General features: G+C 40.9%; 1 protein-coding gene across 6 annotated transcripts; it reads left to right on the forward strand.

The window, feature by feature from the left end:
- The first annotated feature begins 3,648 nt into the window (after positions 1-3,648).
- PPP2R5C (protein phosphatase 2 regulatory subunit B'gamma) lies at positions 3,649-119,354 on the forward strand. 6 transcript variants are annotated; one of them, XM_061612166.1, is made up of 16 exons: positions 3,649-4,084; positions 6,289-6,354; positions 21,833-21,992; positions 72,842-73,041; positions 75,030-75,140; positions 75,642-75,734; positions 75,822-75,952; positions 80,283-80,342; positions 80,772-80,880; positions 93,730-93,783; positions 95,465-95,635; positions 96,060-96,187; positions 104,351-104,452; positions 106,075-106,147; positions 109,455-109,571; positions 116,400-119,354. In XM_061612166.1, exons 1-16 carry the CDS (start codon positions 4,052-4,054, stop codon positions 116,529-116,531), a joined length of 1,740 nt encoding a protein of 579 aa, XP_061468150.1. In that variant the 5' UTR covers positions 3,649-4,051; the 3' UTR covers positions 116,532-119,354. The 6 variants fall into 6 exon arrangements, with proteins under 6 accessions (XP_061468150.1, XP_061468155.1, XP_061468152.1 ...); XM_061612168.1 differs by lacking the exon at positions 109,455-109,571 and having other exon boundaries at positions 3,650-4,084; XM_061612167.1 differs by lacking the exon at positions 75,642-75,734 and having other exon boundaries at positions 3,651-4,084.
- The last annotated feature ends 23,168 nt before the right edge of the window (positions 119,355-142,522 follow it).

A 142,522-nucleotide genomic window follows, 5' to 3' on the forward strand; every position in this document is an offset into this window, starting at 1 on the left:
AAAAACCTGTATTGCAATTAGCATTTAGCACCAATGGGAGTTCTTTTCCCCCTTAATGCTAATCACCACACAGGATGGACAATTCTTCTGAGATCAGTTTAAACCTCTCCTTTCCATGTGTTGTGGTGCCAATGACAATCATACCCCACCTCCGTGTTAGCATTTAATTTTTAAGAAGCCTGTGTGATTGCTAATCAGGTAGCTAACATAATGTTTGGTTAGGTGCTAACTCCAGTGATGTTTTTCTACTGGTGCAAAAGCTTGTGGAACTCTTGCACAACTGGAGGCATGAGAACAGCTATAGAATTTACCCATTATAATGCTGTGTGGACTCTTGCACAAGCTTTTAACAGCAGTAGTGGCTGATTCTCTTTTGCTCATAGTTCTTTGGATCCAATCCATTGTTTGCAATGCTGTGACCAAACTGGATCAATAAGATTAGGCTGGAAATTACATAAGCAGCATTGTTCAAAGGGAAGTTGGTATTCTAGAGCCAAGCATAAAACATTCAGAAATCCCAGCATCAGAGTTATTTCTTTGCTGGTCCTAGCATGATAGTGATGTTACTGAATTTGTAACACAGTTCACTTGTTTACATATATAACAATAATTATTGGCCAAGTAAAGCAAGACTGTCCAGATGGTGCTTTCTATTCTTTGACTTGCTTAGGTCTGTATAAGTTGGGCCACAAGACTACTACAAAGCATTTTTTAAAACACTGGGCAAGTTATGTGGCTGAAGCTACTGACTTCCACAGGCTCCTTTATGGACTGGCTACTCAGTGTGCTTAATCACATGGTTATCTCATTTTACTCCTACAATTTATAACATTAAAGAATAACCTTTGAGAAATTATTCCCAATAATTTATTGCAAAGGTACTCATACACTGGATGTGAGGCTTCCAAAATAGACAGAACTATCATCTAGATGGAGGTGAGCATGTCAAAATAAATGGAGGAGGTAGGATAGAGTTTCTTGGGCCTACAACATGGTTTAAGGTCCTAAAGAGAGAAACTCTAAGGCAGCATTCCTCTAAGGCATTTTTCAGTTGAGACAGGGCTATTCCACAACATTTTGCTGCCAGAGGTAAATAACAAGATGGTGCTTCCTCATTTCACATACAGCTGACCAACCCAGCCTATTGAATCTTCCTTCAACTCTGGCAATAGGACAGCATCCTCCACCATACCAACAGCGAGTTAGCTTAGAGATAGGGATGGAAGGATCAGTCAGTTTCAGATCTCTGTTTCTCCTTTTTCCAATCTTAAATTCAGTTCTCCACATTTCTGTAGTGATTTAGGAAAAAACAATCCTCCTGAAAATTCATCAGCATTTTTGTGCAAATTTCTCCACTAAACACATGTTATGCAGTTTTGACTAATGTATACATTTTTGCAAGTCATTTTCACTAATATAATGCATATTATGTCATTTTCCCTAATCCATTCATTTTTATGTACACTTTCTCCTAAAATATACATTTTGTAAATATTGGGTGGAAAACTACATTGCAAAATTAGATAAGTGTACATTTTTATTTGTTTTGCTGTGTTTTGGTTCTCATATTGTTTCAGAAGTGCACATTTGTATCAGCTTCAGATGTCTGATAGCTGGGCCATAACTAATTAGCTGGCAGTTAGCTGGGTCATAAATCTGCCAAGGCTAGGCAGATAACAGGAACAGGATGAGAGAAGGAATGTTTCTGAGCAAATGTACCAAAAACAGTGTCCAAATGCATTCATCAAAGAGGGAAAACTGAGCTCAGTGAGCCAAGGGTTCAGTCTGAGGGTCTGGGTTTTGGAAGCTGAGTCTCGTGTGGAGGTCACGACCAACATTGTAGTCAGCAGCCTGCTGCAGTCACAAACTGCCTTTTAAATCCCACTCCCTAAGACATGTGCAGGGAATCAGCCTCTCGGCTTCTAAGAGCTTGCCTTTCTTAAACAGCCAGACCTACAGAGTTGTTGCTATACTCACTGGTGTCTTCGCTCTGCAGGGGGGAGGGGAGCCTCCTGTTCATTCCCTGAATCCAATTGAGGGGCTTCAACCACGTCCTGGACACTCTCCAGCTAGGAAGGAGCTGGAGTTGCATCCTCAGGGATTCTGCTTGTTCCTTCTCCTGGGTCTGCCACCACTGCCCGAGTCCTCCTCCTCCAAGGAGTCCTCCGACAATTTGATAGATTCTATTTTAAATGTTAACCGAATCAAATGTCTCCCCCATCTCTGCTTAGGGGTCATACAATAGGCAGCATAGCACACAAACTCTGTTCTCCGAAAGAGGTGAATGGTTGGAAAAGCTCAGGATAAATAGCTGGGGTGGGCAGGGGGGCTGCCTGAAGTGGCTGCCTCATACCTCACTCTTCTTAATGGCTGGCCCTGAGGTAATAAATTTTTTTCTGAATCAATAACGAAACATATTACTCCCAAAACATGTGCTTTTAGACCATTTATTCTCAAACTGTGGGGCAGGCTCCCTGGAAGGAATGGGGCAGAAGAGACCTGGAGGAAAGCATGAAATTCCTGGAAGTGAAGAGGATCCTGCCTGGCTGCTGCCTGAGTCAGCTGCCTCACTCTGCCTAATGGAAGGGCCAGCCCTGCAACAAAGCTGCTATAGCTACACCATCTGGTCCACTCCTGCCTCCTTTCTGGGCTTGCTGGTTTCAGAAGGAAGTCTATGATGCTCCATTCTAGTTCTCTTCTAACACCTGTATTGGATTTGTGGCCCAGTCTATTGATCCATAATTCCTAATACATATAGCCGTACACTGCTCCCATTCAACTGCATGTAAGGAAAGCTGTGAAACTATTTATTTTATTCTTTATTAATTATTTTTTTGGGCGGCAACTGTTGATAATAATGTCACACATTTTATGCACACAATAGAGGTACAGAGAGGAAGAAACGATGAACATCAGTGGAGTCAATGGGGAGTGAGATGCAAGGGATGTGACATTTATATGCAGTGCCCAAATGTATGCAAAAATAAGTAGTGATCCATTCCCAACAACAGGCATTGGTGAGAATAGTGCACCTTCTTGCTGAACTAACGCTGATTTAACTCCCACAATGGAAAATAAATCCACAGTCCCAGTTAAGTCCATATTGAACAGAATCAAATTTGCCTATAATTTCTCGTTCAGTTTCAAGGCTGGAGCCTCCCTCCGTATGCAATATGTACTTCGAAATATGGTGACCTGGAGGCCATGCCTTGGGAGACTGAGGCTTCTCCCACTCGTCTTTGAAAGACTGTCTTTTGTATTTATTATTTCAAGACCCAGCAAGATTAAAGCGAGCGAAGCTACTGGGGCGACGGCGAGAAGGGAGACGACCCGACCGTCCGTCCTCCTGTAGGTCTCATTCATGCCCTTGTCGTGAGCCCCAAAGGCGAGAAGCGTCTTCCCGAGGGGAGGAAGGCGCTCAGTCCTCCTTCTCTCAGCCGCCTCTTTCCCTTCCCTAAGGCGGGCGGAGGAGGCGCCCTGTTTCAGGACGCGTCTTTCCCGTCCCTCACACTGAGGGAAGAGGACGAAGCTAGAAACTAACTCTGAGCCTTCTTCAGCGCATCTCTGTACAAAGAGGAGTAGCAAAAAAAACTATGAGCCTCTCCCGCCAGCTGAGGGGGAGGGGATGTGGAAGCGGGGAAGAAGAAGAACGTTGGTCCCGCGTGATGCATCTCAGCCAATGGAGAAGTGGCCTAGCCCCGTCGTGGAAGCGGCGAGAAGAGAGCCCTGTCGACTGAGGCCGCCTCTTCCTCCACCGCCGCTCTTGGGAGTCGGAGAAGGGGGGCGGGAGAAGAGGAAAGAGTCCTGCGCCGGGTCCAAGGGAGGGAGACAGCCAGCGAGTGAGCGAGCGCGGGAGGCAGGCCGGCTGGCTGGCCGGCCGGTGGAGTAGCAGCAGCAGCAGCAGCACAAGGAAGAAGGAGGAGGAGAAGGGGGAAAGAAGGGAGAGAGACGGGCACAGCATCAGCACTACTACTACTACTACCACCGTTCCCCCAGTGGGAGGTTGCGACTCTCTGGCCTGGCGGGGCCCCAGCCACCCATCCAATCGGCCATGCCGAATAAAAAGAAGGAGAAAGTGAGCCAGGTCAGGCCTGAAGTGAAGGCAGCGGGTGGAGTAGATCCCTGGACAGGAGGAGGCCCTGGGTGTGGGTGTGGGTGTGGGTGGGAAGGGTAGGGTAGGGTAGGGTATAGTTGGCCGGGTGCAGGTCGGCCTGGAAAACGAATTGGCGGGCGGGAGAAGGAGGTTGTTAATGGAGTTCGGTAGTGGTGGGCGTTGGAGCTAGCTGGGCTTCCCGGAGAGGGGTCTGAGAAGCCCCCCAACACTCGTTCACACATACACTAGCGAAAGGTGTTACTCCAGAGAGTGACTTCTTCTCATCTGCAGTGTTTGAGATTGCTGAAGTATACGTACATATGCCCTACCTTAAGTAACCCCTCTGTACACATCCCTCTTTATTACACACGCACAATCTTGAAAGGGTTAACAAAGGGCAAGAGGCACGAGTTTGTACTCTGAGGATAAAGCAGCAAAGAGTCTTGTGGCATTTTTAAGGGCTAACAGGTTTATGGTGGCATAAGCTTTCGATCTTTCAGTCCTGTTTGTTGCAAGGGACTTAACCCGGCGAAAACTCAATTGCCTTGGAGATGTCAGGTGTTCTCTGCTGAAGAGTGGTGGGTTTATTTTGCAAGGTGGAATGAGGATGTGGGTGTTGTATTAGGAGGGGGAAGTCTTCTGTCAAAGGCTGGCATGACTAAGGCCAATGTGAAAAACATAACAGAGTTGACATGGTGGAAACAATGTCGTTTGTTATTTACTTAACTGGGGCATGTACCAACCTACCTCCAGGTACTCTTGCCAGTTTTCTAGATTTGGCTCTGTCATGTATTTGTAAAAGTGTCAGCGAGCAGTTAAAACAAGTGTTGAAGTTTAGCCTGTCATATCCTGCTCTGATAGGAAATCACATTTGCATCTTGATACAAGCCTACTTGCTTTGAAGTAAGCAATGTTTTGGCATAATTCTAAGTAATGCTGCAATCCTTTATACATGGACTCGGGAATAAGCCCTGCTGCTTAGTGAGAAGAATTTTGAAGAAATATACAAAGGGTCAGGCTGTGTACCTGCTCAGTATCACAGCCTTTGCCTCCTAATTGACAGGATAACTGAGGCAGAGACGTGCCCTGTTACAGCTATTCCATGGAGTCTTGTTTTAGCACTAAAAGTGGAATAAAAGGCTCCTCTTCCACTTAACAGGTCCCTGTAGTGTTGAATTCCATGCAGCATCTCCACATCTGTTCAGAATTTGCGTGTGCTTATTGCACTCTAGGTCTTACTACTTTTATATATCGCTGTTGCTCTAACAGGCCAAAAGGGGCTGTAGCAGGCCAAAGCAATTCCAAGAAATGTAGGGGAACATCTTATTTTGCAGCACAAGTCCAGGTGTTGTGTGATGGGTGATAACCTAGGTCAGCCTTTCCCAACTGGTGGGCCACCAGATGTTGTTGGACCACAATTCCCATCTTTCCTGACCATTGGCAATGCTGGCTGAGGCTGATGGGAGTTGTGGTCCAACAACGTCTGGTGGCCCACTAGCTGGGAAAGGCTGACCTAGGTTCTAGTTGTCAAGTCTATTCTGAAGTGCTGGGGCGGGGGGAGTCTTGGGTCTGATTTACCCTTTGGTCTTGCAGTAAGTCATACACATAGCAAGTTATGGGAGTGAGACTTGAACTCGGTTGCCCTCTCGGTTGCATATAAAGCCTTCAGTGTGAACATAAGTAGGACTTGCACATGGAGCTGAAGTGTAAAATAGACCTCAGAATCATAGAACTGAAAATGATTTCATAGGTCACTTGTTGCAACCACAGGATACATTACTTGACCTTAGCTGTATCAGATATGGCCATCCAGCCTCCTCACAAATTCTCCAAGGAAAGAGATTCCTTGGGCCCCAGGATCTCTGTCCAGATTCCTAAGATGTTCTTCAAAATGTGAAAGCATTGCCTGATTCCCATAAAGCTTGCTTCATGGCCCATCCCTGTTCCATCTGTCCTTTCTGACAAACTCCATCAATATTTTAAAACTATTGCATTTCCTTTGACTTGCACTGAGGTAGCTTACCTTGGTTTCAAAGCTATGCTGCTTGCTGAGAGTAGACAGAGACATAATATCCTCTGTGTTGTAGCAGGGATGTGTTTCCTTCTGTTTTTAGTTCAGGGTTTCTGTAATCAAAATTGTACTGTTTCTGTTTGTTATTGAAAAGGGAGAACTGACATGTCTCTGTAAATTTCAGGAACCTCCAAAAGCAGGCAAAAGTGGGAAAAGTAGCAAAGATGTGCAAGATAATCTGGACATTGAGGTAACTGTTACATTGTGCTATCCTTCAAAAATGATCGTGCTGATATTCTGTAAAATTTGAACTTTCTTTCACTGATAAATATTTGTCACTACTTTTCAGTCCCTCTTGAAATCACGAGCAACTTCTTGGTTACACACTTACAAAAGTGAAGTGTTTCAGTGACCTTATTTTGTAAGAAGTGGTAATGTGAAATACTCAACATTCAATAAAATCTTTGTTCCTCAGCATTTTTCTGTTCCCTTGAAGACTTGTGTGGTTAAGAAATTCAGCTTTGACATGTATGCCACCTTTAAGGAGCTAGTTCTCTTTACTATGAATTTCTGGGTAGCTAAGCAAACTGTTCTTCTTCAACTCTGCATGTCTCAAAAGCTGAAATATTGACAAAAAATTAGTGCTGGTCTACCTAGCAAGAATGTTGTAAGGATTGTTGAGATCATGCACATTACATGCTTTGAACATTTAGGAAAAGTACACTGCAATTATAAATGATTTCTGAGTGCTGAAAAAGTGTTCAGCACTTGTGAATGTGTTACTGTTGTGGCATTTTAAGAAAAGTCAAAGGAAGGTAATACGTCTGTTACTGTTAAAGCATTCTTTAATACTTTTGTCAAATCTGTAGTGGAGCTAATTAAGCAGGGTCTTTACCCATAATGTTGTTCATTAAACATTTAAAATAATCCCTTATAAACATGCTCAAACTGTGTCAAGTGGTATTCGAGGCAAATAGTATTCAAAGGGTTTTGATGTAGTGCTGTGTGTTTAGCCACATTCTGCTTCCTGTATGCTCGTGGCATAGCTTAGGTGAGGCCCTGTTGCACCTAGTTTTCAGCACAACTTCCTAGTGCCGCATGCAATCAGACTTTTTGTTAGTCAAACCAGAATCAAGTCAGTGGGACAGGATAAATACTATGCGTGTGAGTTGGGCCTAGAATTCATAGCTATTTCTGCAGAGGTCTGGCCACTGCCACTGGTGCACGTGAGACAGGTCTCTGCCGTGTGTGTCAGAGAAGAGTGTAATTGCTGTGAGAGCGGGAAATGAATTCATATGGTCCCCTGTGAAAGGGTGCAGGTGGATTAATGTTTGGAAATATGCTGTATTTTAATGTTGGAAGTCAAAAGTGCAGATATTTTAAAAAAGTGGTTACTTTAGGGATCAAAGGAATAATGACTCCCAGATTTTGAGACAAAAGTATACTTTCCTCTTTTAAAAAGCCATCATCATGAAAGGTACACAAGTATAGCTGCCTTCTCAGTGTTTACTGCAAGGAAACTTCACAAAAGAAAAGCACATTGTGCTTTTCTGCAACTTCTTTGTTATAGTTGCCATTGATTTGCCAAGAGAAGGAGTTGTAGAGACAAAATTGCTGGGGGAAGGAAGATGGGAGAGACTGAGAGTTGTCAGAGATGTGACTGAACATATGGGCCACATTTGCACAATCAACCAGGATATGCCTGAGTGGCATGCACCCACACATGGGCCCTGCGCTGCTGCTTTACTCCTCCCTTCGCGTGGGCAATGAAGCAAATCAGAAGTGAAATTAACCATGGTTTAACGGTAGCTTCTGAATCCTGGCTTATTTTGAGATGTGGCTTCCTGGTTTGGCTTACAGCTCATACAAAGGGAGGATCAATGTAGTGGAAAAAGAGCTTTGTGCATGTCCTTACAGCTTGTATATATCCTGGCTTAATAAGCCAGGACTTGGATCATGCAAACACAGCCATGCTGTGGTTAGCATCTACAGCAGATATTGTTTAGTTGCTAAAATCACAAGGAGTTTACATTCAAATTTTTCTGCACGTAATTTGTTACTGGTAGAAGAATTATACATATTGGAATGTGAGAAGATGGTGCAGGTACAATTTAATATTCTAGTGTAAAAAAAAATAGCCAGGATGCATAGCAATCTGTTCTGTGCACATATGCATAAAAAAAAATTATTTATCAACATACTGGGGGCCAATGTAGCCTCCAGTATAAAACTTTCTTGGTATATGAACATATATAACAAGTGCATATTCTGAAGGGCCCTTGATGACTAAAGATGTCATACATAAAGACTTTTCTTGCTAAGTGACTGTTCTGTGTGATGTACAATGCAGAGCTGTACAAGCTCTGTTGTCACTGTTTCTAATGGCTGAAGAACACTAGGATTTCCAGAAGCTATACATTTGGATGCTTCCCAGACAAAATAATAAGGACTACCATCACACATGCTTATATGAGGAAGCCAAGCAAATGGGCCAAAGACTTGGTGTAGAAGGTGGCTTCAGTTAGCCTTCTTAACAGTCACTTACGCTGTCAATCAACTGGGTAGTAAATCTTATATTCATTCAACTGGTTGTAGTGTCTGGACCATGCAAACAGTGAAACTTATTTCAAAAGCAAAAAATGGGTAGTCTGCGCAGAAGGAAGATTGGCAGTTTCCTGATGACCCAATGTTCCATGATTTAACCTCTCCCCACCTCCACCCTGCCCCCAACTGAGTATCTGTCTTATATACTGTAGGCTAATTTTAAGTATAATCTTAGGCCTCTGTTTCTGGAAATGTACTAGCATATGTTGTTTGTTTCAAGCACTTATGAAAAATGCCAGATTGTGAAGATTAGAGACTGTCCTCTATACAAAGAACAAGGAGAATACAAGTGGCAGCATCCCACAAATACTTTATTTATAGGCACCTATATAATTCTTACAATTTTATTTGAATTCATGGCGATACTTATTTTTTGTTGCCTTCTCTGTACATCTGAAAGTGCTAGTAAAATGAATAACATGTTTCAAACATTTCATGCCGCTTATAAGTGGACCATGAAGCAACTTTTTAGAGGTCCAATTAACAATGGATTCACAGCCAAGGTTGCATCCCAGCTTTTATTTTTTGTTAGTTTGGAACGACATAGAGCAGGAGCTGCTTGGCTGATTCCAAAACGGGTGGTTCCATATTGTCTCCCCTTTCCTAGCAATGTTTAGTTTAACAAAATATGTGATGTTGCTGCTCTTGAGATCTTGTGGCACCATAAGCAGCAGCTAATTAAGTGGAGCAGGGGTGAGAAAGAACAGTCTACAGTTGTTTTCTGATATTGAACTTTACCAGTCTGGAAGGGAGAGTAGGAGTTGCAATGCTGCAGTTTTTTGGTGGCAGCTGTGCGGCAGCTATGTCTATTTCTGCCTTCAAATTTTTGTAAATTGTCTACAAGTGTCTTGCTTGCTTTCACTGTGAATCTTGGTAGTCACAATTGAATCACATCAGATGAAACTAATTTGGGGTTGTCATTAAGTAGCCTTCTGTGTATCCACAGACCCTACTCAGCCCAACGAGCTCTTGTTTGACTTTTAAAGGTACATTAGATTTTACTTTAAAGTTTACTTTACTTTAAACTTTAGAGGTACACCCACTCAGAATTCATTAGGTAGCTCTATTAAAAGAATCTGAAGTTCCATGATAATTTTTTCCTTCACTGCCTGAGGGCAAAAAAAATATTACCTTTGGGTCTACTGACAGTATTAATTCTGAGGGGCTTCCTTAAGTGAGGCAGCATTAGGCCTAGATTAAGAGGCTGCTTACTTTCAAGCTGCCAGATTCAATATTGAATGATATATTTCTGATTGTTTCTAACAGATAGGAACCAAAATTAGAATTGTTGAATTATTAGAATTATTTATGTTCTTGGCTTTAAAAACACCAGTTTTATTGTTCACCCTCATGGGAGAAAGTAAGTATGTGGATGACTTTTTCAAAAATCTTTTAAATAACTTTTTATGTTGTATGGAGTACCTTTTGTGGGTTTGGGGGGATGGTCAAAATTGAGTTGCCACATTCATATCAAGAATTAGAAGCACAAAAGTGTGTGGGAATATGCCATCCATCAGTATGTTCTGGTTATGTGGGAATACTTGATAATAGAAGATCTTCATGCTTTTTATGTGATATATATGTCTGTGTGTATTTTGTGTGAACTGCCTTGTGTACTTCTGTATAAATCCATAATATTTTATTTGTTTCATTTTTATTTGGCTGACACTGTTGGATTGTTCTCAACTAGCATCTGTGAAACTTTTCAGGAAAAAAGACTTTTTCACCTGTCAGGCAAATAAACTTTACAAGAGTGTACAGATGTAAAGCTTTCAAGAAGAAAATATAAAAGCAAAAAAGTAAATTATTTGGATATTTATTTTTAAAAGGTCTGAAATAATTGTAGTAATGGGTATGATTAACTCTAAAGGGTTTCTCTTAGACTTTTTTTAATGCAGGGTGCTGTAACCTGCTCTTATCTGTACACACACGTGCGGTAGTAAGGAGAAATGAAAGAGCGAACCGAGCTGTACATAGAAACAGTTGACACTGATTTCTGCCAACTTTGCAGCACTTTTTCCAGCTACCATGATCATACGAATTGCTGCCATTTTGTCCTTGGGCAGCCTTGCTCACATTTCAGTTTATCCATGTGATTTGTGGGTGTGTGAGTAGCTCAGGACAGGCTTGCTTGTAGTGGGTGTGGTATAAAACTGGATGCAGAAATAATTTAGTGCCATTTAATTTTTTTTCTATACAGGATTGCTGCCTAAATGAGGGTTTTTTGGTAGCACAATTCCTGAGAATTTTAGGTAGTTCATGTGATATTACCTTACTCACTAGGGCAACTTAACTGAACATTATTTCTTCCACATTAATATTGCTATTTGTAGATAATGGGGCCACCATAGTAACATGCAGCCTTAGAAAAATCTTTTTTTCAGTCCTGCCTTATTTTCTGAGCTCTTCAGCCAAGGCCAATCAATCAATCAATCAATCAATAATATTATGTGGCATTGGGCATGCTTGCTGCTGGGATGGCATGTCTCTTGTGGGCACTTCCCATAGAAATAGTAAGGATCTGCTCCAGCAATTGGAGTGCCAAGATTGGACTTAAACAATTATTTTGTATTTTGGAGTGCTACCCATAGTACCGTATATTCCGGCGTATAAGACGACTGGGCGTATAAGACGACCCCCAACTTTTCCAGTTAAAATATAGAGTTTGGGATATACTTGCCGTATAAGACTACCCCTGCTTATGACATGCAGGTACTTAGCAGGAAAACTGTCACTTATAAACTTATAAATATTAATATTTGGATTGTCCAGTTTTGTTTTTGTGCCTAGGAATTACCACCAAAAACTGGGGAAAGATGTGAGAAATCTTTTTTTTAAAAGCAACATTAAATGCCTAGACTCTAGTTTCCAACACTATGGAGTATTTATTGGTTGATTAAGAGAATTTATATCCTGCCCTTTTGCTGTTAAAAACAGAGCTCAGCACAGCTTACAAATATAGTAAAAACAATAAAAATACACAATCAGAGAAAAACAAGCCAAAATGTTAGGAAAAGGAGTCTTTCACACCACATGCTCAGTTCTAAATACTGTTGCAGCAAGTTTTACAAGTTCCTCCAGTATTCCACTGGTGCAGGCACTCAGACATTCAAAGTACTGTATGTTTCTTAGGTTTTATAAAAGCAGAGCTTTGCTTAACTCAAAATTTCTTCTCCCTTTGATAACCACATCTACACAGGTTCCACCTCCATACTCAAAATGAAACTGAGCCTGGAAGTGTACAACAACCCCACACATACCTTGCTAATTCGATTATCAATGCCAGGATGTCTGTCTTATGGACTACTCTCCTGCTCCCCCCCCCCCACACACACACCGGGCATCATGAAAGACCCAGTCCTGGGCTCAGAAAGAAAATAAATATCTGGTCCTCTTCAAAGTATTGATAAGCCTCTTGTTTTAATTGAAATAATAATTATAAATTCTTGTTCTTATCACTAATGGGAGTTAATTATCTTGCATATGCTGCTGTTGCTTCTATGGCTGTAACGGAGTGAGGTTAAAGATAAGTGAAATGCAAATAGGAAAAAAAAATACAGAAGGCAGTAACACTTTCCTAAATATAATACCATACCAACCACAACAAGATTCCTATAAGGCAAAAAACTAAGCATCTCACAACCAGTCAGGATTCCTAACCAAAAACCAAAAATATGATAAATGAAGAAATATTTATATAAGCATAACTATCAAATATATTTATTATTTACGGACTTCCGGGAAGGGTGACTTCGCTTGTGCCTGCTTTTGAGACGGGCTTCCGCCTCAGAAGAAGCTTTTTCAGATATAAATCAGTCAGAACATTATTTTTTTTTTTGACTGATGAAATTTCTCCCGGGCAGGGAGAAACGTAGAGATCAACCTCAAAAGCCTGTTTTTGTTGGGAGGACTGGATTTCATTAATTTATGAGAAAAGGTCCAGCCAGCAATGCCGGACGGACTTCCGAACAAGCTCTATCTGATTAATGCGACACGTTTATCTTTTCTTCAAAGAGAAAATGGACTAACAGGCAAGCACCCTTCTTTCTATCTTTTTTTTTTACTTGGTTTAAATTGTTGCAGCAAAAAGAGATTTGTCAAATGAATCAGCTTTAAAGAACTTTTGGGTGAGCTATAACTCTTCTCTGTTATTCACGAAATTAACAGCTTATCTCTGCTTCTATTGCAAAAAGCTGTCCTGGAAGTGCATTCTAAAGATATAAACAGAAGAGGGATTTCTATTCCGAGGAGAAAAAAATAAAAAATATGAACTTTGGAACATTATATTGTCTGGGACTATTCTCTTTTTGGTCTATTTTATTTTGACGAATCTGCTTCTTCACGACGCCACTAACTGTTTTGATGCTGGGAACTAAATTTGTTTTGTGTTCTTGAACATAGAGAGATAAGGCAGGCTGCTCTGTTTATACTGTGATGTCATCAAGCCTGGAATATTAACCCAATTGTTGCTGAAATAAGAAGTGGTTCTTCTTTATTTTTGTTTTGTTTTGTTTTCGTGGTTTTAAAAATGGCAATCAAGAAAGTGGCTGAGAATCTGGAAGTAATTATGTTTCAGAAAATAATGGATGAGATTGAGATAACGAAACAAACCCTGTGACAGGGTAGTAAGGAGCTGAAAATTGAACTGAGCAAAATGACGCAGGAGCTTAAAGAAATAGGGGATCCTGTGAGAGAGGAGAATGAGATCAGAGATGAGAAAAGAAAAAATAAAGGGAAGATACAAGCCCTGGAGATTGGAACAAATGTGGAATTGGAAAAAGATCTGGAGTTTATGGATATTAGAAATAAAATCTACTGTTTGGAATTTAACGTTATCTCTGAAGAAATTAATGAAGATATTAGAGATAAAGTTATCAATGGCTTGGATAATTTTCTGGACTGGAATGACGTGATGGAGCTTGATATACAGAAAATCTATGGAATTAACTGCAGCCATGTGACAATGGAAAAACTCTCAAGAGATGAGCCAGTGCATTTTGTAAAAAAGAAGAACAGAGATATGACTTTACAACAATATTTCAGCAACTTATTCAGAATCGATGGCAAGAAAATATTTGGGATAGAGGAAATTCCCATCAGACTCTTATTATATGACTATGGCTATGACAGCAAGATTATTATGGAATACTGATAATGGAAGATTGGACACTGAAATTACTGGACTTAACAGGACTATTGAAGATGGAAGATGGAATTAATATGGATAATGGAATAATGGCTATTGAAATTATTGGACCTAACAGATTTTGATGAGATGGATTAATCGATATGTTTATTTGGACTATGGTTATGACAATAAGATTATTATTATTATTAACGAGATGGATTAATCGACATGTTTATTTGGAGAAAAATTGATAGATATATTTCTTAAAGAATTGAAACCTCTCTTTGACTTTTTGTGGAAAGAATAAAGTAATGTTTATGAGATTTGATGATTAATTAAGATAACTACTGGAGGAAAGTGATTTTATAATATAATTTAAGAGACAGGATTGTTATATATTGTAGACCTATAACTGATCTGCGACAAATGGGAAGTCAACATTTTATTTTTTTGTTTAATCATTTTTGTTTTGTTTTGTTTTTTGTCTTTGAATGTTTTATGATTTTGTTTTGTTTGTTTTATGAAAATTTGAATAAAAATTATTGTAAAAATATATATATATATTTATTATTTACACAAACTGTAAAGATATTTATAGTGCAATCCTAAATTTATTTATTCAGAAGCAAGTCCCAGCGTATTCAATGGGGCTTACTCAAACAGGGACAGAAATGCAACCTCAAGTGATAAGCAACTTCATTCACACAACCCAAAATTCCGAATCATGCCACTTTACACTGTTTTGCAACTGTTTATACTTGTTTTTATGGTTATTGGATTTTAAATGGCTTTATTTCTTGTTGTGAGCTGCCTTGGTTTCCAACCCTACCTCACAGGGGTGTTGGAAAGACTCCATACACACACGCACACACTGCAGATGTATAAATACATACAGCCCATATAATAGTTTATTGTCAAACCAATTGGTCATTGCAGAAAAATCAGTATTAGTTTTTTAAAAATCAGTATTAGTTTCCTACAGAATAAAAACTGCAATACCTAAGTAAGCCCTGCCTACTTGCTTTAAAATAGGACTGGGGCGGGGGGGGCAGAAAGAGAACACAAACACAGTTCTTTTTTACATTCACTCCAAAGTCCCATTGATTTTCAGCACATTCATAATCATGTCTACTCAAAAGTAATTCCTACTGAATTCAATAGGATTTACTCTGGACATATGGGATTAGCACTGTTTTTACCCCCAAAAGCAACTATTGGGAAGGTTTTCAAAACACTGCCCAGGATCTGACTCCTACACACAACAGGGGGAAAAACTGAAATGTATATACCTACCCAATTTATGAGATTTTCAGATAAACAGGAGGGGAAACCACCATTTTCTGGCCTCGCAATGAAGTTTTGCAGACACTGCCACCAAACAAACACTTCACTGATTGGCTGAAATCCTGAACGGGCGGGGTTAAAGCTACGAAGTGCTATACAGTAGTTTAAAAAAAGATTTAACCGGGGGGGGGTGCCTGACGTTTTTATATATATCTCGAGAACCGCACCACCTAGAAACTTAATTTTTTTTTTAATGAAAGCTGAGAATCCGGGCCACCTAAGGGGCTAGCCGGGCGCCGGGTGGCATGCTTAGAATCCGGGTAAAACCCGGCTATCCGGGCAATATGGCAACCCTAATAAGACGACACCCGGCGTATAAGACGACCCCCGACTTTGGAGAAGATTTTCCAGGGTTAAAAAGTCATCTTATACGCCGGAATATACGGTACATTACTCATGATATTCCTGCTAGTTGGTTTGGACCAGCAGTGCTAGAACAATTAGTAGCACAGTCTCTGCCTAACTTAGGGAGAGGTAACCTGTGGCTCTCCAGATGTGGTTGGACTCCAACTCTCATCAGCCTCAGCTGTCATTGCCAGTAGCCAGGGATGATGGGAGCTGTGGTCCAGCAAAATCTGGAGGGCCACAGGTTAGCCACCCCTGGTCTAACTTGTAGATGCTTGGTGATCTCACTCAGTTCACCTGTCACTTATAAACACATTATGGTTGCTTTGGAAAGCAATTGTCTGAAAGCACCCTAGATTAAAATATGTCACTTTTAGCAGTCACTTTTAGTAGCAAACCTTAAATTGCCCAAAGACAGAGATTCCAGACAAGTGGGAGTATAGAGCTCCTCATCTTTTCTGGTTTGGCTGAAAAATTCCTTAGGTAGTTTTTCGTATTTGCAACCAAATTTTTTAACCTTGCCAGCAGCTTTATTGTGAGAGGAAGCATGTTCCCAAATAATTGATAGATTCTCAACAGATGCCTCCACAGACTCCTGCTCTCCCCCCCCCCAAAAAAAAAGCAGCTTCTGAAATTACCTTTGGTTACAATTTCAGAACAAGACCAGGTAGCTTGCTACTTTGTAATCTTCATTTGTTTTTGAACTTTCCTTTTTGAAAGACACATCGCTGATGTATTCTTTGGTCAAGATTCTCAAAGTTGAAAGTAAAGTTTAATTGTTGTCTTTAATAATTTTCCACTCTAGATAAGCATAGAAATGGTAAATGTGCTGTCATGTGCTAAGATTTCAGTTGTAGAATTGGATCTTCAATCAAGGATAGTGGCTAGTTAAGCAGGTATAGCATGTCCCTTCATGATTCATTTGTGCACATGGAGCTCTAGCTGACAGGGATAGCAGATGGAGCTACAGGAATATTATTTATTATTTCAAATTTATAACCTGCCCTTCCTCCCCAAAGGGAGTCCAGGGCAGCTTGCAATAATAAACCTATACAAAACAACTAAACTATTGCAGGCAGCAGTTAAAGCCAGCAGGTTAAATGGTCATATCACAGACAACAGTTAAAACCAGCAGTGTAAAAACTTTATGAAGCTATTGTCCAAATGTCAGAATAAATAACGTTTTTATCTGAATGCAGGTAAACAGGGAGACTGCCTCATTTTCCTTGGGAGGGAGATCCATAACCAGGGTGCTGCTACTGAGAATGCCCTGTCTCAGGTGCCTGTTAAGAACATACATAAGAAAAGCCTGCGGGATCAGGCCAGTGGCCCATCTGGTCCACCATCCTGTTCTCACAGTGGCCAACCAGGTGCCTGGGGGAAGCCCGCAAGCAGGACCCGAGTGCAAGAACACTCTCCCCTCCTGAGGCTTCCGGCAACTGGTTTTTAGAAACATACTGCCTCTGACTAGGGTGGCAGAGCACAGCCATCATGTCTAGTTCTTTGTGCTATTCCTACTGATGGGACCACAAGTAGGGGCTGCTCCTCCAGATCACAGGTTTTAGATGGGAAAGTACCAATGAGGGTGCTCTTTCAAGTACTTGGGTCCCAAGTCATTTGGGGCTTGATGCACTAGTACAAGCACCTTGAATTGGGCCCAGTAGCTCATAGGTGGCCATTACTCCGTAGGAGGTGGCTTTTATTATGGAGAATGTTGTACACTTTAGTTAATTTCATTCCCTGCTAGTTTTATTCTTATCTAATGATTAAGGCTGTAATCCACACTTACCTGAGAGTAAGTATCACTGAACTCAGTAGAACTAACTTCAGAGTGTGTATGATAGGATTGCACTGTAAAATGTTCAAATCAATAGAAATGGGCATATTCACAGTTTATATTCAGTACCTGTGAAGGTAGGCAACCATAGTGTATCTTTAGGCAAACCTTCCTGAATCAGCCAATCCTTGATTTACCAGTTTCTTCATTGGTATATGGCTAACTCATATCGTATTGTTATCATTCACGTGTCAGTCCCTGGTTTGTTCTCCATTTTGTCCAGCTTGTGCATGCTAGATCATAAATTAGGGCGGGGAACCTCTGGCCTAACAGTCAAATGTGGCCCTCCAGGCCTTCTCTGTCTGTCCCTTAAGACTCTCCCCAGGGCTCACTCCTCATTGGTCCTGCTTCACCCCCTCTTTGGATGTTTTTGCCTAGCTGGAATGGTTCCTTTCTTGAACTCTGATCATGCCTCTTGCTTGCCTGGATGGAGAGAGAGAGAGATGGGGAGAGAGAGAGAGAGAGTGTGTGTGTAAGAGAGAGAGAGTGAGTGAGAGAGAGAGAGAACAAGCCTGCTGTACAAAGGTAACATTCACATTGATTGCTCCACCCAGTTTTGACTCTGGCTCTGCCCACAACTGGCATGTGGCCCCTGGACGGTTGCCAGAAGGACTCTCCACCCCTGTTATAAATCTAGTTGGTAGGTTGGTAAGTGAAATTGTTGAGTCAAACTGTAAATTGTAATAAGGGCCCCTTTGGTGGGAGTGTAGACATTGGCCCAGTTTGCGTATCACATTTAACCATAGTTTAAAGAAAAAGATGGTTTAATGTGAACAAGCAGTGTGCTAGTACATGCTTCTCAAAAGTTCTCATGCCATTCCTATCCCATTCCTGCAACACCACAGATGAAACAAGCCAGAGTCTGGCTTGTGTTTAAACCCAGGCTTGTGATTTGTTTCCTCAAAACAAACCACATGCACTAAGGCAAGAACTAACTTTGGTTACTGCTCAACGTTTGTTTGGAGGAAATCAGTTGTCAAAAAACCTGTCAGTTTTAAGCCCAGAGTTAAGTCTATTTCATGTTGGTACAAGCTGCCCAAAGTTGGAAAATTGGAAGCTGGGGTTGATATTTTAATAGATGTGGAGAAGGAGGATTTCTCTAGCAATGCAATGAAGCTCAAATGCTGCATAACTAAACACAGAACCAGCACAGTGAGGTGAGCATCTTTGCTGGTCCCTGCATGACATTCCTCCCTATCTGCATTGGGGCTGGAAAGACCAAGGAAAAGTGTGGGTGCATTAAGATATAAGCAGTTTGTGACGTTGCACAGCATTATTACTGACTATAGGGTATACCTGTTAAGGCAGTGGTTCCCAAAGCTTTTCCCCCCACAGACCACTTGAAAATTGCTAAAGATCTTGGTGGATCACTTAATGATCTTTTTCCCCTGTTGCAGCAATTGTAATGCTCTATGCTAGATGTTATGCAATTTTTAATTGTATTTTACAGACACATTATGGACCTCCTAAATGAAGCTTGCGGACCACTGCTGGTCCACAGACCACAGTTTGGGAGCCCCTTTGGTAAGGCATTGTCTTGGCTTCCAATTTCCCAGCTTTGTGGAACTTGAGCCAACATGGACTCAGTTTGCTGGCCCTCATCCAGCCCGCCATCAAATCCAGGCATTAGTCCAGGGCTTGCACAGCCTCTCCTGATTTATATGCTGCAGAGAAATAGAGCTGGATATCATTGGTGTACTGATGACACCTTGCCCCTAATCTCCTAATTACCTTGCCAATGGCTTCATGTAGATATGAAATAGCACTGGGGACAATATGGTACCCTGTGGCACCCCATAGCACAGCTGCCAGAGAGCTGAGAGATATTCACCCAATGCTACTCTCTGAAACTGATCCAGGAAATAGAATTATAATCACTGTAAAACAATGCCCCAATACTCATCTCACCATGTCTGTTCAAGACATACCATAGACAATGGTATCAAAAGCCTCTAAGAGATCAAGTAAGAACAACAGGGTTGCACTCCCCCTGTCCTCCTGATAAAGGTCATCCATCAGGGCAACCAAGGCTGATTTAGTCCCATAACCACACCTGTACCTGGACTGAAATGGGTCGAGGTCACCAAGTGCTTGTAACTGTCCTACCATTACTCTCTTGATCACCTTCCCCCCCCCCGGGGGTATTTGCAACTGAAAGCCAGTTATTGCAAACCAGTCCAGAGTGGGCTTTTTTGGCGGTGGTCAAATCACCACCTCTTTCAAGACAGCCCAGACTACTCCCTCTCACAAAGATGTATGGACCTCACCTTGGACTCACCCAGTCATACGCTCTCAGCATGCTTTAATAATCCACAAGTGACAAGAGAATGTGTGGTTGGGTGCATTGTTACAAGCATATATGATACAGGGTAGTTATAAATGTTCTTATATGTTTTATATGGGCTACTAGTGGGAGGAAGGGTGGGATATAAATCTAATAAATAATATATGTATGTGAATATATGTATATATATTTTAAAAAACAACAAAAATAATTGGGTACATTTTTTCAAGAACACTTCACATCTGAAATTATCTGTAAAGCTAGTCTCGACAATTCTTCAAAGAGGATCACATTATTGCAGTTTGCTGTTTTTGGAAATGGACTGCCTTCAAGTTGATCCCGACTTAGGGCGACCCTATGAATAGGGTTTTCATGGTAAGCAGTATTCAGAGGGGGTTTACCATTGCCTTCCTCTGAGGCTAAGAGGCAGTGACTGGCCCAAGGTCACCCAGTGAGCTTCATGGCTGTGTGGGGATTCAAACCCTGGTCTCCTAGGTCGTAGTCCAACACTCTAACCACTATACCACACTGGCTCTCCTTGCTGTTTTTATGATGTAGGTATCCCATCTATGTGCAGTTTCTAGCTTGTTGGTGGTGCTAAATAGGTTTAGTGATAGAAATCTTACATAGATTTTTCCCTAGGACACCAGTACAAATTTTCTGTTAATTTTGTTCTTGGTACTACATAAAGAACTAATTGTGGAATTGATTTGAAATGACTTAGACTATATTGGTAGGCATATACCAGACTTGGAATCAAGTTGCCACACAGTGAGGAGAAAGTGCTTCCTAGGGGGATATGAGAGAAATTTATTTCCTGGGGTCCACTCTTGCATTTCATGGGGTGCTCCTCTGGAGGACTTCCTGGTCTTAGGGCTCTTCAGAGAATATGGGAGGCTGGACTAGAAGGGAACACTGAACAGCTCTGTGTGGATGTACAGAATGCTGCCCCTGGTGCTTCTGATCACAGAAGCAATATATGCCTGTTTAGATTTGTAGTTTGACCTAATGGTTAAGATTCAAGGTGGGTAGCTGCATTTTCCTTTGTCTTTGTAGGACCCCTTTATGGTAGCTTGCTATTTTTAATTTATTTTTGATGGAGAAGACTGAGAATTTTCTCACAGAGCAAGGTGGGCAGAAGGTAGATTTGGATCTGTTGCTATATCTCCTCACCAAGGATGTCCGACTTCCAACTGTTTTAACAACTTTTTCCCCATATTAGTCTGCTGAAATGAAGAAAGCTTATGTGAAAGGAGTGTGTAGTCAATTCTGGTGCTGAAAAAAAATAATTTATTCTGGGGGGGGGGGTGAGACTCAGAGGCACCCCATTCCTTAATTTTAAATACTTCTGTTCTGCTTTCTAATGCATTAACCACTTGGCCTCAGCTGGTGTACCTTGGGTTTCTGGGGGAGGGAGGACTAGATCCCACCAGCTTGAAGTTTGCCCACTCCTGCCGTATTGTATGGTATATGGCTGAGTTGGGTTTTGGTGGCAATATGCCTCTGAATGCTAGTTGCTGGGAATCACGAGTGGGGAGAGTACTGTTGCGCTCAGATCCTCCTTTCAGTTTTCCCATAGGCATCTGGTTGACCACTGTGAGAACAGGATGCTGGACTACGTGAGCTGTTGGCCTGATCCAGCAGGCTCTTCTTATGCTCTTGTGACTGTTTCAGATTACTCACATGACTGCTTCAAGTAGCTTTTAACTATTTGTTGTGTATAGACACAGTTATTTTTCATTTGCCATAATATATTGCACTTCAGAAAATAAATGATTTATCAGTGTGTATGTTCTTGGGGGCTACACTATCATGCAGAAATTGGTCGGGAAATTGAAGTATATTTTGCTGCACAACCCAATCCCCTCTTGCTTGTGGATCAGGCTTTTTGATAGTGGATGTGCTCAGATGGTTGAAGACCATCAGAAGTGAGGGAGGAGAAGATCTTGGAATGAAATATGCTTTCCAAAAGATCCCCTGAAGGAAGTCTAGTAGTGGCCCTTTGCCTTTCTAGAGGGCACATAAAAGACTAAACTTGGTTCTCTATTGGTAAATGATGTCAGGTGTTTTAGTTTATTTTTAAACATTCTAATGCTATTAGAAGTGAAAACTATTGTTGGCTGCTTTATGTTCTGTGTAAGAAATCTAATTATGCTTTGCTTTACTTTTTTTTTTAAAAAAAACAGGTTACAAGCAAAAAATCCAACACCATACCACCTACAGCACAGTTATCTAAAGTCAAAGTACCTTCTGCACAACCTGTAGCGAAGAAAGAAAAACGGCAGAGTTCTTCAAGATTTAGTATTAGCAATAACAGAGAACTCCAAAAGCTGCCAGCTTTGAAAGGTATTTTGCTGTATTTTGGTGATCCGTGTCATAGAAGCATTTTAGCAGTGCAAGAGTGAGCAAATTTCTGCAACTGTAGACTTTGATTTGGAGGGCATGCACAGCAGAGCTTCTGACCTTTCCCCCTCAAAGATCAAGTCTTCAGAGCACTTCTTGAACTCCCCCAGGTTTCAAGAGTGGCTTGTTAAGTGTGCAAAAACGGCTGTCAAGGGAGGATGGGGAAGAAAAAGCTACCAACCCTGCTGCATATGTAGTTCAGCAGATTGCTCTCTGGGTTGTAGCCTTAGGGCACAAGTGGCAGATTACATTGCAGAATACATGTGATAACATTGTGCAGTGGTGATGTCAGGACAAATATTAGCTGAGAGCTTCTTTGTGTCTCGACTGGCCAAGCATCTGCTGTAGGACCAGGACTCTGTGAGCTTTAGTTTAGTGTAGAGCTGTGGGCTGTTTTGGAAAGGAATATGAATGAGCTCCTGCAATACATACTGGGTGTGATCCAGAGTGAACAGGGCATGATCAGTTCACAGTGTTGGCTATGGAAGACAAAGAACTATGAGCGCATGCCATTCCATAGCTGATGGTGACAAAACCTCAGCTGCGTTTGTGGTATGTGTTCACTTGATTATGGCCCAGGTGTTGTTTACTCCTGGGATCAGATGTTTAAAAGGATTTATGCTTTCTGTTCCACAAATCCAGTTCTTTCCATAAATTATACGCCGCTTAAATGGTAATGTTCATGTTTTAGAATATGTAAGGTAGTTCTTAAATATGGCAGTACATTATTTGAAAGTTAACTTTTGGTAATATGTTCATGCAATAATTTTAGGGGTGTCGGATTGCCTTTTAGAGAGGCTTAACATTCATATTCTACAATTAATGAGCAGCTTCCAGTATGGCTTTTTACACTTGAAGTCATGACATAACACTTTTGGCCCACACTATTAACAAGGCTTACAGCTGTTCTGCCTGGGCATATGTGAACTATAAAAGATTATCAAATTTATGCCTTGAGGACTGGAGTTTGGTGAGGTGCTAAAAATCCTCTGTTAGAGAAACCTAACCTCCCTCACAGAATAGGAATTTCCAGTTTTCCATGGGAAGAGGGATTGATCCTTAAACCAGCTTGAAGCTGGTGCAGATTCAACTGTGGGTATTTCTTAAGTGTGGTTCACAGATAAGGAGTGTGTTGCAGGATTGCATATTCTTTTTTCTTTGGCATGAATCCACCATCTGCCTTGATAGTATTGCTGACCTGAGTTTGAAACTATGCTTTGAAGCTGACTTTAAATCCTAGTTGAGAGGGAGTGCTAGTCATTAGTTACAGTGGTAAATGTTAGTGCTGATGTAACACTTAACTGCAGTTAAGGGGAGTTAGGGAAAGCTGTGCGTCAGAAGGGATTGCATATTATCCTATGGCCTTGTGGAAAAAACTTTGCTCCCATTTAGAACCACTAGCCTTTAAATATAGCAGTTAATTTGGTTGGGCGTGAGTATCGGCAGAAAGTTGGTATCTCATAAGCACATAATTAACTAAAGTAAGAAAAATGGTTGACTGTACCTATGTACAAATGTCCCTATGTTGTGGGACCTCTGTCATTCCGTGCAGCTGACTGCCTTCTCTTTCATCTGTGGTTGACAAGGTACATTTGAAACAAGCAGCGTTAGAAAGATTAAATGTTGTGGGCAAGTACTTCTGTACCTTGTGGGTTAAGTCCCACCGTATTCCTCATCCCCATACACTGCTGCCCTTCGCGTACCATGACAGACTGCCTGCTGACATGATGCTGCTCGTTTCTTAAAAAATACATTCTGTACAACATCAAGTATTGTATATAACTTTATTCTAAATACATTAAAACTGGGAAGTAGTTGTGTAATTTATGTTCATATCATTTTGATAACAGAATTTGGATCTCTGTGTGCAAAGCTTAAACAGTGACTCTGAGGAAGTTCTTCAAAATATAGTCCAAATCCTCTTCCGTTTTTGACTTGGACAAATTAAACCAATGCAGATACAAAATAGTATGGGTGGATTCTGAGAATCACGGGAGAAAGGAAGTTAATGGAAGGGGACTTTCCCATCCCCTCCTCCCCATTATTCTCCCCCACTCCCTGCCAAAAAAACCCTCTGGAGAGTTGGAGGACTGTAGCATGGGGGAGAACTGGCCAAAATCAAACAAGAACACTGCAGCAGGTTAACACAAGGGTTGGGGAGACTTGGGCCGAATGCTGCCTTTCTCTATCTGGCCTCTCTGTCTGCCACTTGGGACTCTCCCTGGGCCTCACCCTGACCACACTAGCTATGCACCTTCAAGTGCTTTTGTCTGACTGGAACTGTGTCCTTGAACTGTGGTAATGTCTCTTTGTCCTCTGGATGCGGAATGAAGTGGGCAGGGCAAGAGAGTAGTATGCTATATTCTGCCCATGTAAGAGTCAGAGGTTTCTGTACTCATGCACATGAGTTTTATGTGGTAGAATGTAATGCGCTATGCGAAGGTGAGAGTCTCATCCATTGCTCCTCCCACTCTGACCATGCCCACTTCTGCCTCTGGCTCTCTCCACTACTGGCATGTGGCTGTTGGAAGGTGGGCCATGAGAGAGTGTGGCCCTTGGGCTGAAAATGTTCCCCACAGCAGGTTAATTTGTCTTGAAATACCTCAAGTATTTTGCCTAGTTCTGAAATGGTTGAGATTAAATGTGAATTTGGTGCGCAGTGATCTAAAATGGGTTTTGCTTTGTTTTTAATTCCAAACACCTGTGGGATGTTGTCTGGGACATACCCAGTGAGCTAGAACATCCCTTGGATAGTACCACACCAGTACTTCCTACTCATTGCATGGGTCCCTCCTTGTGTAAAGCATGTAGCAGATCCTATATTGTGTTGTTCCTTTATGGTATGAATGGGAAGCCTGAGTGTGAAGTCTGAGCCACAGATACGCTCTTCATGGTTCTTCATTTCTGTACCATTAAAGTTCAGAAGCACTTCAGTGTAAATGAGTCGTGCCTTACATGGCAGCTTTCATGACCTTGAAACAGTTAAAAGGAGAAACCTGGGTGTCTCCATATTGCTTGATTTTAAGCTGCTTCTTGGTAACTGTAAATATTAGAAAATTGTGAGTGCTCCCCTCAGTGGGTACACTCACAATGGGTACACTTTCAACAAGCCTTTTAAGTTGAGACCTATCCCAGTCTGCATCTGTGTTGGAATTGCTTTTTACTATGTTCTTAAACTTTCTTTTTTAAAATGTTTTTAATCTTAGACAATGTTTTGATAGCTATTTTTAAGTAACGTTTTTGAAGATGTTTTGTTTTAATGTGTTTTAAAGTTTGTTTTTATGTTTTTATGTTTTTAGTGCTTTTGTTTGCCGCCCTGGGCTCCTGCTGGGAGGAAGGGCAGGATATAATAATAATAATAATAATAATTGGTCCCTCTGTATAACCTTTCCTTAAGTCATATTTGGCTAAGAATATCCAGCTATGGTTTGAGGCAGGGTTGTCTTGTTTCCTGTGGAAATTAACTGTGGATAGCGGGTACGAACTTTTCCCCAGGGGTGAGGTTTTAAAATTAAAACCATGAGTGTACACGTCTTCACTTACAGTCCATTAATACCAGGAGTTTTGAGCAGTGATACTACATATATCTTCATTTCTTGTATATATTCAATCAAAATTCAGAAATAGGCTTGGTCTCTCTTCTGCATTATAATGCATATCCTACAGACCAAACAAGATTATTTGTGGAATATTCAAAACTTAAGTACTCAGATTGCTGCTGATATTTGCAAAAAACCTTTATATATAGTAGGGCCCCACTCATAAGGCGGGTTACGTTCCAGACCCCCGCCTAAAAGCAAAACCCGCCTAAAAGCAGAACTCCTTCAATAAAATAGTGCCCGACGCCCAAAAAACGCCATAAAAGTGGAACAAGCACCGTATGAGTGGGGCCTTACTCTAATTTTAGCCGCCGTATTAACTGAATGCTGAAAGGTGGAGCCCTACTGTATGGGAAATTGAGGAAGTAATAAAATTTTGCCAAGGCCACCCAGTAGTAACACTGGGACGTGAACTCAGGTGGCAGATTAAATTAGGAATAGGCCTGGTTTATAATGAATCAGACCATTGCTCATTTTTATCTATGCTGATTGGCAGCAGCTCTCCAGGATTTCAGGCAGGAGATTCCAGGGGTTGAACCTGAGACCTTCTGCATGCAAAGCAGATGTCTACGACTGAGCTATGACAGTTCCAACTCTCTCTCCACTTGGTCACCACAGTGGGATCATAGAATTTTATTATTTGACAACCATAGATTTCATCTTCTACCTTCTACCAATAAAACTTTATTTCTATGTCATCTTCTATAGTCTATCTAAAGAAAATTCTAGTAATAGAAATCAAGAAGATACTAAATCCTTAAACTGGTTTAAGGCTGTAACCCTATACCAACTTATGTAGGAGTAAGTCCGAAAGAATTCAGTGGGACTTAATTCTGATTAGGCACACATAGGATTGCAGTGAAAATAGTTTTTCCCAAGTTCTTACTCTAGGAGGCCACCCCAGTAAGTGCTTTACCAAACTAGTTTATGAAGAAGAAAAAAGAACTACCAGTACTTGTCAGTAATTTTCCAACTGGAATAAAGGCCATGTGAACAACTCCTACATTGTCAGAGCTGTTGATTAAATGTAATTTTAAGGAAATTAATACTTATCTCTCCTAAATCGTCTTGTCATTTTTAAAGTGAAAGTAGTCACCAGGCTGTCTTACATTCTTTTTAAAGTCAAGTTCACGTTTTTTTCATAGTTTGTCTTGCCCTTTTTGAATTCAGGACTTGGAAAATGGATACTCCTTTCATAGAGGTCTATATCAAGGTAGGCATCCACTAACAAGTTGCTAGCTGTGTCTCATGGGCATAAGAGCTTCTGTTGATTTGTTCTTTAGTTTAGCCTCTGCAAGTATAGACTAACCATGGAGTGCAGAGCAGAATTCTGTAGTGTTGTTTTGACTAGAATAGATGCATGTGACATGCGATTGACTGCCTAACTCCTTTTTGCTGGAGTCTCTGCAGTGCATGCTTATCAACTGTTTCGGTAAAAGAATTTTTGGAGAGAGGTGACAACAAAATGGTGTTTTTCCCCAGAATGGAGTTTATTGAGTTTATTGATAAACCCATCAGTGTGCATGATGTTGTGAGATTTTTAATATAACAAATGGAATGCTAATATCTGGGAGGTCATCTAAAACTGGAACCACATTCCATGAAACTTTCAATTTTAAACTAAAATTCTTAGGTATTGGGAGTGGATTTTGTCATTTTTGTTTTGTTTCTTTTAATTCTAGCTAGTTGTATATTGCATGACTTTAAATACCAGATATTCTGGCAGTTTCTGCTTTGTTTAAAACATACGGAACATCACAGACAATGTGAATCTTCCTTAAATGTCAAAAATAGTTTATCCACACTGGAGCTTAGACTGAAATTAATTTGAAATATGACTTCCTGGAAAGAATCTTCACCGTGGCCATGGTTTTCTTCTTTATCAAATGATAAACAAAGTATGTGAAATTATTGTTACTTACTGTCTTTCCAGCAAGCCTATTGCCTAGTTTACATGTCACATTTAACCATAGTTAAAAACAGTCGTTCAATGTGAACTTCTCTCTTCACGTCTCCCTGCATCTACCACACTGCCAGAAAATGAGCCAGAGTCTGGCTTGTCCTGACCTTGAAACTGGGGCTCATGGTCTATTTCTCTACCTTGTCCAAAGCTTATCCAATAGAGGGCAGAAAATGTGAATTTTTAACTAAATCAGTATTCCAAGCGTTCCCCCCCCCCCAAGATTGTGTGCGAGAGTTCTGACTGATATATTTGTATGCAGCACTCTTTGAGTGCACTTGTATATGCCTTTTTGCATGAATTTGAATACTTGCCCAGTTTTGCAAGCCACACCCAATCCTATGCTGCTGCTTGAACTATAACAGACTGCAGTGTAAGAGTTGGGGGAGATGTGAAACTGTAGGACCTGAGTGGGCTGTGGCCATCAGCACCAAAATGGGGCAGTTAAATCCGTAATACCTTTGTTTTATTCAAAATATTTCTATTCTGCCTTTCTGCCCAATAGGGACTCCCAAGGCAGCCAAATTGGAAATCTTTTTTTAAAAATATTTATTTATTTGTTTGTTTATTATTCAATTTATATCCTGTCCTTCCTCCCAGCAGGAGCCCAGGGCGGCAAAAAAATTGATAACATTTGTATATAAGCAGCCAGGCAAAAACTCTTAATACGAAAGGGAACAGACATTCTGTCACTGGACCGACCAAAGGAACACTGAAAAAAGACAGTATTTGCTTGGCATTTTAAACACCTAGAGGAAGAGGACTAACAGAACCCTCAGAACAGAGAGTTCCATAGCCATGACTGAGAACACCCTCTTCACCAGCTGTATCCACAGTTGAAACAGATCCTCCTTAGACAACCTGAGCAAAATCATGGCTATTCTACTCCTCCTCCCAGGCCAGGAAGGAAATAAGCCATAGACTGGCTTGTCATTATGTGTAAAGCTTGTAAACTACAAGCCCGTCTATGGCTTGTTTCCTGACATGGTAGGAGCAGGAGAGCAAAGCGCCTGCAATTTTAGTAGAGTGCACAAGCATGCTGCTCATTCATGTTAAACCATCATTTATTTTAACTATGATTTAATTTGATGTGTGAGCCAGGCAATAGAATCTTGAAAGTGATCAATTTTGTACAAGTGCCATCAGCTGGGGGAGGAATAACTTGAGGTCCATCTTTCATTAAGAAGTATGCTAATGCCCAGACTAGATGATGGGGATGCATTTCATGGGGAGTGGACTGGGAGGGAAAAGAGGGTATTTCTTATGGCAGTTCACAAGAGCACCCTGAGAAAACTACCAGTGATCTTAAATTGGAGGGCACCACTCAGTATGAACACACCTCCCTCATTACGATGAAGAGAGTAAAGCAATCCTGGTGCTCTGGGCAGCTTCTGTTATAATCCATTCTTGCTAAGGTACAGAATACTATGGGGTTTTTTATTTTAAAAAAATCCTACAAACACCGAAGTAGCTCACAACTTTGTCATTTTCATCCTCTGCAAAGGTACACACTGGCTGCCTTCTTCATCACCCCTAAGTAGACTAAAAAGAACAAGGAAAGTCTTTTCCCACAAATATGCCAGGCTAGTACATCCACAACTTGTCCTTTCCCAAAGCAAGTATATGCAGTCTAGACAAGCTGCAAGTTGGGATGTAGCGTGTCAGTACACTGTCATCTGTTGAAAGAAGAAAGCTATTCATAAACTCTTATCTCAGTTTATTGATTACTCAGTAAGTTGTGTATAGGATTGCAGCAGTAGTGCAATGTTATCTGTCTTGAGTATCAATCAGAAATCACGTGTAACAAAAAAACTTTACATAGAATAATAAAGTACAAAATATTAAGCAGTTGGGGAGCTTCCTTCCTTATCTGTTGTGACATTGTAATTGGTATTCAAAACTGGGGATTTATGCTTAGAAATTGCTCAACTTAATAAATTTGATAATCTATGCAATTTGTCCTAACAAACCAATAGAAACATTTTCTTGCCAAGCCCTCTTACTTAAAGCCTGCAAAATTCTTTTTTTTTAAAAAAAGGTCATGGATTTAAAACTGTGCTACCTTGAACTTTACTATAACCTGTGTTTCTGTGACGACTTACTGAACCCCCTATCTGTTCACTCTTCTTTAACTTTGAAGCATTAATTTGATAATTAGTTGCTTCCTTTCTTTTGACATAATTGAAAATATACCAGCACATTTAATTTCTCTTTACATAAGCTGCTCATTATGCAAGAGCTTGCCCATTGTTAGGCCAAATTTCTGTACACAGATCCAACATTTGGGCATTGCCTTAATAGCTATTCAAATATTGTTGACCATGCTTGCATCCTTAGGTAGCAGAGTCCCCCAATCAGTATTGGGACCTGTGCTTTTTAGCTTGTTCATAAACGATGTAGAGTTAGGTGTGAGCAGGTAGGTGGCCACTGTTTGTAGATGATAATAAATTGTTCGGAGTTGTTAAAACAAAAACGGATTGCAAAGAGCTCCAAAAGGATCTCTCCAAACTGAATAAATGGGCAGTAAAATGGTAAATCAATGTAAACAAGTTTAAAGTTACGCATATTTGAAGATGGTTCGGAAACTGCAGATTGTGCAGATTGGTAACAGAGACCAGACGGTTCAAACATATAAAACCGATTCTGGCCCATCTGCATCGGCTGCCTGTATGTTTCGGAGCCCGATTCAAGGTGCTATTTTAACCTATAAAGCCTTACACAGCTTGAGACCACAATACCTGATGAAACGCCTCTCCCGACACGAACCCACCCGTACACTACGCTCAACATCAAAGGTCCTCCACCGGGTGCCTACTGCGAGGGAAGCTGGGAGTCTGGCAACAAGGGAGAGGGCCTTCTCAGTGGTGGCCCCCAAATTATGGAATGATGGAAAAAGTGGATAGACAAAAGTTTTCTCCCTCGTATAATACTAGAGCTTGTGGTCATCCAGTGAAGCTGAATGTTGGATGATTCAGGACAGACGAAAGGAATTCTTCACACAGTGCATAGTTAAACTATGGAACTCACTCCCACAAGAGGCACTGATGGCCACCAACTCAGATGGATTTAAAAGAGGATTTGATAAATTCATAAATGCCTACTTGCCATGATGGCTGTGCTCTTCCTCCAAAGGGAGACAGTATGCTTCCAAATACCAGCTGCTAGAAACTGCAGGAGGGGAAAGTGCTCTTGGGTTTCCCATGGGCAACTGGTTGGCCACTGTGAGAATAGGATGCTGGGTTAGATGGGCCATTGGCTTGATTCAGCCGACTATTCTTATGTTCTTATTTTAATAATCATTCCTTCTTCCACAAAAACAGAATTTTTCTTTAGTTTTTTGTTTAACTATTCTTCTGAGTCTAGGCTTCCTGTGGGAGTCAGGGATGTGTGTGCTCCACACATTGAAGGGAGGAATGCATATGGTCCATGCAATCAAATTCTGAGTCTAGAACAGCTATTTTGCAACCTGTATAAATTATGCAAATTGAGGAAATAGTTGTTGCATTATTGTGGCTTTGGTCACAGGGTGAAGCAAGAAACTATGCAAAGCACTGAAACTTAAACCAGCTCATTAGGAATATTATTCTTCTACTTCCTGACTTCTGAGATCTCTGCAGGTGGTGTTCCCACAATTTCAAGTATGCCTTCATTGCCATTAGGTCTAGAAGCTTGTTTTTTTTTTTAAAAAAAAGAGCTAAAATTTTAAATGAGCTGAATGTTATGCTCTTGCAAATTTGTGCCCCATACACAGCTCTGCAAGGTTTTATTAAGTTGTATCTTACTTTCAGATATACACAATTTTTGTTTCAGTGAAATGACCAAAATTACCAAACAGTTGAAATAATTTTAGTTATTTAAAATCAGTAGTATCTAAACAATTAATTTTGATCTCTGGTCGTGCAGTCTTTAGAGCAGGGCTGGAAAAATGCTAGGCACAGATTTATCTGGCCATTAAAATTTTGATTTGGGTGCCTAGAAATCAGAAATACTTCATTCATCCATACCATGCTTTCACAATTCACAAAACCAAGTGATCTCTCTACTTGAAAATAAGAGCCATGGAATTTGTGGGTTCATGTGCGTTTGGGTATACATCTAAGCTGAGGCTGCATATATTTCAAATATTTAAAATGCAGGTGTACCAAATGTGACTGTATTACTTTGTTATATGTGGCATTTTATCAGTATGCTTCTAGTGCGGTTTAGTATTGGGTTTTTTAATGGATTGCTGCTGATTTCTATTCTGTTTTGATTATGTTGCATGTGTTTATACTTGGATTTAATTATAGATAGCCACCTCTGTGGATTTTTGTAACTGAAATGGGTTGATATAAACTGTCAAACGTAATTATTCATTCTTACAGATAATCAGATATGCTTTTTTATAAATAAAGTTAAATCAAGTCACAATTTTTTCCCAGGCATTCCTGGATATGTCGTATGCTATCTTCTTTTGCAGCCAGACCCTTCCCAGTAAATCTTATAACTCTAAAATCCTGCTTTTCGTATTCACATCATCCATAGCAACTATCCAAACATGTTGTGGTCAATACATGTGCATATTATCACATGTGCATCAGTTCTTGTTTTCCAATATACTTTGACTTAAGAAGATTCTTGAAGTTTTCCATTTGTAAACTTGGAACACTTGAAAAGAACAGGTTTCACAAAGCTGTGAAAAAGCACTAGTTCAGAGGTTCCCAGACTGTGGTCCGCAGACCATCAGTAGTCTGCAAACTTCATTCAGGTGGTCCACAACATGCCTATAAAAATACAATTAAAAATCATACAGCATCTAGCACAGTGCCTTACAGTTGCGACAACAAGCAGAAAAATCATTAAGTGGTCCATCAAGACTTTCAGAATTTTCAAGTGTTCTGTGGGGAAAAGAAGTTGGGAACCACTGGACTATTTATTTAAGATCTGGGAGTACTGTTGGTAAAAATCACTTACGGTCGAGTTGCATACTGAGTTAGTTATTTTTCTCATGATGGGTCTTAATAAAACAAGCATATCTGGCAGACTTTTTGAGCTTTTGAACTGGGAAAACTCACAGGGTTAGGAATATGAATCTTAAGTCTGGGACAAACTTTCTTTAACTTAGAAGAAAGGATAATTCCAGGTTCTCAACTCCTTTGGCACTGTGGCAGAAGTTGCATTTGCCCAAGTGTTCTCCTTGTTTGACTACTCAGTGCTCACTTTATTGAATCTGGCAATTCAGTAAATATGGAGAGAACGTCTGACCCCTATGTACTAATTTAGGCATAAAACACTCATTTCTCAACAAAAAACTTTTAGCTTAAAGAGGTAAAATATCCCAATTTGAGAACAGGTTTCGCATTAATTTAGGCAGTGTGCCTCTGGATACCAGTTGCGGGGGCAGCAGGACTGCTGCTGCCTTTGTTCCCTATTCGGCATCTGATTGGCTCTGGACAACAGGATTATTTTTGTTTGGATATTTATATCCTATCCTTCAACGAATTACCAAGGCAGCTTATCAGCATGCTGGACTGGACTGATCAAGCAGGGTACTTATTTAACTTAGGAAGTGCAGTGCTTAAGAAAAGATGAGAGGAAATGTCTCTGTGATTTTAACCCTTTGCAACTGAGAGGGTGCATGGTATCATACATATTTGTACCCTTCCCATCTTTCCATGAACTTCAGGGTACCCAGCTGTGCATAAGCCTTGGGGAACTGGCTGCTCAGCTGCTGCCTACCCCCAAATATTCCATGGGAAAAAGTCGTCCTCCCCATGGTGAGTGGAAGACATTCAAAAAAGTTGGATGATACTGTATTTCTGCTATGAACAAGTTCAGTAGTAATCCCCTCTATGAAAACTTGGAAGGCTAGAAACTTCCATGTCTGCATTATAATTGCGCATATCCACTAGTGGAAGACTGTACTTTTTATTTTAATTTAAATCGCTTCTCTGGAGGACAAATCACAGTTTAAATCACTAGTGAGGAAGGTTGTATTTAATCATTTTTTAGATAGAAGTGCATTATTATTTAATATAACCTTAATGCATATTCAGATATGTAGATTTCATTAGAAGGTAGGTACACACTCAGCAATTATTCTGAACTGTTTTCAGATTTATTTTCATCAAAAAAAATGGGGTGATAATTTGATCATTTTAGTGCTAAAGCAGAATGAACTTGGCCAATCATGCAGGAGTTGAATCAGCTCTAACTGTTCAATTAATCATACTTTTGTCATGATGTGCCAGAATCGCCACCACCAAACAGGCTTTTAAATAGTACTAATAAGATTGTTTATTCTTCTGGTTCATCTTCTTCTTCAACAAACAAGATTAACAAAACACACACATGGATCTTAGAATGGTTAATTATTTCAGTTTTTAGATAAATGTAAACTTCTTTAAAAATAAAATTTAGGCAATTTCTACCGAGTCAACATGAGAAAATATTGAGTGGTAGAAGTTAATTAGAAGTTAGTGTTCTTCTTCTTCCTCTTTGTCTTCATTGTCTGGGAAAGAAATACAAGGTTTCCTGCTTTTTCAGTTCCCAACTTATTTCTCAATTTAGAATGAATTATGCAAAGGAAGAAAAAATTCTCTCTACACCTGCAGAAGAGGCTACTGCTGTTGAGAGCTGGATTACCACTTCAGTAATCTCCTCCTTGTTTGGATCTACTTCATCTCCCCAAATTCTCTGTTCATTGACCTCCTTTATCTTTGCACTTCGAGAGAGGCAAGGACGAGAGGGAGAGGGGGAGAGAGAGAGAGGGGGGGGGGAGAGAGAGAGAGAGTGCACTTCATGTACACCACCTGTAGAGTAAGACTGATCAGGTTATCTCCCATCTCCATAAACTGCTGTTAACATATTAACAGAAAATAATTTGATGTGGTAAAATTAATATTCATTATGATATCTTTTACCTAGGCTCTTGTTTTACTAATTGTTTTAAGAAAAATTTGAAATCCAATTTAAAATTTAAAAACCACTGATTTTTATCAACCCTGGATTGCGGGAGAATCTAACTAGTAAAATTAGAAAAGGGTGGGTTTGTTATATACAGATTGGTCAGGCAGTATACATCCTGTTCGTTCAGGCATCTGAAAATTTGTTCCTGCTGCATAAAAATCTCTGGAAGCAAATTGAAAAAATATAATTTCAGATTCAGAGTAGAGAGATAATTTCCACTATCACAGGGGTTCCCAAACTGTGGTCTGCAAGGTTCATTCAGGTGGTCTGCAGCATGTATGTAAAAATGCAATTAAAAATCATACAGCACCAAACAGTGTGACAACATGAAGAAAAATTAAGTGGTCTACCAAACCCTCAGCAATTTGCAAATGGTCTGGGGTGGGGGAATTTGGAAACTACTGAGCTGTTTAATGCTGATGGGCCTTGCAGAAGGGGAGCTCTTGTAAGGCAAGAGTGTGGTTCTGGGGATATCACCTTCTGGTGCTGTTTAAGCGTAATGTGTTTTTTTGTGGTGAGACACTACATTTAAGGAGACCTGGATGGTGTTCAAACTGCATCTTCAGAATTATAAAACTATGAATAAAGTTGACTTCCCTGATTCCTTTACTTTTTTTCATCTCATCTGCTAATAGATCTGCCCATCATCTTGGGATCCTACCTTTGCCAGTGATACTTGTTTTATTATATTAATTTAGAATGATGCTGTGAGGGCCATTTCCAGGTTTGCCATAGGGCACACTCAACAGGGAGCTGCAGCAAATTATAGCTCCTGATGAGTGTAGTTATATGCTACATGTGTGTTTGCAAATGTATGTGTTCAGCATTTGCACTTCACATTTTAGGCATAAAAATATCTCAAGCATGTATATCTAAAAGTATCCTTTCTTTAAATGAGCTTAAATTTAATGTAGGCTGAGTACTGTGAAAGGAGATAATAACTGGATGATCTGGGAATGAAATAGATCTGGTTTCTTGAGAAGGTTCAGCTGTCCTAAGCTATTTAAAATTAATTTCACTGTGATTGGTATACAGACAAAAAGCAAATGCTGCAGGAAGAGAAAAGCAAGAAACAGCTCACTTGACTTCTCATATCCAGAGAAGTTCCAGACATTGGGAGAGTGCTCTTTGCACTCAGATCCTGTTGCAGGTTTCCTATGGACAGTTGGTTGGCCACTGTGAGAACAGGATACTGGACTAGCTGGGCCATTGGCCTGATCCAGCAGACTTTTCTTATGTTTTTATGTTGTCAAACAAGCAATGTAATGCATTCATTAAATTACCTATTTGTGTCAAGATGGTTTAGCTAGGGCAGTGGTTCCAAATCCCCACCCTCCCACGGACCACTTGAAAATTGCCGAGGGTCTTGGCAGAACACTTAATGATTTTTCTGTTGTTGTAGCAATTGTTAATTCCATAGAATTCAAATTGTAATACAATATAAGAAATACAAAACATAAAAATACTGTTAAAAATCAATATGAAGATTTAAGGTGGGCATGTCATGTACCACCTGAATGAAGCTTGCAGATCACTGGTGGTCCATTGACCACAGTTTGGGAACCCCTGAGCTAGGGTTTGGCTCAAATGATTATACTGCATCCAAGCGTACCTTTTCTTCATTAAAAGTAGAACACCTTATTTTTTCAAGCTGACCAGTTTGTTGAATACAGATCAAGACAAGTCTGCTCACATGGACAACGGCAATCCTGCTTGTTATATTTTGGAGCTCATGGTGTGAACTTTTTCTTCCCTAGCCAGCCTAATGTCTGCTTCATACTGAGGGAAAACGTTGCAGTAATCCTATAATCCCCTTGCATTGTTCCTGATGTACTGAGTTTTAAAAAGCTATCCGGGAGTCTGTCATATAAAACTGTGGGGGAGTTTACTTTTCTAGTCTCTTAAGTCCTTATGAGAATTGAAGCATATCTGACTTGCACTGTGAATATAGTTCACAATGGTACTCATAAACCGCTTAGAAGTTTTAATACAATCAAGCAGTATATAAATTTTGTTAAATAAAATAAAAATAAATAAGAATCTATAAACACATAACGGAAAATATTCCTTCAAGAAAAGACAGAGGCTACAGAAACTTAGAATCATAGAATAATAGAGTTTAAGGTCCCTATTAGGCCATTGAGTCCAGCCCCCTACTCAATGCAGGAATCCAATTTAAAGCATACCCGACAGGTGGCTGTCCAGCTGCCTCTTGAACGCCTCTGGTGTTGGAGAGCTCACCACCTCCCTAGGTAATTGATTCCATTGTTGTACCACACTAACAGTTAAGAAGTTTTTCCTGATGTTCAGCCAAAATCTGGCTTCCTCTTAAGCCCAGCTTGGAAAGGGCCCAGCTTGGGAAGGTGACAGGAATATCCTAGACCAGGGGTTCTCAAACTGTGGTCTGTGAGCTTCATTCATGGTGTGTCTGTGGATTTGTGGTTGAAGATGGGAGATGCCACATCCATCGCAATAAGTATTCTTACTGATTTTTAATTGTATTTTAATTGCTTCTCTCACTTCCAACATTGTTTTTTATTGTACTACAATTTGAATTTTTGGAATTACAACTGCTATATAGGCAGAAAAATCATTAAGTGGTCCACCAAGACTCCCAGCAATTTTCAAGTTGTCTGTGGGGACAAAAACGTTTGGGAACCACCGTCCTAGACACTAAAAGTCTGGAGGATAAAATTGTAAATCACAATATTTCAGGACTATCCAGGCTTACATTCTAATGAACTGACCTGCCCACCCAATTTGAATTTTGTGTGAATCTTGTAATAATGAAGAATGGGAATTGTGTTAGTTCCAACAGCAGACATTTAGTATGGTGATAGGAATGTCTGTAATTTTAAAAGATGTGGGTGATGAAGTTTAACTGCCAATTTCAAACTTTTAGATGTGTGGGGGTGTATGTACGTGTGTGTATGGATTTTGGGAGAAAGCAAACATTTTTCTTCATGCTACAGGGAAGTGTAAAGCAAATAACACAGAGCACATGCATATAGTTTGCACATTTGTCATGAATTGTGAAGAAGAGGAAACATTTAATGTTCATATAAAAGACTGCTGAAATAGAAAATGAGACAATGCATGTTTATGGATCTTTCCTGCTGAATGCACTGATAGACTCTGAAAAATCCTAGCACTCTTTAGAGAAGTGAATAAGTGAAAGTTCACTTCATGATATACATGTTTGCTAAGAAGGTTTAGTGCTTGTATTTTCAAACAGAGGTCTAGGCGTTCATTTACTAATCATGAATGGAAGTACAAGCGAGCTGACAAATGTACAAGCTTAATGCACGGTGACAGCCACACAGAGAGCTCTTTTCATTTGTGGCTTTTCAGAGTCATTTTAAGTTGATGCAGTTAGCCAATCATCTTTCTCCACTCTGCTGACATCACTAACTAGCCAGTTCCCTCCAGCTGCAGAGAGCTTCAGTTTCTTTTTTTTTAAACTAAAATGGAGGCTGGTTTCTTGCCTTAAGGAGTACACTGCTTTCCCTGCTGAAGCCTAGATGTTGACATGTAATAAAACTGGCAGCAGGATGGTTGTGGACGCCGCCAATTCAAATGGGCCATTCCAGCCCGTGGCCCTTCTACATATTCGAGGTGAGTTATTTGTGTTTGAATGAATTGTAACCCTCTGTGGCTAGCTAATAAAAGCCTATTGTGATTCTCGGATAAGGAAAGCAGGAAGTCCTTTGTAGCAGAATCCATTTTTGTTCTGATGCAGATTTATTAAAGTTGAAAAATATAGAAGAGTTACATTAAATCTTAAAAGATTTAAGAATTGGAAAGTCTGCTTGCATCGTTAAACAGGTTTTGCTGCTTTCTGCCCTGGTGCTCCCCTCCCCCCACTTTCAGGCTGATGTCAAAGGATGTGAAGTCACTACCCCAGAAAAGGGAGGGTTGGAGTGGAGAGAGGCAGAGTACTTAAGTTACATAGCAGTTCTTTCAGAGAATTGCAGTTCTTTGTGACATATGTAAGCAGTAACATGCAGTAAAAGGATTTTTGTGTGTGCAATTGCTGTTAGGTTCTAACTAAACAAGAAAAATAACTGAATGATACCGTTCATTAAACAAGAAAAGTAACTGAATGATACCGTTCATTATATTATTGAACTACTATATATTTAGGAAGCATCCAGTGAAACATGCTTTTCAGAAGATACAACACTGACATTGTGAATCTTAAACATTTATATTGCCATGTGGCACAATGATTGCAAAGGGCATGATTATATACTGCCATTCGAGAATCTTAGAAATCTGTAGAGTGTTTTTAAGTGTCTTAACAATTCTTAAATTCTCTCAAACTTATTTCCCATTTGCGCAAGTGCATTTCAAGCACTTGTGAGATTCATTGGTGATAGCTTGTTAATACATCAAACATCCGAGAAGCTGATTCTGTGTTTCTCTTTGAACCTATAATCCTAAATCCCAATATAGTAGTTTTGTTACAGGATTAAAAGATAGCATCTCCCCTAGTTTTACTAGCAAAATAATGAAATTATAAACAGGCATCATTCCCCACTCCCTTACCAGCATTTTCAGTGCATTCTAGACTACCTGACAAAGGAAGGCTTCTTAAAGGAACTAGAAATTAGTTTTACATTGTGAAGACTTCCAAAAATAAATTTGACAAGGAGCAATCTTGCATATCTTTTTTACTGTAGGAGTATCGAAAGCTGCCATATACTGAGTCAGATCCTTGGTCCATCTAGCTCATTATTGTCTACACTGACTGGCAGCAGTTCTGAAGGATTTCTGACAGAATTCTGCCCTAGTCCTGCCTGGAGCTGCAGCCTTCCACATGCAAGGCAGATGCTATACCACCGAGCTATGGCCCTTCCCCAAATTATGGCTTCGATATCATATTCTGTACACCCAGAATAAAGAATACAAAGGAAATGGACCTTTCCTGAATTTTGGTCTTCTATTAACATGGAAGAATTATGCGTTTTTATTGTAACCGAAGTGTTTGTTTTACATGGTAACTAGAAGAGTTTTTTTTAAATTGCCTATTTAAAACTTGCAGTTTAAACAGAGAAATATTGGATGCCTTTTTAAAACCCTTAATTTTAGTGTCCTTACTTACATTGTAAAATCTACTGCATGGTGAGAAATAATGTTTTCACTCAACAACCAATTGAGCTTATTTATGTTCCTTCCATAGTGACCCTCAAGCTCTGAGTTGTTGTTAATTAAATTTCTATCCCACCTTTCCTCTCAGAAGGAGCCAGGATGGCAAACAAGAGACAAAACACTAAAAACATCTTAAAACATTTCAAAAGCAAAACATCTTAAAAATAAAACATCTTAAAGACATCTTTTTTAAAAAAAATTTTTTTTTAAATCTTAAAAAGCAATTCCAAAATAGATGCAGTCTCACGTAAGGTCTCTGCTAAGTTGTAACTTTCTAAAAGTTAAAGGAAAACACACACACACACCTTGCTCTGTTTACCAGAATACTTACTTTTTCCTTGATAAATAATGAAACTGTTTCATCTTACACTAAATGTGAGTGTGCTGAATAATCTAAATTACCAGGCTAGTCCCTTCATCTGTGTAATCTTTTCCTACACTACACAAATGTGTACACATAGCACCAAGGTTTTTTTTTTACAAATTTCTTTTCTCTTGAAGTAGACTGCCACCTGAGCTGTAAAGGAGACAAAAACATTGCACATAACCATGCCAGTCATGGACATTCTACGTGTTCCAGTTACATACCAGTCATTGGGAGAAAACAGCTGAAAGAATTATTTTGGAATTCAGTTTTCTCTGTTGGCAAAACTATTTTTTCACTTTTATTCTTAGTAGTAGAATTAGGGCACAGTGGGTCTTTTCAAAGCAGTAGAGCCAGTGCCACACCCACAGACCTGCTGCTCAAGGCTGTGGCGGAAAGGGGTGGTCAGGATGATCAAGCCCGGTCCAGACTGGATGCTGTTGAATGATGGCTACATGAGACCAGCTCAGGATCTGGTGGGTTCTGGGCCATCTCAGCTCCAATCTCAGAACTCCCTGTTTTAGGTCTTTCCACCAATCAGCGTGCCTCCCATCTGCTTACACATTCACCTAATCCAACTCATCCCAAGGGAAGTGGATTGCTCTGTTATATTTGTAGATCTCCCTTCAAGAGTTTCCAGGGCGGTGAACAGTTAATTATTGTTAGCTGATCGAGGAGTTTTGAGCTACCTGTATTTGAGCAAAGACTGCTTATAGCTGCTTGTTCTAGAGATACCATGAATTAGTTATTTAAACTGTTCAGACCATGCAGTTAACAAACTGCTTAAATACTTCTGAACTTGTGCTATGAAACAGTACTGTCTGCATTCTGGTACACAGAGTCTGTAAGGTTTTGTATCTGAGCATATTCAGCTGAGCATCTAAAAAGAGATAGTTGTCAGAATCTAGGAACAAGAAATATATTTCCAGCCATCGTTGTTCAGACCAAAAGCCTTCCTTTGTTGTACTCCTGCTTTAAAGTGTATATAATATACTAGGCACTGTGTAATTAAAAAATGATGCTGCCCACAGTCTTACAACCTGTCACTGAACATTATTGTTCCTTATGTTGAATACTGTATAGATCGGGTTCTATAATCTTGTCTGTTTTGTATGTATGTTTAACTTGACTCATCAAATGTTAACAATCAAATCAATTTATTTAGGAAAGTAAGTAGAAAACACAAATGAAAAGCGAGTTCTGAGTCAGGAATCTTGAATAAGATTCATGAGGGATATTGAGGGGGAGGGGCAGAAAGGGGCAAAGAGCTATACCCAGTTCCCGGTAGCTTATTTTTCATCTAGAGCATTGTTCATTTTGATTGTGTGTCTGTGATAAATTGGAATTGCGGAATAGTCCTTATAGATCAGCTTGCTGACTCACACACTGGCATTGAGGGAAGATCTAATATATGTGATGTAATACTAACCAGATAGTAAGGATGCAACAGCTTTGTTCTGGTGATAGTATTTTACATTTAACTTACTATCGCCAGAAGAGAACTGTTGCATCCTTATTACACACACAAGACCCAAAAAGCATTTATATGAACTGGGAAATGGTGGGATGCAATTTAATGAATACATAAAGTAGGTATCAGCAGTGCACCCAAGATATGGACTCCACTTTAATCAAGCCATGCTACATCAGAATCTGTTCTCTTGAGAAATGACACAAAATTATGTGTCTCCACAGCAAATATGTCTGGGTACAAGAAGTCTTGATTTTAAGATTAAGGACCTTTTTGGTTTTGATGCAAGGTGTTGGTTGTGACTTTGGTATGTAGATAATTGTCGAGCCCCCAGCTCTCTCTGGAAGGGCAGGGAGGGGGAAGGCATGAGTTGCAGACGCCTCAACTGCCAGAAGGTGCAGAAGATCCAGCTGTTGTTGTGTCTATTCCAGACATTAAGGAAAGGAGTGTATTAGATGCGCCGCCAATTCCCACGGGTGACCCAGCCCCCCTTGGGGACAGCGCTCAGCCTTCAACCATCCCAATGGATCAGTTAGGGGAGGATTCCGAAAGAGCAATTCACCAAGCCGTGAATTAGCAGTAACCCCCCCCCTTCGTCCCACAGTAACTTAGAGACGCCTGACGCTTCTCAGCCCTCTACTTCCTGGACTGTTGATAAGGACCCTGTTTCATCTGATGAGCCCATGGAGGCTCACCCCCCCCTCACCTCGCTCTCGGCAGCGGGAAAAGCGTACCGGGCAGAGGGCGGGTGTGCAAAGGAGTGAGAGATTGCGCTCAAAAACTTTCCCTATATAAGTCTGCTGAGTATTGAGGGGGGTGTTGAGTCAACTTTCTTCTTATGTCGCAGAGCATGTCAAGAGTGTAGTTAGGGATTCCTAGTGAGTTAATGTAGGGTTTTCTATGAAGCACACTGCTTTTGATGTATCCATTACTCTAATAAAACGAGATTTACTTGCACCAGCGTCTCAGTCTCCTGGTATCGACTCTGGATGGGACAATAATAGTGTTTAATAGATGCATAATTTTAAATAACAGTTTGACATGTCATTTTGAAAGGGTACCTTAAGAAGTGGGAAGCCAGTCAGTTTTAAGAGACGCTGCCTTTGTCCAATAAGTTAAGTATTTATTGGCTAGATTTGTATCCTACCCTTTCTTCAAAGAACTTAGCCACACACAAATACTGAGGTAGATTACTCTGAAAGTGACTTTTCCAAGCAAGCCATTGAAGTTCATAGCTTAGTGGCTGATGGCAGATCCCCTCCACATAGAGAATCCTACATACTGGCTTCCAGTGTGTATATTTCATTAGAAATAACTATAGTAATTGGGGTAATAAATATGGCTTGATGCTGTGGATAACTCCATTGCATCACTTTCTACCTACATTATTGTTACATTAAACAGAAGGAAAAAGTCTGTTTGCTCACGTATAGTATTCAGGGCGTTATTAGAAGCAGACATATTATGAATAAAGGTAAACATGTATGTAGCTGTAAGTGTTGAAACCACTTCACACATTATCTTGAGGTAATCCTTAAAATGACTTGTAAGGCTGGTCAGTAGTATTAACCTATATCACAGATTGAGGGGGGATAAGACAACGGTTTGCCTGAGGCCACGAAGTAAGTGCATGGCAGGGGTGAGGTACACACTGGAGGCTTTGTGATTCGTAGCTTGAGTCTTAGCCACTATACTGCACCAGCTCTTAAAATGTAATTAACCAGTGAGTGTTTGTCCACGCCCTCTCTGTTGCCCCACTCCTTCCTCCGCTCTTACACTGCCTGCTGTCTGTCAATCCATCCATTCCAGGACTTTTTAAAGTAGGAGGAGTTTGTGATAGGTCTTGTACTCCTCTCTCCAGCAAGGAGATAGTAGTTGCTCTCCTAGTCTCAAAGGGCCTGTAGCTCTGCAGAAGGATGGCAAATCAGGAATAGCCTGCCCACTGTCAGTGTCATTGCTACCTAGTGCTGTTATAGGACAAGTTATTTTTCACTTAGCTGAAGATAGGCCATTTCAGAGTTTGAATTCCATACAGCATTACCACATCGTTTAGCAATTTTCAACAGTTTCTCCAGTGAGTTGATGAAAGCCAATATTATGCTCATTAAATCCTGAATGCCTACTTTCTGGACAACATTCTAGAACATATCCCACTCTGGCTGGAACAAGCAAGTTGTGACCTGTCATTCTGATGCTGACAGGCTTTCAGTCGTTACCTGTTCTAAAGCTTACTAAATATGCTTTGGCTCAAAAATCTAGTGCGCACCCTTCTATTGCTTAAGGAGGTTTCTCTGGTGACAGGTGTTGTTGTTATGTGCCTTCAAGCCGATTATGACTTATGGCGACCCTATGAATCAGTGATGTCCAAGAGCATCTGTCATGAATCACCCTGTTCAGATCTTGTAAGTTCAGGTCTGTGGCTTCCTTTATGGAATCAATCCATCTCTTATTTGGCCTTCCTCTTTTTCTACTCTCTTCTGTTTTTCCCAGCATTATTTCTTTTCTAGTGAATCATGTCTTCTTATGATGTGTCCAAAGTATGATAACCTCAGTTGCATCATTTTAGCTTCTAGTGATGGTTCCAATTATTTGTCTTTTTCATAGTCCATGGTATGCGCAAAGCTTTCCTCCAACACTACGTATCAGATGAGTTGATTTTTCTCTTCTCTGCTTTTTTCGCTTTCCAGCTTTCACATCCATACATAGAGATTGGGAATACCATGGTCTGAATGATCCTGACTTTAGTGTTCAGTGATACATCTTTGCATTTGAGGACCTTTTCTAGTTCTCTTATAGCTGTCCTCCCCAGTCCTAGCCTTCTTCTGATTTCTTGACTATTGTCTCCATTTTGGTTAATGACTGTGCCAAAGTATTGATAATCCTTGACAAGTTCAATGTCCTCATTGTCAACTTTAAAGTTACATAAATCTTCTGTTGTCATTACTTTAGTCATTACTTTAGTCTTTTTGACATTCACCTGTAGTCCTGCTTTTGTGCTTTCCTCTATAACTTTCATCAGCATTCGTTTCAAATCATTACTGGTTTCTGCTAGTAGTATGGTATTGTCTGCGTATCTTCAATTATTGATATTTCTCCCTCCAATTTTCACACCTCTCTCATCTTGGTCCAATCCCGCTTTCCATGTGATATGTTCTGTGTATAGATTAAACAAATAGGGTGATAAAATACATCCCTGTCTCATACCCTTTCCGATTGGGAACCAATCGGTTTTTCCGACATCAGGACAGTCTGATGGTGACAGTAGTATACCGTATACATCATATTTTGGCTTGGGAAGATCACTGCAGCCAGAAGAAGAAGGAAAAAGACTTGCCAGCCCTGCAAACATCTCCAGTCTCATTTCTTCATTGATCACTGCTCTTCATCAAAGAGCAGAAAGGCATGCCCATGCAAAAACATGATGTACAAAGTAAGATGGGTGGGGCTGTTGTTTGAAGTGTGTGTGTTTCTACCTGTTGTACAGATTAAATTCTTCTGTCATACTGCTATTGGCCAGTAGGTCAGTCTTTTTTGGGTGAGGCTGGTTGGCCTCAGTCTTCCATTATTTTATTTTATTTAAAATATACCGCCTCTCACTAAAATAATACCAAGCTGATGTACAATAAAACAATTCAATTCAAAGCAATAACTCAAGAATTCATCATACAATATACAGTAAAGCGATTCAACAATTTTATCCTTTGGGGAGGTAGTCTGTGTTGATTTAAGTATTGGCGTGGCCAGTTAGCAGCCAGCATTATTCTGCTTGAATAGCAGGGGGAAAGACCACACCCAATTCATTCACCCAAGTATCACCTTTTCAGCAGAAAATTTGCCACCATGTCAGCATGACTCTTTTTTCTTGTTTTCTGAGCCACTTGGGCCTCGCTCAATATAGGAGTAGTACTATCATGTTACTACTGCCTGCCCATTGCCTTTACTTTCATGCATCCCCAGTGACAGTGTTTGTAAACCATTCAGGGAGTTAGATAGAAAACATTGGGGCTTTAAGTAAATCTAGTTTCTGCTCTTTCACACAGGAGCCTGGTAACTTCCACATGGCTCCTATTTATTTGGACTCACAGTTTTTGAATTTTTAAAATTACTTTATTATCATATCTCTGAACCAGGGTTGATAAAAATCAATGTTTCTAAAAAAATTAAAGAATGGATTTTTAAATTTTAAATTGGATTTTTTATTTAAATCAGATATCAAAATTTTCTTAAAGCAGTTAAAAAAGAGGTCAAAGATATCATCATGAATACTAATTATACAGCTTCTAATTATATTTTATGAATATGTTAACAGAAGTTTATGGAGATGGGAGATAACCTGCTCAGTCCTATTCTGCAGGTGGTGTACATGAAGTGCACTCTCTTTCAAGGCCTTGCCTCTCTTGGAGTGCAAAAATAGAGAAGATCAATGAATAGAGAATTTGGGGAGATGGAGTAGATCTGAGAACAAGGAGAAAACCACTGAAGTGGTAATCCAGCTCTCAACAGCAGTAGCCTCTTCCGCAGCTGTAGAGAATTTTTTTTCTTCTTTTGGACAATTCATTCTAAATTGAGAATAAGTTGGGAACTGAAAAAGCAGGAAATTTTGTATTTCTTTCCCAGACAATGAACAAGGAAGACAAAGAGGAAGAGGAAGAACACTGAGTTAACTTCTAATCAACTTCTACTACCCAATATTTTCTCATGTTGACTTGGTGGAAATTGCCTAAATTTTATTTTTAAAGAAGTTTACCTTTATCTAAAAACTGAAATAATTAACCATTCTAAGTTCCATGTGTGTGTTTTGTTAATGTTGTTTGTTGAAGAAGAAAACTAGCCAGAAGAATAAACAATCTTATTAGTACAATTTGAAGGCCTGTTTAGTGGTGGCGATTCTGACACATCATGGCAAAAATATCATGATTAATTGAACAGTTGGATCTGGTTCATCTCCTGAATGACTTCACGAGTTCATTCTGCTTTAGTACTAAAATGACCAAATTATCATCCAATTTTTAATGAAAATTAATCAAAATAATTTTGAACAATTTCTTAGTATGTATCTACCCTCTAATGAAACCTACATCTTTGAATATGTATTAAGGTTGTATTAAACAATGATGTACTTCTAAAAAATGATTAATAGAATCTTCCTCGCTAGTGATTTAAATTGTGATTTAAATCATTTAAATTGTGATTTAAATCATTTAAATTGAGTCCTTCAGAGAAGCAATTTAAATCATTATTTAAATCAAATCAACCCTGCTATGAACACAGTGTGCAAAGAATGAAAATACGTGTCTCTGTCCAAGAGGTTTACAATCTAGAAAATGGCATAAAGAAAACAACAGAAGAAAGATGGGAACTGGAGGCAGGGATAGAAAAAGGGGAGAATATGTGATAGGCACATGTATTTAGGTACAGTGCTACTTAGATCCAGTAGGAGATGGGGTCTAGAGGCTTCACAGAAAAAGTGGGTTTTTGAAGAAGAATTTGAACTACTTCCATACCTGAGGCCTGGAAACTGGTTAATGTAACACCAATTTTTAAAAAGGGATCCAGGGGGATCCTGGAAATAACAGGCCAGTTAGCTTAACATTGTTGTTATGTGCCTTCAAGTCGATTATGACTTATGGCGACCCTATGAATCAACAATCTCCAAGAGCATCTGTTATGAACCACCCTGTTCAGATCTTGTAAGTTCAGGTCTGTGGCTTCCTTTATGGAATCAATCCATCTCTTGTTTGGCCTTCCTCTTTTTCTACTCCCTTCTATTTTTCCCAGCATTATTGTCTTTTCTAGTGAATCATGTCTTCTCATGATGTGTCCAAAGTATAACAACCTCAGTTGCATCATTTTAGCTTCTAGTGACAGTTCTAGTTTGTTTTGTTCTAACACCCAATTATTTGTCTTTTTCGCAGTCCAAAGTATGTGCAAAGCTCTCCTCCAGCACCACATTTCAAATGAGTTGATTTTTCTCTTATCTGCCTTTTTCACTGTCCAACTTTCACATCCATACATAGAGATCGGGAATACCATGGTCTGAATGATCCTGACTTTGGTGTTCAGTGATACATCTTTGCATCTGAGGACCTTTTCTAGTTCTAGCTTAACATATGTTCTGTGAAAACTGATGGAAAGCATTGCTTAAGGTAAAGTAACCAAGCATATAGAAGAGCAAGCCTGGCTGAAGCAGAACCAGCATTGCTTCTGCAAGGGTAAGTCCTATCTCACTTGCCTGAATTCTTTGAGAGTATCAACAAGCATATAGATAGAGTTTGCACGATGTACCTGGACTTTCAAAAAGCTTTTGTCAAAGTACCTCACCAAAGACTCCTGAGTAAGCTTAGCAGTAATGGAATAAAAAGAGAGGCCCTTTTGTGGATCAGGAACTGGCTAGGAAGCAGAGAGTAGGAATAAATAGACAGTTCTGCCAATGGAGGGATATAGAAAGTGGAGTCCCCCAAGGATTACTATTGGGACCTGTGTGTTTTAACTTGTTCATAAACTATCCAGAGGTAGGGGTAAGCTGTGAGGTGGCCAGGTTGCTGATGATACTAAATTATTCAGGGTTGTCAAAACAAAAAGGATTGCAAGGACCTCTGAAAAATGAGTGAATAGGTGGTAAAATGGCAAATGCAATTCAATGTAAGTGATGCGTGTTGGCACAAAAAAATTAATTTCACATATATGTTCATAGGATCTGAAGTGGCGGCAACTGACCAGTAACGAAACCTTGGGATTGCTGTGGATAGCTTGATTAAGATGTTGACCCAATGTGCAGCAGTTGTGAAAAAGGCAAACTGCATGCTTGAGATCATTAGGAAAGGAACTGAAAATAAAATTGCCAATATCATAATGCCGTTATATAAATCTAAGATGTGACTGCATTTGGAATATTGTGTACAGTTTTGGTTACTTCACCTCAAAAAGGGTATTATAGAGCTGGAAAGGTTCAGAAAAGGACAACCAAAAAGATCAAGGTAATGGAGTAACTCCCCTGTGAGGAAAGGTTGCAGTATTAAGCGTTTTAGTTTAGGGATGGTCCGTAGCACAGTGGTAGAGCATCTACTTTGCATGCAGAAGGTCCCAGGTTTAATCACCAGCATCTCCTGGTAAGGCTCGGAATGTCCCCTGTCTGAAACACTGGAGAGCCACTGTCAGTCAGACAATACGGAGCTAGATGGTCTGACTTCCTGTGTTCCTGTGTAGAGACGAGCTGAGTAAGAGGTGACCTGATAGAAGGGTATAAAATTGTGCATGGCTAGAGAAAAGCTTTTCTCCCCCTCATAATACTAGAACTTGTGAACATCCAATGAAGCTAAATGTTGAAAGATTCAGGACAAAAGAAAGTACTTCACATAGCACATAGTTAAACTATGGAATAGTTCATTCCCACAGGAGGCAGTGATGGCCAACAACTTGGATGGTTTTAAACGAGGGTTGGACAAATTCATGGAACATAAGACTATCAATGGCTGCTAGCTAGGACGACTGTGCTCTGCCTCCATGCTCAGAGACAGTATGCTTCTGAATACCAGTTGCTGGAAACTACAGGAGGGAAGAGTGCTCTTGCTCTCAGATCCTGTTAGTGTGCTTCCCATAGGCATCTGGTTGGCTACTGTGAGAACAGGATGCTGTACTACATGGGCCATTGCCCTGATTCTTCAGGTTCTTATGCTCTTATGAAAGAAATCAGAGGTAGGAGCACAGATTATTTCTGATAGACAGTTTGAGGCATAAAGAACAGCAAGAGAGAAAGGACGGGTTTTTTTTAGGAGGCCTTTGGACTGTGAAGCTGGATAAGTGAAGATCACGGGGGGGAGAGAACACGGCTGTTTTTGAAGGTAAAGACAATTAGAGTGTGCAGGATCCATGCAGGTAACCAGTACTTAACAGAGGCTGTGACATGGCCAGAGGAACAAGAGGCATGAATTATTTTGACAGCAGAGTACTGCATAGAAGTGAAGAGACAGGTATAAGTCAACATAAAAAAGATACAATGTGAGAGATGAGTGGGGAATGGACCAGACATTTTGTCTTGTTAAGAGAGAAGTGACGTGATTTGATGACAGGCAGCAAAAGAGAGGAGTCAAAGATAAAGCCAAGGATTAGTGCCAGGTCATTAAGATGGAGGATATTGTCAATGAAAAAAGAGGCCTGGGAGAAAATATGAAAAGTTTGGTTTTAAATATACTAAGTTTGAAATTATGATGAAGCCTCCAATCGGATATATCAGGCACTTGGAGATGGAGGATTGGAGGGAGGGAGATGGTTGTCATGTAAAGCGGTAAAACCTTTCTGTCATCAACACAGATGGTACTGAAAACCATCAGATGTGATAGTGTGTAGAGAGGGAATAGCAAAGGGTCCCTCTCCTTTGTCCTGTGATGGCATTGCATAGCACAAATGGAGGCTAATCACTACTCAGGATTCTGATCAGTGTTTAGATCATCACATACAAATGTATCATTTGAAGCTGCCAGGCAACTAGGTTTTTCAGTACCTGTGCTAATGGACATCATTTCAGGGTTATTAGTTCAGCAATTCCTAAAAGTTGCATTGTGAACCATTCTAGTTTGCTTGTTCTTTGCTGCCACTGTATTTCTTATATTGCAGGCAGCGGCCATAACATTCAGCACTCAAGACTTTCCATGCCATGTGAACAATCTGTGTCATGAGAGAGACTCTCATGTTATGGCTGCTGCTAGGAACGGCTGCGATGTAGAAGTCTTTAAAACAGCCTCCCACGCAGTGACCATGATCTGAGAATCTCAGTAATGAACAGGAAGTACAAATATAACAGCACTTACCTGCTATCCAGCAATACTTGCATACGCACACGCATTGTTGGAATTTGACTGAACTTTTAACTTATATGATAAAATGGGGACCGTCCTATAACTTCACTAAAAATAATAGAATGACACATCTATTCTGGCTCTGAAGAATTGAGAGAACAAATATTCAGACTAGCAGTCCAGTTAGAAAATGACCATACACTGAGCAACAACATACTGTTTTGGATGTAGTCAAGACCAAGTCTTTAATTCTTCTAAGTTTTGAATCTAAAATTTGTCCTCCACTCATTGAATCAGCCAGACACTGATGCGTATATTGCAGTTGCATTGCTAGTTCTGTTTTTTCTGTTTAACTCCCTCCTTTTTTTTTCTTCTAGTACAAATTTACCAGTGCCATCTCTAAAGATTTCTGTAGAAAATTGGTAGCCTCGGTAAATGAGCTGTGTGCTTAGAGATTGTTCATATTTTGCCCACTATGACTTGCTTGTAGACCCTCTCAGAGGTCTAGAGAGGCACAGGCTGTTACCAGCTTTTGAGCACCCCAGCCACAATAAAAAATAAAAAACAATCACGTGCAAAAACAAAATAAGCCCCCCCCCCCCAAAAAAAAGAGAGTAGGTTTGTGGCTGATTTGATAGGAAACATTCTTCACAGTCTAAACTTGTGCTGTTAGAACCTATTACATTTTTATTAATATTTACCAACATTTTTACTCTTTAATATGACACAGTCTATATTGGTTAAAAAAATGTACCAAATCACATTTCTTATTTGCTTAAATTTGCAGCTCAAAACAGAGAATGTGTGTTACTGTTTGGTCCAATGTGCATAAAAACAAGTTGAAATTGATAACACTTAAAACAATTAACAAGTGTCTAAATTTGAGACCCACTTTGAGCTTGAGGCTTGACCTTTCTGGCCTCTCCTCTGATTGGCACTGCTTGCATGTCATGCACTATAGACACAAAAGTACTTATTTGCAGTTAGATCTTGGGAACTGCAAGTCTTAAGGTTTAGAATGCCCCTTTGTTTGGGTTACTTTCAGTGGATATTGCCCAGTGATGTGTTGGTGCTACTGGAGGCATGAAAGTATCTGCATTGGTTCTGTGCCTATCCTCATTGGTTTAAAAGTCAGTCAGGAAAACACTTGTGTTTGCTGGTTGTGGTAATCAGTTTATGGTTGATAAGCCCTACTGAAGTAAGAAAATATTCCCATCTGGTTAGTAGCTAAGTCTGCAACATTTCCTTTCTAGAGTAGGCGTTTGATGACTACTTAGCTTGTTACTTTTTCTGACAGGAAGGTTAGTTGGTGGAAATGTGTCAGTTTTTTATTTATATATTTTTTTAACCTATCCTTCACCTTAAGGTCCTAGGGTGGGTTACAGCAATACAATCATGCAATTAAAAACAAATAAAAGAAATAGAACTGTTTATTTACACTTATAAAAACAAGTACAGTAGGGCCCTGCTTTTCGGCGTTCCGCTAATACGGCGGTTTTCAATTAGAGTAAGGCCCCCACACACTCATGTGGCACTTGTTCCGCTTTTACGGTGTTTTTAGGGTGTCAGGCACCATTTTATTGACAGAGTTCTGCTTTTCAGTGGGTTTCACTTTTCGGTGGGGGTCTGCAACATAACCCGCCGTATGAGTGCAGCCCTACTGTAAAATGATTCCAAATAAAAACATGAAGTAAGTAGCAGTCCAGGTCTCTCTTCCACTGCTGGTAGGTAGGTTATTATGCTACCACGTTTATTGGCTTCTGAAACCACATATGGTTGTTCATGTGCTATAAAATTCATCTGCTGGAGCCACATCTTCATGTTAGAGTGACCTATGAAATCATCCCAAGTAGACTGTTGTTCTGCATCTTCAGGCACATCTGGATTGTGTCTGTATAAAGACCCATACTAGTTGGGATTTGAAGCTGATTCTGACAATCTAACTACGTTTCTGTAGTCTCCAGTCCAGCAAGAAAAACTGTAATTTTATAGGTCATATTTGAACTTTCTATAGCCCTTGCTATCCTTGATCTTTAAGGTATAAATGCTTCAGGAGCTGTCAGGCAAGAGAATCTACTTGTTTGTGAAGAGACCTTGGAAGATAGTTTCTATCTTTGAGAACTTGAGATTTTGGCATCAGCCAGATTTATTATTTATTTATTTATTAGTCGCCCATCTGGCTGGCTGTCCAGCCACTCTGGGCGATGTGCAAAATAAAAACATACAAATACATTAAAACATTAAAAATCTCAACAATAATAATAAAACCTAACCCACCCAAAAGCCTGCCTGAAGAGCCAGGTCTTCAAGGCCCGGCGGAAGCTCATCATAGATGGGGCATGGCAGAGATCATTTGGGAGGGAATTCCACAAAGTGGGGGCCACAGTTGAAAAAGCCCTCTCCCTAGTCCTCACTAGTCTAGCTGTTTTAACTGGTGGGATAGAGAGAAGGCCTTTTGAGGCTGATCTCGTTGAGCACCATCCCTGATGATGTTGGAGGCGCTCCTTCAGATAGACTGGGCCGAAACTGTATAGGGTTTTAAAGGTCAGAACCAACACCTTGAATTGGGCCCGGAAAACAACCGGTGTACTTCATGTTTTAATAGTGTGTGTATATGTGTAATCAAGTTATCCATTGTAACCTGAAATCTAGCTGATTACAGGCCACAGAAATCAAGATAATTTACAAAGAAGAAATTAATGTAATGTTTTAAAATTCCAAAGACAATAACAAAGTATTCTCTGACAACCTTATTTTATATGGACATATGCTATCAGCTCAGTATCAAGTCCCATTGTGTTAATATCCATACACCAGGACAAGATTCTTTGTTTGCTTTAAAATAATGCTTCTATAGCACAATCCACTACAGTAGTTCTATCCTATAAAGAATTTCTTCAGAGTATTTCTCTCCAAAATGTTGTGTATTGGGTGTGCAAATATATCCTTTCCAGTTATTTCTTATTGGAGAACCAGATTCCCAACTTACCACAGCCCTGCCGTAAGAAGGAAAAGGAGCCTTTTGGATTTTATACATTTTATGGTTTCCATGGTGACACAATGCCAGAGACATCTTGAAACAATATCCTCACAAGTTGAAAGAAATATAAAAATGTCCTCCTTTCCATAAGTAATCTCATGTTGTATTGTTTCTTTTTCCATTGTCTTTAGTTCTTTTTACACAATCCTCTAACAGTAGCAACATATGATAAGGCAAAAATGCTTTGTCTACCACATGCTGTTCTGATTTTTTTCTAGAAGTACAGTATAGCATTTTTTCTGATTAATTTATTTCATTTCTATTTTGAATAAATTATGCATCACTTCTACTTATTTCTTAACACAACATTGCAAAATCTGTTCATTAAAATGTTTATTATAATTTATCTAAGTGAGACAGTTTGAGTGTTATCGCATACTCTTTGTGCAAACTCAAATAATCTTATTTAGCTTCTTTTTGCAATGATGAGGACTTTAGACCCTGCAAGTTTCTTGCATATATATCCTGTTGTCAGAGTAGCCAAACAGTTGTCTTTCAATAATTTCTATACCTTCTTGGAAGGAAGGGCAGGATATAAATCTAATAATAAAAAATACCTGAGAGAGCTATGGAATTTGCTCCCACAAGATGCAGTAATGGCCACCAGCTTGGATGGCTTTAAAAGAAGATTAGACAAATTCATGGAGGACAGGGCTATCAATGGCTACTAGCCGTGATGGCTGTGCTCTGCCACCCTAGTCAGAGGCAGCATGCTTCTGAAAACCAGTTGCCGGAAGCCTCAGGAGGGGAGAGTGTTCTTGCACTCGGGTCCTGCTTGCGGGCTTCCCCCAGGCACCTGGTTGGCCACTGTGAGAACAGGATGCTGGACTAGATGGGCCACTGGCCTGATCCAGCAGGCTCTTCTTATGTTCTTATGTTCTAGAGAATCTCACTAAACTATGATTGGGGAACATATGGCCGTTGTATTTTGTAGGTCCTACAGGACTACATAACTCTCCAATATTCTCCATTTCCCCTAACCATTGTTGGTTTGGGCTGATGAGAGCTAGGGTGGCATTCAATCTAGTCTTACTGAGAGTAGACCTATTAAACCAATCTAGAGGATATTTGTAGTGGGGAGGGCGTATGTGTGGTTCCTGTGCAGGCTAAGAGCCTGTGCAGTGAACTGAACGATAGGAGAAAATTGCCAGATGCCTTCAGAGTGAGAGTCTGCAACTGGCAGAAGGCTGGCCTTCCCTGGATGTGAGATTGGGGGGGGGGAGATAGATGTGCCCTGTGTGAAAGATATTAAGTGGGTCTGTCTGTTCCCAATTCTTGCAGAGGCCTACTGGGATAATTGGCTCAGGTAGGTTTTGTTGGTGGGCTCTTGTTGGGTCCATATCAGGTGTTTAGGAGGAGACTTAGTAAGGAGGAACATTTCAGTGATCATGAGTAGAGGGAGGTATAGCCATAGGGAGGTAATGAACTATCATAGAAGACAAGGGCAAGGCTATCTACGTCTTGTTCCTTGCTCCTACTCCTCTTATGGATGGGTTCCTTGTTGCTCATCTGCTGTGCTCACTGCCCTGTGTGTGTTGTTTAACACCAGATTGGTACACCATAAGTCCACACTCATCCATGTTTTCATCGTGGATGAAGGTGCTAATTTGGTGTATATTACCGAGATCTGGTTGGGTGAGCTGGGATGAGTTGAGCTGACCTAGCTTTGCCAGCCTGGATGCTCAGTGCAACACCAGGACAGGCTGCAGGGACAGGGGGGAGAAATTGCTTGTGCTGGGAGGAAGGGCAGGATATAAATAAATAAATAAACAAACAAATAAATAAATAAATGCTGTGGTCTACAGAACTTCCATCTCTGTCACCAGGAAACCACTCTCTCTTGGAGCTGGCTGTGAGGTCCTGCACCTGGTGTCAGGCCAAGGAGACAGTAAACTAGGGCTGCTGCTAGTCTACCGTCCACCCTGCTGCCCAGCAGCTTCTCTGACCGAGCTGGTGGAGGCAATCTCTGCTGAGGTATTGGAGGAGCCCAGATTGATAGTCCTGGGTGATTTCATGTCCATGCTGAGGCTGCCTCTAGTGTTCTGGATCAGAACTTTGTGGCCTCCATGATGACCATGGGGCTGTCTCAAGTTGTCACTAGCCTCATACGTGGGCAGGGCACCCATCAACTTTGTTTTTGCTCCAGATGGAGGAAGGCATGGTCTGGAGATGGGGGTGGTAGATATCACCCCATTGTCATGGTCAGACCACTTCCTGGTGAAATACTTACGGTTCTGATCCTCCCCTGCAGGGGTGGTGAACAAATTAAGATGGTCCGCCCCCAGAGGTTAATGGAATCCACAGGAATCCTGAATGCCCTGGAGGGGTTCCCAGTAGATAGAGCAGGTAACCCTGCTGAAGCCCTTATCACACTGTGGAACAGCAAGGCGCATTGGGGTCTTGACACGATTGCCCCTGAGCATCCTCTCCGGCATCGTGGAGCCCAGTTTGCACCTTTGTACACCAGTGAGCTAAAGGCAATGTACGATGACTAGAGTGCAAGTGGCGAAAGACATGCTGTGAGACTGATAGGGCACGAGTAAAACATCACAACCATGCCTATGGTGTGGCGGTGAGGGCAGCGAAGAAAGCCCACTTCTCTGCCACCATCGCATCCTCAAGTAGCCCTCCAGCGGAGCTTTTCCATATTGTCAGTGGTCTGTTGACATCAACTCCAGGAAACTGAGTTTTAGACCCTTCGGAGGCCCACTGTGAATTGTTTGCAAGGCACTTTGAGGGTAAAGTTGCTGGCCTCTGTAGTAATCTTGATGCCCCATCCACATCTACTGTAGTTCCCAGTGAGGTGTCCAGTGCAATGTCTGCTTCAACTTCTTGAGATTTGTTTCAGTTGATGCGGCCTGATGACATGGACAAGGTGCTTGCAACGATGCAGCCAGCAACTTGTCCTCTCGACCCTTGTCCTTCTTGGCTTATTAAAGCTTGCTGAGGGGGTTTGACCAAGCAGATCCAGGATGTGATCAACGCATCATTGTGGGAGGGAGTGGTTCCAGATGCTCTGAAAGAAGCGGTGATCTAACCCCTCCTGAAAAAGCCCACGCTGGACCCATTGGTTTGCGACAACTACCGCCAGGTCGCAAATACCTTCTTAAGGAAGGTTATTAAGAGGGTTGTGGCACAGCAATTGCAAATACTCTTGGATGAAACTGATTATATTGATCCATTCTAGTCTGGGTTCAGGACTGCTTATGGGACTAAATCGGCCTTGGTCACCCTGATGGATGACCTTTATCAGGAAAAAGACAGGGGGATTGTGACTCTGTTATTCTTTGACTCTGTTATTCAAAGTGCTGGTGATGACCTATAAAGCCCTATATGGCTTAGGTCCAGGCTATCTATCAGACCGTATCTCCCTGTATGAACCTGCCCGGGCCCTGAGATCTTCAGGATAGGCCCTTCTCTCAATACCCACGCCCTCTCAAGTACAACTGGTGGGGACGCGTGATAGGACTTTCTCGGTGGCTGCCCCTAGGCTTTCGAATTCCCTTCCTAGGGATGTAAGAATGACCCCCTCCTTGCAGTCCTTCCGGCGTCAAGCAAAGACCTTTCTATTCCAACAAGCCTTTGGTATTGACAGCTGCTAAAGATAGGACTTCACGGGAACTGCATTGCTAATGCCTAATTCCTCCATTTTTAAACTGGTTTTTTGATTCTCTTTTAGCAATAAGTATGAATGGTTTTAATATTGGAATTAGTTTAATTTTATTTTAATCTAGACTCTGTATGTTTTAATTATATGTGTTTTTTGTCTGGAAGCCGCCGCGAGTTCCAGTTTTGGAAGGATGGCATGGTATAAATAAAGATAATTATTATTATTATTATTATTCTTTCTTCATCTCTCGGTGGCTTTTGATACCATTGACCATGATATCCTTCTGCACCAATTTGGTGAGATGATTATTGGAGGCACTGTTTCACAGTGGTTCCGATCTTATCTCCAGGGTCATTTTCAGAGAATAGCATTGGGTGATTGTCTTTCGGCCCCTTGACAGTTTGCTTTGGGTTGCTGCAGGGTACCATCTTGCCCCCCATGCCGTTTGGGAGCGGTCACCAGGAGATTTGGGGTGAGCTGTCAGCAATACTCTGACAATACCCAGCTCTATTTCTCTGTAACATCTGAATTGGGAAAGGCTGTGCAAGCCATGGACCGCTGCCTAGACTCGGTGGTGGGCTGGATGAGGGCCAATAAACTGAGTCTGAATCCTAGCAAGATGGAGATGCTGTGGATTGGTGGTTCCCGAGTTCGGATAATTGGTCAGTTGCCTGCTTTGGATGGGGTCGTACTCCCTCAGAAAGAGCAGGTCCGTAGGCTGTGGGTTCCCATCTTTGGCATAAGAAGCCCAAATGACCTCAGTGGCTAGGAGTGCCTTTTACCAGCTTCAGCTGGTTAGACAGCTGTGGCCATTTCTGGACCGGGATAGCCTGACCACTGTTGACCATGCACTGATAATCTCCAGGCTGGATTACTGTAATGCGCTCTATGTGGGGCTACCCTTTAGGTTGGTCTGGAAGCTGCAGCTGGTGCAAAATGCAGCGGCAAAACTACCCACTGGGGCAGGGTATCGCCAACATGTCACCCCGTTACTGAAAGAATTGCATTGGCTACCTATTAACTACTGGGCTAAGTTCAAGGTGCTGGTTTTGGTGTACAAAGCCCTATACAGCTTGGGACCAGGATACCTGAAAGACCATTTTATCCCTTGTATACCCAGTCGATCACTGCGCTCTACAGGTGAGGGTCCCCTGCAGATACCATCTTATCAGGAGGTCCATTCTGCACAACATAGGAAATGGACCCTTATTGTAGTGGCACCTACCCTTTGGAATTCCCTCCCCTTAAATATTAGACAGGCATCATCTCTGTTATTTTTTCAACTCCTACTGAAGACCTACCTCTTCAACATTCCTTTTAAGTTGAGACCTTATCCCAGTTTATGTTGGAATTGCTTTTTAATATATTTTTTAAATTCTTTTTTTTAAAAGATGTTTTTGAAGCTTTAAAAAAAATGTTTTAAAGATGTTTTGTTTTAATATATTTTAAAGTCTGTTTTTATGATATTTTAAAGGTTTTTGTAGTGCTTTTGTTTATCGCCCTGGGCTCCTACTGGGAGGAAGGGGAGGATAAATCTAATAAATAAATAGACCTGACCAATTTAGGTTCAGTTATTTCATTGAGTCTACTCTGGATTAAATATAACTCATAGAGTCCATCACAGATTTCCCATTCCTGTGCTAAATGGTATCACTCTTGGGAGCTGTGCACAGATCTTCATAAGCAAGCCACATCACTGGACTAACATCATGTACACTGTTAAAACCACAGCTTGACATCTCTTAAATGTTTACAAATTCTTAACCATCTTAACTGAGTCTTCCTGCTCACCTCCCAAATTGCAGCATATGCTTTGAATATTTTGATTCCAGATTTTTTGCTGTGACATTTCTCTCATACAGTTTTTAGATGAGTTACTGGCTACAACAGCAGTGTCTTTCAGTGGTCAACCTGAAACAACTGTGTCCTTACTGAACACAGGACAATAGAAATACTTATGCTATAGCATAATTTATAGTGGATCCCTCGAAACAAAGAGCTTGGCCAGAATTTGAATGCTCCTTTCCTCTCTCCTCTCCATTGTTTCTAAATTGCTGATATAGACACATTGATAGATGTTGATATTTGTGTTTGGACCCCTCTCTCCTTGCCTTCTGCTGATTAGCAAAAACATTTTAAACTCAGCTAATCCAGGGTCTGCCATAGATCCCCATTTAAAAAAAAATGTGCAGAGAACTTTGGTATTCAGGCTCATGTAGGTAGACATTTAAATAGAGTATACATACCCATTTTGTGTTTGCCAGATTGCTGACATGCAAATGGAGATATACAATAACTCATGAATGAGTATATGTAAAAAGCTAATTTTGGTGGCAAAATACTTGGTTTTTTAAGATCAAGATGGGTAGGAGAACTATTCATATTATTACCAGTACATTCTAATTCAGGGGGGGGGGAACCTCTAGCCCGGAGGTCAAATTAGGCCCAGCAGGGGTCCTAATTTGGCCCACAAGGCCATTTCCCCCCAAATCATATGTAATGTCAGGTGTGGAGCATGTAAAGTTATGGTTGCAAAGGAACAATTGGAAGCCTTAAAATGTGCTCCCAATTGTTATTTGACAAGCGACATTTGGTGTAGGTGCCAATCAGCTGATTGGCTCTGACAGCAAGCCCCGCAGGCATTAGCTCTGTAATGCAGCCAATCCCTGCCCATAGCTGGGCTGTCTGTAAGCACTGATTAGCACTTAAGCAAGCCCTGTAGAAAAATGCTTCCTGTGCCCACACAGTTTGATTTCATACTGTGCAGAGGAAGTGGGGTATGTAGTAGCTACTGCTGATTAGCCGCAGCTGCAAACTCTGGTTCCTTTGCCCCCTACAGTTTGTTTTCGAGCTGCAGAGAGCAAAGGAGAATGCTTTACTTTAATCATGGTGATGTCAGGTGATTGACAAGTGTGTGGTCTTACCCACTTACGAAAGTGGTTTGCAGAGTTTGTGGGAGGTCTGGATCTAGCCTGCTGGCCAGATTCAGATCACCATCCCTGTTCTAGTCGGATAGAATACTAAAGTAGGAAGACTCAGGTTCAAATCTCTGCTCATCTGTGGAGACCGTCAGGGGCCCTTCAGCCAGTCACTATCTTCCTAATCTATCTCAATGGAATTGTTGTTAAGGATATGAAAGGGGGAACCATGTACTCCACTTTGTGGTCCTTGGAGGAAGGATGGGATAAAAATGAAGTAAATATTTATTTAATAACAATTGAAATCAACATCTTTACATTTTTTATTGATAATGTGAGTCAAATTGTGAACTTTGGTTTCATATTTAAGATTCATTGTGACACAGCTTTTCACATGTGCAAAAATACAGCAAATCATTGAGAACATCTTGTGTTTCTTGTGTAGTACGTTAACCATTTTTTTATGACGTGAACGTTCTGAGTCATATTTTTGAATACTGTGGTTGGGCAATCATGGGCAGGTAAAACAGTGTTCTGAACTGTTTTTAATGTTGTGTTTGAAATTGTTATGGCCCACCCCGGGACCTTAGGGTGAAGGGCAGGATAACAATGACCATCACTAGGGGAAAATCTGTTGAAAAACGTATGTGTTATACTCAGGGCTGTGGAGTCGGAGTTGTGGAGTCAGAGTCGGAGTCGGGAGCAATTTTGGGTGGAGTCGGAGTCGGTAGAAATGTACCGACTCTGACTTCCAAATAAATTTTGATTAACAAGAAGCAATTTTGGGTGGAGTTGGACAGTAGAAAAATAGAGGAGTCGGAGTTGGACAGTGGAAAAATAGAGGAGTCGAAGGTTTGGCATACCGACTCCACAGCCCTGGTTATACTTAGATAAAATTTCTTAGGAACTTACAATGAATAGTTACGATTAATAGTTGCAACTCTGAATTTATTGCGTGCTTATACCTTGAGGTTTTCCCCCCAGCCCCTCCAATTAAAACACCAAGCCTGAAAAGTGCTCCAGCAGGTCTGTCTAGGAAAAGCTGTTTGTGTGAATGCTTTTCCTTGGCTCTTAGTAAGTGCTAGGAAAGAAAAATTTCTCAACTAACCACGAAATTTGTCTTGGTTAGATGCGCATCATTCATTTTCTAAAGTCTTTTTTCTTTCTTCTTTAAGGCTCTCAACAGACTTCAGCCTTGTCATAACCAGCCAGTTCTCTTCAGATTACTATCTACAGTGTTTGCTATTGAAATTGTGTATCTTAAGCCATATAGCCTTCATTACCTCAGCATTTTATTCAGAACAACAAATGTATTCTTGTAATAGGAAAAAAATGCTGATCTAAGAGAAAATGTTCAGGTCCCTTGACTTTAACAGCTAACTCGGAGCTGTAGTTTTGTTACGATCTTTTTTTCCCTTACTTGACACTTCTCAGGGCGCATTGTGCAAAAGGACTGATGTGCAAGTTCTAAAATTTGTAGAGTGACACTTGAACAAAACAATCTGAATAATATGTATTTATATATACTGCCTATGATGAAGACATCTCAAGGCGTTTGCAATAAAATCCATTAAAATACAGAAACAGCAATAAATTGCACTTAATTATAGAAGAACATTGCATGCTAACATACTCTTCAAGTACTTGAAAGGTTGTCACACACAGGAGAACCAGGATCTCTTCTAGGTCATCCCAGAGTGCAGAACACAGAATAATGGGCTCAAGTTACAGGAAGCCAGATTTCGGCTGAACAACAGGAAAAACGTCCTAACTGTTAGAGTGGTATTATAATGGAACCAATTACCTAGGGAAGTGGTGGGCTGTCCAACTCTGGAGGCATTCAAGAGGCAGCTGGACAGCCACCTGTCAGGTATGCTTTAACTTGGATTCCTGCATTGAACGGGGTTGAACTCAATGGCCTTGTAGGCCCCTGCCAACTCTGCTACTCTGTGATACCACTTTACCAACCAAAATAGATGTGATTTTGCATGAACTTCCAAATAATTTAATCTTAACTTTATATGATAAAAGGTGGTGTCCAGCTAACTTATTCTGTCAACGCAAAGATTTTTGCTTGTGAAATGGAACTTCCCTCTTACTCCTCTTACACGCCTTGTGCCCTCCCAAAATCTGTTCTGTTCTGTTAATCCAGAACAGATCTAGGGGGTGCACGACAGGAGAGAAATTTCTATGGTGCAAGTGGAAATCCTTGTGCTGATGGAACAAGTTAGTTGGATATACCCCCCAAAGATATTAAAATACTGTATTGCATAGTTTCTTTTTTTAAAAAAAAAACATGAAATAGCTATGCTGTGAGCACTATTTCCATGCCTCTAAAGCAGAGGTAGGGAACCTGTGGCCCTCCACATGTTGCTAAACTACAGTTCCCCTTATCCCTCACCATGCTGGAATGGGCTTGATGGGTGTTGTCCCAACAACATGTGGAGGGCCTGTACACCTTCCATGTTTGCTTTAAAAGCCAGTTAACTTACATACCCTATCATACCAAGATTATTTCTCTAATTTCCCAACTGCTGTTCTGCCCCACTCCACTATAATTAAGTTTACTTTTGCTACACCAAGCAGGTCAAAGCAAAAGAGCAGTGGTGTTTAACTTTTGGCCCTTCAGATGTTGTTGAACTCTGGCTTTCATCAGTCCCAGCCAACATAGTCAAGAATGATGGGAGATGTAATCCAACAACATCTGGAGGGCAACTTGCTAGACACACCTTTAATAGAGGATGCATATTCCGATGTACATTTCTCCAAAAGAGTGCAGATCTAGATTATTTTTAAGATGTTGAAATGCATAACTTTTACTTCATTATTGTTACCTGTTATTCTCCCAATCCCCCAGAAGAGATTTGAGGGATGCAGGGAGAGGAAAGAGAGAGGAAGTTCCATTGAGGATGTGGAAGTCCTTGAACAAATGGAATCACTTAATTAAATACAACCCTATATCCTACTTCGTTGAATACAATCCATAATTATCCTAATGCTGAGAAATTAAGGAAATCATATATCCAAGTGTTCTCATTTTCTCATTTTACAAAGTTTTATCTAAGTTCAATGCTCCATAATATCAAGAAACTATTGAAGTGGTGCTATCTTGTATTTCTGAAGCTTGATGGTCTGAATTTCACTTGACCTTGCAAAGGACTACTAACCCCAGTTGACCAAACTAGGAAGTCATGGTCAAAAAAGTTTTTATATTATATTGCTAACTCCAACATTGCCAGCTGTTGGAGCCCTCCAGAACTAATGACCCCTTCAAACTCCCCGTGTTTTATTCTTTTTCTAATTAAATTAACTCCAAAGTAAACGTGACCAGGAAGATGCAGATGAGACAGATAAAGACAATAGAAGGATTTAGGATTACTGGTAGAGGAATCTGGGTTTTTTTCCAGAAACCATTGCCAGATAAATTCCCAGATAATGACTGCAATATCCCTGCTTGTAAATTCCTGATATGTTTCAGATAATTGCTACCCTGTCTCCTTCTAAAGGTCAAGATTATCATAAACACTATGCAGGCTATTTCTTGTTTGTCTGGAGCACTTGCTTCTCACTGGGGCAATATTCCCCCCAAATTTCCATATAGGATATGCCCTCAGGCTTCTAAGATATGTAGCTACTCAGAGTTCACAGAGCGGCTGTTTCCCAGGATTCTTTGCTATTGCAGGCTTCCAGATTTTGGTTCACTGAGATGAATCAAAGATTAAAAATCCCCAATATTTCATACATCCTTACACCATGTCCACCTGCAGCACACCTGACATGATATGTGACATCAGGTGTGGGACAGGTTCAGACGTGACTACAAAAAAACAGTTGGGAGTTTAAAGTGAACTCCTGATTGTTCCCTTGCAAGCTGTCAGCACTGATCAGTTGATTGGCATTAATAGGGAGGCATGCTGGAATCAGCTGCACTTGGGAGTTACCCATTGGGAACTCCTGATTGAAGAAAATAGGTTGGATCCAAACTGCTTCCTCCAAATGGATTTCAAAGAGGCTTGGAGTAACCTCTGATCAGCTGTTAGAGCCCCTTTGAAGGTATGCTCCCAGTGCATCTTCAGAGGAGGTCACTGTAATCACTGATTGACAGTTAGTCCCCAACTGGTCCCAGGCTATGGTCTGAAGGCATATGAGGCCACCACCTTGCTGAAGCTAAGCAGGTCTGGATCTGGTCAGTGTCTGTATGGGAGACTGCCTGGGAACCACATGTATGCCGCCTTGGGTTCCATGCTGAAAGAAAGGTGGAGTACAAATGTAGCAAACAAATAAATAACTTATAACTGATTTGATAGTTACACTGATTGACAGATATCATTAGGACATCAGGAGATCAAGAGATGGGCAGTTCTGCCCATCTGTCAGAGTTGGTCAGCAGGGGGGAGGGGTGTAGGGAAATTTAAGGATCTGACCCATCTGTCAGATGCAGTTCCTCATGCCTATACTACATAGTCCATTGTAAGGTATGACAGCATTATCTTTAGACTAGTCAGTTTTCAGGAAAATATGAAAAGTGAAGGCATTTGGGAGGGAATCCATGGCAACTAGGTGTTTCTTAATGAAAAATAGCTATATATATTGTTATGCATTCAAATAAGGAACTAGGGGGATGCTTGCCCAAATAAGCTTTGGTCCATCCCAAATCATACACCATCCAACCAGGAGACTCGCGCCTTTGAGATGCCTTAGCATCCTGTCCAGCCTAGTGCTTCATTTGGCATAAGTCAATGTCAAGCATGTAGTTCTGTGCCAATTTTGGCCAATGTACTTATAAAGCAGGGGTGGGCAACCTCGGGCCCAGGGGCCAAGTGCAGTCTCCCAGGCCTCTCTCTCTGGCCCTCAGAACTCTCTGCAGGCCACATCTGCAACTTCTCACTTTGGTTCTCCCCTTGAGTGCTTTTACCTAGCTGAAACGTATCTTTGAACTCTGATAATGGTTCTTGCTTGCCTGGATGTAGGATAGAGATGGGTTTTGTGAGTGTGTGTAGAAACTAGCGTAACGTACAGAGAAAAAATTCTTCATTTATTGCTCTGCCAACTTTTGCCTTTGACCCCGTCCACCCCGGCATATGATCTTTGGAAAGTTGCCTAGAAGGAAAAGTAGCCTATCGGGGTGAAAAAGATTCCTCATAAAGGTTGTGAGAATGTATCTGCTTTCTGATGAACAATTGTACAGATAGGTTCGATTTTTTTTTTTAAGTTGGCCCTTTACTTTCAGGCCTCTCAGCAACTGCCAAGATGAAGAGGTGACCTCAGTTTAGAGAAAGTCTGTAATTCTTTGGTAGAGCACATGTTTTGTATGTAGAAGGCCCCTGGTTCAATCTCCAGCATCTCTAGATAGTGCTGGGGGAGGCCCCATCTGAAATCCTGGGGAGCTGCTGCTGCTAGTCAGTGTAGGCAATACCGAGCTAGATGGACCAGTGGCCTGACTTGGTATATGGCAGCTTCCTGTGTTTCTCACATGGTTATTTTCCTGAGGGATTTAGCCCTTTGCTGTGCCTCGAGGCAGAAAATAATGTGGGAGTATATGGAGCTATTGTAGAAGATCAATAGCCATCAGTAAGTGTACCCTTGGGAATTTGTTCTTTACTTAACAGGTACTGTGTGAACACTTAGGTTTGACTGTATGGAGCGTTGTATTTTATTGACTTCTGGAGCTTTTTAAAGAAGCCTTTGTATGCACAATTGTTCTCCTTGGGAGGGAGATCCTGCTCTCATACGCTCCTCTAAGGTACATTGCTTTTAGTCCCACTGTTACTTTACAACAAAGTTTTCATAGAGAATAAAAGCATAGCATGGCCCATTAGAACAGAGGCTGTCAACCTTTTTGGAGTCACTGACACATTTGCCAACTGGAAAAAACATTACAGGCACCGCAAACTGCAACTATGAGCTCACCACAACTTACTGGCTACACTATAATGCTTTTTTCCAAGCTTAATTTCAGCAAGGGCAGGGGACCCTGCAGATGCTCTTTGCAGGCACATCTGCACCCAGATGTACCATATCAGTGACCCCTGCACTAGAATATTATATTAATGCCTGTTTGGTCTTGCAATTGAAAATTCTTTTCAGAATGTCGTTAGGGTTGTGTGGGAAGAAAAGCCAATTTCTATTTTTGTTTCGAGTTAGTCATTTTACTGGTGTCTAGAGAACAAATTTTAGCTTCGTTGGTTTTTGGGGGAAGTTGAGGAAAAGAATACTGCTGCATAATTATTTAACTAGTTTTCTGTTTGTGCTGTCGAATGAGTAGGCTGCCAAGGATTGCTCAAATTGCAGAATATAGAAAATATCATCAAGTAACTTACAGTGCCTTGTAAAAGGTACAAGGCTTGAGCAGTCCATTTTCAAATTAAAGGGCAGTTAAGGAGTCTTGTTCAGTGACAGTGGGTGCACACTAAACATATAGTACAGTTTGGGGAAAGAGGGTAGAGTTCTTCATAATTGTTTGGTCTTTCTCTGAAACTTTTTCAGATGCTGGATAAAACGTCAGGTTTGCTTCAGGGCTGAAATTTAGGTTTGCCTTCCCCCCCCCTCGTTAAGCTAGCTTTTCCACCCACTGATTATCTGAACTGACATATTTTTAAAATTTCATGTGAGATTAGTCTTTTAAGTTGCATTCATTTTAATGGTTTCGCATGAAGTTTATGATGTTTCTCTACAGAGTATCTTCAGATATTTGTCATTCTCCTAAAATGTCATTTTCTAGAATTGAGTAAAAGTTTCTGTGTCTCAAACTTCATCTTGATTCTTACAAAACTGCCCTGTCACATCTTTATTGTTAAATAAGATCAGGCATCTGTTAAATGTGTGATGAATGAAAAATAATGCAATTTCTACTTTTGTTTCTGTTCTAGTTTTCACCCAGGACACGTTTTGATTAAAACTTGGACTAAAATTAGATATATATATATTTACACTTATTTTCCCAGTTTTGCTGTGACGTTGGTAGATATCTTTTTAATTATTTTTGGTTAGCTTTTCTGGGTAAAAATAGTCCTCTTCTGCTGAGAAAAGTGTTTGCCTATTTATTCAGTGTATTTCTTACCTCATCAACAACTTTTTCATATTTCTTTTCCAAAGTAAGTTTAAAGAGCTCAAACTTCACCCAGTCTTGTGCCTCTTCAAAGAATCTAAGATTATTCAACTTCCATATTGCAGTTAGAGCACTAGGAAACATTTAATGCCTATGTAGTAAGTCACATCTCGGTTGGTGCTTGCTTAAAGTCACTTGGCAAGGATTAGTCCATCCCATCACACAGTTTACCCATCATGTTCACACAGTTAATGTAGTTTCACAGGATGATAATGAGGAATGGTGATTGTGATTCATGTTAGACAAAAGAGTGGTTGTTGCGTAAGCAGATACTATACACTGTGTGGGATGTTCTGATTGGCTTAGGATCAACATGAATTATATTCTGTAGCAGTTAACCATGGTCAACCACCAACTGGTGGCCTATTGGCTATCTTGATTTGTCATTGCAGCCTTCTAGACCAAGTTCTATTGGGATGGATGTCAGACCATGTGACACTGTTGCTGTACCAGCTGTGCTGGTTACTGGTGCATTTCTGATTCTAATTTAAAGTGCTGGTTATGACCTTTAAAATCTTAAATGATCTGGCCCCAAGCTATTTGAAGGACCATCTACACCCATATCAACCCGCCTACACTCTGGGATCAATAACAGGGACCTTTCTCATATGTACAGCACTAGGAGTAGGTAAATTATCAGATACAAGGCGGATGGCATTTTCATGGCTTCCACACAGCTTTTGAATTTATTACCAACTGGACTTCACCAGACCACAACACTGCGAGCTTTCTGGAAAGACTCTTTTTGCTGGCTTTCTCTTAAAAGGGGTTTAATTGTTGGTTTGATGCTGCTGTTGATTTTTGGTCATATTTTAGTACTTTTTGGGGGGGTTGGTTATTTTATTAGTTGCTAATTTTCTAATATTTTACCTGTGAGTGTTTGTATTGTGTGTGCACACACTTTTATTGGAAGCTGCAGCATATAAGGGAGCCAGTGTAGTGTTGTGGTTAAGGTGTTGGACTATGTCCTGGGAGACCAGTGTTCGAATCCCCACATAACCATGAAGCTCACTGGGTTACCTTGGGCCAGTCATTGCCTCTCAGCCTCATGAAAACCTATTCATAGGGTTGCATATAGCTTGAAGGCAGTACATGTACATGCAGCATATAAATATTTTAAATAAATGTGAAAGCTAATCTTTAACTAGATTCACTAGATATGTTACTAGATGCATTAACAGAAAAAATGTTTCCATAAAAAGCAAGTTCATGAAGGTGGCAAAAGCTACCAGTTTAAAATTAGATTTTCTCAAGAGTTTCATATTTCTTTAAAATAATGTTGATTTTGTGAGTTTGACACTGCGTTACTTTATATTTAGATTTTGGGGGTCTCAAAATTGGCTAAAGCAAGATTGTTATCCAACCAGTCATCATAAGAATGATATTCTGTTCATAAATAGTTGTCATTTATCACCACCTTCGTGGTTACTAAGGTCTTTGCTATCAAGCTCTTTGCTATCAATGGTCTCCTAGTAACAATGACGAAAGCTGTAATTGAATTTCACTTTACAGTATGTGTTTTCTTGGCTATTCTATGTTAAGTTGATGCTTCTATTTATTTTGAAGATGCAGTTTTAGAATTACTGAATAACTAAATATGCAAAACATTAATAATAAATGCTATTGTTTCTTTGCCCAGTATAAAACTATTTTATTGACTTGGCATTTTTAGTTGTTCAGTTAATATATTTTAAAAATTGCTTACACAGATCATTCCTCAACATGTTTATGCTAAAGCAGATTGTGCTAATAAATTCTCAAAGAACTTTGCTCACATGCTCATGGGAGGTATCAGCACAGGAAACTTGTATTTTGAGAAAAGTGCTGGCCTTTCAAAACTTTCATTTAAAATGTGTAAAACATTTCTCTAGCACAGAGGAAAACTAGGATGTACAGGGGCATCTCAATCACTCTCATGCTTTCTTTGGAGGTTTATCAAAACCTTAATTGGGGGGTGGCTGTTGCCCTCCAGATGATGTTGGACTACAACTCCCATAACTGCTGACCATTGGCCAGGCTGGCTGGGACTGATGGGAGCTGGGAATCCAGTAACATCTAGACAGCCACAGGTTACCCATTCTTATATGAACACGATTAGAAAGCAATATAAGGCTTTACTACGGCTGTGTGAAAATGGCTTCCAAAAATTGTCCATGCTATTTGAGGGTTGTGGGGTGGGGGATTTGTTGAACATCCAGAACTCTGCAACAGTTTCAGGATGCCAAAAAAGAGACCTCTCAGAAAATTATTTTCTGATACATTTTGGCTCATATTTTTAGGTGTAGTAAGTAATGATCTAAGAAAGATGTTTTCTTCAACAATATTAAAATAACAGCAAACAATTAAAACTGGATCCACAACTGTGCCAGTTTATTCATGGACAGTGAAGTGTGTGCGTATTTTATCAAATATTGTTCAGGGGGCCTGAAATTCACCAAAAGTTTGGAGGGAGCCTAAAAAAGAAAGTTGGTCCAGCCCTGGATTTTACTGAAGTTGGCAGGCACTGGTGGCTGGAATTAGGCAAGTTTGCTGTTACATTTTTTAATACCTTCAAATAGAGTACTGCTACTTGTCCTGACTAAGTAGCTTAATTTTTTTTTAAAAAAGCCAGAGATTGGTTACAAAAGACTTTTGCAGCTTCGTGAGCTATACTTTTTTTTACTGCTAATCTCTTTTCCTTCAAATCAAAACTCTTTATAAAGCCTATTGCTTAGCTTCCATTAGGCTTTGTTTCAGTTAGGAATGAAGAATAAGTATGTGTAACTTTTAATTACTTGTAAGGGCCTTGAAGCAGGGAGATTCCCTTTTGGGAGGCTTATTCTACTCTTGTATAGCACCATCATAATGTAAGCAAATAATAACTCTAGTTAACCTAAGAAGATATGAAAACAGGCAATTTCTGTTGGAAGGTAGTGCTGACAAAATTGCAGCTTTAGTTATATGAGCCTTTTCAGTAATGTGTGTCAGTAGAAAGAGAGGAAGTTCAAACTTTGAGAACTCTACACGTAAGCATGTGTCTGTATGAGCAAGGGCTGCAATAAGAGCATAAGAGAAGCACGGCTCCATCAAGCCAAAGGCCTACCTAGTCCAGCAGTCTGTTTTCACAGTGGCCAGCCAGATGCCTATGGAAAAGCCCACAAACAGGACATGAGTGCATTAGAAGAGCACTCATGAATGGTGTTTCATCTGTGGACTCCCAATGAAATTTGATTGGTGTTTTTTTCAGGAAAGGTGAATGGAAGTTCTTCATACAGTGCATAACTAGCTCAGAAAGTTTACCGCTGGAGATGGTGAAGGCTATTGATTTAGATAGCATTTTAAAAGGGTTACACAAATTCATGGACATCATGTTTATCAATGGTTATTAGCCAATATTACGTCCAACCTCCATATGTTCTCAGAATGCAAAGGATACATCTGAATAACAGTGTTAGAGACAACACAGGGGGCAGCTATTGAGGCTTCTGTTAGAAACAAAATACAGAACTAGGTAGACGTTAGCCTGATCCAGCAAGGCGATTCTTATCTTCAAGTGTACAAGGCTTTTACCGTTTTATTTTAACTCTAGAAACCACCGTTGTAATGAACTGTTTTGGTATCAAAGCTCTGGTGCATTATTTTGTGGTTTAAATTGCACATATAGGTAATTTGGCTGTAAGAAAGGTGTTGTGTTTAAGCAGCATGAACTTACAAGTCAACTTAAAATGAGCTGCCTTGGGCTAGAGAAATTGTTGAAGAACACAGCTTAGAAATTCCCAGATGTTATACCTTTGATTGTTGACTCTAGTGAGCCAAATATCAATCATAAATATTTGTAAAGACTTGGGAGCAAAACTGTAACTGCTAAATAACCTAGGTCCCTCAGAAATATTCCAAGCTTCTCCCTGAATTTTCAGGTTTTGTGGAGAAGTGTGTCTCTAGTCTTTATATTTACAAAGGTGTGTGGGAAAACATGCAATACAGTGCTCCACCTAGTTTCTCAGTGAGAGCTGTCTCCAGTATGGCAGCCAGTGAATGTACAGACACCTGGTTGTTTAACAAGACATTGCTAGGAAGTTGAGTAGGAAGAGAATAAAAATAACAAGAAGCTCTTGGGCACCTGGCCCTCATGTTCAATTATATTAGTATTACATCATCATTTAAACATATTTTAAAATTTTGCAATTAGCCTTTGCTGTTGCCTCCTCCCCCTAAAGTACACACCAACACATTTGACCCACTACCAGCATACATTTCTGGCTTTAACCTGTTCAGGGATTTTTTTGTTAAGGTGGAGATAACAAAGCTTGGCTGTTGTTAAATATGCTGCTCCCAAGTATACATCTTTTGTATACACAAAAGTATACAACGTTTGTGCAGTTCCACAGTATATTTAGGCAGCCTGACGTTGGCAGTTTTCTAGAGCACAGACTTCTTAGTAGCCATATTCTGCATGGATTTTTGAAAGAATGTTTAAAATGCTTCCAGACCCAGACTAAGAGAAGAATGGTTAGCTAAATTATAACACTGGAAATTTGGCCTAATATAATTATATACCTAACCAGTTTGCCATTTGTGTTATACTACCTCTGATATTAACTCTTTTAAGATGCCATTCCACAGCTTGTGCTTCTTGTTATCCCTAGTAGTACACCACCAGTTGTAATCTTACTGCTATGTAAATGGAGTTTACTCTCCTGCTTTATTTCTCAACAGCTGTATAACCTGCAAATGTCCCAACAGTACCACTAGAGTACGTTGGGCCAAAGAGGATGAGGACTTTGAAGTCAGTTACTATTGCTGTTAAACTTCCGTCTGCTTGATGTTGTTTTCTAGATTTATGTTGTTTTCCACTTTGTACAAGATTAGTTCTAGTAAATGGAACTTGCATTTTATAAGTGTAGAAATAGGCATCACTGCTTGCCACTAGAAATCCCACCTCACTTCTAAGACAGAGGCCTGATCTTAAGCCCTCAGATGAGAAAATGAACTGTGCAACTCCAACCTTCTGGAGGGTGATGTCATTTTTGAATACCCTTCAGCATTTAAAACAAAAACTGCAAGAAGGAGGAAACAACACATTAAGGACAACTATCACATTTCTTTATTTATAGGGAGATTACTACATAGGGAAGCATTCAAAAATGTAATCTTCGCCACTTGTGGTCTGAACAGAGCTTGGAAAAGTTACTTGTTTGGACTACAACTCCCATCAGTCCAATCCAGTGGCCATGCTGCCTGGGGCTGATGGGAGTTATAGTTCCAAAAAGTAACTTTTCCAAGCTCTGAGTCTGAAATGGTGCCACCTCAGGGACCAGCTCCTTCACTCAATTTTGCAGCATCTGACCTGATTTAAATGTGTGAAAATGAAACCCAGCTCCCTAGCTCAGCATTCTGTTCCATATGTAGTTTTGTTTACTCTGTACTATGGTGCTAACTTCTCAAAGATAAACTGAAAACATCCAATTTTTCTAGTGTGGGGCCTAAGGTTACCAAATGTCAACTTTTTAATTTAGGTCATATGGAAGTATCCTCACCATTTGAAACCACCAAAAGGTCCAGTGGCCTTTTTTCTTAACAAGGTGTGTCCTATATGCAAAAGACCTTAGTTTTGAATTGGCATATGTGTATCTCATAAACAATAATGAGAAAAGAGTGTGATACGCACCCATAAATAGAGGGAAGAAAAGGAGATTATATACCATCCGTGGCACAAAACTTTTAACAGCTAAATCGGTATCTCTTTTTTCAAGGATGTTTGTTCTAATCTTCTACAGTAGTGCAGTATTTTACAGACAATAGTGTGTATACTTGTTATAACACTAAAATTATATTTTCATTCCTTTCAGATGTTCCCCCTGCAGAACAAGAAAAGCTTTTTATTCAGAAGTTGCGGCAATGTTGCGTCCTTTTTGACTTTGTTTCTGATCCACTAAGTGACCTGAAGTGGAAGGAAGTAAAACGAGCAGCTTTAAGTGAAATGGTAGAGTACATCACACATAATCGCAATGTGATCACTGAGCCCATTTACCCAGAAGTAGTACATATGGTAAGTTATTTAAATGGAAATATTCTTTTTTTTTAATAATTTTTTTTATTCAAATTTTTTCAAAAGACAAACAAAACAAAGTCAAAAAACATAACAATACAACAAAAAAAATAAAAAAAAATAGTTGACTTCCGATTTGTCGCAGATCAGCTATAAGTATATAATATACATCAAACCTGTCCCTTAATGTATACATACAGAATCACTTTTCTCCATAGGCTGTCTTAGTTAATCGTCAAATCCCAATATCATCATTTTATTAAAATGGAAATATTCTTAAAACCCCTTTTTGTTCTGAGTAAACTGTCCATAATTGAAGCTCTCTAGGTTCTAGACTTTATCTAAACCTATATTTCTCAAACTGTGGGCCAGGGACTACAGTGGTCCTCACCCTACTTTTCAAGTGAGTCACAGCCTGCCTGCTAATTTATGCAGTAGCCTACCCATGCAGTGCATCGGCATGCGGGTGGGAGCAGGAGTTGGTTAGAGAGCAAAGTAAGAGCAAGGTTGTGTCGCCCAAAGTTGGAGAAGTGGAATGGAAGGAAAAAGAAGTAATGGCCAAGTGTGAGGGAAGAAAGAAAATGAGGAAGCAAAAGAAACAAAGTGTCTGGAGAAGTTCATATGGGAGGAGGTGGTCCTTGAGAGATCTTGGCCCCGAGCTATTTAGAGTCTTTAAAGTACTCTGAATTTGCCCTAAAAAGCAACCAGGTGCCAGCAGAGATGACATAAAATCAGATTCGTGTGCCTGAGAAGCATGCCCCTGTCAGCTCTCTAGCAGCTACCTCGTGATCTAGTGAAAGGTTTCTCAATATTCTTCAAAGACAATTTGACATAAAGCACATTGCAGTGACTTGCCTAAATATCACCAGAGCATGAGTAACTGGTCAGATCCTTTCTATTTAGGAAAGGGTGCAGGTAGAGTTTCAACCAACTGGCAGAAAATGTTTCTGGCCTCTACCACCACCTGGGCATCCAGGAGTTGTGCTAGCCTGATCCTTAAGTGAAGAGTATAACCCCATCCGACAGAGAAATACACCTATATGCAGTTCAGTCTTATTTTCAATCAAAAGCACCTCTGTTTTGTCAAGTTTCAAGGTTGTTAAACCCTATCTGTTCCATTATACTTCTTAGATACCATTTTGTGACTCACACTATCTCCCCTGAATTTGATAGAAAAGAGAGCTGAGGTGGTGTCTTTGCATTGATGACACTGTAAGCCAAATCACAGTAATTCTTATAAAAATCCTGTACAGTAGGCAAGTCTTATCCCCCTATTACAGATGAGCATTGAGGCTCAGACACACCGTCCTAAACCAAGGACATCCCAAGCTATAGTTCAGTTTTACTGCTGCACTATACCAGCTCTTTGGAACACAGCAATATAGGAAGCCGCTTTATACTGAGTCAGACCATTGGTCCATCTAGCTCACTATTGTTTACACTGACTGGCAATGGCTCTCCAGAGTTTCAGGCAGAGTTCTCCAAGCTATTTTGGACATCCTGGGGATTGAACCTGGGACCTTCTGCATGCAAAAGTCTTTGGGACTTTATGCTATTCTTAGACTGGTGACTCTTCTAGTCAGCACATAAACACTTCTTAATACTTAATAATCTTGATAGTGAACAGAATGCTAGCGTACAAGACAATTTAAAAGAAACAGTTTCAAAAATCTTTGGCAATAGTTTTAAGAACTCCTATGATAACAGTATTCTTTCCCTCTCATTTATTATGACTTGTCCTAAAGGGGACCAAGCCCCAGTTTTATTCTCTTCATTAAAACGTTGTTGACATGCCCATTGTATTTTGGGGGTAGCATTAAACTGAAACTTGGAGTAAGAATTTTTAATAGCAAATTTTATGTGATGGTATTTAGAATGAGAACTTTTCTGCTATGTGTTTGCATTTGTTTGCATGGCTTTGTAAAATTTTAGGTATTTCAAAAATTGGGAGTCTCTTGTGCCAGTACTTAGACAAGTGTGATTTTTAGTTTGCAGTTAACATGTTTCGCACACTACCACCTTCATCCAATCCAACGGGAGCAGAATTTGACCCAGAGGAGGATGAACCAACCTTAGAAGCTGCTTGGCCTCACTTACAGGTATTACAGAAACTTACATTGGAAATCGAACCCTGGTTAAGTGGGGAATCTCATGAGCATTAAATAAAGTTATGATAAATTAGATTAACTAAGGTTAAGGCAGATGGGGAAAATTCACTTCAGTGAGGGAATATGTATTTTTCACATCCAGTTCCCAATTTCTTGCCCACAATTAAAAGATTTAGTCATGATGTCTGTATTGGCCAAATACTGGGAACACTTTGGAATTCAAGTGCTATAAGAAATCTGCTGTGTTTGACAGTGGATTGCACAATCTGCCTTGAACTCTCCTGCTTTACCCCTATTAAAATGTATGTTACCTCTTATGGTTCAGAAGGGCTTGAACAGGAAGAGTTCTGAGTGATTTGTGCCCATTAAAAGAAATGTAAAGGAATGCTTATTGTTAGGAAGCTGAAACAGTGTTGTACACAATGCGATCGTGATGTGATTTCAGTTGCATTTCTATTGTAAAACTAATTTTTTTTTGTGGATCTTTTTCAGCTTGTTTATGAATTTTTCTTAAGATTTTTAGAATCTCCAGATTTCCAACCTAATATAGCTAAGAAATATATTGATCAGAAGTTTGTATTGCAGGTGAGGTTAAAAAATGAATATATCTTCAAACTTTTACTCCAGATTAATCTGAAATAGATTAAACAAGTAAATGTGCGTCTCTTGCAGCTTTTAGAGCTCTTTGACAGCGAAGATCCTCGTGAAAGAGATTTTCTTAAGACTACTCTGCACAGAATATATGGGAAATTCTTAGGCCTAAGAGCTTACATCAGGAAGCAAATTAACAATATATTTTATAGGTATGTCTTCATTCTGTGCTGATGCAAATTAATTGGGTAAGGTATTTTAGAAATGTTAATAACTTTTATGTTACAACCCCGCCCCTCTAATGTTGGCAGTGTTCAATTAAATCTGCAGATAAGGTTTTTTTATGATGACTTTTGCATTATTTTAATTAGATGCTCTGGTAAAACCAAACTAGAGGAGGGGGAATACATTAAAAGTTCTGAGTACAGAATTAGGTATCATTAAGAATCTGCTTCTGGACAGCCTTGTCCTATAACAATTTCTGTGCTTTAAATTTCCAAAGGGCTAACCAAGGTTCTTGACTTTCTTAAGGTTGGAGTTCCATTGCATTTAGCCATAGCAGTTTATCCCAATCCTGTATGACCACATTCTAGCATGTCAGTTAATAAATTGTTAAATTGATACTTTTTTCTGTGTACAGTGTGTGTGCGCACGCACATAAACTGTGGAAAGAGGTGTGTATTTACATATGCCCTTGACCTTGTTACGTTTCTCCAGCAGAACACTACCCTTTCAACATGACAAAGGCTTTTAAACTATGTGATTGTTTTGTTTCTTTTCCCTCTTCTCCCCTAAGTATATTGAGCTGTAGTAACTCTGCCTGCTTTTAGCTCATTCTTCTACAGCTTTTCCCTTTATGCAGTTTTTCCAAAAAGGAACAAATGGCATTGCCCCTTTAAGAGTATAATGCCAACTTTGCTGTAGCTTTTTGCTAGTTCACCCATAAAAGACAATAGCACCAGCTGTAGAGGGGGCTTATCTTCAGTACAAGTAGTAACAATTACGCAATTGGGATGGGATTGGGGGATTGGAGGCACTGATTTAAATAGCAAGTAAGATTAATCTGCATGCAGCAGATTTTGGCCATACGCAACCAGCACCAATGTTCTAGATGAGGTTTTTTTTTCCTTCCTCAGGATAAGGTTTCTGTAGAAAGAAAGGATGTGGGATGTAATACACCTCTGACAGCAAAGCTTTGATTTAGGGTTGGAACGCACAATGTGTTGTCACGTCAGTCTGATAACCAGACGTCAGTCTGATATCCATGATAGTATGCATTCCAGCCTTGTATCAAAATATATTTAGTTCTAATATTTCATCATGGATTTTTGTTGACCTTGAATCTTATTGGAAGCTTGAGGCTTTCTGTTAAGCAAAACGTTTCTAGCCTTTGTAGTTACGGAAATGTGTCTGAAACATTTGGACGGGGAGAGAGATGTGAAGGCTCAGAAATAAAAATTAAACTTGAAAGACAATGTCATCCCATAATGCTGTGTACTTGGACTGAAACTCTGTAGCTACTTGCAGGTTGTCCTAAAGAACTGTCAGTTTTAAATAAATGTTTGCATCTTTACCCAATTGTGAATTGGGGAAAACTCATGGTACATCTTTGCTTTGTTTCAATATTGATAGTGTTAATGTGCAATGCTTTTAGACAGAAAAAGTATTAATTTCTGGTCTATTAATATCTTGAAACTAGCAACTCTGAATGGCCACTTACAGTACATGCTTAAATACTTGCTACTATGTTTCAGTAACCTCCCAGTTGGAGGATCGGAATATTATGTCTATGGGGTTGCCTTGGAAAATGGATCAAAAACTTCAGCTTGTGCAGAATTTTGCAGCCCATCTTTTTTTAAAAAAGAGGATGAGATGCAGGCAGCATATTACCCTTGTTCTCTCCTGTCTGCATGGGCATTCGGTTTGTTCCTGGCCTTAATTTAATTGGCTAATGGTTACCTTGAAGCCCAGGAGTCAGCACACCTTTCACTCTGTTTCTCTTGCACTGTATAGATTGACATGTAACACTAAACCATAGTCAGTAAGTGAACAATGTACCATGGGTGATTTTCACTATCAAACCATAGTTTAAGGTGCTAGTCAGGGTTTGCACATAACGCTGAGCCATAGTTTATTAACAAAGGTTATATCCTGCCTTTTTTCCAAGGAGTTCAAGGTGGCATACATAGTTCTCTCCGCCCCTCCCATTTTATCCTCACAACAGTCCTCTGAGGTAGGTTTGACTGAGAAACAGTGACTGACCCAAGGTCACCCAGTAAGCTTCATGGCCGAATGGAAATTTGAACCATCATCTTCCAGGTCCTAGTCTAGCATTCTGTCCGCTACACTAAACCACACTATGGTGTAATATTATGTATGAGCCAGGCCTCTGTCCTCCTCAGAGGAGCAAGTGGTGTCCTTTTTAATTCACAGATTGTAGTTTGTGGTATGGGTTTTTAAGAATATGTGGGAGAGCACAGAAAAGGGCCTTCTTTATAGTGGTGTCCACTTTTTGGAACTTCCTGCCAGGGAATCCCCCAGGTTTCTTCTCTGCTTCTTTTTTATCAGCAGATTAAAACTTTTTCTTTTAAAAAAAAATTGTTTTGAAGACAGCTTTCAGGTGGATCCACGGTTGGCTACGGAATTGTGTTCAAAGAGTGCTTATCAATGGTTCCTTCTCAAACTTGTGGGGAGGTAACAAGCGGGGTACCACAGGGCTCAGTCCTGGGCCAAGTGCTCTTCAATATTTTTATTAATGACTTGGATGAGGAGATGCAGGGAATGCTTATGAAATTTGCAGATGATACAAAATTGGGAGGGATAACTAAGATCCTAGAAGACAGAAACAAAATTCAAAGGGATCTTGATAGGCTGGAGCATTGGGCTGAAAACAACAAAGAAATTCAACAGGGATAAAAGAAACCAAATGCACAGTTACAACATAGGGGATACTTAGCTCAGCAATACCACATGCGAGAAGGATCTTGAAATTGTTGTTGATCGCAAGCTGAATATGAGCCAACAGTGCAATGTGGCTGCAAATGAACTGGAACAAGGATGATCAGGGGACTGAAAACAAAGCCCTGTGAGAAGAGATTGAAAGAACTGGGCATGTTTAGCATGAGAAGAGAAGACAGGGTAGATATGATTGCACTCTTGAAGTACTTGAAAGGTTTTCACACACAGGAGGGCCAGGATCTCTTCTCGATCATCCCAGAGTGCAGAGCATAGAATAAAGGGCTTAAGTTACAGGAAGCCAGATTTCAGCTGACCATCAGGAAAAGCTTCCTGTTAGAGCATTACGACAATGAAACCAGTTATCTAGAGAGGTGGGGGTTCTCAAACTCTGGAGGCATTCAAGAGCAGCTGGACAGCCATTTGTCCGGTATGCTTTAACTTGGGTTTCTGCATTGAGCAGGGGGTTAGACTCGATGGCTTTAGAGGCCCCTTCCAACTCTACTATTCTATGATTCTGTTACTTTCCTCAGCCACTGAAGATGCTGAAATATTTGTTTCTTGTGGATTTCATGAATCCATTGATTTGTTCAAGAACCTTGAAAGTTGGTTTGGGGTTTTCCCCCATTTTCATAGAATCATAGATGCCCAGCAAAAGAAGCAGCTGTTAAATGAATACTTTTTAAAAAAAGTTTCAAACGTGATATTCTAGCTGTTTGATCAATTAAGGAGCCTATAAACATACTAAAGAACTTAAACAATAAATACTACAGAAACATACTACAGACACATACTACAAAATTTTGCAGCTTGCCATTTGACAGTAACTAAACAGGGACTGGACTCCAAATCTATTTCCATTGATGTATTAAACAGTGCAGTGTTATACATAGCTACTTAGAAGTCAGTCCCATTGAATTCACTAGTGTTTACTCCCAGATAAATTGGCACAGGTCGCAGCCTAAATGCTCTAGTAGACATCATTCTAACTGTAATTCCATTTGATTCAGGAAAGTTTTCAAAATCTAGCTGATCTGCTTATAGAACTCTTCTTTTTGTAAATCTAAGATTACCATGTCCTAGCAGTGCTTGTATTTTCCTGCCATCTTCCCCAAATGTTGTTTCATTGGGGAGGAAAGGTGTGATGCAGCTTTGCAGTATCTTAATTTGCTTTAATACATGCTGGGCAATAATCAGTATACTATTACATTATACTATAACAGAAGTAAACAAAATTCCTATTAAAATTATTCAGCTAAATAGGATTTAATTTTTTCTACAGACTTGCTTGGTAACCACTATTTTTCATATTTTACTACCTTTAGCAAACCAAACATTAATGTTATGATGCTGTACACAAGCTATATGAACAGTACAGCATTGTTAAGGGTAGCTGTAGAAAACAGCCAGCCTAAAAACTAGATAGAAACTTCAGTTAAGCAAGAATGCTGAACACATTTTTTTCGGTGTGGTTTTAAAATAAATGACAGCTGTGCCTCAAGTTCTTACCCAACTAGCTAGACACATTACCAAACAGATACAAATAACTGTCCATTCTCATTGCTGATAACATATTTGCTTTGTCAGGTTTATTTATGAAACGGAACATCACAATGGCATTGCAGAATTACTGGAAATATTGGGAAGGTAAGCTGCTTAATAGTTATAATACTACTATTTATGCTTAAAGCAGAGTGAGTTTCAAAAAAAGGGAGGGTGGAGCTTGGGTTGGAAGAAAGTATTACAGTTTTGTACAGCTTACCTCCATTCAAAATGAAGGAGATAATCACTAGTATTTTTGGGGTGAAAACACAACATGGGGGGTAGTACTTCAGCCTCAGACAAATCTGACAAAAAAATCCTGTGTATATTAATATGTAAGAATCTACATTTTTGCTTTTGCTTCCATCTTAAGTGAGCTTTCTACTTGAGTATTTCATAAGTTCACCATGAAACCCAAATGAAAAATTCATATTGGAACAAATAGAATGAGGTTGATTTCAAGAAAAGATTTTAAGTTGAAAATATGACAGACTTTAAAAAGCTACACTAAATCTCCTGTTTCTTCCCTTTTAGTATAATTAATGGATTTGCCTTACCATTAAAAGAAGAGCACAAAATTTTCCTTCTGAAGGTATTATTACCTTTGCACAAAGTGAAATCACTCAGTGTCTACCATCCACAGGTAAATGATTGTGTTTGAGTTTTGTTGTAAAAATGTTGATTTAATAATTTACAAAATTATTCTTAGTATATTTAGGCAAATGTTAACAGAAATGCCATTCCCATTTACAAGGTTCCTTGTCTAGCAATATGTATAATTTTGTTGTGTATTGGAAGCCTAATGCTGATGCTAATCAATTTGTGTGTATTTTGGTTGGTTTTGAAAACAATCCAGGTTGTTGGAATTGGTTTAGCTGCATTTTGGGCTCATTACTATGCAGCCTTTGTTAATTCCACAATGCCTCTTATGAGCCATGCACAAGCCCTGCTAAAATAAATGGTACTAAATTCCCAGGCCTTTTGCAGAGTTCCCTCATCATATAGGATGCTTCCTCATTATAGGAATAGGGCTGCTACAGCCATAGTGCCTAAGACTGAACACCGGTAAGAGCACATTACCATGTAGTGATAGCTGTGGTGAAGAAAGCATACTTTGCCACCATAGTGTCAGCAAGTAGCTGTCCCAACAGAGCTTTTACAAGTGGTGAATGAGCTTTTGCTATCTGGCCAGAAGGGCATTGCTGTGACATCTTTTGCAGCCTACTGTAACAATTTTGCAGAACACTTTAGGGACAAAATCACACGGATTCAGACAGAATTAGAATCAGGCAGTTAGAAAGAGCCCAATGAAGGCCTCCAGAGCTCTGTCAGTACCACTTATTACTGGATCAGTTTTGATTATTGCAGCCTGTGGATGTGGACAAGCTGCTTGTAAAGGTGTGGCTAAACACCTTTCTTGACTGCCATCTTGACTTACTAAAGTGAGCTGAGTGGGATTGGCTGGGCGGGTCCAGGGAATAACTGATGCTTCATTGGAGGGAGGGAAAAGTTCTTCCTGCCTTGAAGGAAGTACTGATCTGACCCTTTTTTAAGAGGACCTCCCTGGACCAGAAGTGTCCCTGGACCCAGTGGCAAATATCCTCTTTTTGGACAAGGTGCTCAAGAAGATGGTAATGGTCCAGCTTCAGACATGCTTGGAGGAAACTGATGATCTGGATCCATTTCAGTCAAGCTTCAGGCCCAGTCATGGCACTGACTGAGCTGCCCTGGTTGATGACATTTATCGATAGAAAGATGGGAGTACTCATTCTCCTTGACCTTTACATGGCTTTCATTATTGTTGAATCCTTCTGGATTGGCTGAGGGAAGTGGGAATTGGGGGCACCATATTATGGCTCCTGCCTCTAGGGCTGTTTTCAGAAAGTAGTGGGGAGGGGCATTGTTTGGCACTATGGGAGTTGTCCAGAGGCATCCCTCAGGGTTCCTTCTTTCCCCCCATGCTATTTAACATCTATTTGAAAGTGCTGGGAACTGTCATTAAGAAATTTAGAATGAGAAGCCACCAATATGTGGATAACACCCAGCTCGATCTCTCTGCTCCATCTGAATCAGGGGAAGGGGTTGAAGTGCTAGACCGGTGCTTGGGGGCTGGATATGGACCAGGAGTGGAGAACCTCTGGCCTGTGGGCCTAATTAGGCCTGCCAGGCCTTCCCATTTGACCCATTTGGGCCAAGCTACATTTTTTTTGTGGGCTCTATCTCTGTTGTTTTGATTTTGAGGAAGGGCAGGATATAAATCTAATAAATAAATAATAATTTTGTTTTGGAGTGGTTTTATTTGATTCTAATATTGTATGATTATATTGCTGTAATCCACTCTGGGACCTTATGGTGAAGGGCAGGTAGGAAGTCCTTTGCATACATAAATAGATTATGGACTGAACTCCCAGGTTAAGTTCACTAACCTTTATTTATTTATTTATTTGATTTTTATACCGCCTGACTAGCATAGCTCTCTGGGCGGTGTACAACAAAGTGCAAAAATATACAAAAATTCCATAGTAAAATACAACAACAATGTAAAAGAATAAGAAAACTAAAAGCAATTACAACACATATTAAAACTAAATTAAGTTAGATTAAAATGCCTTAGAAAAGAGGAAGGTTTTGACTTGGCGCCAGAAAGACAGTAACGTCGACGCCAAGCGCACCTCATCAGGGAGACTGTTCCAGAGTTCGGGGGCCACCACTGAGAAGGCCCTAGTTCTAGTTATCACCCTCCGAGCTTCTCTATGAGTCGGAACTCGGAGGAGGGCCTTCGATGTAGAACGTAGTGTACGGGCAGGTTCCTATCGGGAGAGGCGCTCCAGCAGGTATTGTGGTCCTGCACCGTATAAGGCTTTATAGGTTAAAACCAGCACTTTGAATTTGGCCCGGAAGCATATTGGGAGCCAGTGCAAGCGGGCCAGAACAGGTGTTATGTGTTCGGACCGCTTGGTCCATGTTATCAGTCTGGCCGCCGCATTTTGCACAAGCTGTAGCTTCCGGACTGTCTTCAGAGGCAGCCCTACGTAGAGCGCATTGCAGTAATCCAATCGCGAGGTTACCAGAGCATGTACCACTGATGTGAGGTCCTCCCTGCTCAGGTAGGGACGTAGTTGGGCTACCAACCGAAGTTGGTAGAATGCATTCCGTGCCACCGAGGCTACTTGAGCCTCAAGTGACAGGGAAGGATCTAAAAAGACTCCCAGACTACAAACCCGCTCCTTTAGGGGGAGTGTAACCCCATCCAGGACAGGGTGTATATCCACCACCTGATCAGAAAAACCACGCACCAACAGCATCTCAGTCTTGTCTGGATTGAGCCTCAGTTTGTTAGCTCTCATCTAGTCCATTATCGCGGCTAGGCAACGGTTCAGCACATTGACAGCCTCACCTGAAGAAGATGAAAAGGAGAAGTAGAGTTGCGTGTCTCTGCTGCCCTTTAGGAAAAAGATGAAACTGTGTAGCTGCCTTAATTCAAGGATAATTCTTTCCCATTTTGACTGATTGATAATATGCTACTCTTCCATTTGTTGTATATGCAAGTTGAATTTTTGTGGGTTGTAAGCAGTTGTGATCTTCTGCTGATGGTTGATCCAGTGGTGGCTTTCATTAGGGCAGATGTGTCTAATCTTTTTTGGCCCAAGGGCCACATTGTCACTCAGCAAATCAGCCACGGATGGCATGCTACCGTGGGTGTGGCTGAAAAAGTGGATGTAGCCATCATACATATATATACCCTCCCACACACAATTGTGGGAGGGTATATATATGTATGGAATGGCCCACAGACTGGAAGCGTTCAATATACATCCCAGTTCCAAAGAAAGGGGATCCCAGGGAATGCAGTAATTATCGAACTATTGCCTTAATATCCCATGCAAGTAAAGTAATGCTCAAGGTTCTATAACAAAGGCTGTTACCATAGATGGAGCAAGAAATGCCAGATGTCCAAGCTGGATTTAGAAAGGGAAGAGGCACCAGAGATCATATTGAAAACATACGTTGGATAATGCAACGGAGCTAGGAATTTCAGAAGCAAATTACCCTGTGCTTTATAGATTACAGCAAAGCCTTTGACTGTGTAGATCATGAACAACTATGGCTTTAAAAGAAATGGGGGTCCTTCCACCCTCCCCAATCTGATTTAGATGGCACGGGGACTGCTCAGAACAATGTAGTAGGTGGCAGTGGGGAGTCTGCAGCAGAAAGGAGGAATTTACAAAAATTTAGTCTTTCTCTCCCCCTCCCCCCTTTTCAGCTGATGGAGGCTTCCATTGAATTAAATAGCCTTCTCTTCATGGAGGGGACACAATTGCAAACAACCTTATGTTTTTATCTTTTAAAATACCTGTAATTATTGTAAGCTGCCTCAAGCACGTAGGGAGGTGGAATTAACATGTTTAAAATAAATAGTTCTACATGGACTTTTCAGCAGTGTTTTAAAATACTGCTTTGTAGGTATTTGTAATGTTTCTTTGGATATCTTCCCCTCCCTCATTTTACAGTAAACAGACAGAGTATTTTTCCATCTACCAGGAAGCAAGGTGGTATGTGTTCTCTTTTACACAGATACAAAGAGCCATCTGGAAAAGCTTAAATCTTATTTGAGCAACATTGTAGACTATTATTGTTACAATGAAGAATACACAGCTGCCACTGCTGGATGAATCCACCATGCTCAGATAAACTGAACAATAGGTTATAGCCCTTCCGAATTCAGCTTATATATTTTATCACCTGCTTTTAGTCTCTTTATTTCATTTACCATTTCCAGTAAATCCTCTTGGAAAAGGAAAAGAGAGAAACTATTCAGACCTCATTCCAAGAGCAAGGGCGGAACTGTGTCTGAGGAACAGAGAATTCTCATTTCTCTATAATAATGTAGCAGAGTTATCAGCTGTCATACATCACTTCAGATGAAGGCTGCTGTAACTGTGAACTTTTTCACTTCAGTGATCATGCAAAATTATCCCTACAGTTTTCAGCCACTGATTGCTAGGCAGATCTGATTTTGTTTGAGGTGGCCTATATGCAGTTGTATAGAAACCAAAATCTCCTTAGTTCATACAGACTAGTGTTACATTGTCTGTTTTCATAGTTCCAGACCTAGTGGAATGCAGAAATTAGTATCTTAGCCAGGGATGCCTAGTATATTGCAGGGACATATAGTGGCTACTCCAAGTTGAAACTAATTTTGTAAAGGGATAAAAGTGGTGAAAAATATTGCCTGTCTGTGGATTTGAATTTAGTAGTGTTGAAGAGGGCAAATCAACAGTAGAGTTGATTGGGTGGAATGTAGAATCTACTTAGAATCTTTTTTACGAATTATCTTCCCTCCCTATAGTTCAAAACATTTTTGTCCTTCGAAAGTGGTATCTCAACAAAATGTTGCAGTGTGGAGTTTAATTTTCCAAGCAGCCAGTCATGTCCTATTCAGGAAATGCTATTCCATTTCACCACCACCTCTGTTTTCTGATTCCCTGCCCTCCCAGTAAATCAGCATTTTGTGCTCACTGAGCCTACTCAGTCATCACTAAGCTATTTTAGGGTTTTATTTATTTATTTATTTATTTATTTTATTTCATTTTTAAACCGCCCATAGCGAATAGCTCTCTGGGCGGTGTACAAAAGATTAAAAGTACAGAAATACAAAATATCACAATAAATAAACTGAAACAAAGAGATTTAAAATTGTAACATTAAGCGCTTTAAAATGCCTGGGAGCATAGCCAGGTCTTAACCTGGCGCCGAAAATATAGAAGTGTCGGCGCCAGGCGTATTTCTTCGGGGAGGCTATTCCACAATTCGGGGGCCACTACAGAAAAGGCCCTAGATCGAGTAACTGTCCTCCGGGCTTCCCGATGGGTTGGTACCCGGAGGAGGGCCTTAGACGCTGAGTGAAGTGACCGGGTCGGTTCATAGCGGGAGAGGCGTTCCACAAGATACTGCGGTCCCACGCCGTGTAAGGCTTTATAGGTCAAAAACAGCACCTTGAATCTGGCTTGGAAACAAATAGGTAGCCAGTGCAAACGGGCCAGAACAGGTGTTATATGCGCTGACCGGCTGGTCCTCGTCAGCAGTCTGGCTGCTGCGTTTTGCACTAGCTGAAGCTTCCGAACTGTCTTCAAGGGCAGCCCTACGTAGAGCACATTACAGTAATCCAACCTAGAAGTTACCAGAGCATGAACAACTGAGGCGAGGTCATCCCTGTCCAGATAGGGGCGTAGCTGGGCTACCAACCGAAGGTGGTAGAATGCATTCCTTGCCACCGTGGCCACTTGCGCCTCCAGAGACAAGGAACGATCGAAAAGAACCCCAAGACTGACTTCCCGGAAGGAGTGCTGGCTGGTGGTTGTCTCTGAGGGAGCTCTGCCTCAGAGGAAGCTTTTTTCAGGTTAAAAGCCAGCCAAGAGGAATCTTGGACTGGCTTAAATGTTCTCCAAGGTATAGGAGAACCGATCAGATTTTCCACAAGACTTCGTTGAGCTGTCGGCGGCTGGAATTGATCAGGAAATCCCTGAGATAAGAAGGCATGCCGATCGGCTGAAGACGGAGTCAGGATTTCCACGCAAGCTGTACTGGAAAAAAGCGAAGCGTTTTTTTTCTTCTTCTTAAAAAAAAACGTTCTTAACCAGCGAGCCTACTTCTGTCTAAATCTTATCATTTGGCTTAAATTACTACAATAAAAGGGATTTGTTTACGAATCAGCAACTGAGAAACCTGGGTGAGTCATACTTTTTCTCTTTTAAATATAATTAAGGAAGAAAGAAAATGTAAACAACTTATATACTTTTTTTACGACAAAAAGCTGGCCTGAATTTGGAGTTTTAAAGTTTAAAAACGGATGAGAGGTAATTATTATATTTTGGACTATTTTTCTCTTTGGACTATTTCTTTTTGGACGAATCTGCTGCTCGTATATGTTACTAATTGTTTGGTGTTGGCAACCAGAATTGTTTTGCATTCTTGGATGTAGATAAGAACTGTGCTGTGCTGGCTGGACTTCAATAACAGGCCTGGAATATTAACTTTTTTGTTGGTGGAGGAAAAAAAAGAAATAGACTGCCTCTAGGTTTTGGAACAGTGATTAATATCAGAAATTAAAGGCTTTTCTTGAAAATGACAACTAAAAAAGCAACTAAGACCCAGGAGCGAAGAAGAAGTTCTACTGATCCACAGGAAGGGGTTATACCCCCAGATATGTTTCAAAAAATAATGGAAGGGATTAATGATATAAAACAGGAAATGAAAACTGAATTGACAGATATAAAAGACTATATTAAAACACAAGTGGATGAGATTAAAGGGACAATTGGGCAAATAAAGGAGGATGCAAAAAACATTAAAGAAAAGGTACAAATCTTGGAGAATAGAACAGATATATTAAATCTGGAATTAGAAAAAAACTTGGACTATATGGCTGTGATTGAAATGAAAAATAAAGAACATTGTTTGAGATTCCGTGCAATTCCTGAGGAAACAGGTGAAGACATCAGAGATAAAATTGTTAATGCTCTAGTAAAATTTCTGGATTTGAATGAAGATCGGATGGAATTTGAAATAGATAAAGTGTATAGAATTAATTCCAGATATGCAACAATGAATAAAATTCCAAGAGATGTGCTTGTTCATTTTATAAAGAAGACGACCAGAGATATGGTATTACAGCAACACTTTAAAAATACCTTTAAAATTGATGGTAAGGAAATACTGGTGATGAAAGAAATTCCTATTAGACTTTTACGTAAGAGAAAAGAATATGCTTTCCTTACAGAGAAACTTAAGCAACGCAAAATTCAGTTTAGATGGGATGTTCCAGAAGGAGTGATCTTTACATTCAGACAACAGAAATATAGATTGAATACTGTTCAAAAAGCAAGGGACTTCTTGAGAAAAGCTTCAAAAGATATGGATGAAGATAAACTCAAAGATATGGATATAATTCCTGGGGAACAAAGTCAACAAAGATATGCAGAGGAAGGAAAGGAAGATGATGGATTAAAAGGAGCATCAGGCACATTTTAAAATACACGCTTAAAGATGGATTACAAATATCTAACTTGGAATATAAATGGAGCTAATACGGCGCAGAAGAGAAAGAAAGTGTTTCACTATTTGAAAAAATTAAAATTGGATATAATTTGTTTACAAGAAACTCATATTAAGAAGAAAGATTCCAAATATTTGATTTGTAAAAATTTGGGTGAAGAATTTATTTCGGCTGGACCAAAAAAAAAAAATGGAGTTGTTCTCTACATTAACCCACAATTGCTTCCTAAATTGGTATTACTGGATGATAGTGGTAGATTTGTGGGGGTTGAAATTACTCTACAGGGTACAAACATTTTGATAGTGGGTATCTATGCCCCCAATGAAGATAAAACAAGGTTTTACACAGGACTTATGGAAAAATTGTCAGAGTTTTCATATGACCATTGGTGCATTATGGGTGATTGGAATGGGGTAATCTCACCAAAAATTGATAGGCTTTCTGAAAAAAATATCAAAGAGACACAGGGTAAATTACCGAAGATTGGCTTTGAACTGATGGAACATTTAGAATTGGTGGATACCTGGAGATATATAAATGATAATGCAAAGGAATTTACTTATTTTTCAGAAAGACACAAAACATTCTCGAGGATTGATATGATCTGGATGTCTAAAATTTTAGCGAAGGACACTTTTAAAATGGATATATTACCAAAAACTTTTTCGGATCATAACCCTGTGATATTAACTTTAAAAAAGAAAAATCTTGGATTTAGATGGAGACTAAATGAATCTTTATTACAGAATGACAAAGTAGTACAAGAATGTAAGAAGAAATTAAAAGAGTTTTTTGAACATAATTTACATAAAGGAACAAGTGAAAATATCGTTTGGGATACAAGTAAGGCATTTATGAGGGGATATCTTATTAAATGTAACTCTGAATTAAAAAAAAAGAAACAACAGAAAATGCAATTAATTTTGGAAGAAATAAAACAAAAAGAGGAAGAATTGAAAAAGAATCCAACTAAAGTTTCTATTGTAAATCAAATCAAAATGTTACAGAAGCAAGTATCAATGCTGACAGTTAGAGAAATTGAAAGAAAACTAAATTTTGCTAAACAAAGGACTTTTGAATTTGCAAATAAACCTGGGAAATGGTTAGCATATAAATTAAGAAAAGAATGTCAAAAAAATATCATTTTAAAGATACAAGAAGGAGATGAGACGTTGACAGATAATGTAAAAATTAAAAAGATTTTTCATCAATATTATTCAACATTGTACAAATGTCAGGAAATTCCATCTGAAAAAATAGAAGAGTATATATCTAAACAGAATTTGCCTAAAATTACAGACTTTCAGAGACAAGCTATTAATGGCCCTATTACGTTAAGAGAGATATCTGAAGCTATAAACAAAATTAAATTAGGAAAGGCACCAGGACCAGATGGGTTATCTGCAATGTATTATAAATGTTTGGAGGAAGAACTCTTACTACCTTTACAGTCTACAATGAATCTTATTCTGCAAGAGGGAAAGATACCGGATAGTTGGAAAAATGCTAATATAACATTAATACCTAAAGAGGAGCAGGACCTAACTAAAACAAAAAATTATCGACCAATATCTCTATTGAATAATGACTATAAAATTTTTACAATGATCTTGGCAGAAAGATTGAAAATAATATTGCAACAATTTATTCAGGAAGATCAATCAGGGTTTTTACCTAAAAGACAATTACGTGACAACGTCAGAAATGTCTTGAATGTCTTGGAATATTTAGAACAACGAAATGATAAACAAGCAGCTTTGATTTTTTTAGATGCTGAAAAAGCATTTGATAATTTGAATTGGAAATTTATGTTTCAGGTTTTGGAGCAAATGGATTTTGGAGACAATTTTATAAAATGGATTAGATCGATTTATACATCTCAGAAGGCTCAGATAATTGTTAACGGAGATTTAACGGATTCATGTGAAATACAAAAGGGTACAAGACAGGGATGTCCTTTATCTCCTCTTTTATTTATTCTGGTCTTAGAAGTGCTGCTTAGAGATATAAGGCAAGATAAAAGAATTTCGGGATTAAAGATAAAAAAAGAAGAATATAAATTGAGAGCATTTGCTGATGATTTGATAATTGTACTAGAAAATCCTTTGGAAGGAATTAATGTATTGATGGACAAATTAAAAGAATTTGGACCGTTAGCAGGATTTAAGATCAACAATCAAAAAACAAAGATGTTGGTGAAAAATTTAACTTTAAGGGAACAGAAAGAGTTAATGGACAAGACAGATTTTACAATAGAGAAAAAGTTGAAATATTTAGGTATCATTATGACAAATAAAAATTCAAAGTTGTTTCATAATAATTATGAAAAATTATGGACAGAGATAAAGAAAGACTTGCTAAGATGGGATAAACTACAACTGTCATTAATGGGTAGAATATCTGTGATAAAAATGAATGTATTACCGAGAATGATGTTTTTGTTTCAAACAATACCTGTAATATCCTCTGATTTACCTTTTAAACAATGGCAAAAAGATATCTCTAAATTTGTATGGCAAGGAAAAAAACCAAGAGTCAAATTTAAATTACTACAAGATGCCAAAGAAAGAGGAGGACTGGGATTACCAAATCTGAGACTTTATTTTGTTGCCTGCTGTCTAGTCTGGATAAAGGAATGGATCTTATTGAGGAATAAAAGACTATTGGATTTGGAGGGCCATAATTTGAAGTGGGGATGGCATGGATATCTATGGTATGACAAAGTAAAAGTAAATGTAGACTTTAACAATCATTTTATAAGACGTCCTCTGTTGAAAATATGGAATAGATATAAACCAAGGTTTTATTCGAAAATACCATTATGTGTCTCAAGTCAAGAAGCGTTTTATAGAAGAGAAATGGCTGGAAAAGAGAAATGGTTAACTTATCAAGAACTATTAGAAAATGTACATGGAGAATATACAATGAAAGAGAGAGAACAACTGACAAAGGAAGGATATAGTTTTCAATGGTTTGCCTATTTACAATTGTTAGAAAGATATAAAATGGACAAGAAAATGTATGGGTTTGAAATAAGTAAATCTGATTTTGAAATAGGACTGTGTACAAATGATGAAAATATAATTGCGAAAATGTATAAACTCTTATTGAAAATGGATATGGAGGAAGAACAAGTAAAAGAGTGTATGGTAAAGTGGGCAAAAAATTTTGGTTATAATATACAAATGGATCAATGGGAAAATATGTGGAAAAAAGGTTTGAAATTTACACTATGCTATAATCTTAAAGAAAATTTTTATAAAATGATGTACCGTTGGTACATGACTCCAGAAAAGTTGTCAAAAATGTATAGTAATGTTTCTAATGTTTGTTGGAAATGTAAACAACAAGAAGGATCATTTTATCATATGTGGTGGTTATGTAAAAAGGCAAAATCATTTTGGGCACAGATAGGTAGGAAGATGCAAAAAATTCTAAAGATAAATATTCAGTCAAAACCAGAATTTTTTTTATTGGGTTTTATGGATAAACAAATAGAAAAGAAATATGGAAGAATAATATTATATATGATTACGGCAGCAAGATTATTATATGCACAAAAGTGGAAAATGGAATCAACACCAACAATGGAAGAATGGCTATTGAAATTAATGGACTTAGTAGAAATGGATAAATTGACATGTTTACTTAGAGAAAAATCGACGGATACATTTCTTAAGGAATGGAAGCCTCTCTTGGACTTTTTGTTGAAAGATCAAAATAAAATGATGATACTGGGATTTGACGATTAATTAAGACAGCCTATGGAGAAAAGGGATTCTGTATGTATATATTAAGGGACAGGTTTGATGTATATTATATACTTATAGCTGATCTGTGACAAATCGGAAGTCAACTATTTTATTTTCATTTTTTGTTGTTGTATTATGTTTTTTTGACTTTGTTTTGTTTGTTTTTGGAAAAATTTGAATAAAAATTATATAAAAAAAAAAAAAGAAAAGAACCCCAAGACTACGAACCTGTTCCTTCAAGGGGAATGTAACCCCATCTAGAACAGGGTAAGCATCCACCATCTGGGCAGGGAAGGCATTCACCAACAGTGTCTCAGTCTTGCCTGGATTGAGTCTCAGTTTATTAGCTCTCATCCAGTCCATTATCGCGGTCAGGCAGTGATTCAGCACATCCACAGACTCACCTGTAGAAGATGAAAAGGAGAAATAGAGCTGCGTGTCATCAGCGTACTGGTGGCAACGCACTCCAAAACTCCTGATGACGGCACCCAGAGGCTGCATGTAGATGTTAAAAAGCATGGGGGACAAAACCGACCCCTGAGGGACTCCACAATGGAGAGTCCAAGGAGTTGAGCAATGTTCCCCAAGTACTACCTTCTGGTGACGATCCGCCAAGTAGGAGCGGAACCACTGCCAAGCAGTGCCTCCAACTCCCAACTCCGCGAGTCTCCCCAGAAGGATACCATGGTCGATGGTATCAAACACCGCTGAGAGATCAAGGAGAATCAACAGAGTCACACTCCCTCTGTCCCTCTCCCGACAAAGGTCATCATACAGGGCAACCAAGGCTGTTTCAGTGCCAAAACCAGGCCTAAAACCGGATTGAAACGGATCCAGATAATCGGTCTCATCCAAGAGCACCTGGAGCTGACCGGCAACCACCCGCTCCAGAACCTTGCCCAAAAAGGGGACATTCGCCACCGGTCTATAGTTGTTCAGGTCATCTGGATCTAAGGAAGGTTTCTTTAAGAGAGGTCTTACTACTGCCTCCTTGAGGCTACTAGGGACTACTCCCTCACTCAAGGAGGCATTTATCACTTCCTTGGCCCAGCCGGTGGTAGTAGTCCTGCTAGCCTTCACTAGCCAAGATGGACAAGGATCTAGAGCAGACGTGGTCGCCCGCACCAATCCAAGTACCTTGTCCACTTCCTCAAGCTGCACCAACTGAAACTCATTCTCCTTAGGTTTTTCCTACTTGCATTCCTACAAACCTTCAGATTCCCCCAAATGATCTCTCTTGTGTGTGATTGGTGTTGTTTTGGCTGCATGAAGATCCATACTTGGAAGAATGAGTTGGCTAGGATTTATTGTAAAACTTAAGTATTTTTCAGTAATAATGGATGCATACCTTTGTGCAAAATGAAGTGGTGTTAAATATATATTCTTATGAACTTTGCAGGCATGACTTGCAAATGAAAAAATCCAGAAAACTGTAATTGGGCAAAATATATTGTATTTTAGCTGAATATGAAAATTCAAGTTCTCATCTTCATGGTTAGCTTTACTGTAGCCTGTTTTTGGAGTCTTTATTTGGAATATTAAGTCTTGGTAGGATTTTGCATTTTGTGGTGCATTTTGGGTTTAATTCTCCAAGAATAAACATTAAATAGCAAGAAAATGAATTGCACTTCTATAGAATTTTATTGTTGTAACCTAACATTGTTACTCTTTTCCTTCAATTTAGCTGGCATACTGTGTAGTTCAGTTTTTAGAAAAGGACAGCACTCTTACTGAGCCAGTAAGTTTAATTTCTTTTCTTAACTTTTAAAAACATTTTAAAGCATGTTACCAAAGTTATGTTATGGAAATACATTTGACTAACTGCAGGGCAACTACCTTGTCACCTGAAATAAGTTATGAGTTGGAGCAGTGCACTACTTACACTGTGTGTACCACAAATTAATGTGTATTTAACATTAAATTAATGTGTATTTAATGTGCACATTCATCTGCAGTCCATCCCACAAGGTTCTATGCCTTCAAACTCAAATAGGTTTTAGACAATCAACTTTTTAAAACTTTAGTTCATAGAGGAACAAAACGTATGTGTAGACATCTCTCATTCAGTCTTAGGCCTCTAGTTGTCACAAAGCTTATTATTGCCAGCTTTCGGCTACTTAGTGGTTCTTTCTCCCACCCCCACTCCTCTTTGCTGATTGTATAACTCTAGTATAGTACAACATTTGCAAAATTCACTCTATCCCAGAGCTGGGGAACTGGATCTGGATGGTGGGCAGATTCTGGGTTCCCCCGACTTTGATAGGCCATTTTGACAGGTGCACAGGACCTGCCTACCTGTCAATTACCTGACATCACTATGATGTCAGGTGACTAATTTTGCCTTTGTAGCATAGCAAGCTGGATTAGCAAAAGAAAATGCAAGCCATGTGAGGCTTGAAGTTACTGTCTATCAGCTGACAAGTGGTGATTGCAAGTCTGGTTTCTGCAGGGATCACTTGTGTGACTGAGTGCCCATGGGGACTCAGTCATGCAGCCTGTCTGGCAGGCTTGAAGTCACTGCCTATCTGTCAGCTGATAGGTGATGACTTTTGATTGTCCATCTCTGCCTGCCCCACCTTGATATCCCATACAATATCAGGTGGCTGTGATTTGGGGGAAACAGCCTCATATACCAAAGTGGGACCAGTGCTGGGCCTATGTAGGCCTGCATGCCAAAGATTTCCCACCACTGATCTATTCCATTCTTAGCTGAAAATGAAAATAATCAAGGTAAACAAAGGTGTGCTTTTCATTGGGTTTCATAGGAGACATTGCAAGGGATCAATAAAGGTGTTTTAATTCTACACTTGAAAGAAAAACCTACCTGTTCAATGTCATGCAAACATTAGCTAGGAGTTATGTGTGTGATTTCTCATGACTTATTAACAACAGCAGTGAGAATAATGAATAATAAGATTACCTGCTTAACAAAAAAACATTCAAACCTATGTTTGCTGTTTGGAGGCTGAAAATGCTCATAACAGAAGGTTTGATCTCTGCAGGATCCCCAGTTGCTAGAGCACATTCCTCCTAATCAGCCTGACTATATTTTCTGCGTACACACAGAAAAAGTGTGCTTGAGAAATTTTTATCAAATAAACAATACTGGAAAGGCTTTTGTTCCTGATCATTTGAGATCATTCTTTTTAAGAATTAGACAGGCCATAGTCCCATCATGTTTGCTGAATGTCAAAGTATTTAATACAAAATCACATTCAGCCTTAACAAGTTTTGATTGTTAAGTAAAACTACAATGCCTTTTTGCCATTACTATGAATCAAGATTCTTGGGTGTATATTGGTGTTAAAACTGTTGTGTAATGGTGATAGCTGATGCAAGCAATCTATGATAAATCACTGGAATATATATTTCTAATGTCCTGGAAATTGGGCATGCCCCCCCCTTTTTTTTTTTTACAGGTGGTGATGGCACTACTCAAATACTGGCCAAAGACTCACAGTCCAAAAGAAGTAATGTTTTTAAATGAATTAGAAGAAATTTTAGATGTTATTGAACCGTCTGAATTTGTAAAGGTTATGGAACCTCTTTTCAGGCAACTAGCCAAGTGTGTCTCCAGTCCACACTTTCAGGTTGGTAATTCTAAGAAATGCAATAAATAAGTTTGACGTTTTAACATTACACTGCATTAATCACTGCGTAGCAGGTATGTAAGATGCCTTTTAAATGCACCACACTTCAGTATGCTATTGGGCACATTCTTTAAGATAGACTGAGGGCAGCAAGGCTCAGCAGCTGCAGCTGTGAGGTCTCCTCTCTGACATTAGCAGACCAGTTAAACAAGCAGTCTTTCTGTTAAAAGCAACAGAGAACCCGTTAAGGTTTATGGTGGAAGCTCAAGCAGAAAGCACACAAGTGCTACCTTCAAAGCTAAAGAAGCAGAAGAGTGCAGTTAAGATGGAAACAGGATTCTTGGTAGCCAGGGATGAGAGACCTGTAGAAAGCTTACAGTTTGAGATATTTGTTAAGTGATATAAATGTTCCCACGTCTCTTAGGTGGCAGAACGAGCACTATACTACTGGAACAATGAATATATTATGAGTTTAATCAGTGACAACGCAGCAAAGATTTTGCCCATCATGTTTCCATCCTTGTATCGGAATTCAAAGACGCACTGGAACAAGTAAGGAGCTATTGAAATATAATGCTTGATCTCTTAAAGTCTGTGTTCACGTCACAGAATTTTTTTCTATACATATACATCAGAATAAAGTTAATGTACTGCACTTTCCTCATAGATATACATGATTGTACATGGTAGGATATATTTACCTCAAATAGGAAAGGTGAAGGTAAATGTCATATCACAATAAGGGGCCAAGAAAGATTGGTTGGGTAGATTCTTCCATATGTGATGTGCCTGAGAACTATACAAAACATTTTCTTAAAATGGCTGGTTCACAAACCAGCCTGCCATGTTAATGCTACATACAGTGAAATCTAGGAGTCAGTCTCTGATTCACACCCTCCCACCATAATGTATAAGGAATGTGTCATTTGCTTGTACATCCTGCCCAAGGAACATCCACCACATTTGTTTAAATGGGAAGCGGCCATGTGGGTGGTACACATGCATATAGTTATGCAGCTGTTCTATGTACAGCAGAGGATGTCAGCAATTTTCTCTCTCATACACATGCCCATCCCCACCACATGTATTCTCTACTGTTATTCATTCATACGAGAATCCAATATCTGTAGAAGACTTATTTTGTAATTGAACTATAAATTGTGATCCATGACATCCTATTTAAATTATTATGTGAAGTTAATCAATATTAAGTTCATTTTCCCTCTTTTTTCCCCTTTCCCCTCTTTCTGCATTTCTCTCTGTTTGTTTGTTCTTCATATACATGTTTCTCATCTGTCAAGTTTTCATCCACTTAATAGTTTAGAATCCTAGCATGAACCTAATACTAGCCACCTTGATTCTGCAACTGCTCCTTGTCTAAAGAAGCTGTTTATTTGAGCTACTGTGTGAATGCTGGCTGTCCCATTGCCTGGTGCTGGTTGTGGACTAAGGAGTATTGATAGTGACAAACAATGCATGATAAATCTGTACTTCAGCACAATGGGGAAAATGCTGAGTATTATTAAGGATTGATTTACACTAACTGGATGTAGGTAATCCATTGATTGGTTTTAAAGTAACATTGATTACTTTACTGAAAAATAGAGAACTGTATTTTTTGCCTCTTAACCACTTGTGGCCATCCAGTCATTCTGTCCTAAGCATGAGTAATATCACTGTGCGTACACACAGTATGGCACACCTTTTTACGTATTTAACTTGCATGATGCAAATAGCCATACAACTGGTTTACCTTTTATATCTGATGGTATAACATGTGGTAGATTACGTTTGCAGAATAACTTTTAATTTCCCTGGCAGGGAATGCTGCCTAATTCAGGTGAAGAGCTTTTTATTTCTTTTTTCCCCAGTATTGTTTTCTAATCTGCTAAATTAGTTTGAGATGTGAGCTGAGGAGTATTCTGATCTTCCCCCTTACAAATAGCTATAATCTACTAGGAATGTATCTTGTATAGACTGTGCAGCTGTACTCAGGAGGCATTTTAGCCCAGTGTGTCTACAAAGCATAATACTATTGACATAATACTATTCACATCAGTTGCTATAAACAAGTTAGATGTAGTTTAGGCAGTGTTTATATCTTTTACAGAGGCTTCTGTTACTGTGTGGAATTTGGTAACATGCACAATTAGTAAACGTAATGTTCTTAAATTGCTAGAATGATTTATTTATTATTTATTAGATATATATCCCACCCTTTCTCCCAGTGGGAGCCCAGGGCAGCAGATAACATAAATACCCAATAGAAGAGTGTGAGGCGTCCTTCCCTGGCTCTCCCTGTCAGGTTCCTACCTGCGCGTGGTTACTGCCTGTCTCTAGGCACCACCAGGGACTCCACCAGTCCGGACCGCTCTCTCTTATGGTTTCTCTCCCCGCTCTAGCACAGATCTCAACAGATCCCCCTGCTAGGCAACCACCAGTAACGTCCCAATACTAGTATTCCCAGAGACTCTGAATACTGGTATTGTTATTCTCTTCACCGCTGCCACCATTTGTTACAGTTCCCCTTCAGCCTCGGTCATTACCTTACCCTCCCTTCTGGTCTGTGAAACCCCAGCCAAGGATCAGGCCTTTGGTAAACCAAATTAAGTATTTATTACAGATAACAAAGCTAACAAGATTAACAAGATTTCTTCTTAAGGCACATAAGCATATGGTTTTACTCAATACTAATCCGAACTCCACCCCCCTCCTTCTTCACTCTCTCCTGGCAAACAACTCTCTCAAACCCCACCAAGCAATCCACTCTTTCTCTTCTCCCCCCCCCCAGATTCCACTCTCACTCTTCCTTTTATACATTCAGCCATTTTAAACACTCAGCCAATCATCTCGCATTCTACTGCCCATTCACTCCCCCTCTTTCACTCCACTTACCATGTATCTTCTAAAACAACAACACTTACCATATATATATTAATATAGGAACATCACATTTCCCCCCCCTTAAACAACAGCAGAGTACTATTCCTGTTCCAGGATTTATACGTCGCGTTAACAAATAAAAGTCTCTACGGGGAAAATGTCTTTCTTTGTTCCTCCGTCTGGTCACGTCACTGCAGTCCCAGCCACTTGCCTGGAAAGTCCATCGGCCAGTACATTGTCCTTGCCTTTTATGAACTGGAAGTCCACTTGATAGTCCTGTAGGGCCCAGGACCACCTCTGCAGCATAGTGTTATGGTTTTTCATAGTCTGCAACCATAAAAAGGCCCGATGATCCGTAGTCACTGTGAATCTTCGTCCCCACACGTATGGGCGCAACTTGTTCAGTCCCCACACGACCGCTAGGCACTCCTTCTGGACCGACGAATAGTTTTTCTCCCTCGGCGTCAGCTTGCGACTCAGGTACGCCACTGGATGTCTAGTGCCTTCTCTCTCCTGTAGCAAGATGACTCCCAGCGCGAGGTCCGACGCATCTGTAGCCACGATGAATGGTTTCTCATAGTCTGGTGCTATTAATATGGGTCCTTGGCACAAGGCTTGCTTCAGTAGATCAAAAGCCTTCTGACATTCATCCGTCCATACCACACGCTCAGAACACTTCTTCTTTGTTAATTCATGCAAGGGGGTTGCTATTTCCCCAAAATTTCTCACAAACTTCCTATAAAATCCAGCCACACCCAGAAATGCCCTTACTTGTTTTTTGGTTAAGGGGATCGGCCACGCTTGTATTGCCTCCACCTTGCTCCATAAGGGGGTGATTTTCCCACTCCCCACCTTATGTCCTAAATAGATTACTTCCTTTAGTCCAAACTGGCATTTCTTAGCTTTTATTGTGAGGCCTGCTTTTCTTAAGGCCTCCAATACTGTTGTCAGGTGTTGGACATGCTCAGGCACCGACTTGCTAAAAATGGCCACGTCATCGATATAGGCCACTGCAAAATCTGACATGCCTCGCAACACAGTATTGATTAGCCTCTGAAATGAACTTGGTGAGTTCCTTAGTCCCATGGGTAAGGTCACAAACTCATATAACCCATCTGGTGTACTGAAGGCAGTTTTGGCTCTGGATTGCTCGTCTAGTTCCATTTGCCAAAATCCTTTACAGAGATCTAGTGTAGAGATAATGGTTGCTGCCCCCAATAACTCTAACATAGCGTCTACCCTAGGCATAGGATACGCATCTGGGACAGTAATTTTATTGATTAGCCGATAATCAATGCAAAACCTGGTCGTTCCATCTTTTTTTGGAACCAGGACAATACTTGAGGCCCAGGGACTGATGGATTCCCTGATCACTCCTAATTCCAGCATATCTTCCACCTCCTTTTTGATCTCATTCAAAACTTTCCCATTCACACGGTACGGAACAGATCTGATTGGGGCATGATCTCCAGTATCAATGGAATGTATAACTATACTGGTTCGGCCAGGTTTGTTGCTAAAGAGATTCCTATAGGTTTTCAAAACTCTCAGAATCTCTTCTTTTACTTCCTCCTCTACCTCCGCTGACCATTCCACTTGATCTACCCCTCCTTTGTCTTTGCTTTCCTGTACCAAATCTGGAAGTTCAGGCCCACTTCCCTCAGGGAATAAGGTAACTTGCAACACCTGTGCATCCCTGGTATGGTAAGGCTTCAACATATTTACATGAACCACTTTGCTTTTGTTTAATTGGTCTGTGGTGATTACATATGTCACTGTGTCAAGCCTTTCTCTGATGGTATATGGTCCTTCCCAGTTAGCCTGTAATTTGTCATGTTTCCTGGGTATGAACGCCATAACCATATCTCCCACATCATACACACGTTCTCTGGCTGTTCTGTCATACCAGTAACTTTGCTTCTCCTGTGCATGACTCAAATTCTCTTTCACTACTTCCATCATTGATGTTAATTTATTGCGGAATTCCAATACAAAATCTACTACAGAAGTTTTGTGCTCTCCCAGAGTTCCTTCCCATGAATTTTTTAATAGTTCCAAAGGTCCCCTCACTTTTCTAGTGAACATGAGTTCAAAGGGTGAGAAGCCTGTTGACTCTTGAGGGACTTCTCTATATGCAAATAAGAAGCATCCCAAACGTTCATCCCAGTCTTGTGGGTGATCTTGAACATAACTTCTTATCATGCCCTTCAGAACTCCATTGAATCTCTCAGTTAGCCCATTAGTGGCGGGATGGTAAGTAGTGGTCTTTAGATGTTTTAGACCACAACATTTCCACATACATTGCATCACTTCTCCCATGAATACACTGCCTTGATCTGTCAGCACTTCATGAGGGAAACCCAGCCTCATAAAGATTTTTAATAAACCCTCTGCCACTACAGGGGCTTCTACAGATCTCAGTGCTTCTGCGTCTGGGTACCTGGTGGCAAAATCCACCACCACCACTAGATATTTCTTGCCATGCCTTGTGGGTTTGGAAAAAGGGCCCACCAAATCTATTCCCACTCTATAAAAGGGTTGTCCAATTATAGGAAGGGGCTTTAAGGGTGCCTTGGTCTTTACTCCACTCTTTCCCACCTTTTGGCATATTCCACAAGATAGACAATGTTGTTTTACATCCTTGGAGATATTTGGCCAATAATAATGTGCAGCCAATCTCCTCTTGGTCTTTTTTATTCCCAGATGTCCTGCACATGGGACATCGTGGGCTACCTCTAGCAATCTGGTTCTGTATTTGCTAGGTACTATCAATTGCTTCACTGGTTCACATTCATCCTTTCTCTCAGCAGGCATCCACAGTCTATATAAAATCCCATTCTCACACACAACTTGATTCCTCAGTTTGTCAGTGAAAGGAATCTGTTGGGTCAGGGCTTGTTCCTTTACCTGCTTCAGACTTATATCTTTATGCAGCTCTTCCCTGAATTGCTCTGCTTCTTCCCCAGAGACCACTTGATACAGTTTGTCTTCTTCAGCAGGCCTGCTAGTGGTTGCTATGGTGACCTGAGGCTGGTTAACAGATTCCACCCTGTTTGTTTCAGCCCCCCTTAATATGGCTTCTTTTTCTCTGCCAATTTTCTGTCTGGTCACTACATAGATCTTTCCTTGGGCGCCCATTACATCCCTTCCCAGTATTACTGGTTCTTGTTGCTGGGCATTAATGCCTACTTTATATCGGCCCTCTCGGCCTCTCCAAGCCATATCCACCAGGGCCACAGGCAAACTTTCTGGTTGACCTCTCACTCCTTGGATAGTCACAGTTTCCTGAGGTAATATTACCTCAGATTTTATTAAATCTGGCCTCAGTAATGTCTGAGCGGCACCAGTATCAAGCAATGCCCAATAATTGCCCCTTGTACACTCACTTCCTCTCTCAGACTTGAATCAAGGTCTGTTACTTCTGTCCAGTTTATCTGGCAAAACTGAACCTTTTTCGCTGTTTCTAAAGCCTTGGGCTCTGTTTTCACTGCCCTTGTCTGAGCAGGATTACTACTGGGGTTGGCAACCTCACATTGAAAACGTAGGTGCCCCGGTCTACCACATTTGTAGCATAATTTCTCCTCACTTTTAGGGTACACAGATCCACTCTGGGGTGTCCTGTGCCCTTCAGATTTTAATGGAGGACTCACTCGCTGTGGTACCACATCCCTTCTGCCAGCACTATATGGTCTGGGTTTAAACTCTCTTGATGTTTTCCCCACCCAGCCAGTTCTATTAGAGGCGAAGTGATCCGCCATCTCTGCGGCCTCCTGCACAGATGTAGGGGAACGGTCTTTGACCAGGAGCCTTATTTCTGGTGGTAACTGATGGTATAATTGATCCAGTATCATGAGGCTTTTCACCTCTTCCACTGACTGAGCTTTGGCAGTACTCATCCACTTTCCAAATATATCCATCAACTTTGCTCCCAGTTCCACAAAAGACCTCCCTGTCTGTATCTGGCAATTTCTGAAAAGCTTTCTAAAATAATCAGGCCCCAGTCTGAATCTTTTAAACACTGCTTCTTTGAATTCAGCATAGGTGACGGGCCTGTCTGAGGGGAAATATTGGTATACCTCAGCCAATTCCCCTTTAATCAGGTTTGATAAATACTGCATGTATTTATCTTCAGGTAGCCCCCACAACTGAGCTGCTTTTTCAAAGGTGCTGAGGTAAATTTGAGGATCTTGACCAGGCTCATAGACAGCAAAGTCCTTTGGAGTAATTTTTATTTTTGCTCCATCTCTGTCTTTCCTTGTCTCCTCAGAGTGAAATTTCTCTCTATCAAATTTTAACTTTTCTACTTGTAATTCAGCATCCAATGCTCGTTGCTTCTCCCTCTCCTCAAACCCCAATCTCATTCTCTCAATTTCCAACTCCCTCTGTTTTTCCTTCTCTGCACCTTCCATCCTCAATCTCTCAGCTTCCAACTCCCGCTGTTTATCTTTTTCCTCAGCCTCAAAGACCCGCTGCTTTTCTTTCTCATCAGCCTCCCATCTTAACTTCTCTCTCAAGTACTCTATATAAGCGGGATTGCTTAAATATCCTTCTGGGGTCTCTTCCCTGACAGGTTGTTTTTGCTGGGCAGTTGCAAATCCTATAAGTGCTACCCTCAATTCATCTACCCCTTTACCCTCGTGAGGTAAATTGAATGTTATGCACTTCTCCACCAGCTCCTCTCTTTTCATTTTTATGTATTCAGCCATGGTGTTTGAGTTCACTCACTCTTTGCCACACACTCTTTGCCAGTCACTCTCACAAGTAATCTTGTTTTGTTATTTCTGTTTGCCACACCACTGTATCTGGATTCTCTGTTGTTCGTATCCCACCGCTACTGACACCACTGGTAGGCGTCCTTGCCTGGCTCTCCCTGTCAGGTTCCTACCTGCGCGTGGTTACTGCCTGTCTCTAGGCACCACCAGGGACTCCACCAGTCCGGACCGCACTCTCTTATGGTTTCTCTCCCCGCTCTAGCACAGATCTCAACAGATCCCCCTGCTAGGCAACCACCAGTAACGTCCCAATACTAGTATTCCCAGAGACTCTGAATACTGGTATTGTTATTCTCTTCACCGCTGCCACCATTTGTTACAGTTCCCCTTCAGCCTTGGTCATTACCTTACCCTCCCTTCTGGTCTGTGAAACCCCAGCCAAGGATCAGGCCTTTGGTAAACCAAATTAAGTATTTATTACACCGCCCTGAGAGCTTTCTGCTATAGGGCGGTCTAGAAATGTAATTAAATAAATAAATAAATAAATAACAAAGCTAACAAGATTAACAAGATTTCTTCTTAAGGCACATAAGCATATGGTTTTACTCAATACTAATCCGAACTCCACCTCCCTCCTTCTTCACGCTCTCCTGGCAAACAACTCTCTCAAACCCTACCAAGCAATCCACTCTTTCTCTTCTCCCCCCCCCAGATTCCACTCTCACTCTTCCTTTTATACATTCAGCCATTTTAAACACTCAGCCAATCATCTCGCATTCTACTGCCCATTCACTCCCCCTCTTTCACTCCACTTACCATGTATCTTCTAAAACAACAACACTTACCATATATACATTAATATAGGAACATCACAAAGAGCATTACAACATCTAAAGAGTGATTGTTTTTTGTGATGAGACATAATAGATAGAGAATACATATCGTGTTTGACATACTTCAGCTAATTGAAGCATCAGTTGACTAATTTTGGGTTTATATGGTGTGTGTCTATTATATGGTGTGTCTCTGAAACTTCCAGAGAGAGAGAGGCAGACCGCCTACTCTTAATCAGAAAAAAAGGAGGTTGTAATAAGTCTGAAGCCCAAATTTTACTTTATAGGACAATACATGGCTTGATTTACAATGCTTTGAAACTCTTCATGGAGATGAACCAAAAACTGTTTGATGACTGCACACAACAATTTAAAGCAGAAAAACTTAAGTAAGTTTCCTCTTGAACATTTTTCTCCCTCTCATTATGTTTTCCACTGATTTCTTAGAAGACCTACTTTTACTTAAAAAATAAAATCTGTGCAGCTTCTTGAAAATGTCCCGCTGCTGCTGTTATCATTATGACTGTTTAATATTGCACTACTGTATATTGTTTCACAGTGTTTACTTGAACTAAGTGAAATCCATTAATCTTGATTTAGAAAGGGCCGATTCAGAATTCTCCATCTTGTTTTGGAGAATACTTGAAAAAAGCCTGAATTCTTTCTGAGAATTCTCCAGAGTTCATCCTAGGAAACACCTAGGAAACACCTCTGCCATCATTGGATTCCAATCTGTCTGCCCCTCTTCCACCGTTCCTACATTTCCCCAAAATGAATTTGTGAAGCAGAGAGAGGGAAGCCTGCCAAGGCATCCCACAAAAGACAGTTGGCTCCTCTTAAGTTGCCAGCTCTCTGCAATAAAAGCTACTGAGCATGCTCAACAGTCCCATTGAAATCTATAGTTTTTTATATCTATATTCTAGGAGGAATAAAAAATTATATTTTCCAGAGTCAATAATATTTATATCCCACATTTCTTCATATATTTCAAGGAACAGCCTGTAGTTTAACTCTTTAAGGACTGTATGAAGTAGGTGGGTGGTATTCCTCATGGCTGGTGAGTAAAGAAGAATTGAAAAAAAGTACACTTCTGAGAACAGTTTGACAAACCTTCAGCTTTATCCATAGCTGCTGTATTCCCTCCTCCTTCCCTCCCAAGGCTTGACCCTACGATGAGGCAAGGTGAGCAGCAGATGAGGAGGGGTGGAAGATTGTGCCCACCTCCACTGCCCATGAGGCTGCCTGTCACCACCACAACCAGCCTCCACCACTGCCTGCCCACTATAGGACACCACCACAAGGAAGCAAGCAGCAGCACTCTTAACAGCAGGTCTCTCCGGAATATGGGTCTCCCACTCTGACACTCTACGGTTGAAGGTGGCCACAGGAAGTTGGCCGCAGTGTGGCTGCTCTACTATCATTTTGCTGTGATGGCAGCAAACACTGTTTAGAAACAGTCTCTCTTTAAACAGTATTTACCTCCATCGCAGCAAAGTGGTGGCACAGGTAATTTCTGTGGTCACCTCAACCATAATACCTCATTCTGAGGAAGGGACCCTTCCTCAGTGCATGGCATTAAGCAGTGAGGATGGCTCTGGGAATTCTGGGAGATGATAGAGAAGACTGAGAAAGGCAATGGTGGCGGCGGCAGCTCACCTTAAGCAATGCACAGTGTTGCAGCAGCCCTTCCTTCACCCATCTCTAAACTTTATGATATTTATGAATGTGGAGCAGGGAGAGAAATCCCCTACCAGGACAAAATTCTCAAGTTGGGGAGTTGGACTTGGCTTGTAATGACTCATGTTTTCTCTGGTGTGTGTAATATTCATAGGTTCTTAGGACTGTTGATCCCTCCCTCTTAAAGAGAGATATTGTTATATTCATAAAATATGTACTACTCTAAACTAATAAATAAAAAATCCTGTACCTTCTGAAGTTTCAAACGCATTTTAATTTAATTTGTTTGAAAAGTTCATTGAGCTTTATCTGTGATGTGGGTTTTTTTCCCTAGGGAGAAGCTAAAAATGAAGGAACGGGAAGAAGCATGGGTTAAAATAGAAAATCTAGCCAAATCAAATCCCCAGGTATTTCAAAAATATTCAGAGGCTGGACATTTCAACTGTTTATCAGATACTACTGGCAGAATAAGGGCCACCACAGATGTAGCATTTCCCTACTCATATTTTTAAAGTATGTAAAGCAGATGACTAAATATGGCTGAAAGTGGGCATCCTTTGGTGGATACCAACGATTATATTGTTTCTGTGGCAATAACAAATACCAAACAATAGCCTGGTTATTAAAACTCTTCTTTACATAGTCAGTCTTTACTAGGTACTTTTTATCTTCTAAAAGCAGTAGCTGCTAGTGGTAAGCGATTTCTCAAGCAATCGTGTGAATGAGTTATTGACAAACCATCAGAGTCCACTGTTTGCATGTAATGTTGGAAAAGTCCAAGCAGAATACAGTGTACATCATTTCCAGGAGAGATTCCAGGAGCCTTACAAGATACTGGTCTCATACTTGTGACTCATCAGACACCACAAAGACAGATTCAGCCATTTTCTGCATATTTAACCCATGCTTGAAAAACATGAATAGGGAAATGTTTCATTATAATTGACCCTATATTATTTATTGTATCAGTTGAACTGATACAGATTTACAGATTAATAGTGCTTTAAAGTTTTTTTAAAACGTTACTGTGCAGGTTGCCAACTGGATTGTATCCAGAGTAGCTCTTCTGCTCAAGTAAAGGTGAGGTGATCCAGTAAAAGCTGTTAGTAACAGAAGAGGGAGTGGAGGCTGTTTTCACCAATTCCCCCTGTGGTCTCCTACACCAGCTCCCATGCTGTTCTGTAGGGTCCTCCATCCCTTCATTGCAGATTTTCAGGAGGCACAGAGAGATGAACATGGAGTTGGCAGAAATTGCCTCCCTTCCCTCTTTGGTGAGCAGAACTCCACTTACGGGATTGAACTGCAGCAGTGTGATTGTCTTTTGGCACATCTACAGTAGAAATTTAAACTAGTTTTAAAATTGGTTTAATTGGAGGTTGCTGAGAAGTCTGTTGGAATCACAGGACTTTTAGTTCTTTTTATAGAACAAAGATCTCAAACTGTTTTAATTTTCAGTATAGGCATGTCATTTGCTGAGCTGAATAGTTGGTGGGTTTTTTTTTTCCATTTAATGGCAGCTTCCTGGTAACTTTGTAATATCTATACAGAAGATTATTATTAGAAGTATTAATTCAAATAATTTTATTTGGTTGCATGTGGTGATGTCCTGCTATTTATTCTATCAGATGGCATTAGTGAGGTCCTGAAAGAAATTTGACAAGACAGCCAGTAGAATATTTCTTATCAATTAAGACCCTTGATGTGGGCTGCACTTCACCCTAGACAGATTTACAGACAAGTAAATCCCATGGAATGTGGTGGGATTTAGTTCTAAGTAAAGATGCAAAAAAATTGTGATGGGGTCAACTACCAAACGAATCTAGAAGTGACACTGATGTTAGCTGTGCAAATATGGTCAGTTGTTGTGAACTGCCTTGTTTTAATAAACCCTGTTGAACACACGGGACTTGCTTCTGAGTAAACATGCACAGGAAGTTGCTGCCACGATACATTAAAAAATTGACATCTTTTTCAGAGAATATGGCTAAATTACAAATGGTTTTGTTTTGCACTAGAATATGTTGCTTTGTTAAATTCCATTTTAAATTTCAGCAAAGAACATTTTATGTGAAAGCACACTAATTCAGATGATCTCAAAATTTGTAACTCTTACAACTTTTACAAAGTTATTACACATGTTGCTTGTGTGGATTAGAATGTATAAATAGTGGATTCAATTTCATGTAGACATTAGTTCATTACTGAACATTTTTTCAGATTAATTTACTCAGGTATATATTACTAAGTTATTCAGGTATATATTTCACACAGAAAATAGGTTAAAATATTAATTGGACTGTTGGGTGATTGTTCAGATTAGTAACTTTTCTTGGAGCAGATTTGCTGACTTAATAAAACTTGTATGCTTTTTTTCTTCATTGGCCTAGTTTGCACATCATGGTAAGCCATAGCTAATGGTTTACCATGATCTTGTCTGCTTCTCCCGGATAGCATGTGAGAAAAACAAACCATGATCCTTGGCTTAGGGTTGCATCCAAACTGGGGGTTGTAGTTTGTTTGAGTGAAGCCAACTGTGACCCCCGGTAATGGCATTAATTGTTTTACAGTGAGATGTGAATGAGACCATAGTCTCTTATCATTGGGAAGTGCTAACACCAATAGTTGGGCCAATGTGAACATTCTAACACATTGAACTTCTCTGTGTGACATATATTGAGTCATCATTTTGTGCATTGATTGGTCTTACTCTTCTTGTTCTTGTTGGTAATCAGCCAATATAAAGGTGTTTTCTCTAAATGTTACTTTTGATTGCATCTGGGATCCAGAGAGCTAGTTTAGGGTTTAAATGTACCCAGGAGACAGACAGACAGACACACACACACTTTGAACAACACACTTATTTAACAAGTCAAAATCTGCTTTAGAAATCCTGTGTTTCAAAAGTCGTACAAGTGCAAAGCCACACTGGGAGAGCCATTCCGTTCCATATTTCCATTGTGGGAACATAAGAGCCCTTCTGGATTCAACCAACAGTGCATCATCCAGCATTCTGTTTCTCATAGTGGCCAGTCTGATGCTCTGGGAAAGCCCCACTAGCAAGGCATGAAAACAGTAGTCCTCTCCCTTTGTTACTCCCCAGCAGCCAGTGTTGGTGGCCTCCAAACCTAGAGGGTGCATATAATCATCATGACTGATAGCCATTCATCTCCCATACAGTTCTCTGATCTCCCTTTAAAGCCATTTAATCTAGTGGTCATCACTACAGCGAATTCCATAAATTAAATGCAGTATGAAGAAGTTCTTTTCTGTTCTTAATCTCTTATCAGTCAGTTTCATTCGATAAAAAAGAACACTTTCTCCTTTATACATAATTTTATAAACCTTGATCATGTTCCACCCTTAACTAACAATTAATGGTTTCAGCACTGACAAAATGAAAGTTACATTTTTATACTAATTTCATTATTTTCATAGGATATATAGCTTTAGATATATATATATAGATATCTATATATCTATAGATATATAGATATATATATAGATTTAGCAAGCAATTTTGACTATCAAATCTCTTACTTTTAAGAGACAAGCTATAACAGTTCATGGTGTGAATCTAAAACACTTTGTACTTTAAAATGTGTAAATTACTATTAATTAATTGTGAGGTTAACATTTCTGGCATTAAAATTGCTGTTTCTAATTATCAATTTTACCATCAAAAATTCTGACATAAAACATTTTGCATTTGGTTAGTACTCAGTATATAGTGACACCTGTCTGGTGAGCAGTCCTGTTGCAATGGAAACAGATGGGCCTTTAATTGAAGACTTGCAGGTGCTGAAAAAGACAGTGAAAGAAGAAGCTTGTCCGGTAAGCACAGAGGAAGAAAAATTAGCCTACTCATTCCAAACTTGATTCAGAAATTACTCATTTGGGTTATCAGTTCTACTTTTCCTCTCTTAAGTGGCAACAAATTTGAAATGAGCAGAATAATTTTCGTAATTTCCAAGCTGAAGTTTCCGATTAATAAAATGGTTCTTGAAGCTGTTAACCCTGTCCCATTGCATATGTGACTGCTTAATAAAACTTGCTAATTGACATCCATGTTTTTAAATCTCTTCATCCCATGTCAGCCACCTAACCACAAGCCTGCTCAGCTGTGGCTTCCCTGACATCAGAGGAGCTAAGCCTGTGATTGCCAGGTGGGCCTGATGCCCTCTGCCAAAGGCCCACTGAGAAATCAAATCACATCTAGTTACTCATTTCTATATAGTATTTGCAGTCTCTAGTGTGGAGTGTAAATCTGCAGTTGCCGGTGGATAAAACGGCACCCTTGAGGACTTTTCTTAATGCCAACAAAGCTTCTGATCCCACTTCCTTACTGCCGCCGTCGTCATGATGCAGTGAGAATAGTTACCTTTTCCCCCTTTGAAAAATATATAGAGCGGAAGGAGGAAGTTGGAAGAGTTAGCTGAAGAGAAAACACAGTGACAAAGAGGGTTGGAGGAAAGAGAAGTAATCTGGGATGAAAAAAATGGAAATGGACTGCCTTCGGGTCGATCCCGACTTATGGCGACCCTATGAATAGGGTGTTCATGGTAAGCGGTATTCCGAGGGGGTTTACCATTGCCTCCCTCTGAGGCTAGTCCTCCCCAGCTGGCTAGGGCCTGCTCAGCTTGCCACAGCTGCACAAGCCAGACCCTTCCTTCTCCGCAACTGCCAGCCGGGGGGCAACTGGGCTCCTTAGGACTATGCAGCTTGCCCACGGCTGCACAGGTAGCAGGGCATGTAACCCCTGAGCCACTCACTGTGGGGGTGATCTTTAGCTGGCCCTTGACACCCAGGAGACACAAGCAGGGATTTGAACTCAGACTCTGGACTCCCAGCCAGGATGTCCTCCCCACTATGCTATACCAGCTGTCAGAGCATCTGGGAGGGGTTATAAAGTGGGGTGCTGCAGAAGTCAGGAGAGAGAGAATGGAGTGCCATAGAACTGTCTGTTTGCCTAGGAAAACACATAATGAATCCAGTGAACTGGAACTTCTTGAAATTGTATAATTTTAAAAGGTTCCCATTCCCACCACAACCACCATCATCATAATCAGATCAGAGAACACATCTGTCTCCATTGACTGAACAATAACAAATCACGGATCTGGTTGTTTCTAATGCTGCCATGGTGCAAAAACATAGTTCTGTGGCATAGTTCATAATTTTTTACAAGGGATCCCCTCAAAATCACCCTCAAATTATAGGTTACCTCTGTGTACACATATATGTGTTCTGTTATTTGTTGGTAGTTTTGTTGTCATCCTGTGTAAAAATCATGAGGATCCATGGCTTGGGTCAATATGTTTGTGCTGCTGGCAAGCACAGGATCTGTGTTGTTTACTGTGCAGTCTACCAGTGTGATCTTTCATTTGCTGATGGTTCTGGAAAGCAAATTCAAGAGGATCCTTTTTAATTCTGCAGGATCCAATTTTTACCTAGACCCTTGGAAAAGCAAAGAGCGTGTCTGTGTGTGTGTTTTCTCTTTCTGTAGGGGGAAACTGATCAGGGGAGAGGGGTTAGTGTTCAGGGTGCACTCTGAAATGTGCCCATGGGTTCAAAAAGGTTGGTGACCCCTGGTGTAAACATATATTGCATATTTAAATATGATGCCAATGTTAAAAACAATTGGCTTCATTAGAAGGTTTGACCTCAACTAAACCGCAATCTCCAACCCATTGACGTAATAAACCTTAAACAAAACTATGCATGTAAGAAGCCAGCAGGGGTATGGGGGCTTTCCAGTGTTTTGCACCGCCTGCAGCATGTACGACTATCTGCCTGTTGGACAGAAGTCGTGGGTGTGCCCTCGGTGCAATGAGCTCCTGGCTCTCCGGGAATGACTTCATTTCCTTGAGGCCAAGGTAGCAGACCTGGAAAAGCGGAGAGAGGCAGAGAGGTGTGTGGAGGAGGCCTTCAGGGACGTTATAGCTGTCCTGCTATCATGGAGAACGATGGTCTCGGGGAAGGAGAGCATCCAGCTGAGGAAGAGGGAAACGATCCCTTAGAAGGGACCCATTCCTTGGGGGATGAGCAGCTATCCTCTCGTGCCGAGGATATATCTCCAGGGGGTGGAGGGATCCTTGTAGTGGGTGATTCGATCATTAGGAACATAGACAGTGGGGTGTGTGATGGGCGTGTAGACCGCAAGGTGTTTTGCCTGCCTGGTGCGAAGGTTGCGGATATCGCCCGTCGTTTAGATAGTTTGGTAGACAGTGCTGGGAAGGAGTCAGTGGTCGTGGTGCACGTTGGCACCAACGACATGGGGAAATGCAGCCGTGAGGTCCTGGAAGCAAAATTTAGGTTGCTAGGTAGGATGCTGAAAGCCAGGACCTCCAAGGTGGCTTTCTCTGAAATGCTACCAGTTCCACGCGCAGGACCAGCCAGACAGGCCCAGCTTCGCAGTCTCAATGCGTGGATGAGACGATGGTGTCGGGTGGAAGGGTTTGGATTTGTTAGGCACTGGGGAACATTTTGGGACAAGCCGGGCCTGTACAAAAGGGACGGGCTCCACTTGAACCAGAATGGAACCAGACTGCTGGCACTTAAAATTAAAAAGGTGGCAGAGCAGCTTTTAAACTGACTGAGGGGGGAAAACCCGACAGGAGCTGAGAAAGGTCCGGTTCGGAATAAACCTCTCCCCTGGGATAAAAACCAAAGAAATGATGAAATTTTAAAAGGGGTAGGCCTAGAAGTAGGCATTGTGAGAGCAGGGGCACAGGATATAAATTCAGAAGAGCAAAATTACCACAGGCCTAACCACAAGTGCCAAAGACACTTGAAGAGAGACACTGCTTACAAGTGCCTGTACGCTAATGCTAGGAGCCTCCGAACCAAGATGGGAGAACTGGAGTGCTTGGTCTTAGAGGAGAGCATTGATATAGTGAGCATAACCGAGACCTGGTGGAATGGAGAAAACCAGTGGGATACGGTTATCCCTGGATATAAACTATATCGGAAGGACAGGGAAGGACGTATTGGTGCCGGAGTCGCTCTATACGTGAAAGAAGGCATTGAATCCAGCAAGCTCGAAACCCCAAAAGAGGCAGTCTCCTCCACAGAATCGTTGTGGGTGGTGATACCATGCCCCAGGAGGGACTTAATACTGGGAACGATCTATCGTCCCCCTGATCAAAATGCTCAGGGAGACCTTGAGATGAGATATGAAATTGAGGAAGCATCCAAACTAGGAAATGTGGTAGTAATGGGTGACGTCAACTACCCGGACATAGACTGGCTGCATATGTGTTCCAGTCATGACAAAGAAGCAAAGTTTCTAGATATTCTAAATGACTATTCCCTAGACCAGTTGGTCATGGAACTGACCAGAGGGACGGCAACCCTGGACTTAATCCTCAGTGGGGACCGGGACCTGGTGCGAGATGTAAGTGTTGTTGAACCGATTGGGAGCAGTGACCACAGTGCTATTAAATTAAACATACATGTAACTGGCCAATTGCCAAGAAAATCCAACACGGTCACATTTGACTTCAAAAGAGGAAACGTCACAAAAATGAGGGGATTGGTAAAAAGAAAGCTGAAAAACAAAGTCCAGAGGGTCACATCACTCGAAAATGCTTGGAAGTTGTTTAAAAACACTATATTAGAAGCTCAACTGGAGTGCATACCGCAGATCAGAAAAGGTACCACCAGGGCCAAGAAGATGCCAGGATGGTTAACGAGCAAAGTCAAGGAAGCTCTTCGAGGCAAAAAGTCTTCCTTCAGAAAATGGAAGTCTTGTCCGAATGAAGAAAATAAAAAAGAACACGAACTCTGGCAAAAGAAATGCAAGAAGACAATAAGGGATGCTAAAAAAGAATTTGAGGAGCACATTGCTAAGAACATAAAAACCAACAACAAAAAATTCTATAAATACATTCAAAGCAGGAGACCATCTAGGGAGGCGATTGGACCCTTGGATGATAAGGGAGTCAAAGGTGTCCTAAAGAACGATAAGGAGATTGCAGAGAAGCTAAATGAATTCTTTGCATCTGTCTTCACAGTGGAAGATATAGGGCAGATCCCTGAACCTGAACTAACATTTGCAGGAAGGGATTCTGAGGAACTAAGACAAATAGTGGTAACGAGAGAGGAAGTTCTAAGCTTAATGGACAATATAAAAACTGACAAATCACCGGGCCCGGATGGCATCCACCCGAGAGTTCTCCAAGAACTCAAAGGTGAAATTGCTGATCTGCTAACTAAAATATGTAACTTGTCCCTTGGGTCCTCCTCCGTGCCTGAGGACTGGAAAGTGGCAAATGTAACGCCAATCTTCAAAAAGGGATCCAGAGGGGATCCCGGAAATTACAGGCCAGTTAGCTTAACTTCTGTCCCTGGAAAACTGGTAGAAAGTATTATTAAAGCTAGATTAACTAAGCACATAGAAGAACAAGCCTTGCTGAAGCAGAGCCAGCATGGCTTCTGCAAGGGAAAGTCCTGTCTCAGTAACCTATTAGAATTCTTTGAGAGTGTCAACAAGCATATAGATAGAGGTGATCCAGTGGACATAGTGTACTTAGACTTTCAAAAAGCGTTTGACAAGGTACCTCACCAAAGGCTTCTGAGGAAGCTTAGCAGTCATGGAATAAGAGGAGAGGTCCTCTTGTGGATAAGGAATTGGTTAAGAAGCAGAAAGCAGAGAGTAGGAATAAACGGACGTTCTCCCAATGGAGGGCTGTAGAAAGTGGAGTCCCTCAAGGATCGGTATTGGGACCTGTACTTTTCAACTTGTTCATTAATGACCTAGAATTAGGAGTGAGCAGTGAAGTGGCCAAGTTTGCTGACAACACTAAATTGTTCAGGGTTGTTAAAACAAAAAGGGATTGCGAAGAGCTCCAAAAAGACCTCTCCAAACTGAGTGAATGGGCGGAAAAATGGCAAATGCAATTCAATATAAACAAGTGTAAAATTATGCATATTGGAGCAAAAAATCTGAATTTCACATATACGCTCATGGGGTCTGAACTGGCGGTGACCGACCAGGAGAGAGACCTCGGGGTTGTAGTGGACAGCACGATGAAAATGTCGACCCAGTGTGCGGCAGCTGTGAAAAAGGCAAATTCCACGCTAGCGATAATTAGGAAAGGTATTGAAAATAAAACAGCCGATATCATCATGCCGTTGTATAAATCTATGGTGCGGCCGCATTTGGAATACTGTGTACAGTTCTGGTCGCCTCATCTCAAAAAGGATATTCTAGAGTTGGAAAAGGTTCAGAAGAGGGCAACCAGAATGATCAAGGGGATGGAACGACTCCCTTACGAGGAAAGGTTGCAGCATTTGGGGCTTTTTAGTTTAGAGAAAAGGCGGGTCAGAGGAGACATGATAGAAGTGTATAAAATTATGCATGGCATTGAGAAAGTGGATAGAGAAAAGTTCTTCTCCCTCTCTCATAATACTAGAACTCGTGGACATTCAAAGAAGCTGAATGTTGGAAGATTCAGGACAGACAAAAGGAAGTACTTCTTTACTCAGCGCATAGTTAAACTATGGAATTTGCTCCCACAAGATGCAGTAATGGCCACCAGCTTGGATGGCTTTAAAAGAAGATTAGACAAATTCATGGAGGACAGGGCTATCAATGGCTACTAGCCATGATGGCTGTGCTGTGCCACCCTAGTCAGAGGCAGCATGCTTCTGAAAACCAGTTGCCGGAAGCCTCAGGAGGGGAGAGTGTTCTTGCACCCGGGTCCTGCTTGCGGGCTTCCCCCAGGCACCTGGTTGGCCACTGTGAGAACAGGATGCTGGACTAGATGGGCCACTGGCCTGATCCAGCAGGCTCTTCTTATGTTCTTATGTTCTTATGTTTCATCGTTGAGTAGAAACTAGTTTAGCTTTATTAGGTGAGGGCTGAAATATTTCTAGCAATACATATACTTCAGGTAGATAGAAAAGGGTAATTGGTTGTCATTCCCTCCCTACCCACCTCTTTCCAGTATTCTGAATAGTCCTGGCCCAGTACAGATCCTGTCCAGTGCCTAGGGCTAGAAACACATGATTACCAAATAAGAATGAAAATCATTATGGGGGGCAGTTGCTCATCTCCAAATCTACATCACCCATGTCATTCTTCCCTTCCTCTTTTCTGTCTCTGCCAGCTGCTATTCTTACCACCATCAGTGCTATAGTAGGAGCCTGCACTCACACTTAAAAGCCATCCTCACAGCTACCCTAGCATGGTCAAAATCAAAGCTGTAAATCCATCCATTGTAGTGTTGCACTGTGCTTCCATGGACCTGTGGTGGCGACTCCTAGGAGGATGTTGTCTTGGTGGCAGCAGCACAGCTGGAATAGGCACCTGTGGTGGAAAGAGGGAGGGTTAGATATAGTTTGCTACATGACTGCTCACCAGGGGGAATGGCTGTTAGCCTAAACAACTTGCAAATTATATACCAATAACAATAGTGTGTGCCAAGTATGAAATTTTTAGATTTGGCAGCTTCCTAAAGAACCAGGGGGATGCAAAACTATATTCAGAGGTGTCCCTGTATGGATAGCATAGCATCAACCAAGTCATTCCAGCAGTAGTCCAGTGGTATAGCCAACTTGCTGGCATAAGCTTCCTAATACTACTTTTCTTGGGAAGAACCAAAGCCACATGTTTTGTAATAAATCACTGCATTTTAAAAACAATTGTTTTGATTTCAGGCCCTGAAGGATCAGAAAAAGGATCGTAGTATGGTGCGGCGCAAGTCAGAACTGCCTCAGGATATCTATACCATGAAAGCCTTGGACTCCCATTGCCGATCTGAGGATCTAATAACACATGATGGGCATTAGACTATTCAAGTGAAAACTTATTTGGAGGAAAACCCCTTTTTTCTGGACTCTGTTCCACAGTAGAGAACTTACTTTTTTGTGCCATACTGATCAGTTACACACAAGTCAAAGCTTTTCAGTCCCATTCTGTTAGGCAATAACTTTGATACAGTATGCACAGCTCAAGATTAGTAGTTCAAACAATGGTTAAATTACCTGATTCTGTATGCAGAACCTTGATTGATAAGTATTAAACGAAGACATTTTCGTGGTGATGTTGGCATAGTTCTAACCAATCAGAAGCATGCACTTTTTCATATTGCTGAGAGAAGAGCAGTCTTTTGGTACAAATCATCAAGCACTGTTGCTGCACAGCCTTCCAAATCTTTTTGGGCTGCATCACCTGTTACACTTTTCTTTTATTTTGGCATGGAAAGCAGTTATGAGTAGGGAAATGCATGGAGCCATAATGTTGATCAGCAAGTTTCCAGTACGTACACATTAGGAAACTAGAGTTGGTAGCAGTTTCTCACTCATGTATATTACACGTTTGTGCACACACAATAAAACGCATGTGTGACTATCATGTGATGGTCTACACAAGCATTCCATGTTTTTCTCTTATATGGAACTGCTTTCTGAAGTGGCCATGCATGGGTTTTCCTGATTGGAGGTTGTACTGTCTGATAGGTTGAGGCCATTTTCTTTCTCCCTCCAAAGTTGGTACTGTGGCGATAGTCAAGATTCTAAATTCATATAAAACTATTAGGCATTTTTATAAGACTGAAAAAGCTTGCAGAAAAAAAACGATTCTGCATTACTGCCTTTACACATTTCTGGCAGCTTGGAAACATACAGTTAAACTGTTATCTCAGTGCAGCTTACAGAATGGTAATTTTCATGGCAATCTTCAATCACAGCTAATTTTTAGGACCTCTGAAAATTGTTTCAGAGAGAGGCACCCTCTGAGTACTTTATATGGATTGAAGCCATATCTTCCAATCTTTTAGTATATAATAGAAGCTGAGTATTTTGGAACTGAGTTGGTGGAAGAGGAATTTGTGTTCCTGAAAATGAAATCCTGTCTGCCTTGACTAGAAATAAATTGCATTTTTTAAAAGTCATTGCATAACTTTTTTGTTCCTCAAAAATTACTATTTTATTCACCAAAATGGCTTCACTGTTTTTCTCCCTTACCTGAGTTTTTACTCCGTGGCCTACTTTGAACTCTAAGAGTTCTTTTGGCAGACATCATGAGGCCAGCTAAGTTGGATACATTTCTCTGGATGATGTAGTTGGATAAGAGTGCAGCATCAATACCTTTTTAGATTATTTTTAATGAGGCAACAGATTTCTAATTGCATTCTGCATTTTTCAGATGCCTGTCTTAAAAGCTGAAAAGTGAGTTACAGAAGTTCTGCTGTAATATTTTCTGTGGTGAAAAGCACATGTAATACTACACACCTCACAAGAAAAAAAACTCATCTGAGTTGCTGTTGATCTTCAAATGCTGCTAAATATTCCACAAGATTACTTGCATGTTATGAGCTCTTTTTTATTGTTGTAGATGGGAAAGCACGAAGGCATTTTCTAAATATATATATATATATAGTGCTTTGTCTTCAATATTTGATTTCTCTCAGGGTGGCCAGTATTTTTAGACTTTTGTATCCTGCTTAAGAGCTGAGTTTCATTTGGGTTTTATTTAGAATGAGTGATTTCTTTCTTTTGTGTCTGGCAATATCATAACAGTGTTTAATGTCTTGATGCAGAAAAGTTAAAACGTGGCTTCTTTAATAATAGGTTTTTAAGGAAATAAAGTATCTTGAATCCATAAAAATTATTGTGCAAAACAGGCATTTATAGTAACCTTGTGCAGATGTTATGCCTGCTGTCTGGTCTCACTTAAAACAAAATGTCCAATATTTATCATAAAAGCTATGGAAAGAAAATGTGGTGTGATGGGAATTAGTGGTAAAACAGAGCTAAATTAATGTAAAGACCACTCCAAGCTTCAAATAAAATGCCCACTCTGTGTAAAAATAATTCCTGTTAAACTTGAAAATAAATATGGTTTACCATAATGAAAAACAAGTAATTTAAAGCAGTTTAAAGATGTCTTCCCCTTTTTGAAGGGGGGAAAGGGTGCTTTTATAATTGCATAAGGCAACATCTATATGTATTTTGATATACCATTGTTTGAACTTCCATCTTTAGCTGGTAACCTATCAAATACCTTTTTTATAATTAGGCTGTTCAGTAGGTTCATGAAAGAGGTTTCTGGAAAGAAGCACTCTCATTTTATCCTCGGGGGGAGTGGGAAAATACTGTATATCAATGTTTGGTTGTGTAACACTCAACGTATAAGATCTTTCACTGTCTAGATTTTACTTTTGCTCTTTACTGAAGATAAACATTCACCAAAAAGCAAACGTTCTGGGATAAGTGGAAAAATTATGCCATGACTTGCTCTTGAGATTTTAGGCCAGTGACAAACTTGCCTGAGCAATATTCTAAAATTTAGCAGCACTAATTGTTTGGCTTGTTTGTTATCACCATTTTTATGCTCTGTATAAGTTCTGTATTAAATTATTCTAAAAACTAATGCATCCAAAATAAAAATGTGCAAATAAAATATAGTTTTGGTGACTGTTATTCTTCATAAAGTTCAGTGTTAGCCATCTTCTTATGTTCTCCAAAAAAAATTTATGCCTGTGCATCAGGAATGTCAAAAAGAATATTACAAGTGTCTTTTTTTGTGTGGCTTTAGTATGGCTTCATTTTAATATTGTACATACATTGTACTTTGTTTTATTGTAATGAGTAATAAAAATGTAGACTTCATATTTTGTACAGAATGGTCCTATGTACAGAATAAAAAGTTCCTAGAAACAGCAAAAAATATAGGTAAGTGGCACAATTGTTCTTTATACTATATCTGTATCTTTATGCTTTAGTTGAATGCTATGTTCAAATGTACCAACATATTTTTTAATATTTTATAATTCAGATTTCTTTTGTTCAGACATTGTTTTATGAAGAAAAACTTCATGCACCTGCCATTTAATATGCTCTTTTATCTAGTTTTTCAGTTCTAAAAATGGTGTATTATATGGATTAAATAAAGAAATGGAATTTTACCTGCTCATCATAAAACTACATTTAACTTTAGAACAGTATCTTTTGACAAGAGTGCAGATTATGTAGGTATCTAAGAAAAAAACATACAGAGCAAAACCTCAATAATGCCATTTGTAAAAGGTTACATCAGCTACAGAAGACTCAACAAAGCATCCATTTAATGAAGCGGCCTGTTGGTGGCCAAGAGAAGATGATGATTCCTGTTTCTCTCCTCTTGACAAATCACTCCTTTGTAGGACCTCTGCATATAATTATGAAAGTTACATAATATGTTGCCTGAAAAATAAGGCTTTTGACAGTTGGGTTTTCCTAGTGCAAAATGTGGAGGTTTTAGCAATCCAGTGTCTTGTTGCTCCATGCAAAAAATGGCTGCTACTCTTAAAGTTATAATCTCATTACCTAAGATTGAGGAGGATTTGAGGAATTTGGGTAAATATCGATCTGCGCTTACTGAAAGACAAATCTATTTTCTGCAGTTCTTATGCTATTAACATTAGGCGTACAAGCTCTCATTGAGGCAAGATTCTTGATGATGGCAGACAGATGTGAGGAGCTATTCCCAAAGGGAATATTACATTCTATAGGCATTTTCCACCATACATTTTACTCTTGCTTTTTCTCAAGTTTACTATCCAAGTGGTGAATTTTGTCTATGGAAGTCATTCACATAGGAGTATCACTGAGCCCTGAAGAACACAGAGTAGCTACTAACCAATGATAGATTGTACGGTGTCAAATCAACCTATTTTACAGCTTAAATTGTCTGGAGCTGTCCACCAATATGTGAATCAGGTTGTACAGTGTCAAATTACCCTATTATATGTCTTAAATAGTATGGAGCCATCTACTAATATGTGAATCTTGACAATGCCACACAATAAGCATTATATTTCAAGAATATGACCATGCCAAGGGATACAATTTTCTTCCTTTGGAAGCTTGACAAAGTCCAAGCTTGAGCAACTTCCAGAGGTGTTGAAAGATCTTACTTGGCTTATAGCAGGAGTGGCTAATTGTTTTTGGCCCATGCGCTGCATTCATTCCTGGCCAACACCCCAGAGACTGCATGTCAGCAGTGGATGTAGCCACCTCACACACTTGCATGAACAGCCACAGGTCGACAGACCCCCTTCTCAGCTGATCCATGCTACTTGTGCTTTTCTCAATTTAATGCAAATGCATAATGGGTTATACTCTTCCACAAGACAAGGTAAATGATTTTCCTTGATCCCACACCCATCCACAGCTGTTAAAGGGACGCTCTGGAAGAGTATGGATTTTGCATGGAGGGCTGTGCAATAAGTTGAGCTGGAATCAGTGAGGAAGGGTGGGATATAAATTTAATAAGTAAGTAACAAATTGAATGCCCTGCCTTGCATGAACAGAAACACTCAAGTTACAGGAAGCCAGATTACCAATGAACATTGGGGAAAACTTCCTAACTGTTCGAGCAGTACAATAATGGATCCAATTCCCTAGGGAGGTGGTGGGCTCTCCAACATTGGAGGCATTCAAGAGGTAACTGGACAGCCACCTGTCAGGTATGCTTTAAACATGGGTTCCTGCATTGAGCAGAGAGTTGGACTCAATGACCTTATAGGCCTCTTCCGACTCTACTATTCTGTGATTCTATAATGCAAATCCACCATTATATGTAAATGCTCTGAGTGGTGGTGAGTCATGATAGAAAGTCAATATACTGTGTACTTCAGGGCTACAGTCCATTCTGCACAGTGGCATATGTGTGCTACTAGTGAAGGCTGCAGTTCTGTAAATTAAATGCTGAGACAAATGCACTAAATTATTCAAAATACTCATGCCTGAAGCCAAGGGTAGCAGTAGGAAGGGCCAATGACCCATGAACTGACAAATGAACTGAGAGAGAGACAAAGGAAAGGCAAAGTATGTGGACTGATCATGGGGGAGGGGGTGTCAGAATCCTAGCTGACTTGCTTTCCTGAAGAGTTAATTCTTCCATACTTCTGTGAATCCAGGCCTTATTCTAGTAGTTAGTCCCATAGACCCGATGGGGCTTTGTGCTTTGAACAGCAGCCACCTATGCTACATGGTGTTAAGCTTTTTGAAACAAAAGGATTTTAAAAGCACTTTGTGACATAGTATGATGGTCTACTCTTCAAGTAACAGTTAAAGTGGACTGCCACAACCCCGTTGTAGTCATTTAAAAATCTTTTTTTGATACCAGCCTGAGCTGCTAACATAGTTCAGATTGTTGTCCTAGTCTGTTAGAAGACTGTGACGTGATGGCGGGGTGGATGGAACATTTGAGTGGACATAGTAGAAGTCGGATATGAAGACTGGAAAATTATATACAAACTTCACAGTTCACTAGTGTTTTCTGCATCTAGAGCTGCCTCCATTTCTGTTTACAAGTGGTTTGGATTTTTATTAAAATTGGCCAGTTTTTGTGACAAAAGCAGTTTTCATGCTGCAAGACATGATTGCAGATATGCATATTTCTAGACCACTGTTACATGCCTAGCACTATGATATGTTCCATGAACCTAGCATTTCTGGTTCATGGAACAATGGCTGGCATTCAAACTTTAATGCAGCAGTCTTCAAATATTTTTGATGTTGCTATATGCATAAGGGCAAAATTAGATCTAACAAAGATGCATGAACAACTCTGATCTCTCTCAAACCTTTGCAAATAGCAGCCGGGGGGGGGGGCAACAGGAGGGGAACCCTTTCCCCTACACTGCAGTCCTAATCCAGCTCCACCTCAAAATTGCTATTTTTGAAAGTGTAAGGAGACTAGACAGTACCATTCCTAGGAATTGGCAACTGATTGCTGAATATAAATACATTTATAAATGCTTTTGTTTGCATAAATGCACATCATCAAGAACCTGATCCTTACTGGGCCATCACTTGCATGTATTTTGTTGGCCAAAGTTCCAGTATATGTACATGTACGCACCTCTTATCCCTACCACAAATTCATTAGTTTTCTAATTATCCTTTGTGTATATTTTATTTACTCTTGAGAACAGGTGCCCAGGCACAAAAGCAGACCTGAGTGGCCTGCACACTCATTCAGAATACTTACTTGCTTATTTATTCGTAATAATATTTGCATACCATCATTCAGACCATGGTATTCCCGACCTCTATGTATGGATGTGAAAGTTGGACAGTGAAAAAAGTGGATAAGAAAAATCAACTTATTTGAAATGTGGTGTTAGAGGAGAGCTTTGCAGATACCATGAACCATGAAAAAGACAAATAATTGGGTGTAAATTAAACGACAACTTTCACTAGAAGCTAAAATGATGAAAATGAGGTTATCATACTTTGGACACATCATGAGAAGACATGATTCACTAGAAAAGACAATCATGGGGGGAAAAACAAGGGAGTAGAAAAAGAGGAAGGCCAAACAGACTGATTGATTCCATAAAGGAAGCCACAGACCTTAACTTACAAGATCTGAACAGGGTGGTTTATAACAGATGCTATTGGAGGTCACCGATTCATAGGATCGCCATAAGTCAAAATCAACTTGAAGGCACATAACAATTTCATTAAAAACATCAAAGTGGTTTACAACATGTTTAAAACAACCACCACCATAGTATTTTTTTAAAAAAATTAAAAATACAATAAGAACAAAGGTTAATTATCAGAACAATAGCATGTTCTTAATTGCCTGCATAAGCCTGGCGAAACAGGTTTACAGCAAGCCCTGAAAGGTTAAAACGAAAAGCACCTGCTGAATCTGTTAGCAGAGCATTCCAGAGAATTGGGCTGATGACACTGAAGGCTCAATTTCGTGTCAATGTTAAATGAGCTTCACCAACTCAGGGGATATAGAAAGCATGTTGCAAATGGTAAAAGTTCAATTATTCACAGATAAACCCAGCCATGAATCATTAAAATTTCATAGAGCTTTGAGAGGTCGTCTCCCTAAATAATATATTTATCTTTGTACATCTGTGCCTTACCTCATGCAACTGTTACTCATAAAAGAAGAAAGAGAAAAATCTTGCTGTGTAGCAAATTTCTGTGTTTGATAACTCTCGGGGCAGTCACTTACACTGCATAATTCTCTCTAGGCATATTTGTTGTTAGCAGTATTTGAATCTTTGTGATGTGCTGCAAGCATGAAAGAAATCAAGCCTGCAGTCCTAGACACACCAGGGAGGACTGAATACAGACTTATTTCTAAGTATTAAGTAGCCTTAGGATTTTACTGCACATGTTGTAAAATCACAACATTGCAAGAGACTACAATGCTATCATACCCAACCCCAAACCATATTCTATCATATAGCCATTTCAACATAAACGTTGCAATCCAAGCTGCAGTATGTTACAAGCAGAAAACAGTATAAATCCATTTTGATCTAAAGCAAGGGAAAGTTTCCCTGTTTTCCTCACTTGTCTTTTTTTTTAATGAAATGATAGTGATATGTTGCTCTCCTTTCTTGGTGATGTCTTCCCCTTGTGCCGTGTTTTTAAACTTTTAGACAATTTATTGACTTTGGTCCATTTGTGTTCAGTTGGTTTTTCTCTGTAGCAATGCCATGCAGAGATTTCAAAGGAGGTAAGATTATCTAAAACAGCTGGTACAGCACAGTGGGAAGGAGAGCCTGGCTGGGAGTCCAAAGTCTGTGAGTTCAAATCCCCGTTCGTGTCTCCTGGGTGTCAAGGGCCAGCTAAAGATCACCCCCACAGCGAGTGGCTCAGGGGTTACGTGCCCTACCACCTGTGCAGCCGTGGGCAAGCTGCATAGTCCCAAGGAGCCCAGTTGCCCCCCAGCTGGCAGTTGCGGACAAGGAAGGGGCTGGCTTGTGCAGCTGTGGCAAGCTGAGCAGGCCCTCGCCAGCTGGGGAGGACTAGCCTCAGAGGGAGGCAATGGTAACCCCCCTCTGAATACCGCCTACCATGAAAACCCTATTCATAGGGTCGCCATAAGTCGCATCGACTTGAAGGCAATCCATTTCCATTTCCCCCCCCCCGATTATCTAAATAAGAACTGGAAGGTTGGAGCACTGAGCCGTCATGTTAAACTAATTAGGGACCAGTCCTCTGGCTGTGACATCATTGCTAGGATCAAGCAGAGCAAAACAAGAGCAAAGGTTTCTTGCATTTCTTTCTGCTTCACTAAGGTCAGATATACTGCCACACTGCCTACTCTCATTGAGAATCTCTTAGTCAAACAATGCAGTAATTAATTTCTAGGAAAAGATATGACGGGACTCTTGACCTTGAAATACTACCATTTGGTCTGGAAGCTCTTCCCTGTTATCCTTGTTGCATGAGAATCTTCTTGGTTACTCTGATGTGGTTACTGATGGAAGTACACTCTGCACCTGCCTAAGAACACTAACTTGTTCGTCTTTCAGGTGTATCAGAGTAGAGCCCTGCCACTGAAATCAGATATTAGGATCGATCATGGGCAAGATCTGGCACAGCTTTAGCCCTGGTTTCAAAAAATCAATGCCTACCTCTTTCACCCTGATATGCTCAACAATGTGGCCTCTAAAAGAAGCCAAGCATCCCATGGAAATGGCTGCTGGAGCCACTTCATCTACTGCAACAAGTTAGCTGCTTTATTCAAGGGCCCAGTGTGTTGGGGTTGTCTTCAGCATGACATTGGCATGTTGGAGAGCAATTGGTCCCGGGCTATGGTCTGAAGGCACATAAGGCCAGCTCCCTGCTGAAGGTAAGTAGGGTCAAGTCTGGTCAGTGCCTGGATGGGAGACCGCCTGGGAACCATATGTAAGCCGCCTTGGGTTTCAATCATGAAAAGAAAGGCAGGGTATAAATGTAATAAATAAATAATAATAAATAATTTACAAGCCTTTCTCATTTAAGTGTTGACAGACTATAGCTGCTTTCTAGCAAGTGTGTGGTTATCTGGACATGTCCAGATCTTACACATATCCCAAGCTGAATTTGGTGCAATTTTCTGCCTAGAGAGGGCAGGACTTGGATGCTGAGACTGCTCTTCACGATTCATCTTAAAACACTCTGTTTAGAAGGAAATCCACTAGCACGGTATGTTGGGGTATGGCCCCTAATTTGGCTTAAGCCCAACACATTCCAGAACCTTCCCACTGGCCCACCTGGCAAATGCTGCCACACTACTTTTTTCTGGGTTTCTTGACAGGTTCCTCCACCAAAAAGTTTAACTTTGTCTTCCAGGTCTTAACGAAATAAGGCCCTGGAAAAGAGTTCTTCAGCTGTCTTTCTTTAGTCCACTTTTCTGATGACCCATTGCTTTAGCCTGCAGGCTCTCAGAATGGGCAACTGTCTGCTAACTATATCTGCATGTACCACCCAGATGTAGGGCTGTGCTTCACCTCAAGACCTCCTTATCCCCAAAGTAAGTATTCATTACAAGAGAGAGCAGGAGTTAATCCAGCCTGACTTTGGCTCCAAACCTAAATATCCTCAGGAAAGGGCTTGGCCTTATCTGGATATGCAGAAAACTCCATAAAATTTTATCTCCATAATCCAAGATACAGCTTTTGTTGCTCCACTTCCCTTTTTGTAATAAAGTAGGTACATGCAGTTGTGGGGGAGGGGGAACTAAAAAGCCCCTGGCTTGTTCCTTCAGCTTGGTAGCCTACAAGGCCTCTAGCACACCACACACACCTGTGTGGAGAGATGATTAAACATTCTCTGTTTACCTCCTGGGTAAATTTGGTTCAGAGCAGGGATGGAGAATCTGTCGCCCTCCAGATGTTGTTAGACTCCAACTCCCATCAGCACCAACCAACATAATCAATGGATAGGAATGATGGAAACTGTAGGCCAGAAACACCTGGAGGGCCACAACTTCCCCATCCCTGGTCTAAGGCCATTTAACCGGGCTTACAGACTGCTATGTCAATTCTGGCTTTACAGCAAAAGTGGGAAGTGCCAGCTTGTTCAATTCTACGTAGTTTTCAAACAATCTGCTGTCTCAAGAGGGGACACCCAGTGTCTATATCGCCACTCAGTGAACAAGTAATTTATTTGAGATTTATAAACCCAGCCTTCTCAGAAACATCCAGGTTGTGGGGGCAGTATATCCATAGTTAAATTGAATACAAGAACTTCAAATGCCATCAACATAAATTAATGAGCATTATTTATTTATTTATTTATTAAATTTATATACCGCCTGACTAGCAATAGCTCTCTGGGCGGTGAACATAGAAATACAAAGCATAAAAAATACAATACATAACACAATATGATACAAAATAACACAATCTAAATCAATACAGTAACATTTTAAATTTAAATCAATTTAGATTAAAATGCTTCGGAGAATAAAAAGGTTTTAACCTGGCGCCAAAAGGAAAGCAGCATCGGCGCCAGGCGCACTTCCTCGGGGAGACCGTTCCACAGGTCGGGGGCCACCACCGAGAAGGCCCTAGATCTTGTCATCACCCTCCGGGCATCCCTATGGGTTGGAACCCGGAGGAGGGCCTTCGTAGCTGAACGTAGTGTACGGGCGGGTTCATATCGGAAGAGGCGTTCCGCGAGGTAACGTGGTCCCGCACCGTATAAGGCTTTATAGGTTAATACCAACACTTTGAATCTAGCCCGGAAACATATTGGCAGCCAGTGCAGGCGGGCCAGGACAGGTGTTATATGCTCAAACCGCTTTGTTCTTGTTAGCAGTCTGGCTGCCGCGTTTTGCACTAGCTGTAGTTTCCGAACTGTCTTCAGAGGTAGCCCTATGTAGAGCGCATTGCAGTAATCCAAACACGAGGTTACCACAGCATGTACCACTGATGTAAGGTCCTCTTTGCTCAAATAGGGACGTAGCTGGGCTACCAACCGAAGTTGGTAGAACGCATTCCTTGCCACCGAGGCTACTTGAGCCTCAAGTGAAAGGGAAGAGTCTGGGAGGACTCCCAGACTACGAACCCGTTCCTTTAGGGGGAGTGTAACCCCATCCAGGACAGGGCATATATCCACCATCCGATCAGAGAACCCGTCCACCAACAGCATCTCAGTCTTATCTGGATTGAGCTTCAGTTTGTTAACTCTCATCCAGTCCATTATCGCGGCCAGGCAGCGGTTCAGCACATCGACAGCCTCACCTGAAGAAGATGAAAAGGAGAAGTAGAGCTGCGTGTCATCAGCATACTGATGACAACGCACTCCAAAGCTCCTGATGACCTCACCCAACAGATTCATGTAGATATTAAAAAGCAAGGGGGACAGAACTGACCCCTGCGGGACCCCATATTGGAGAACCCACGGTGTCAAGCAATGTTCCCCGAGCACTACCTTCTGGAGACGGCCCGCCAAGTAGAAGCGGAACCACTGCCAAGCAGTACCTCCAACTCCCAACTCCCCGAGCCTCTCCAGAAGGATACCATGGTCGATGGTATCAAAAGCCGCTGAGAGATCAAGGAGAATCAACAGAGTCACACTCCCTCTGTCTCTCTCCCGACATAGGTCATCATACAGGGCGACCAAGGCTGTCTCGGTGCCAAAACCAGGCCTAAAACCCGATTGAAATGGATCTAGATAATCGGTTTCATCCTATAGCACCTGGAGCTGGCCAGCAACCACTCGTTCTAAGACCTTGCCCAGGAATGGAACATTCGCGACTGGCCTGTAGCTGTTAAGATTGTCTGGGTCCAAGGAAGGCTTTTTCAGAAGTGGTCTCACCACTGCCTCTTTAAGACAGCTAGGGACCACTCCCTCTCGTAAAGAGGCATTTATCACTTCCTTGGCCCAGCTACCTGTTCCATTCCTGCTAGTTTTTATTAGCCAAGAGGGGCAAGGATCCAGTACCGAAGTGGTTGCACGTACCTGTCCAAGCACCTTGTCCACGTCCTCGAGCTGAACCAACTGGAACTCATCCAACAAAACATGACAAGACTGTGCTCAGGACACTTCACTAGGATCAACTGCTATAACTTGAGAGTCTAAGTCCCGGCGGATTCATGAGATCTTATTCTGGAAGTGATCGGCAAACTGGTTACAGCGGGTCTCCGATGATTCCACCATGTCCGGAGGGTTTGGATGAAGAAGCCCCCGGACAACTCGAAAGAGCTCCGCTGGGCGGCAGAGAGAAGATTTTATAGTGGCAGCAAAATGATGCTTTTTAGCTGCCTTCACCGCTCCTACATACAGCTTTGTCGAAGCACTAACCAGCGCATAATTGCATCCGTCGGGAGTTCGCCTCCATTTCCGCTCAAGCCGCCTCCTATCTTGCTTCATCGCTCTCAGCTCTGGAGTATACCATGGAGCTGTATGAGCTCTACACAGGAAAGGGCGTGCAGGAGCGATCGTGTCAACAGCCCGGGTCATCTCCATATTCCACAGAGCGGCCAGGGCTTCAACAGGAGCGCCAGTCCTATCAGCCGGAAAGTCCCCCATCTAAAACCTATAGTTATAAACAGGCACTAAAAACTTCCTGGCAAACGATCACCGGCTTTTGGCTTTTGTGAGGAGGTTTTAGCCTGCCAGCCAGTGTTGAAATTTTGTATTTTTGGTTTTTGAGATTCCTATATTAAATTTGATATCATATGACTAGTGTGGAGCAGATAAGGCTGTGGCTGAAGAGGAGGATCATGATGGAGCCTCGGGATGTGCTTCCGGTTGTTCCTCTGTAAGCCGGGCTTGCATTCGGCACCTTCCATAAACAAGCCACGCTGCTCTCAGATCCATTTGCAGCTCCAAGTGGAGCGCATCCCTCCCTGCTGAAAGTGGGGCTTGTAGTCGGGTGCTGAATTTCAAGACAGGGCTTCAAAGGACTTATTCTTATTTTATTTATTATTTGATTTATATTCCGCCCTTCCTCCCCGCAGGAGCCCAGAGTGGCAAACAGAAGCGCTAAAAACACTTTAAAACATCATAAAACAGACCTTAAAATACATTAAAACAAAACAATGTTAAAAATATTTTTTTTAAAAAGTTTTAAAAACATGTTTTAAAAAGGGTTAAAAACATTAAAAAAAACATTAACAAGCAATTCTAACACAGATGCAGACTGGGATATTCTTCTTCTTCTTCTGAAGTTGAATCACCCGATGTCCCATGGCATCAAGGTGATTGACAGGTGGGTGGCCCGTGGATCAGGGCTGGATCCAGCTCACTAATTGGGAATGCATTTATGTTGGGTAGTTTTTAAATTTGAGCTGCAGTCCAGTGCAAACTCACTCTAACGCCCATCGACAACAGTGGGAGTTCTGAGAATTAGGCTGCAATCCGTTTACATCGAAACAACTTTACAGTTACAGTTACAGTAGTGTTAGGTGCTTCCTGTAAGTTTATTGGATCCGCAGGGATCTTGACTCCGATGTTGCGACAGATGAATCCATTGAAGTGTCCGGAGCACGGCCTTGTCCTTCATTATTGGATGAGTTTCAGTTGGTGCAGCTCGAGGAAGTGGACAAGGTGCTTGGAATGGTTCGGGCAACCACGTCTGTTCTGGATCCTTGCCCATCTTGGCTAGTGAAAGCTATCATGGCTGGGACCACCGGTTTTGGCCAAGGAAATAGTTAATGCCTCCTTGAGGGAGGGAGTAGTCCCTGGTAGCCTCAAGGAGGCAGTAGTGAGACCTCTTTTAAAGAAACCCTCCTTGGACCCAGATAACTTGAACAACTATAGACCGGTGGCGAATGTCCCTTTTTTGGGCAAGGTTTTGGAACGGGTGGTTGCCGGCCAGCTCCAGGCGCTCTTGGATGAAACCGATTATCTAGATCCGTTTCAATCCGGTTTTAGGCCCGGTTTTGGCACCGAAACAGCCTTGGTCGCCCTGTATGATGACCTTTGTCGGGAGAGGTACAGGGGGAGTGTGACTCTGTTGATTCTCCTTGATCTCTCAGCGGCGTTTGATACCATCGACCATGGTATCCTTCTGGGGAGACTCGCGGAGTTGGGTGTCGGGGACACTGCTTGGCAGTGGTTCCGCTCCTACTTCGCGGACCGTCACCAGAAGGTAGTGCTTGGGGAACATCACTCGACACCATGGACTCTCCATTGTGGAGTCCCTCAGGGGTCGGTCTTGTCTCCCATGCTTTTCAACATCTACATGCAGCCGCTGGGTGCGGTCATCAGGAGTTTTGGAGTGTGTTGCCATCAATATGCTGATGACACGCAGCTCTATTTCTCCTTTTCATCTTCTTCAGGTGAGTCTGTTGATGTGCTGAACCGTTGCCTGACCACGATAATGGACTGGATGAGAGCTAATAAACTGAGACTCAATCCAGACAAGACCGAGACACTGCTGGTGAACGCCTTCCCTGCTCAGATGGTGGATGTTCACCCTGTTCTGGATGGGGTTACACTCCCCCTGAAAGAACAGGTATGTAGTTTGGGGGTTCTTTTCGATTCTTCCTTGTCTCTCGAGGCCCAAGTGGCCTCGGTGGCATGGAATGCATTTTACCATCTTCGTCTGGTAGCCCAACTACGCCCCTATCTGGACAGGGACGACCTCGCCTCAGTTGTTCATGCTCTGGTAACTTCAAGATTGGATTACTGTAATGCGCTCTACGTAGGGCTGCCCTTGAAGACAGTTCGGAAGCTTCAGCTGGTGCAGAACTCGGCTGCCAGACTATTGACGAGGACCAGTCGGTCTTCGCATATAACACCTATTCTGGCGCGTCTGCACTGGCTCCCTATTTGCTTCTGGGCGAGATTCAAGGTGCTGGTTTTGACCTATAAAGCCTTACACGGCGTGGGACCTCAATACCTTGTGGTATACCTCTCTCGCTATGAACCTACCCGTTCACTTCGTTCAGAATCTAAGGCCCTCCTCCGGGTACCAGCTCATCGGGAAGCCCGGAGGGTGGTTACTAGATCTAGGGCCTTTTCTGTGGTGGCCCCTGAGTTGTGGAACAGCCTCCCCGAAGAGGTACGCCTGGCGCCTACACTTCTATTTTTCCGGCGCCAGGTAAAGACCTTTTTATGCTCCTAGGCATTTTAATCTTTTAATCTTTTAGTTTTCTTAATCTTTCTACTTTTAACATGTATCCTTCTTAATTTGTGTTGTATTTCGTTTTTGTTGTGCTTTCTGTTGTTTGTTTGTACATTTTTTGTGATTTTTTACTATGATATATTGTATTTTATCTTGTTTGTTCACCGCCCTGAGAGCTATTCTGCTAAGGGCGGTATATAAATTGAAATAATAAATAAATAAATAAATTGGCGCCAATATATTAAATTATAAATGGAGAGAGTGCCATTGCGCTCAGGTCCTTCTTTCGGACTTCTCACAGGCATCTGGCTGGCCACTTTGAGAACAGGATCCTGGACAAGATGGACCACTGGCCTGATCCAGCAGGGCTGTTCCTCTGTTTTTACCTGCAAGAAGTTTCTTCTACCGTTCACCCAAAACCTACCCTCCCACTTATGTCCCTTAGATCTAGTCCTTACTCTCAAGAAAGGGTGCAAAAGATCGCAGTGTTAATTCCTGGTCGATAATAAAGGTTACTACTACTCGGCAGTCATCTGAACAGGGTGGTTCAGATGCTATTGTAGGTCACTAATTCATAGGGTCGCCGTAAGTCGTAATTGACTCGAAGGCACATAACAACAACAACAAAAACTTGGCAGTCACGGTCATTGACTGGCTGAAATGCATCAGGCGCAGTGCACTGCAATGCGGGGAAGAAGCTTTGCCACTCAAATCTCAAACAGCAACAGGACAAAGCTTTGCAGACACCACAGCGACAGCCTCAAAACCAGGGCTGTGGAGTCGGTGTGTCAAACCTTCGACTCCAACTCCTCTATTTTTCTACTGTCCGACTCCGACTCCAACTCCTCTAAGTTTCTACTGTCCGACTCCTTCATAAATGGCAAAAGTATATTAATTTTCCTACTGTCTGACTCCGACTCTGACTCCTTCATAAATAGCAAATGTATATTAATGTATTAATATTAATAAATTAATATTAATATATTGATTTTATTTTGAAGTCGGAGTCAGTACATTTCTACCAACTCCAACTCCGACTCCACCCAACATGGCTTCCGACTCTGACTCCACGACTCCGACTCCACAGCCCTGCTCAAAACTATCCCTCCATTGTGCGGGTGCAAGCAGTCGCAGTGCATTCTGCAACAGGTAGTTTTCCTCCCTCTTCGGGTTCGAAAATAACATCTCCCAAGAAGCATTGCAGTCACAAGGTTGACGCATGCAAGGTTGACACTCTGGAGCTCGCCTACAAAGAGGGTCCAACAGCCTGGGCGTTGCAATTTCTTGTTTCTAGTCATATTCCATATTCCATATTCCAAGGGAAGGAGAGGCTGCTGCTCTTGCTGCTGCTGCTGTGCTGCTGCTTTCTTTTCTTTTTCTTTTATTTTCTTTTTTTTTTGGTGTGTTGATGCAATTTGAGATGAATGGGTGCCTGATTATATGAATGTATGTCTGAGTGAGTGTGTATGTTTATATGCTGTATATATGGCTGTATATATGGCTGTTTTTATACGTTTAATTGTTGTATATTTTAGTTGTATTATGTGCTTCAGAGAGAGTTTTATCCATCAGGCGGGGAGACTTGAGGGGGCCCCAATTACCGTAGTGACGGGCAAAGGAAGGTATGGCGCTGTGAGAAGGACGTGCCAGGTAAGGGGAACGCGGTCCAGACATGTTGTGGCTGTGCCTTGTTCCGGTCCTTCCCACACCCGCAAGGTCGTTGGTAGTCCTATCAGCCAACTCTCAGATCTCCAGTTGCTGTTATTAAATGCCAGATCGGTATATAAAAAAATCTCCCTCATCCACGATTTGATTGTGGATGAGGCAGCCGATCTGGCATGTATAACCAAGACCTGGGTGGGTGAGCAGGGAGGAGTTGGTCTCTCTCAGCTCTGCCCACCGGGGTACTTGGTTCAGCATCATGGTAGATCTGAGGGTCGGGGAGGTGGGGTTGCTGTCGTCTATAAGAGTTCCATCTCACTCACCAAGCACCATGTTCATTCAGTTACTGGCCTGGAGTTTTGCACCTTGTGTTGGGCCAGAGGGACAGGCTGGGAATCCTTTTGGTGTACCGCCCACCTTGCTGCCCAGTGGCTTCGCTAACTGAGCTGGCGGAAGTGGTCTCGGATATATTGTTGAGGTCCCCCAGACTAATAGTACTGGGGGATTTCAACATTCATGCCGAGACCACTTTGTCTGGCGCGGCTCAGGACTTCATGGCTTCCATGACAGCCATGGGGCTGTCTCAATATGTTAGTGGTCCAACACATGTATCGGGGCACACTCTAGACCTTGTTTTTGCTACTGAGCATGGGGAAAGTGATCTGGATGTGGGGAGTTTTACAACACTCCCTTTGTCATGGACAGACCACTGCTTGCTGAAGTTTAGACTTTCAGTAACCTCTTCCCTCTGCAAGGGTGGGGGACCTATTAAAATGGTCCGCCCCCAGAGACTAATGGATCCTGAAGGTTTTCAAAGGGCTCTAGGGCATTTTCCGGCTGATAGGACTGGCGCTCCTGCTGAAGCCCTGGTCACTCTGTGGAATACGGAGATGACCCGGGCTGTAAACACGATCGCTCCTGCACGCCCTCTCCTGTGTAGAGCTCATACAGCTCCATGGTATACTCCGGAGCTGAGAGCGATGAAGCAAGATAGGAGGCGGCTTGAGCGGAAATGGAGACGAACTCCCGACGGATACAATTATGCGCTGGTTAGTGCTTTGACTAAGCTCTATGTAGGAGCAGTGAAGGCAGCTAAAAAACATCATTTTGCTGCCACTATTAAATCATCTCTTTGCCGCCCAGCGGAGCTCTTTCGAGTTGTCCGGGGGCTTCTCCATTCAAACCCTCCGGACACGGTGGAATCATCGGAGACCCGCTGTAACCAGTTTGCCGATCACTTCCAGAATAAGATCTCATGTATCCGCCAGGACCTAGACTCTCAAGTTATAGCAGTATATCCTAGTGAGATGTCCGGAGCACAGTCTTGTCCTGTTTTGTTGGATGAGCTTCAGTTGGTTCAACTCGAGGACGTGGACAAGGTGCTTGGACAGGTACGTGCAACCACTTCGGTACAGGATCCTTGCCCCTCCTGGCTGATAAAAACTAGCAGGAATGGAACAGGTAGCTGGGCCAAGGAAGTGATAAATGCCTCTTTACGAGAGGGAGTGGTCCCGGGCTATCTGAAAGAGGCAGTGGTGAGACCACTCCTGAAAAAGCCTTCCTTGGACCCAGACAATTTTAACAGCTACAGGCCAGTGGCAAATGTTCCATTCCTGGGCAAGGTCTTAGAACGGGTGGTTGCTGGCCAGCTCCAGGCGCTATTGGATGAAACTGATTATCTAGATCCATTTCAATCAGGTTTTAGGCCCGGTTTTGGCACCGAGACAGCCTTGGTCGCCCTGTACGATGACCTATGTCGGGAAAGAGACAGAGGGAGTGTAACTCGGTTGATCCTCCTTGATCTCTCAGCGGCTTTTGATACCATCGACCATGGTATCCTTCTGGAGAGGCTCGCGGAGTTGGGAGTTGGAGGTACTGCTTGGCAGTGGTTCCGCTCCTACTTGGCGGGTCGTCTCCAGAAGGTAGTGCTTGGGCAACATTGCTCGACACCGCAGGCTCTCCAATATGGGGTCCCGCAGGGGTCAGTTTTGTCCCCCCTGCTTTTTAATATCTACATGAAGCCATTGGGAGAGGTCATCAGGAGTTTTGGAGTGCGTTGTTATCAGTATGCTGATGACACGCAGCTCTACTTCTCCTTTTCATCTTCTTCAGGTGAGGCTGTCGATGTGCTGAACCGTTGCCTGGCCGCGACAATGGACTGGATGAGAGTTAACAAACTGAAGCTCAATCCAGACAAGACTGAGATGCTGTTGGTGGACGGGTTCTCTGATCGGATGGTGGATATATACCCTGTCCTGGACGGGGTTACACTCCCCCTAAAGGAGCGGGTTCATAGTCTGGGAGTCTTTTTAGACTCTTCCCTCTCACTTGAGGCTCAAGTAGCCTCGGTGGTTAGGAATGCGTTTTACCAACTTCGGTTGGTAGCCCAGCTACGTCCCTATTTGAGTAAAGAGGACCTTACATCAGTGGTACATGCTCTGGTAACCTCACGTTTAGATTACTGTAATGCGCTTTACGTAGGGCTACCTTTGAAGACAGTTCGGAAGCTACAACTAGTGCAAAATGCGGCGGCCAGATTGCTGACAAGGACCAAGCGGTCCGAGCATATAACACCTGTTCTGGCCAGCTTGCACTGGTTGCCAATATGTTTCCGGGCTAGATTCAAAGTGTTGGTATTAACCTATAAAGCCTTATACGGTGCGGGACCACGATACCTTGCAGAACGCCTCTTCCGATATGAACCGGCCCGTGCACTACGTTCCGCTACGAAGGCCCTCCTCCGGGTTCCAACTCACAGGAAGGCCCGGAGGGTGATGACAAGATCTAGTGCCTTCTCAGTGGTAGCCCCCGAACTATGGAACAGTCTCCCCGAGGAAGTACGCCTGGCACCGACTCTGCTCTCCTTCCGGCGCCAGGTCAAAACCTTCCTATTCTCTGAAGCATTTTAAGTTACACTGATTTACTTTTAATAATGTTTATTGGATTGGATTGTTGATTGTATTTTAGTATTATTTTGTTATTCATTGTATTTTTATGCTATTTTATGTTCACCGCCCAGAGAGCTACTGCTAGTCGGGCGGTATATAAATTTAATAAATAATAATAATAATAATAATAATAATAATAATAATAATAATAATAATTGATTTCAGTTGGGCTTAGTGGGTTAATACTCATTTTATTTCCATAGAGCCCCCACCTTTTGCCCCGTGAATACAAAATTAAACATAATCATAACTGCTAGCCTACATGAATGGGAGAATTAACAGCTCAATTCTGCACATATTTACTCAAAAGTTAATCCCAGTGTAATAAGTGGGGCTCACTTCCAGCAAACAGAGTACAGGGCAAGGTTTTAGAGCGTGTGGTCGCTCGCCAGCTCCAGGCTCTCTTGGATGAAACTGATTATCTGGATCCATGTCAATTGGGCTTTCGGCCGGGGTTTGGTATAGAAACAGCCTTGGTCGCCCTGTATGATGACCTCTGTCGGGAGAAAGACAGAGGGAGTGTAACTCTATTGGTTCTCCTTGATCTCTCAGCGGCTTTTGATACCATCGACCATGGTATCCTTCTGGGATATCTTGCGGACTTGGGTTGGAGGCACTGCTTGGCAGTGGCTGCGCTCCTACCTCGAGAATCGTCTCCAGAAGTTGGTGTTTGGGGAGCATTACTCGAATCCCTGGATACTCCAATATGGGGTCCCACAGGGTTCAGTTCTGTCCCCCATGCTCTTTAATATCTATATGAAGCCACTGGGCGAGGTCATTAGGAGATTTGGAGTGCGTTTCCAGCAATACGCTGATGATACGCAGCTCTACTTCTCCTTTTCATCTTCTTCAGGTGAGGCTGTTAATGTACTAAACCGCTGCCTGGCTGCGATAATGGACTGGATGAGAGCTAATAAACTGAGACTCAATCCTGACAAGACTGAGATGCTGTTGGGGGGGGGGGCTCTCTGCCCAGATGGTTGATGTCCGACCTGCCCTAGATGGGGTTACACTCCCCCTAAAGGAGCAGGTCCGTAGTTTGGGGGTCTTATTAGATCCGCTCCTGTCACTGGAGGCTCAAGTAGCCTCGGTGGCACAGAATGCGTTCTACCAGCTTCGGCTGGTAGCCCAACTACGACCCTATCTGGATAGGGAGAACCTCGCCACAGTTATCCATGCTCTGGTAACCTCTAGATTGGACTACTGTAATGCACTCTATGTAGGGTTATCTATGAAGACGGTTCGGAAACTTCAGCTGGTGCAGAATGCTGCGGCCAGAGTTCTTACTGGGACTAAAAAATTTGATCATATAACACCTGTCCTGGCCCAGCTGCACTGGCTACCAATGTGTTTCCGGGCCAGATTCAAAGTGTTGGTTCTTACCTATAAAGCCCTTAACGGCATCGGACCGCAATACCTGGCGGAACGCCTCTCCCGTTATGTACCTACCCGGTCGCTGCACTCGACGTCGAAGGCCCTTCTCCGTGTCCCAACACATAGGGAGGCACAGAGAACGATAACTAGAGCTAGGGCCTTCTCAGTGGTGGCCCCCGAACTATGGAACGCCCTCCCTGACGAGATACACCTGGCGCCTTCTCTGCTATCTTTTCGGCGCCAGGTAAATACCTACCTCTTTGTCCAGGCATTTAAAAAATTTTAAAAATTTAAAAATTTGTATTTAAATTTGAAAATTTTAATTATGTTTCATTGTGTATTGTATTTACATCCACCTGTATTTTAACCTGTTTTATTATGCTGTACACCGCCCTGGGAGCTTATCGCTATTGGGCGGTCTAAAAATGTAATAAAATAAATAAATAAATTAATAAATAAATAAATACAGGATTGCAGTCCAGGCTGCTTGCACATCATACCTTCAAAGTGCATTGCCCCCCCTTCCAAAGTGTCCTGGAAATGGTAGTTTATTTAAGGTGGTGGGTGTTACAGCTCTGTGAGGGGTAAGTACAGTTCCCAGGATTGGGGGGAGGGGTGTGAATGTGCAGTTTTGATTCGTATGCAGCCTAAGGTGCTTTCTGAGTAGGAAAGCATGCAAAATACTAGTGTGGTTCCTTGGTTGTGCAAAAGAGTAAAGATGGATCTAATAATAATCCAAACGTGTTGTTTGCAAAGATGTAGTAGTGTTAATAAAAAGTAGTATTATTTTTAGTTATTGCATTTATTTCCTCCCAAAGGAGTCCAGGGCGGCAGCGCAACGAATATCCTAAGTCAGGGGCAGGAGTTGTTTTTGTTGTTATGTGCCTTCAAGTCGATTGCGACTTATGGAGACCCTATGAATCAGTGACCTCCAAAAGCATCTGTTATGAACCACCCTGTTAAGTTCTTGCAAGTTCAGGTCTGTGGTTTCCTTGATGGAATCAATCCATCTCTTATTTGGCCTTCCTCTTTTTCTACCCCCTTCTGTTTTTCCCAGCATTATTGTCTTCTCTAGTGAATCATGTTTTCTCATAATGTGTCCAACGTATGATAACCTCAGTTTCATCATTTTTGCTTCTAGTGACAGTTCTAACACTCAGTTATTTGTCTTTTTCGCAGTCCATGGTAAGCGCAAAGCTCTCCTCCAACACCACATTTCAAATGAGTTGATTTTACTCTTATCCGCTTTTTTCCCTGTCCAACTTTCACATCCATACATAGAGATTGGGAATACCATGGTCTGAATGATCCTGACTTTAGTGTTCAGTGATACATCTTTGCATTTGAGGACCTTTTCTAGTTCTCTCATAGCTGCCGTCCCCAGTCCTAGCCTTCTTCTGATTTCTTGACTATTGTCTCCATTTTGGTTAATGACTGTGTGGAGGTATTGATAATCCTTGACAAGTTCAATGTCCTCATTGTCAACTTTAAAGTTACATAAATCTTCTGTTGTCATTACTTTAGTCTTTTTGACATTGAGCTGTAGTCCTGCTTTTGTGCTTTGTTACCATCTGCTGACCTGCAGTGAGAAATGTAGTTTTGATCCCCAAGGATGCAGGGGAATAAAGGGTTAAAGAGTCATGAGTGAGCTGAAACAAGGCTCAGGTTGCAGCAATCACACAGCTGCAGGAATTTGTCTCTAATTGCTAGAGGGCCATAAAAATGAGTTAGAGATCGCAGCAACCGTGGGGGTTTGAGGAGAAAAGTCTATGCGGAGTTTGTTGCTGAAGGTGTTTGTGCTGTGTAAGTGTCTCTGTCTGTTTATAGAGCTTATTTGTGTGATACAAATAAAGTTCTTCTTTACAACGCTCCTGTGTACGTCTGCCTATTACGTTCTACCTGGTTCTGAAAGTCCACCGCTAACATAGGGTTATGGGCCCAGATTACAGCCGGACCCAACAGAACCAGTAAGCAGACAAACTGGAAAAAGGAGCATACGCAGGCAAGGAAGCAAGCACCATCGAGCTCCCGGAGAGAGAGGCTAGGATGGCGATGTCTTATGCATCTGGACTGCCTCTAGAGCGTCTCAGCAAAACCAACTATGTGAGTTGGCGAATTAAAATGCAAATGCTGCTCATACGAGAAGATGTATGGCATGTCGTTGAGGCAGACGCTCCAGATGACCCCACCGAGGAATGGCAACGCCAGGACCAGAGGGCAAAAGCCACAATAATCCTGGGAGTGCAAGACTCTCAATTGCTGTATGTGAGAGACAAAGAGACAGCAAAAGATGTATGGGAGGCACTTCGGAATGTGCATGTACGTACTACGGCTGGCAGCAAAGCGTTACTCGCAAGAAGGCTGTTTCAAACCCGCTTAAAGGAAGGCGTAAGCATGCACGACCATATTCAGACTGTACATAGCCTGTTTGCACAGTCGCAGGACAGAGATGTGTATTATTCTGACCAGCAACAGGTGTATGTGTTATTATCATCTTTAGACGCCTCTTATGACGGGGCAATCTCAACACTCAAGGCTTTACCTGACGAAGATCTGAACATGCTGTATGTTACCGAAAAGTTACTTCAGGAGGCGGAGAGACGACGTGAAAGCAGCGCAACTCAAGCCGCCGCCTGTCCAAGTAAAAGGAAAGACGTCGTTAAAGACTACACGAGTGTAAAGAAATGTTTCAGATGTGGTTCCACAAAACATCTGCGTAAAGACTGTGATATGGCAAGAAAACCAGAGAAAGGAAAAAACTTTTTGTCTGTACGAGTAGTGAGAAGTGACACGAGTAAAGACATCACAGAGACCTCCCCTGTTTGGGTGGTCGACTCTGGATCTACTCATTTTCTCGCAAATAAAAAGGAACAATTTAAAGTGCTCTCTTCTACACGTGAGCAAGTCATTTTGGCTGATGGATCGAAACGTGAGGTAATGGGGAGGGGCACTGTTTATGTAAAATGTTTAAAAACGACTCTGTCAAATGTGTTATATGTTCCACAAATGGACATGAATATAATGTCTGTGTCTAAACTCAACAGTATGAACTATGATGTAACATTTTCAAAAGGGACTTGCACTATAAGCAAAAAGGGAGAAATGCAAGCAAAAGGACATTTACAAAATGCTCTGTATGTTATAGACCAAAATCCAATAGCTGCTGTTAATGCTGTGTTAAATAAACCCACCCACGATGGGTGTATTCACGATTACCACAGGAAGCTGGGGCATGCTAGTTTCTCAACACTACAGTTAATGCCAAAACACAGTGCTGATATTAAGTTTAAATATTGCAAAGAATTTGTGGAATGTTCTGTGTGTAAAGAGACAAAGGCAGAAGCTGCACCGGTAAAGAGAAGCAGCGACTGCAAAGCGAGCAGGGCGTTTGAACTGCTAAGCATGGATTTAGCGGGTCCATTCCGTAAATCCAAGGGAGGTGCCAGATATTATTTAGTACTGGTGGATCACTTCACAAGATATAGTTTTGTTTATCTGCTCAAAACAAAAGCAGAAGCAGCTCAGCATATTCATCACTTTGTTAAATGGGTGGAAGCAAGACACTCTGTTAAGGTGGCACAGCTGCATTCTGATAGGGGAGGGGAATTTCTCTCCAGCTCTTTGCAGAGATTCCTTAAGGAGAGAGGGATTAAACATTCTCTCACGGCCCCTTGGTAGCTGTCTCAGAACGGGACAGCAGAACGCCGTAACAAAAGCCTGCAAAATATGATGTGCGCCATGCTGTCTGGCAGTAATTTAGCATCGAATTTTTGGGGAGAAGCAGCAATGTATGCGAACCATGTACTCAATAGGTTATACTCGATAGCTGTGGATACAACACCATACAAAATGCTATATGGGAGAAAGCCCAAACACACACACCTCAAAGCTTTTGGTACCGAATGCTGGGCATGTGTGCATGCAGCAAATGAAAACGGACAGCCTGAGAAACAAAGGGTAAAGGGATTAATACTGGGATGTGAAAAGACTGCCTACAGGTTGTGGGTAGTAAACTCTCACACAGTAGTCAGAAGTAAGGAGGTGACCACAGAGAACCCTGAATCCCCAGAAACGAACGAAGACCTGATATATTTCGTGGACAGGTCTAATGCTGATAGACAAAAGGCTATTAAGACAACACATAGCAGTCCACCTGAAACGCAAAAGGGTGAGATAACACTGGAGACCCATGAAACAGAGGAAACAACCGCTTCCCCAAACGTTCCTACCCAGAACATAAAAGAAGAGAACAACAGGGAACAGGTTGAAGTGGGTGATAATGATAATATAAGTGAGATAACTGTTGTTGAGCCTCGCAGGTCACAAAGACCGAATCTGGGACGACCTCCAGATAGATTCAAAGTTGCAACTGTAAAAGCAACACAGAAACCCAAAACACCAGCAAAGAGTCAGGATGGGGAAGATGACTGGACCGAGCAGGATTTTAAAGTTTGGTTTGCAATGCTGGATGGGGGTAGGGATTGGCTAGAACAGTTGGATGACTCCATTGCGAATTATAAATGGTGACCTAGAAATGTTATAGGCTTAAGTTGATGATTGAATAAAGAAAATAACCCTGTATGTAAATGTGACATGAAATGTAAACTGTATGTATACATGTATAATACAAGGACTGCATTCTATGGAAATCAAAAGGTGGGGGAATGTTACCACCTGCAGTGAGAAATGTAGTTTTGATCCCCAAGGATGCAGGGGAATAAAGGGTTAAAGAGTCATGAGTGAGCTGAAACAAGTCTCAGGTTGCAGCAATCACACAGCTGCAGGAATTTGTCTCTAATTGCTAGAGGGCCATAAAAATGAGTTAGAGATCGCAGCAAGTGTGGGGGTTTGAGGAGAAAAGTCTATGTGGAGTTTGTTGCTGAAGGTGTTTGTGCTGTGTAAGTGTCTCTGTCTGTTTATAGAGCTTATTTGTGTGATACAAATAAAGTTCTTCTTTACAACGCTCCTGTGTGCCTATTACGTTCTAC

Source organism: Rhineura floridana, chromosome 2 (assembly GCF_030035675.1).
Source record: "Rhineura floridana isolate rRhiFlo1 chromosome 2, rRhiFlo1.hap2, whole genome shotgun sequence".
Taxonomy (NCBI): Eukaryota; Metazoa; Chordata; class Lepidosauria; order Squamata; family Rhineuridae; genus Rhineura; species Rhineura floridana.

Excerpts from the sequence above, each read along its gene's own strand:
- PPP2R5C (XM_061612166.1), top strand. The coding sequence starts at position 4,052 with ATGCCGAATAAAAAGAAGGAGAAAGTGAGCCAG. Across the intron at positions 21,993-72,841 it reads AAAGCTGCCAGCTTTGAAAG|ATGTTCCCCCTGCAGAACAA; the intron begins GTATTTTGCTGT and ends CATTCCTTTCAG. Across the intron at positions 106,148-109,454 it reads TAGCCAAATCAAATCCCCAG|TACTCAGTATATAGTGACAC; the intron begins GTATTTCAAAAA and ends GCATTTGGTTAG.